We start from the raw sequence: 137,854 nt of genomic DNA on the forward strand, positions 1-137,854 counted from the left end.
TAGTAGAGTCAGGGTTTCACCACATTGGCCAGTCTGGCCTTGAACTCCTGAACTCAGGTAATCCCCTCACCTTGGCCTCCCAAAGTGCTGGAATTACAGGCATGAGCCACCATGCCCTGCCTGCTGATATTTATCGACCACTTATTCAGTGCCAGACTTTTTTCTAAGCTGTTAACATGTATCATTTAGTATGTATTTGCAACAACCCTGTAAGTAAGGTTCTCCAGACCATGAGCAAATTACTCAGCCATTCTGTGCCTCAGTTTCCTCATATGCACAATGGGAGTAATCATAGAACCTACCACAGAGAGTTAGTATGAGGGTTACAATGAGGGCTTGGCACATGGGAAATGTTGTGTATGTATTAGCTTTTGGTACTATTATTTCCATTTTATAGATGAAAAAGCTGAAGCCCAGAGAGATGAATCAGTTTGTCTGAGGTCACACTACTAATGCTAATAAGGCATAGAATGAACAGGATAGGTGTGGCGAAGGTGGAAGTGCTGGTGGGCATGGAGAAGCCACACCTTTATCCTAGGAGTGATGGAAGTGTGGACCACCCATTGGGACCCACATGGCCAGCCTCTGTTCTGACTGGTCAGTGCCTAGGTCATGCCAGTTCTTCAGTATTTCATTATCACCCATGCTATTACTACATATATGACATTGTTTTGCAGATTTAATACTTACACAAATGGTATCATACTAAATGTTAACTTCCTTTTCTCACTCAACATTATTGTATGTTTAAGATCTGTTTTGATCTAGTTCATTAATTTTATTTTATTTTTTAGACATGGGGTCTCACTGTGTTGGCCAGTCTGGTCTTGAAATCCTGGGCTCAAGTGATCCTCCCATCTTGGCTTCCCAAGGTGTTGGGATGACAGGCGTGAGCCACGGTGCCCAGCCATTCATTCTTTTTTTTTTTTTTTTTTGAGACAGAGTCTCACTCTGTCACCCAGGCTGAAGTGCAGTGGTGTGAACTCGGCTCACCGCAACCTGTGCCTCCTGGGTTCAAGCAATTCTGCCTCAGCCTCCTGAGTAGCTGGGACTATAGGCACATGGCATCACACCTGGTAAATTTTGCATTTTTAATGGAGACAGGGTTTCGCCATGTTGGCCAGGTTAGTCTCAAACTCCTGACCTCAGGTGATCTACCTGCCTTGGCCTCCCAAAGTGTTGGGATTACAGGCGTGAGCCACACCATTCATTGATTTTAATTGCTCACTAGTATTCCTTTACAGGAACATGTCATGGTCTCTTTGCCCACTATCCCATGGATGCCTATTTAGTCCATTGCACTTTGAGCCCATTATAGGCAAAGCTGCGACACCCAACTTTGCATATGTTGGAGCTTCTCTAGAGTGAATACCAGGAAGTGGGATCACTGGTCTCAGAGTTCATACGTTTCAATTGCCAAGCAGCAGTTCATGAAGAGTTCTTGTTTCTGCACTTCCTTAACGATGAAAATAATACCACTACTCCACATGACACGTACTATGTGCCAGGCATCTTTCTAAACATCTAACATGAAATAACTCATTTAACCTCTCAAAGGACTTTGAGGTGGGGTACTATCATCATCCCCACTAGACAGATAGAGAATGAAGACACAGAGAGGTCAAATAACTAGCCCAAGGTCACTCAGCTAGGAATAGCAGAGCATGGCATGAACCCAGAGAGGCTGGTTCCAGAGCCTGGGCTGTTCATCACTCTTGTAGGTCTTGGAATTTTCCGGTTTTCAAGTTGCTGCCAGTTCGTGGCTGTGAAATGTCTCTAAGTACTTTAACTTGCATTGCCTGCTTAGAAGGGACCTTGAGGACCTTTCCATCCATTTGTGGGCCAATCAAGCATCCTTTTCAGAAAAATGCCTCTTTCTAGCCTTGGCTGTCCCCGAGTTTCTGATCTTCTCTGCAAGTATGCCTGGAGGCCAGGACTTGGGGCAGGGCCTGGCGCAGTGAGGGCACTTGGTAAAAATGTGCCAAACTCAGCCAGGCATGGTGGCTCGTGCCTGTAATCCCAGCATTTTGGAAGACCGAAGCAGGCAGATTGCTTAAGCCCAGGAGTTCAAAACCATAATGATCAGGGTAGTGAGACCCTATCTCTACAAAACAAAAATTAAAAATTAGCTGGGTGTGGTGGTGCATGCTTGTACTCCCAGCTACTCAAGAGGCTGCTGAGATAGGAGGATGGCTTGAGCCCAAGAGGTTGAGGCTGCTGTGAGCTATGATGGCACCACAGCACTCCAGCCTGAGTGACAGGGTGAGACCTTGTCTTTGAAAAAAAAAAAAAAGTGCTCACTTGGGCAGCGCATATACTAAAATTATAACAATACAGAGATTAACATGGCCCCTGTGCGAGAATGACGTATAAATTTGTGAGGTGTTCGATATACAGAAAAAAAAGTACCAGACTGACTGGTGGTGTCTCTCATGTCTGTCAACCTCTCTTCCTCCCAGGAGGCCAATGCTGATTAAAAAAGCTTCTGCTTAAGTCATTGGCCCACATCGGTGCTGTGCTGGGCACGCACAGTGGCTCCCTTGCCTCAAGCTCATTTCCTCCTGTGTGATCTGACTCTAACCTAGTTCATGATCTGACCTCACCTCCTTCGACTCTCCTTGTTCCTTGTTTCTCATGAACCCCACTGGCTGTCCTCCTGTCCCTTCAGTAGCCAAGTTCATTTCTACCTCAGGACTTTTGCATGTGCTGTTCCCTCTGCCTGGAACACTCTTCCTGTGGTGGTTCCAACTCATCCTTCAGGCTCAACTCAAATGCCACCTCCTCAGAGAGACTTTCCTGATCACTCTGTTTAGAAGAAACAGAGGTATGAAGAGACTGAGCATAACTGTCAAAAGTTGTACAGCTGGCTTATTGGTGAGATTTTGAATTATGTTACCTTATTATGTGCTTATACTTCTAAGTGTTTTCTACAATGGTGATGTATTCCCTGTGTGAATTTCTTAAAACTCAATTCAAATTAAAACCAAATTAAAACCAAATGAATTAAAACCAAATTCAGGCTGGGCATTGAGGCTCATGCCTGTAATCCCAGCACTTTGGGAGGCTGAGGCAATAGGATCACTTGAGCTCGGGAGTTCAAGACCAGCCTGGGCAACATAGTGAGACTCTATCTCTACAAACAATTTTAAAATTAGCCAGGAGTGGTGGCATGCACCTATTGTACCAGGTACTCAGGAGGCAGAGGTGAGAGGATGTCTTAAGGCTAAGAGTTGGAGGCTGGAGTGAGCTATGATCACACCACTGCACTCCAGCCAGGACAACAGAGCAAGACTGGACTCTTAAAAAAAACAAAAAACAGGTTGGGTGCAGTGGCTCACGCCTGTAATCCCAGCACTTTGGGAGGCCAAGGTGGGTGGATCACGAGGTCAGGAGATCGAGACCATCCTGGCTAACATGATGAAACCCTGTCTCTACTGAAAATATTTTTAAATTAGCTGGGCTTGGTGGTGGGTGCCTGTAGTCCCAGCTACTTGGGAGGCGGAGTTTGCAGTGAGCCGAGATTGCGCCACTGCACTCCAGCCTGGGTGACAGAGCGAGACTCCATCTCAAAACAAAAACAAAACAAAACAAACAAAAAAATCAAAAAAGAAAGACCTCAATTTTTGTTGTCGTTGTTGTTGTTTTGAGATGGAGCCTCACTCTGTTGCCCAGGCTGGAGTGCAATGGCACAATCTCAGCTTACTGCAACCTCCGCCTCCCAGGTTCAAGCGATTCTTCTGCCTCAGCCTCCTGAGTAGCTGGGATTACAGGTGCCCACCACCACGCCTGGCTAATTTTTGTGTTTTTAGTAGAAACAGGGTTTCTCCCTGTTGGCCAGGCTGGTCTCAAACTCCTGACCTCAGGTGATCCGCCCACCTTGGCCTCGAAAAGTTCTGGGATTACAGGTGTGAGCCACCACACCCAGCCAAGACCTCAAATTTAAAATGAATTAAGAGCCAATTCTGAGAGAATATGAATGAGTGTCTGGGCTCTGTTTCTCAAGCCTCCGGGGTCAGGATAAGATCCTAGCATTCTGCATCCTCCGGGATTTCCTTACTGCCCGCTTTCTCACACCTTTCTGTCTGACCATCGTCCCTCTTGGCTCTGAATCAGAAGCCTGAAAACAAAGCATAGGTCCACAATCCACTCTGATAATCAGCCTCCCCTTCCCTACAGATGTTTCTCATCTGCAAAATGGGAATAATGCCGGGTGCGGTGGCTCACGCCTGTAATCCCAGCACTTTGGGAGGCCGAGGAGGGAGGATCACTTGAGGTCAGGACTTTGAGACCGGCCTGGCCAACATGGTGGAGACCCATCTCTACTAAAAATACAAAAATTAGTTTGGTGTGGTGGCGTGCACCTGTAATCCCAGCTACTTGGAAGGCTGAGGCAGGAGAATCACTTGAACCTGGGAGGCGGAGGTTGCAGTGAGCCAGGGTTGTGCCACTGCACTCCAGCCTGGGTGACAAAATGAGACTCCGTCCCAGAAACAAAAGGGATAATAAAAGACCTACTTCACGGGGATTCAGCATGATGGGACTGAAAAACATTTGGCTGAAGGAAGACTATTGCTGTGTGAGAACTGTACTGCGTGGTGAATTTGGAGTCAGATAAACTCTGGATCAAAGGCCAGCTCACTGTGTGATCTCAGGCAACTCAATCTCTGAGCCTCACTCTCCCTGTAAAATAAAGATAATAAAAATACCTACTGAGCTCTTTAGAATGCCCTTCGCTAGAAAGAAGCGGATAGCCGGGCGTGGTGGCTCACGCCTGTAATCCCAGCACTTTGGGAGGCCGAGGCGGGCGGATCACAAGGTCAGGAGATGGAGACCACGGTGAAACCCCGTCTCTACTAAAAATACAAAAAATTAGCCGGGCGCGGTGGCGGGCGCCTGTAGTCCCAGCTACTCAGGAGGCTGAGGCAGGAGAATGGCGTAAAACCCAGGAGGCGGAGCTTGCAGTGAGCCGAGATCGCGCCACTGCACTCCAGCCTGGGCGACAGAGCGAGACTCCGTCTCAAAAAAAAAAAAAGAAAGAAGCGGATAATAAAACTCCAGCGTGCTTTACTGGAACAGGCTCCGTTGACTCCCCACATAAGACATTTCTAGGACTGGGTAGCAGGAGATCCAGCAGCCTAGTGATCTCATCCTGGAGTCAGGCTTTTTCCATGTCTCCGTCCACAGTGTTGGTTTCATCCTCAGGCTGGTCCTCCTCGTGACCGCAGGATGACTGCCAGGAGCTGTCAGGGCCACGGGCATCCTCTTTCATGTCCAGCAGGAAAATGCATTCACTTCCAGGCCATCTTCCTGGAAGACTGAGGAAGAACTTTCCCAGAAGTGTCTGGCAAACTTCTCTCCACTTCTCATTAGCCCGGGGTAGCTCAGAGGCCCATTCCGGAACCAAACTCTGGCAAAAAGATGCAAGTCTCATGATTAGCTTAGACTCATTGGTTCCAGTGCCTGTGGCTGGGCTGGGATCATTGTCAAGGAGTCAGTCAACAACATCGTCCTCTCTATCTGCCTCGAATGGTTACTGGGAGAAGAAAATGAGATCATGCTTGCAGAGTTTAGCACACAGTAGGCGCTCAACAAATAGTAGCTTTTATTACTCTTACAGGCTGAGTATCCCTCATCCGAAATGCTTGGGACAAGAAATGTGTCAGAATTCAGATTGTTTTGGATTTTGGAATATTTGCATTATATTTACCAGTTGAGCATTCCTAATCTGAAAATCTGAAATCCAAAATGCTCCAGTGAGCATTTCTGTTGAGCATCACATCCGTGCTCAAAAAGTTTGGGATTTTGGCACATTTCAGATTTCAGATTTCAGATTTTAAGATTAGGGATACCCAACCATATTATTATTATTTTCTTTTTTGAGGCAGAGTCTTGCTCTGTCTCCCAGGCTGAGTACAGCAGTGTGATCTTGGCTCACTGCAGCCTCTATTTCCCAGGCTGAAGTGATCCTCCTGCCTCAGCCTCCCTAGTAGCTAGCTGGGACCACAGGCGCCACCACACTGGGCTAATTTTGTTTAGTTTTTGTAGAGGGGAGGTCTCACTATGTTTTGTAGAGGGGAAGTCTCACTGTCCTGGACTGAAGCGATCCTCCTGCCTGGGCCTCCCAAAGTGCTGGGATTACAGACATGAGCCACCGCACCCAGCCTTCAACAGTATTCTGGTTATTATCAACATCACCATCATCCTTTGGGGGCTTTGACCTCAGGCAGCCTCTGATCAAATTCCAGTTTCTCCACTTCTTAGCTGTGCGGCCTTATGCAAGTTGCTGAGCTTCAGTTCCACCCTGTAAAATGGGAATGATAAGTGCTCCTATCTCTTGTCATTACTGTGTGGCAATAGTTAATGCTCCGTATGTGCTGATAATGCATTCTTTGGCCTTCCCACTGGGAATTTGGGTGGCCTTTTCCCACCCTCAGTAGATGTGGTTCAGGTGAGGGAGACTCTCCGTTCTGTTCCAGAAGTGGGCACATTCTCCTCACTTGAATTCTTGAATCCCTCAGGTCAATATGATTGGCTCAGGGAACCAGGGAAAGAGAGCCTCTCTATCCTCTAGAATTGCTGGCTGGAACAGTGGAAGCTAGGAGCTGCTGGAAACCATCTTGGGGAGAGCTGGCTTGAAGTGGAGCCAACAAGAGGGGAAGCAGAGACGAGAGATGGAGAGGCAGAGGGCTGTTGACTCTGTTGAGCTCCTGGATCCAGCCATGCCTGAATCGGATTTACCACTGGACTTTTCATTATGTGAGCCGATACGTTCCTTTTTTTTTTTTTTTTTTTTTTGGAATAAGCCAGTTTGAGGCAGGGGTTCTGTCACTTGCAGTGATGTGTGTGGAGTCTAGTCCAGACCAGCCAGGATGGGGAATTAGAAAAGGAGATAGTCCTCTGAGGGCAGAATGATGCCCACCTAAATCAGCTTGGTATTCCAAGAGCTTTGCCCAGGCCAATGCATAGAATGGAACTCTAGACGCATCAGGAGTTAAAAGCATAAGTAGGCTGGGCCTATTTGTGCCCTATAATCCCAGCACTTTGGGAGGCCTAGGTGGGAGGTTTGCTTCAGCCCAGGAGTTCAAGAGCAACGACAACAGCCTGAACAACATAATGAGACCCCCATCTCTGCAAAAGCAAAAATAAAAAATCAGCTGCGCATGGTGGTGTGCACCTGTAGTCTCAGCTACTGGGGAGGCTGAGGTAGGAGGATCGCTTGAGCCCAGGAGTTTGGCACTGCAGTGAGCCACTGCACTCTAGCCTGGGTGACTGGGCAAAACTTCATCTCTAAAAGTAAAAAAAAATAAAAATAAGAACACAAACAGAGTCTAGTAAGTATCCCTCCAGACTTCTTCTCTGTGCTTATAATAGTCATATACAGACACAGAATAATATTTTTACAAAAATGGAAGCACACTCTACATTTTCAGTTCAAACGCTACCTCTCCAGTGACCACCCCATCTGAAGTGGCTCCACCTCCATCATGCTTTCTTGCATGCTGGCATGTTTCACTCCCTAAATTAACTTATTCAGAGCAGACATTTTTCTCTGTTTGCCATTGCTGTGTCGCCAGTGCCTTTCACAGACTGGCCAAGTATCCAATACACATTTGTTGAGTAAGTATCACTCTGTAGTTTGTGTGTTTGTTTTAACTTGTAGGGAAGTAGACACGAATCTGTTTTGACCTTTCAGACAAATGCATGGAGATCTATTGATTGGATGGGCCACGCTTGTTTCTCACACTTCGTTGAAAAATTGGGGGTGAAAAAAGCTGGGAGTGAAAAAATGGCCAAACAAACCAAAAGAAGGGTGAGTCATTCCTTCCTCCCCCAAAACACAGAGGAGGGGAGGAAGAAGGAGGACCGCCCCTTCCCGCCCCAATAAAGCCTTTAACAGGCCCATCCTGATTCACAGGGAGTGGACTTGGTTTCCTGTTCAAGAATTTCCAAGGCAAAAGCAGCCCTCAAACACATAAAGATGAGGTTGGGAAATAACTCATTGATGGTCTCGACTCTGGAGGGCAAAGTTGTTTATTAAGCTCCCGACCCTCAAAGGGAATGAACTTAAATTTTTGTCTTGATTATAAAAGTAGTATTCCAGCCTGGGCAACAAGAGCGAGACTCCGTCTCAAAAAAAAAAAAAAAAAAATTGGCTCATCACTATGAAAAAGCATTTTCAGAGAATACAGAAAAGTGTGAGGAATAGAATAAAAAACAGTAATAATTTTGGAGCATTTTGTAAATTAGCCCATAGATTTTTTTAATGCATACACGTGCACTTAATTCTAAAGTGAATCTGTGCTATCTTTTTATTTAACGGTAACCGTAAGATTTATTGAGTATGTACAATGCATATGCTAGTTGCTCTCTGTGTATTAATCCATTTTATATTTACAGTAGTCCTGTGTGATAAGCACTATTATCAACTCCATTTTATAGATGGGGAAATTGAGGCACAGAGAGTTTAAGTGATTTACCCAAGATCACACAGCTGTAGGTGGCCAAGCTGGAATTCAGAAATAAGTAATGTGGCTTCAAGGCCCATGACCTTAACCACTGCACTACATTGCCAAGGCAGAGCAGAGGCCCCTCCCAAGTTAATACCCATAGATAGGAGTCATCCTTTTTAGTGTCTGCACTTATTCTTTTATTACTAGATAATTGGTTTTTTTTTCTAGTTTCCCCCTACTAGGAAATAGAGAGAAACTTCCCTTTTGGTTTTTAAATTAGACAAGAAAACATGTGGTTAGATGTCACCACAACTTGTACTTTTTTTTTTTTTTTTTGAGAAGGGGTTTCGCTCTGTCACCCAGGCTGGAGTGCAGTGGTGCGATCGCAGCTCACTGCAGCTTTGCCCTCCCAGACTCAATCTATTCTCCCACCTCAATCTGTTCCCCCACTCCAGCCTTCTGAGTAGTTGGAACTACAAGCGCTTACCACTGTGCCTGGCTATTTTTCTTTTCTGTAGACACGGGGTCTCACTGTGTTGCCCAGGCTGACAACTGGTATTTCTAACCCAGGAGAAGCAATGAAGGGCTCAGCCCTACTTTGAAGCGATCACCCCATTATGCACATATATATTGACTGGGGGAGGTTATTTTACTTAAGAAACATCCATGAAGTACTTATGTACCAGACATGGCTTCAAGAATTTCTGATAGGCCAGGCACAGTGGCTCACACCTGTAATCCCAACACTTTGGGAGGCTGAGGCGGGCGGATCGTGAGGTCAGGAATTTGAGACCAGCCTGGCCAACGTGGTGAAACCCCATCTCTACTGAAAATACAAAAAATTAGCTGGGTGTGGTGGCGGGCTCCTGTAATTCCAGCTACTTGGGAGGCTGAGGCAGGAGAATTGCTTGAACCCAGGAGGCAGAGGTTGCAGTGCAGTGAACTGAGATCACGCCACTGCACTCCAGACTGGGCAACAAGAGTGAAACACCGTCTCAAAAAAAAAAAAAAAACCAAAAAAAAACCTTCTGAATATTAGCTCACTTCACCCAAAAATAATACTCTGAAATACATACCAGGGAAACTGAGGTACAAGGAGGTTAACTTGCCCAACATGACAGAGGCGGTAAGTGGCAGTGCTGAGATCTGAACCCTGGAAACTTGGCTCCAGTGTCTGGATTCTTAACTCCTAATCAACCTCTCTGTCTACCCCTTGGCCCAAGAGAGCTGGCCAGCCCTGGGGCACTCAAAGCAAATCCACTTTCAGCTGAGGACTGAAGGCAGCAAAGTGAATATATCTATTTTTCCTTTTAAGTGAGACTCATGTATTAGCTCCCAGTTCTGTAGGTCCTAAGTTCATGCAGGCTCTGCTGTGCTCCATGTTCAGGGCATAACATGGCTGAAGCAGAGATGTCAGCTCACTGGAGTCCTCATCTGGAGGCTCTGGGAGGAACTGGCTTTTCAGATTGTTGACAGAATTCAGTTCCTTGCAGTTGTAGAACTGAAGCCCCCATTTCCTTACTTGCGATTCCCTCTGCAATTAGAAGCTTCCTGCATTCCTTGTCCTGTGGACCCTTCTACATTTTTATTTATGGCAGATATTTTAACTGTCCCACAGATTTGTCTTGAATAAGAAGCAAAGAGATGGGAAAACCCCTTAGCAACAGGTGCGTAATGGGACTTTTTTTTGTTTCCGTTTTGGTTGAGGGCTCCCTGCTGGGGTACTTGGCTCTCTCTAGGGACAGCTGAACCGTCTGCTGAGTTAGAAAAGCGGAGACTTCCCCAAACCAGCCTATGAACCCTTAGCTCATCACCTGTCTTGAGGGTGTACCAGGAAGACTTGAGGATTACTGAGGGGAAAATAGAGGTTATGGAGAAAGTTTCCCCTTCATTGAAAATGCCTGGGCCGGGTGTGGTGGCTCACGCCTGTAATCTCAGAACTTTGGGAGGCCGAGGTGGGTGGATCACCTGAGATTAGGATTTCATGACCAGCCTGGCCAACGTGGTGAAACCCCATCTCTACCAAAAATACAAAAAATTAGCTGGGCATGGTGGCAGGTGCCTGTAATCTCAGCTACTTGGGAGGCTGAGGCAAGGAGAATCGCTTGAACCCAGGAGGCAGAGATTGCAGTGAGCTGAGATCATGCCATTGCACTCTAGCTTGGGCAACAAGAGCGAAACTCCATCTCAAAAAAAAAAAAAAAAGTCTGCAAAAATAAAAAAATAAAAAATAAATAAAGGGCCAGGGACAGTGGCTCACTCCTGTAGTCCCAGCACTTTGGGAGGCTGAGGCTGGCAGATCCCTTGAGCCAAAGAGTTCAAGACCAGTCTGAACAACATGGTGAAACCCCGTCTCTACAAAAAAAATACAAAAATTAGCCAGGCACAGTGGTGTGCGCCTATAGTCCCAGCTACTCAGGAGGTTGAGGTGGAAGGATCACCTGAGCCTGGGAGGTTGAGGCCAAAGTGAGCAGTGGTCCAGCCTGGGTGACAGTGTGAGACCCTGTCTCAAAAATTAAATTAAATTAAAAAATTAGAATAAGAAATAATTTAAAATTCTGAAAAACATAAAATAAAAAAGATAGTTTCCTTGGGGTTTTCTGTGCTACTGCGGACATAGCACATAGTAGGTGCTTAATCCATACTTAATGATTTATGTCAGGTGCTAGTCTAGGTACTAGACCCCCAGTGAGCCTAATGGGGATGACAGGTCACAAGGAGGTAAATTTGAAAAAGAAACAACATTGTGCTAAGTGAAAGAAGCCAGTCATAAAATGCCACATATTTTATTCCACTTACATGAAATGTTCAGAATTGGTAAATCCATAGAGACAGAAAAATGATTGCCAGGGGATGGGGCAGCGGGGAGTGACTGCTGATAGGTGCAGGGGTGTGTAGCCTACAAGCAATAGGCCATACCATAAAAGCCTGGGTGTGTCATAGGCGACACCATCTGGGTTTGAAGAAGTCTGCTCTAGGATGTTCACGTCGAGATCACCTAACGACATATTTCTCACAACGGATTCCTGTCGTTAGGCAATGCATGACTGTGGCAGGCAGGTAGGAGTAGAAGCAGAAAATGTAAGTAAATCCCTTTGACAGTGTGCTTGTGACCTGCAACACTCAGTAATTGCCAGTCATCTTTCATAAGCTAGAAACAGGCCAGCTTGTCATATCTATTTAAACACAGAAAGTCAAGGCCCTGGGTATTTTGATCTTTCTGTCTTGATGCTGCCTCACCTCCCTGTTCTGAGTCACCAGCCCTGTGGATTGTTCCTCTTCCACTCTCACCCCTTTGTGTCCTCCACACTGTCCCCACCCTAAAACCTGATGACCGATAGAAACACTTGCTTCCTTGGCTTACCTTTTATCTTTCCCCCTTTAAAAAATATCATAGTTTTGGCCGGGTGCAGTGGCTCATGCCTGTCATTCCAGCACTTTGGGAGGCCGAGGCAGGAGGATCACTTGCACCCAGGAGTCTGAGGCCAGCCTGGGCAACATAGTGAGACCCTGTCTCTATTTTTAATTTTTATTTATTTATTTATTTTTGAGATGGAGTCTCGCTCTATTGCCAGGCTGGAGTGCAGTGGTGCAATCTTGGCTCACTGCAACCTCCGCCTCCCGGATTCGAGCAATTCTCCTTCCTCAGCCTCCCGAGTAGCTGGTACTACAGGTGCGCACCACCACGCCCAGCTAATTTTTGTATTTTTAGTAGAGACGGGGTTTCGCCATATTGGCCAGGATGGTCTCAATCTCTTGACCTCATGATACACCTGCTTCAGCCTCCCAAAGTGCTGGGATTACAGGCGTGAGCCACTACACCTGGCCTATTTTTATGTTTTTTTAATCATATTTTTGCTTATTTCAAATGATATGTCATTTGCAGAAAAAAATTATAAGCAAAAGGAAAAACAATACCCATGACCCACAATTGAGAAATAACCATTATCAAAACAACATTTCAATATGTTATTCCTGTCCTTTTTTATTTTTTGGTTTAAATTTTATTTGTATTGAGGTCATACATGCACATAAGTTGAAGAGTCAAATTTTCTAAAAATAGGAATCCCCACTTCACTCTCTCCTCTCATTTCTGCCTCCCCAGAGACAACCACTTTGAGCTGATTTTTTGGGTATTTAACTCCATGTCTTGGAATAACATGCTTCTATTGCCACTTCTTAATTTTTCTGTTTTCAGTAAAATCTGCTTTCCCACTCTGGGCAATAAGGGTTCTGCCCTCTTTCCCTCCCCTCACCTGCCCAGCACATGCAGAGACCCTTGCCATCCTTTATTCTCTCAATATACTTACATGGTTATTCTTGTGAGATTGATATTTACTGTCTACAATTATTGTGACTATGTAAATGCCATTCACAGCTGAGCTCTATGGTAAACTATGATGACCTTTACTTTTCTCCTTTTCTGCAACTTTTCATTTTTCTTTTCTTCTTCTTCTTCTTTTTTTTTTTTTTTTTTCTTTTTTGAGACGGAGTCTCCCTCTGTCGCCCAGGCTGGAGTGCAGTTGTGCGATCTAGGCTTAATGCAACCTCCACCTCCCAGGTTCAAGTGATCCTTCTGCCTCAGCCCCCCAAGTGGTTGGGATTACAGGTGTGTGCCACCACGTCCAGTCAAAACTATGATTTTTTTTTTAAAGGGAGAAAGAAAAAAAGTAAGCCAAGGAAGCAAGTGTTTCTATCGGTCACCAGGTCTTAGGGTGGGGACAGTGGGGAGGACACAAAGCAGGTGAGGGTGAAGGAGGTTTTGAACTCCTGACCTCAGGTGATCCACCCACCTCGGCCTCCCAAAGTGCTGGGTTTACAGCTGTGAGTCACTATGCACGACCTGGAATCTGCGCAGATTTTTTCACAAACTTTCTCAGAGAATTACACCTGACTCCACTGAATTCTACAAGCCCAGATTTTCTATTTTTGCTTAGTAATTCTAGTGCCTGTTATATGCTAAGTGGTCAGGGCCAGATTAAAATGTTAACATCCAAAGGTATTAAAGAAATTACGCCCCACTCTTTCCCATATATAAATCAACATGAAATGATAATAGATAACAAAAATACATGAAGAGGGCTGGGCGTGGTGGCTCACGCCTGTAGTCCCAGCACTATGGGAGGCCAAGGCGAGCAGATCACCTGAGGTCGGGAGTTCGAGACCAGCCTGACCAACACAGAGAAACCCCATCTCTACTAAAAATACAAAATTAGCCGGATGTGGTGGCACATGCCTGTAATCTCAGCTACTCGGGAGGCTAATGCAGGAGAATCTCTTGAACCCAGAAGGTGGAGGTTGCAGTGAGCCGAGATTGTGCCATTGCACTCCAGCCTGGGCAACAAGAGTGAAACTCTGTCTCAAAAAACAAAAAACAAAAAACCTGAAGAGAAGTCCAACAGATCTTATTTTTCCTATGGTGTGGTGGGTAGGATAATGGCCCTCCAAAGATGGCCATGTGCTAATTGCTGGCCCCTGTGAATATGTTACAGGGCAAGGACGAATTAAGGTTGCAGATGGAATTAGGGTACTAATCAGCTGACTTTGAGATGGGGAGATTATTCTGATTATGTAGGTGGGTCCAATGTAGTCAGAAGGGTCCTAATAAGGGAAAGAGGGCCTGGGCGCAGTGGCTCATGCCTGTCATCCAAGCACTTTGGGAGGCCAAGGCAGGTGGATCACCTGAGATCAGGAGTTCAAGACCAGCCTGGCCAACATGGTGAAACCCCATCTCTACTAAAACTACAAAAATTAGCTGGTGTGGTGGTGGGCACCTGTAACCCCAGCTACTTGGGAGGCTGAGGCAGGAATCGCTTGAATCCCAGAGGCGGAGGTTGTAGTGAGCCAAGATCATGCCACTGCACTCCAGCCTGGGCGACAGAGCAAGACTCAGTCTCAAAAAAAAAAAAAAAGGCAGTGGGGTGGCGGGGAAGAGGAAGAGGAAGACGAGAGTCAGAATCAGAAGTAGAGCATGGGGTGATGCAGTCCTTGGCTTTAAAGATAGGGAGTGGGCTATGAGCCATGGGATGCAAGCAGCCTCTAGGAGCTAGAAAAGGCAAGAAAGTTTATTCTCCCCTAAGGCCTCCAGAATGAATGTGACCCTGCCAACACCTTGATTTTAGGCCAGTGAAAATCTTTATCTTCTAACTTACAGAACTATAAGCTAATACGTTTGTGTTGTCTTAAGCCAATTCTTTGCCATAAAGCTCTTAAAATATATCCCCTTTTGGTTCTGCTTCTCTGATTGAACCCTGACTGATATACCTGGTAACCAATTTGATTCCCTGTTTAATAAAAGCATTAAGGATCAAATTATTGTCCAGGCGCAGTGGCTCATGCCTGTTATCCCAGCACTTTCGGAGGCTGAGGTAGGTGAATCACTTGAGGTCAGGAGTTTGAGACCAGCCTGGCCAATGTGACAAAACCCCGTCTCTATTAAAAATACAAAAATTAGCCGGGCATGGTGGCACACGCCTGTAATTCCAGCTACTTGGGAGGCTGAGGCAGGAATCGTTTGAACCCAGGAGGCAGAGGTTGCAGTGAGCCGAGATTGTGCCACTGCACTCCAGCCTTAGTGAAAGAGTGAGACTCCATCTCAAAAAACAACAACAGACTGGGCCTGGTGGCTCATGCCTGTAATCCCAGCACTTTGGGAGGCTGAGGCAGGAGGATCACGAGGTCAAGAGATCAAGACCATCTTGGCCAACATGGTGAAACCCTGTCTCTACTAAAAATACAAAAATTAGCTGGGTATGGTGGCACATGCCTGTAGTCTCAGCTACTTGGGAGGCTGAGGCAGGAGAATTGCTTGAACTGGGAGGTGGAGGTTGTAATGAGCTGAGATCGCGCCATTGCACTCCAGCCTGGGCGACAGAGACTCTGTCTCAAAAAAAAAAAAAAAAAAAAAAAAAATCCGAAGAAGAATGGTATTTCATGACATGTGAAAGTAATGCAAAATTCAAATTTCAGTATCCATAAAGTTTTGTTGGAACATAGCTACGCCTATTTATATTTGTATTATTTATGCTGCAAGCAAACTAGAGTTGATTTGTTGCTACAGCGATCGTACGGCCCACAAAGACTTCAATATTTACTGTCCAACTCTTTACAGAAACTGGTCAGGGAGGGCTTCCCTGAGGAGGGGGACATTTAAGCTGAGACCTGAATGACGAGAAGACTGGAGGTAGCGGGCAGAGCTGTCTAGGCAGAGAGAAAAGACAGCAAAGGCAGTTTTCTCTCTAATCTTGTAACAGTCTTCTAAAGAAAAGTGTTATTAAGGAAAAAAAAATGAGGGGGCCCTGAGGCTCTGAGTGTGCTGTAGTCTCTCAGGGTCACGGAGACTGTAGGTCCTGAGGAGGGGTTGGGAACTAGCTCTGTCTGGCACCAGAATTTGTGGTGCCATATGCTGGCCCCTTCTCGGCCTGACATAGCACAGGAGCCCAGAAACTGCATATTGAATGGCTTTATTTATCTTCCTCGGGGAAGGACCAGGGATTTTAGATTCATTCTCAGGAATAAGTGAGAAGAGCCAAGGACTCACCCATGGGCATGAAAGCATGTTCTCTGCAGCCTCATGGTTAGTGGTAGTCCCAGAAGAGGCCAAGGTCAGGAACTCCATGACCATCACAAAGCCCTCATCTGGCCTTGACAGCAGAATCTGTGGCAAGGGCAGTAGGCGAGACATAGGCTAGAGAAGAGCAGTGAATTCCAGCTATGTGGGGTTTCCAGCTTGGTGAATTCCAGTCACGTGGGGTTTATTGGTGCTGGTAGAAAACAGTAGCCTCAAGCCCTCAGTTGACAAGTGTGGCCAGAGAGAACCCCACTCTCAATCCTTTGTAGACCAGGTCATTCCCGCCAGGCTCTGTGCTAACAGAGGAGGGTAGGTTATTAGCCCCATTTAAGAGCCAGAGAAATTAAGGCAGTGGAGAGCAGCAGGGCTACTGGTTAAAAACACAGGCTCTGTGCCTGAATCCTAGCCTTGTCATTTGCTAGCTGTGGGAATGCAGGCAAGCGCCTTGATTTCCCTGTGTCTGTGGATAATGATGGTATCTACCTCAAAGCTAGGTAAAGAATTAAGGAAACAATAGCCCAACACCACACCCACAGGAAGGAAGCAAGTTTATTATTACTCAAACATTGGTGGATCCTGATGACATTCTCTCAGTTAGCTTTAGCAATCTCAAGAGACCTTAGAGGATGGAGAACTCAAGGTTAGAGCCAGATTTCTTCTCTACCCAGTTCTTCGGGGCCAAAACCCTTACACCATGCTTAAATCCTCTTTCAGACGCCGTAGTCCATCAGCAAACCCTATCTTCAGTTATGCATCCAGGAGTCCAACCATTCCTGCCACCTCCTCAGTATTACTTTCATCCAAACTGCCATCAGCTGTCACCTAGATTATTGCAAAAGCCTCCTCACTGGCTTTGGGGCTTCCATCCTCTCTCTCTCGCCAACACCCAGTCAGCTCCCAGGCAGTAAAGCTCATGTTACTTCTCAGTTCAAAACCCTTCTGTGACTTCCTAACACACCTAGAATTAACTGATTTATGTATTCAATGATTATTTATTATTGAGTGTCTATTATGTGCCAGATACTGTTGTAGGCATTAAAGATAAAATGGAGAACAAAAGACAAAAATTTCTGCATTCATGAAGCTTCCGTTCTCATGGAGGGAGATGGTTAATAAACAAGTGTATAAGTAAAACATACGGTGGGTTAGGTGTCATGTGGAAAAACAGTTTAGGGAAGGCGGGAGGCCTTGGATTTTAAGTAGGGTGGTCAAGGAGGTCTAACACACAAGATAAGGGTTAAATAAAAGGCCAAACTTAGGAGAGGTGGGAGCCAAAGAGCCACCCAGAAGAAGAGCATTCTAGATAAAGGCTCAGCAAGTGCAAGGATGGAAGTATTCCTGGTGAGTCTGTGACAACAGTGGAAAGTGAAAGTGTGTGGGAGGGGAGATATAGAGCCCCATGTCCCCCTCCCACACACTTCAGAGGGGAAAAAGGGGGCAGGGTTGAGTCCTGTACATTCCCCAAGGTTTTTTTCTCTGATGGAGATTGGAAGCCATTGGAGGGTTTAAGCAGAGGAGTGATGAGTTAAGGGATCACTCCAGCTGCTGTGTGGAAATCCATAAGGAACAGGGGTGAGTCAGAGACCCTGAATGGAGCCTTGCAATTATCCAGATGAGATAGAGTGGCTTGGATCAGGAAGGGAGGTAGCAACAGAAGCGGTCAATAAAGTCCAAAGTCCTTACGATAGGGTCCCAGTCCTCCCGATGGGGGTCTCACCTACCCCTCCCACCTCACCTTGTTCCCTCCCCGCATCCCCACCCCACCGGCCACTGCTAGGCACATAGAAGGCATCTACTAATCATGTGTTGAATCAATGAACTGTTTAATGAATGGTCCACCCCTAGATCATCAGCATCCATTTTAACGCTAGGCATATAGTCTGAATTCAATCCATGTTTACAGATGGAATGCTGCACTGTCCTGTCAAGTCCAGGCGGTTATTTCTTTCCACAGCCGAAGGAAACTGAGGCTCGGGTTGCGGAAGTGTCCCCCTGGGGTCTCTCAGCTTAGGCTACAGGCTGGGCATCCCTTTTCAAACTCTTTTAGCACAGCGAAGTCGAGAGCACTGGGCGGAGGGTGCTTGCTTGCCCTCAGGGTGAGTCACAGTGACCTCACAGGAGTTTCCTCAAAACGTCCCCGGCCTGTGATGGGGAAAAGCCGGAATCTCTCGGGCCCAGGTGGTCATGTTGCCCAGGCCGGACAAGCTTCCCGAAAGCCCGGGGAGGGACTAAGAAACAGTCCTCCCACGCGCTTTCTCCCACCCTCGGGCCACTGAGACGGAGGCACAGAGGGCCGCCCCCGCGCGGCCGAGGCCCCGCCTCCCGCTCGCCCGCCCGCGCCTCCAGCGGAAGCCGGAAGCAAAAGCGGGTCCTGCTAGCCCCGCAGCTCCGAACTCGGTGGTCCTGGAAGCTCCGCTGGATGGGGGAGAAGATGGCGGAAGAGGAGTGAGTGGGCTTTTTCCCGGGCGGCAGAGGCGGCAGGGCTGGGCCCCGGCGGGTGACAGCGAGCGCCTCAGTCCGCCCTCAGGCTCCGGAAGGCGGAGCTTCTTTTGCTGGTTGGCCAGGACTGACCAAGCTGGTGCCTACGAGGGGGGCGGGATGGGCGGGATGGGCGGGCCTGGGCCCAGGTGGGCCTTGCGTTCTCTTGGAGGTCGGTCCCTCGAGCTGGGAATCCGCCGCCCAGCGCAGGCCCCCAGAGCGGCCTTGCAGAAAATGCAAACCCATATTTACTTTCCCAGTTTTCGGTTATCTCATGGTTACTGAGCCTCTTCCGCCTCCTCCAGGAAGTCGTCCGGGTTCTCCACACCCACGTCCTACGTAGCCAGTCGTCTCCTCCTCTGTAACGATCAGTTTTCATGTCTTTCTCCTTCACTAAGTTTCGTTCAGTCATTAACTGTTAGCCATCTACTCAATTCCAGGCCCTGGGCACATGGTAGGAAAGGAGGCCGACCAGGAGCCGCTCTCTGGGAGCTTCCATTCTAGTGGGAAAAGAAGACCATAATTAGTCAAGATGGTTTCAGATCGTGATTAATTAACCCTATTTATGCCTAGTGTTCTGTTATTGGAACGCTAAGCATGTGGGAGTTATTTATATCCTACTGCTCAAGGTCATCGCCAAGGTCTGATTTTTCTCACATGTCTGCAATTCTAAAAATTGCAATCTCTGCCATGAATGGGTTAAGTGTTCCTAAGGAAGCAGAATAGAGTTAGGGTTGGGGAGTCCACTTAGGAAAAAGTGACATTCAGCAGAAACTTGAATGACCAGAAGGAGGGGTAGGAGAAGTAACATTAAGTTCAAAAGGTCTGGTTGAAGAAAGGGTTTAGTGCTTTTGAGTGACAGGCAGCATAGCTGGTGTGTAAAGAGGAGGGGGGGTTAGCTGAACAAGGGGAGTTAGGGAAGGACGATCTGTGTCCTCCAGGTACTTTTGAGCAAGTCCAAAAGTCATCTCCATACCTACAGGGCAGAGTCTGTTGCAGATTGTAGATGCCCTATCACTGTTTGTGGAATAAGTACGTGAAGATGAATAAGGAACCCCTTCATTGATACTGGACTCCTTCACCTGATAACTTTTCAAATATATTTCTTGGCCATATGGGGGTCATTTAATGTAATCAGATACTTACTGAGCAACTGCTCCATCCCAGACACTAAACAGGGCCTCAGCAGCACAAAATGAAAGAGGCAATACAGCCCAGCGATTTCAAGTTTGGGTTTTCAGTTTGTTTCTGCCACTAACTGAGATGTTGGTGAAGCTTTGCAACCTCCCTGAGCCTTAGTTATGCATGGGTAAAAAAGGGAAAGTAATCATACCCAATCAGACGTTATACCTATTAAATGAGAGGTAGTGTGTTACCTAGTTCCTGAAATGAAGCAGTGCTCAGAAAATATTAACTTTTATAGTCACAATTACAGTTATTATAACAGTATTGCACTAGTTCACAATCCCAGCACGGTGTGAAAGAGCTGTGGGAACATAAGCAGTGGAGTGGGTAAATTCGGGTGAGGTAAGATGGGGTAATAGGAGGTGACATTTGAGCCTTTTTGAAATCTAAGAAAGATTTTGTAAAGTAGGGTAGGGCATGCCCAGATCAACCACTGGGCAAATTCAGGTGGCTTCTTCAACTTGCAGAAATAATGCAAGGAAAAGAATGTAAATTGGAGAAGCAAAGGTGCTAAGTAAACAATGTTGGACCTTGGATAGTGATGAGACTCCAGTTCGCCTCCCTTTTAATCCCCCAGTATTTGCCAAAGAGCAGGCAGCATTTCATGTCTCTACTAGCTCTAATTCCCTACCATTCCTGTCCTCTGTGGCTGCATTCAAAAGCACCAGAGGCCACTAGTAGTGCTGTGCAGCCAGGGATTTTCTTAGTAAGTTTCTCTCCAAGACCTGACTGTTAGTTACAAGACTTGTGAATCCCATAAAATTCTTGGACAGCTGCTCTTTCTGGTGTGAGGTGTGTGAATTGATGTTCTGGGACCCTTTTCCATTATGTAATTATGCTTTTTATGTCCTCCAGGAGGTTCCCCAATACAACTCATGAGGGTTTCAATGTCACCCTCCACACTACCCTGGTTGTCACGACGAAGCTGGTGCTCCCGACCCCTGGCAAGCCCATCCTCCCCGTGCAGACAGGGGAGCAGGCCCAGCAAGAGGAACAGTCCAGTGGCATGACCATTTTCTTCAGTCTCCTTGTCCTAGGTGAATATGGACACTGTCATCCCCATCATCTGCCATCCCCAGTGTCTGTGTACTTGGTCTGTGTGTTTAACCCTGTCACTCCTCTTGACTGTGTCAAGTCTTCCTCCCATTTGGTTTTCATATCAAACACTGAGGGAACATGTTCAGTTTATAACATCGTAACAGGGAACTCTCTTTATAAAATCATGGCGCTTAGCAAGTTCCGAAGAGCTCTTTTTTTTTTTTTTTTTTTTTTTTTTTTTTTGAGATGGAGTCTCGCTTTATCGCCCAGGCTGGAGTGCAGTGGCCAGATCTCAGCTCACTACAAGCTCTGCCTCCCAGGTTTACGCCATTCTCCTGCCTCAGCCTCCCGAGTAGCTGGGACTACAGGCACCCGCCACCTCGCCCGGCTAGTTTTTTGTATTTTTTTTTTTAGTAGAGACGGGGTTTCACCGTGTTTGCCAGGATGGTCTCGATCTCCTGACCTTGTGATCCGCCTGTCTCGGCCTCCCACAGTGCTGGGATTACAGGCTTGAGCCACCGCGCCCGGCCTCCCGAAGAGCTCTTAATGTAGTATCTTAGCCTTTGAAAGAAGGATTTAAAAAATTTTGGCCTAGAAAGAATCTTGAGGCCCGGCGCGGTGGCTCACACCTGACATCTCAGCACTTTGGGAGACTCAGGTGGATCACTTGAGGTTAGGAAATCAAGACCAGCCTGGCCAATGTGGTGAAACCCTGTATCTACTAAAAATACAAAATTAGTTGGACGTAGTGGCACATGCATGTAATTGCAGTTACTCAGGGGGCTGAGGCACAAGAATCACTTGAACCTGGGAGGCAGAGGTTGCAGTTAGCCGAGATCACGCCACTGCACTCCAGCCTGAATGACAGAGCGAGACTCTGTCTCAAAAAAAAAAAAAGAATCTTGAACATCTAGTTTAATGAATTTCAGGTTCTGCTCAAAGGAGTATGCGTGTGTGCAGGGGAGGAAGGAGCAGGGGGTAGGGTGGCAGAAAGTGGGAGGAGTCAGATGGGAGAATATCTGACCCTCTGCTCCTAGCTTCAATCAGAGCAGCATTTTGTGTTCATATTTGTTAGACTTCCATGTGAATTTTATTTAACGGTTTTGCTGCTGATTGAAAGAGCAGAAATCCTTGCCCTAGCACCCTGTTTTCCTTAACCTCTGTCATTCTCATTAACCATGGTCATGACTTTTGCCGTATCTGTGCACCACCTGTATTGTTAATTTAGTTATGTGCTATTTTTGTTTAAATGCATTCACTCTCTGAAAACTTCATTTTGGGCCAGGTGCGGTGTATCATGCTGGTAATACCAACACTTTGGGAGGCCGAGGCGGATGGATCACTTGAGGTCAGGAGTTCGAGACCAGCCTGGCCAACATGGTGAAACTCTGTCTCTACTGAAATTACAAAAATTAGCCGGGCATGGTGGTATGTGCCTGTAATCCCAGCTACTCAGGAGGCTGAGGCAGGAGAATTGCTTGAACCTGGGAGGCGGAGGCTGCAGTGAGCCAAGATCGTGCCACTATACTCCAGCCTGGGAGACAGAGTAAGGCACTGTCTTAAAGCAGGGAAAAAAAAAAAAAAAAAACTAATTTTGTTCAACCTTCTCTTTTAGTGTGTGAGGAAATTTCAGCATAGAGAAGTCAAGTGATTGTCATACTGGGCTAGTATAAGACTAGAGACTGATAACCAGGTTACCAGATAGCTGTCGAGAGGTTTCGATAAAAGACAAAAACTTAAATGCCTCCCAGAGTGCCTATAACTCCATCTCAAAAAACAAACAAAAAAGAAATCCAGTTGAAACTACACAACCACTTTTGATTAGCTAAGGAATAAATAGCTTTGAGTTTGACCCAAGTTCAAATTGTTTTTTTGTTTTTTTTGTTTTTATTTTTGAGATGGAGTCTTGCTGTTGCCCAGGCTGGAGTGCCATGGCGAGATCTCAGCTCACTGCAAGCTCCGCCTCCCAGATTCACGCCATTCTCCTGCCTCAGCCTCCCAAGTAGCTGGGACTACAGGTGCCCACCACCACGCCCAGCTAATTTTTTGTATTTTTAGTAGAGATGGGGTTTCACAGTGTTGGCCAGGATGGTCTTGATCTGCTGACCTCATGATCTGCCTGCCTCAGCCTCCCAAAGTGCTGGGATTACAGGCGTGAGCCACTGCACCTGGCCTGTAATCCCAGCACTTTGGGAGGCCAAGGCGCGTGGATCATCTAAGGTCAGGAGTTCGAGACCAGCCTGGCCAACATGGTGAAACCCCATCTCTACTAAAAATACAAAAAATTTTAGCAGGACATGGTGGTGTGCCCCTGTAACCTCACCTTCTTGGGAGGCTGAGGCAGGAGAATCACTTGAACCCTGGGAAGCGGAGGTTGCGGTGAGCCGAGATTGCACCACTGCACTCCAGCCTGAGTGACAAGAGGGAAACCATCTTCCACCCCCCAAAAAAACAAAAACAAATTCTTGTTTGAAAGTGAAACAAACATTTCATTTGCTGCTTTTCTTTAATGATACCAAAGTCATATTCCTAATGAGATTAGATCTTTTCAGAAAGTTGAAAGGTGGAACTGTTTTGTTTTTTTTTTATTTCTCTGATGTGTATTAGGACTGTTTTTGAAGGAAAAGTATAACTTCTCTTACATTTATCTCTGGTAAGTGGTCAAAAATTTTAATAATACACTTGAGGCCAGCAGTTTGAGACCAGCCCGGGCAACGTAGTGAGACTCTGTCTCTATAAAAAATAAAAGATTTTAATAATACAGTCTTTTTATTTGAAATCTTAGGACTCATCCTTGTCTGTCATAGTTTCAGAAACTTTTAAACCCATACTGAAAAAGTACACAGACCAGAAGTATACAATGTCTCATATAGATTTAATACACCCTGGTAATTTTTTACCCTGTAAATGTAGTTGAATTCTATTGATAGGGGATTACTTCAACAATGAAGGACTCTTTTTTGTTTTCTTTTTTCTTTTGCGATAGTAGTCGAAGACAAAGAAAAGCATTTCTTTTCTTGATTAAGAAATCTTTAGTAGCTGAAGTCTTCCTTCAGGATTGAGGAGTATTATTAGTCTATTTACATTGCTGTCAATTTGATGTGTTAGACAATATAAAAGGCAGACCTGAAAAAAAAGAAAAACAACTTTTGCAGTCACTTTTTTTTAAGGGAAATTGAAAAGTATAATAGGACTTTTAAGTAACTTCCAGGGTGTGGAGCATTTAAGATTAGCTGTACAAAAGACCACAAAACAGGTTTCTATAATGTACCTTTTATACCAGGCAAAATCCTGCCCAGTGTTAATAGTATTATCTTTGGGGCCAGAAAGGCTGAACTGTATTTAATAGTCCTGTATATTTCTCTTGGATTGTCCTCTCCAAACGGATTATAAACCTAGACTCTAGAGTCACACCAATGTTAGGTGGGTTTCATTTTCACCTAATCAGATTCTTGATAGTTTATGAGTTACTGTCTCTGCTTATGTGGAGGTCAGCATGTATTAGCAGAATAGAATGATGCTTTCTTTTTAAGTAAATTTGAAGGCATTGTTTCCCTGTTGCATATTATTATTTATTTCTGGTTAGATATCCAAACACTGAAAATCTTTTTTTTTTTTTTTTTTTCCGAGATGGAATCTCGTTCTGTTGCCCAGGCTGGAGTACAGTGGTGAGATCTCACCTCACTGCAACTTCCGCCTCCTGAGTTCAAGTGATTTTCCTTCCTCAGGCTCCCAAGTAGCTGTGGTTACAAGTGCCCACAACCACACCCAGCTGATTTTTGTATTTTTAGTAGAGATGGTGTTTCGCCGTGTTGGCCAGGCTGGTCTTGAACTCCTGACCTCAGATGGTCCACCTGCCTCAGCCTCCCAAAGTGCTAGGATTATAGGTGTGAGCCACCACACCCAGTTCAAACAATGTAAATCTGATAATGTTTTTAAAAATTACTGTTATTCGGTAACTTACTAATTCATGAATAAATGAACTCAAATGAATTAAGGTAAATTAGCCTATAGTTTATTCTAGACCTCAGAACTCCTGACCTGGAATTTATTTGCCACATTTGGTTACTCTTTTAGTTAATTCAAATGAAATGGTAACTTTTGTGTCCTCTAAGCACATCACAGGATTACAGTGTGTTCCTCTTTGTTGAGAAGGGATGACAAAACTCTGTAGTTACTTTTGACTTTTAGAAACTTGAAATCAGTCGACTTGCATTTAACTATTGTTGATCTTTGACTCCACAAGAAAAAATGGGGAATCATTGTTATTTACTTACACTAGATAAATAATTAACATTATTTGACACATACATTTTATGGGCCTCGAAACTTAATGGAGTTATTACAATTGATATGTGTTTTATATTTTTTCCATAGTCATTACTCTAGGCATGAAAAATTGGAAGCACACCCTCCATACCACACAGTTTTTGCCCTTTCTTGCTCGGTTTTTTTCCAAGTGTACTTGAAAACATGTGCTTGTTTTTGTGTATACAGATGTATGTTCATAAGCACATACACAAACACAAATAATACATGTTTGGAGTTGCGAATTTGTTTCGACTTAAGTGGGGTCCTATAACTTGCCTTTTCATCTCACAGAATGTCTTGGAGATCATTGTGTTGGTGTTTTTTCTGTCTACCTCATTCTTTTTTTTTTTTTTTTGTAGTAAAATGCACATAACATACATTTACAATTTTGAACACTTTAAAATGTACAGTTCAGCAGCATCTAGTACATTCACAATGTTGTGCAGCCATCACTACTATCTACTTTCAGAACATTTTCTTCACCCCAAAAGAAAACCATTAAAAGCAGTCGTTTCCCATCCCTCCCTCTTCTAGTCCTTGGCAACCACTATTCTGCTTTCTGTCTCTAGGAATTTGCCTATTTACAATACTTCGTATAAATGAAACCATTTATATGTGGTCTTTTGTGTCTAGTTTCTATTACTTAGCATAATGTTCTCAAGATTCATGTTATAGCGTATATTAGAATTGCATTCTTTTTTATGGCTGAGTAATATTCCACTGTATGGATATACCACATGATGTTTATTCATTCATCAGTGAACATTTGGATTGTTTCTACCTTTGGGCTATTGTGAATACTTCTGCAGTGAGCATTTCTGTACAGGCTTTTGTGTGGATAAATGTTTTTATTTCTTTTGGATATATACCTACAAGTGGAATTGCAGAGTCAAATGGTTACTCTGTGTTTAACTTTCTCAGAAACTAGCAAATGTTTTCCACAGGGGCTGCACCATTTTACAAGGGTTCCAATTTCTCCATGTTCTTGCCAACACTTATTTTCTGGTTTAAAAAAAAATGATAGACTGGGTGTGGTGGCTTATACCTGCAATCTCAGCACTTTGGGAGGCTGAGGTGGGCAGATCACTTGAGGCCAGGAGTTCGAGACCAGCCTGGCAATATGGCGAAACCCTGTCTCTACTAAAAATACAAAAAAATTAGGTGGGCGTGGACGTGGTGGCATACACCTGTAGTCCTAGCTATTTGGGAGGCTGAGGCACTAGAATCATTTGAATCTGGGAGGTGGAGGTTGCAGTGAGCTGAGATTGCACCACTGCACTCCAGCCTGGGTGACAGAGCGAGACCCTGTCTCAGGGGAAGAAAAAACGTATAGCTATCCTAGTGGATATGAAATTGGTTTTTTTTTTTGTTTTTGTTTTTGTTTTTTTTTGAGATGGAGTCTTGCTCTGTCTCCCAGGCTAGAGTGCAGTGGCATGATCTTGGCTCACTGCAGCCTCTGCCTCCTGGGTTCAAGTGATTCTCCTATCTCAGCCTCCCATGTAACTGGGATTATAGGTGTGCACTACCACACCCTGCTAATTTTTGTGTTTTTAGTAGAGATGGCATTTCACCATGTTGGCCAGGCTGGTCTTGAACTCCTGACCTCAGGTGATCTGCTTGCCTCGGCCTCCCAAAGTGCTGGGATTACAGGTGTGAGCCACTGCACTCACTGTATTTTTTTAAAAAATCTTACATGTCCTTCCAGTGAATCATTGTATTTTGATTTTAGTTTCCCTAGTGACTGTTGATGTTGAGCATCTTTTGTCTATTCATGTCCTATGCCCATTTAAAAGCTGTGGTGTTTGGCTGGGCGTGGTGGCTCACACCTGTAATCCCAGCACTTTGGGAGGCCGAGGCGGGCAGATCACGAGGTCAGAAGATCGAGACCATCCTGGCTAATACGGTGAAACCCCGTCTCTACTAAAAAATACAAAAAATTAACCAGGCATGGTGGCAGGTGCCTGTAGTCCCAGCTACTCTGGAGGCTGAGGCGGGAGAATGGCGTGTACCCGGGAGGCAGAACTTGCAGTGAGCCGAGATCGTGCCACTGCACTCAAGCCTGGGCGACAGAGCAAGACTCCGTCTAAAAAAAAAAAAAAAAAAAGCTGTGGTGTTTGTCTCTTGGCTGTTGAGTTTAAGAGTTCTTTATATATTGTGGATACTACACCCTTATCAGATACATGATTTGCAAATATTTTCTCCCCTTCTATGGATTGTCTTTTCTGACTTTATTCTTTTTAATGGCTGAAAGCTATTACTTGGCATTGATGAACCTTATATTTACCTCTTTCTGTAGTAGACAGTTCCCCCCTTTGCTCTTAAAGCTGCAAAGAGTTGTTTGATCTGTGTATGAGAATAACTTAAATTTTTAAAAATCTAGCTTGGTACAAAGGAAGAGCAGAAACTGGTTCAACTCTCTTGGTCTATTTTCTGTCCACTTATGTGCTTATTTGCCTTTTTTTGTTTTGTCTAGACATTGAGCATGTTCATTAGTCACATGTTATGTTTATGCACTGGAACTTTTTTCTTGCCCTTAGTATTTAATGTAGGATTTCTAACTAGGTTAAATATTTCTATAAAAATAACACCACAGATTGATAGTTTAAAGCGCAAAATGAAAAGAGGACAAAATGTCTACATTTACAACACTCTGGCCACCTGGTGCTTTTTGGTGGGATTAAATAAACCTCATTTGTCAGTGCAGCCTCTGAGTGTGACCAGTTAACAGCCATGTGGATTGTTTAAACAGTTCCTTGAAAAAAATAACAAAATTAATTTTAGTCCTGTTAATAAATACTGGGGTTGATGAGCTGGTATACTATCTAGGTGCCCAATAAAAGAAAGAGACATGCATACTAACATTTGGATTAGGAAATTACATTCAGGAATAATTTTTGTGAAATACCTTATTTTTTTGGGTGGGGGGCAGAAATATCCCTTTCAAATCATTTTATTTTACATCTTCTTATTTTCTTTCATGACAACACCTCTGTGAAGAAAGTTAGACATTATTGTATTTTGGAGGTTGAGGAGTGAAGGCATCCAGCCAGGAGGGAGGTGGTGGGGTACACTGTGGTTAAGAGCACAGATTTGGAATCTGACTCAATACTGCAGCACCTACCAGTGGTGTGACAGGTGCTGTGATGTCTTGAAGCCTCAGTTTTCTGATCTGTAATCAGAGAAGATAGTGGTAATGACAGCTAGTTCAGAGGGGAGCTGGAGGATTAAATGAGAGAGTAGTTGGGGTGTTCAGCCTAGTTCATGGCTCATGGGAAGCCCTCAGCCAATGAGAATGGCAGGACACAGCTGCACCCAGCTGCGGAGCAGGAGTGTTCCATATTCAGATCTCTGATGTTCTTGTCACCAAACCAAAGTGTTTACTTTTTCCTGTTTGTAAAACCCTCACTTCCCTCCATGTTAAGAGCCAGTCACATGGTGGCAAACTAATTTGTGTCAATGCAATCTGTTGTAGTTACATTTATGTAAAAGTGATTGATTTCATTGACTTCCTCTTCACCACATAGAGTGTTCTAGTTGATAATCACTTCCAAAAAGTTGAAGACCATTTCTCAGAATCAGAAAAATTTGAATAATTTTAAATGATTATATAAGGTTTAATAGCTTATGTAAAAAAATAGATTTCTGGCTGGGCACTGTGGCTCACACCTGTAATCCCAGCACTTTGGGAGGCCAAGGTGGATGGATTGCTTGAGCCCAAGAGTTGGAGACCAGCCTGTGCAACGTGGCAAAACCCCGTCTCTACTAAAAGTACAAAAAAAATTAGCTGTGTGTGGTGGCATGTGCCTGTAGTCCCAGCTACTTGGAAGGCTGAGATGGGAGAATCACCTGGGCCCGGGAAGTTGAGACTGCAGTGAGCCTAGATCATACCACTACACTCCAGCTTGGGTGACACAGTGAGACTCTGTCTCAAAAAAAGTAGATTTCTGTTCCTTTTCCAATAACTACTGGAAAACAAAGTAGTTCAGGCAGACAAAGAAGTATGGAGAAAATATAATAAACATTGTAAATGTACCTCCAGTTTAAGAAATGAGACATGAAAAGCACAGCTGAAGTTCACTGTGTTATTCCACTTGTCCATTTCTGTGAGGACCCCCCAGAGATACCACTGACTGGAACTTGGTGTTTATCATTCAAAATTGGGTATTTTTTAAAAACAATATCTTATTTTTTTTTTGTCTACAGCTATCTGCATCATATTGGTGCATTTACTGATCCGATACAGATTACATTTCTTGCCAGAGAGTGTTGCTGTTGTTTCTTTAGGTAAGTATGTATTGGTGATTCCATAATGAAAGCAGTAACAGTAACTACCATTTTTTGAGTGCCTCTTTAGTGCCAGGAACCACAAGAGATGCATCACATCCCTGATCTCATTTAATCCTCGCTGCAACCTGCCCTAAGGGTGTTATGATCCCATTTTACAGATGAGGACACTGGGGTTCAAGAAGGGTAGTGACCTCCTAAAGGTCATGTAGAAGCCTAAAGGCCATACAGCTCTGTACAGCTCAAAGGCCCTTTCTTAGCCTTTTACTTCTGGTAGAACTACCCTTGGGGAACATTGACCTCTACTGCTAGGCTGGGCTGACATCCAACTCAGTAATGACACTTCATAGAATCACTCAATTTTATAGACAGAAGGGACTCTGACTTTACGGTTTAGGAGGAACCTTCAATGGCTCACTTAATGCCAGAGTCAGATCTAAAGTCTTCAGAGAGCATTCCACTCTATCCCACTTACATTTCTGTTTTGTTTCCTGTGCCAATTAACTGTTGAGATCTAGTTGCAGTGAATGAACCCGTGTAATAACAGGTGTGAATGCACACACAAGTTCATTGAAGTGGTTAGTGAAGGAAGAAGGCAGGGAATTTCAGTAAGTGTAAGATCAAGGCTGAAATGGGGTGGAGACATGTAAGGCACAGTAAATAAAGTCTTAGGTCAGCCAAAGCTTTTTATCAGTTTATTATATTATAGTCACTTTTACTAGTTTCCACTTGCCTACTGATGGTATTTAATTTTTCCTGATCACTGCTGATGTTTAGAAGTTAACTTTGATTGCCTGGTAGATCTTTAGCGGAGTAGTAATTCTTTCACAGGATAGTTATTGTTAAGATTAGCTTTGGAAATGATTGTTCAGACTCTGTTCGCTAGCCTCCCCATCCTCCCATCACCCCAGCAGTCCTACTACCCTGGTTCAGAGTCTCCTGTATTTTCGCTGGACTTCAGTACGAAGTGCCAGATCCTGGCTTGTGAGGCTTCACATTGTCATCTCATTTATGCCTTATGAGCTCCAGGTGATACCATATTTTAAGGAATGAGCACCACTGGATAGTGTTGACCTTCAGTACAGGTTTGGAAACCAGTTTTACTCAAAAAGTTCGTGTTCTCCGGTGAAACCCCGTCTCTACTAAAAATACAAAAAATTAGCCGGGCGCGGTGGCGGGCGCCTGTAGTCCCAGCTACTCAGGAGGCTGAGGCAGGAGAATAGGAGGCTTGCTCGTTAACATTCCTTTCTGGCCAGGTGCGGTGGCTCACGCCTGTAATCCCAGCCCTTTGGGAGGCCGAGGCGGGCGGATCACGAGGTCAGGAGATCGAGACCACCCTGGCTAACACAGTGAAACCCCGTCTCTACTAAAAATAAAAAAAAATTAGCCGGGCGTAGTGGCAGGCGCCTGTAGTCCCAGCTACTCGGGAGGCTGAGGCAGGAGAATGGCGTAAACCCGGGAGGCGGAGCTTGCAGTGAGCTGAGATCGCGCCACTGCACTCCAGCCCGGGCGGCACAGCGAGACTCCGTCTCAAAAAAAAAAAAAAAAAAAGAACATTCGTTTCTGCTATTAGGCATATTGAAAAGAACCTCTGTGACTAATACCCATCATTCTGGGGCATTCGGTAAAGGCTTTAAGAACTACTCCAAGGAATTTACAGTTGTGTGGTCAGTTTTACAGCTTCTTAAGGAAATTTGCTTTGAAAATTATAGTTGGTGTGTATTTAGATATTATACACATGAAAATTAAAATGATAATTCTTATAATTTGGTTTAGAATTTCAAGCTCCTCATGTTTCTTGAATGTTTGGGTAACTGCAGCTTGCTGAACACCAGTGCTTCTATTAGGACTTAGAGCAGACATTGTTGGTTGCTTACCAAAGAGTCATTTCCCCCTTCTTCCTTGAAAATAGAACCCCAATTTTGATCAGGTATCTTGCCAGAGTGTGCTTGAGGAAGATAGGCCTCTCCAAGTCAGGATTGGTCTTTGCCATCATGTTAATTTCACTCTTCTTTGCCAATGATTGGTTGAGAGGGGTGGAGGTGGCAAGGCAGTGTAAAACCCGTTTCTGGCAAGTGACACCAAGGTGAAGTGTGATGAGGTAGTGGGTACTGGATGGAAAATGTTTTCCTCTCCGATAGTAATGAGAAATTTCCCCTTCATTTCTTTGATGCTGCTGAATGAGGGTGTGATGCCTAGTGGACTGGTAGCCATCTTGCAACTACTGTGGCTCAAACACAAAAGCCAGAGTGCTAAGGATTGCCAGGGGGACAGATGGGAATCCCAGATTATTGATAGCATTGTTGCTTTGTTGAATTGATAGCCCTGAAACTTCCTATCTTAGTGCTACCTTTTATATGAGATAATAAACATCTATTAGCTGTTGTTGACTTAGAATAAAGAAAAAAATCAAAACAAGCATATTGTTTAAGCCATTTTTAGTCTAAATTCTTTTACTTGCAACTAAAAGCATCTTAACTAACATAGAACTCTTTGCATTCAAGGGACAAAACCCAATTCAGAAGAAATTGGCCAGGCACAGTGGCTCACACCTATAATCCCAGCATTTTGGGAGGCCGAGGTGGACGGATCGCCTGAGGCCAGGAGTTTGAGACCAGCCTGGCCAACATGGTGAACCCCCCATCTCCACTAAAAATAGAAAAATTAGCTGGGCATGGTGGCAGGTGCTTGTAATCCCAGCTATCCTGGAGGCTGAAGCAGTAGAACCACTTGAGTCCGGGAGGTGGAAGTTGCACTGAGCCCCGGTCACGCCAGGACACTCCAGCCTGGGTGACAGAGCAAGACTCCGTCTCAAAACAAACAAACAAACAAACAAAAAAATTGGTAAGGGTAGGGGCGCACACCTCTTGACTCAGATAACTGGCAAAACTACGGGTAGTATTAGCTTGAGACAGCTGAATCAGGTCTCCTGGACTCAGTTCTTCTCCATGCCTCAGCAGTGAATCCCTTTTCCCCGGCTTCACTGTCAGGCAGGCTCTCTCGCTGTGGTACTCTGATCCGCTCTCAGACAGGCTCTTGGTGTGGTAAGCCCTTAAAGCAGTAACTGCAGTGTAAGAGAGGACCTCCTCTTCTTTCTGGCACCAAAAGTTGCAGGATGAACTCTGACCACCTGGTGACCTCAGAATTGGGAGTGGGGTGGAATGGTGTTGGGAGTCAGCCAGAGCTCTCCATCTACAAGGTTCATTTCTTCACTGATGTTGCAGAAATAATTGTAGCCTGCATAACCAGGTCTTGGGAGAAGTGATGGAAGGGCAATGTTGCCTTCAATACTTCCTTGCTAACTGAGGTCACTGGAAACCCAACAGCACTTCCAGGGAGAGCGCTGAGGTCCAGAAAGTACTTTTTAAAAATTATATTAGAGGACATTTGGTTAGAATTTGCAAATGCTGACTTAGCTATCAAAGTAATTCTGTATTTCATAAAGCTAAAGAAATTGAAGGAAAACTTTTTTCCTCAGCTGGAGCAAAGTCTAACAAAATACTGAGATATCTACCATTTCAAGAATTTCCAACTTTTGTGCCAAAAAAGAATCTAGATGAAGTTGCCAGAGAAAGTAGGGTTTTCATTTTTTGGGGGATACATTTTCCCCTCCTGCCAGAAGTTGCTTTGTAGCTTGCAGTCATTTCGAGACATTATTGGTCTTTTGCTTTATAGTTAGGTGTTCAGCGTTCCTAAGAAATTGTCAGGATACAAAAGGACCATCTGCACTCCAAAAGCACATGTCCCCCACTTCTACTTTACTGTATTTTTAAAGGAGCGTCTGTCTGGCCACTTTTCATTCACTATAAAAATATAGTATCAACCTGAAGTTCTAAAGAGTTCCTTGGCCCTTGTTCAAAGCTTTCAGGATACTTTCTATACTTTATGGAATTCTGTAGTTTGGGCCTTTTAAAAACTAATTTCTTTTGCACAGTTAAACAACGACTATACATAGAAAAAAGAAAAATCCTGTTTATTGACAATTGTTTTTATCTTGTTTCATTCTCTTCCAGTCCATGAGTAGACATGTCCATATGTATTAGATGACTTTATATAGTTTAATTTGAGTTTATATCATTTTTTTGTGTTCTTTCCATGTATTAGTTGAGTTCACGTATTTATTTATTTATTTTTTTTTCAGACAGAGTCTTGTTCTGTCACCCAGGCTGGAGTGCAATGGCGCGATCTCAGCACACTGCAATCTCCGCCCCCAGATTCAAGCGATTCTCCTGCCTCAGCCTCCCAAGTATCTGGGATTACAGGCACATGCCACCATGCGCGGCTAATTTTTGTATTTTTAGTGGAGACAGGGTTTCACTATGTTGGCCAGGCTAGTCTCGAACTCCTAACCTCAAGTGATCTGCCTGCCTCAGCTTCCCAAAGTGCTGGGATTACAGGCATGAGCCACTGTGCCCGGCCCATATTTATTTTTTTACTGGCTGTATGATGCTGATTCATGTATATATTTTAGGCTAAAATTTGTAAGGAATGAAAATGAGGCTGGGTTCAGTGGCTCACGACTGTAATCCCAGCACTTTGGGAGGCCGAGGTGGGCAGATCACCTGAGGTCAAGAGTTCAAGAACAGCCTGGCCAACATGGCGAAACCCCATCTCTACTAAAAATAACAAAAATTAGCCAGGCATGGTGGTGCGTGCCTGTAATCCCCGCTACTCGGGAGGCTGAGGCAGGAGAATCACTTGAACCTGGGAGGCAGAGGTTGCAGTGAGCTGAGATCATGCCATTGCACTCCAGCCTGCGCAACAAAAGTGAAACTCCGTCTCAAAAAAAACCACAAAAAAAGCAATTTTTTTTTTTTTGGTGGGGGTACGGGGGCTTTCCAACAAAAACCGGAAAGCCTGCTAGACAAATTCTGAAAGAGCTGTAACTGGCCAAAAGTACTATCCTTAAAAAACAAAAAAAAAGGGCCGGGCGCGGTGGCTCAAGCCTGTAATCCCAGCACTTTGGGAGGCCGAGGCGGGCGGATCACAAGGTCAGGAGATCGAGACCACAGTGAAACCCCGTCTCTACTAAAAATACAAAAAAAAAATTAGCCGGGCGCGGTGGCGGGCGCCTGTAGTCCTAGCTACTCAGGAGGCTGAGGCAGGAGAATGGCGTGAACCCAGGAGGCGGAGCTTGCAGTGAGCCGAGATCGCGCCACTGCACTCCAGCCTGGGCAACAGCGTGAGACTCCGTCTCAAAAAAAAAAAAAAAAAACCCCAAAAAATTAAAATCTTTTAGTAAAAAACAAGAAGGAATAGAATAGAATTAAATAGCACAAACATGGTTTAAAAAGTTGTGACAGAGGAGCACTTTTGTATATTCTATTTACCCATTGATTCAATCAAATCTAGTTTGTAAGTTAGATCACAGTTTTTCTAATGATCAGCAGTATTAAGGTTAAACTTTGGCAACTGAAAGTCAAACTTCCAGCCCTCCACTTATAACCCTAATCTGGCCTTTTCTCGCTCTAAAATAAAGTGAAGGCTGAGGTAGGAAAATCACTTGAATCCAGTAGACAGAGGTTGCAGTGAGCCAAGATTGTGCCATTGCACTCCAGCATGGGTGACAGAGTGAGACTGTCTGAAATAAATAATAATAATAATGTATTAATGTATTAATATATTTTACACATTAGCACAGTGCGTGGCACACATTATGGACGTGTGTGTGTGCGTGTATGCATTTCTTTCTTTTTTTTTTTTTTTTTTTTTGAGATGGAGTCTCGCTGTGTCGCCCAGGCTATAGTGCAGTGGTGGGATCTCTGCTCACTGCAAGCTCCACCTCCCGGGTTCACGCCATTCTCCTGCCTCAGCCTCCAGAGTAGTTGGGACTACGGTGCCCGCCATGGCGCCCGGCTAATTTTTTGTATTTTTAGTAGAGACGGGGTTTCACTGTGGTCTCAATCTCCTGACCTTGTGATCCACCTGCCTTGGCCTCCCAAAGTGCTGGGATTACAAGCATGAGCCACCACAACCGGCCGCATTTATTTCTTTTTAACACGGTGCAAATACATAGGTGTGTATACGTGTATATATATATATATTTATTTTTTTTTTTTTTGAGAGAGAGAACTTGTGTTGGGATTCTACATTTTGTAACCTGATTATTAATACATTTGAGGATGTGTTTGGTGGCCCATGCGTCGGGGATGGTTGGGTAGTAAGATGGGGGCTGTGAGTTCGCTGTTCAGCATCTTGATGTGGGGGAAACTCGGCTGGTATCCTCCTTCACCAGGAAAGATCGTTAAGTCACCGAAGGACTTGAAGAAATCTCATGGGACCAGGTGCAGTGGCTCACGCCTGTAATCCCAGCACTTTGGGAGGCTGAGGTCGGTGGATCATGAGATCAGTAAATTGAGACCATCCTGGCTAACATGGTGAAACCCCATCTCTACTAAAAATACAAAAAATGAGCCGGGTGTGGTGGCGGGCACCTGTAGTCCCAGCTACTCGGGAGGCTGAGGCAGGAGAATGGCATGAACCCAGAAGGTAGAGCTTGCAGTGAGCCGAGATCGCGCCACTGCACTCCAGCCTGGGAGACAGAGTGAGACTCCGTCTCAAAAAAAAAAAAAAAGGGAACTTCATGGAAAGAAATGCTTCTTTGTGAAATTTTTTTGGAACATAAGATCATGCCTGGATTAAAGTGAAACAGCTGAAGCCATATCATGCTCATAAAGAGGGAATGATAAAGATTAACAAGGATAAACGATTCCAGCAAGCGGTGGATGCCTCCAAGGAGTTTCTCAGGAGAGCCCAAAGGGAAAGATCAGACGTCATCCCACAATTCTGCTGATGACAAGAATCGGCTTAATTTCAGTGAGGAGAGAAGTAGGCCCAACTCAGGTGATAAGAAGTGCAAACTTAGCCTGTCTGAAGGGAAAGCGAAAAAGATCATGGGAGAAGGGAAAAAGAGGGTGTCTTCGGGCTCTTCAGAGAGAGGCTCCAAATCCCCTCTGAAAAGAACCCAAGAGCAAAGTCCCCAGAAGCGGGGTTAGCCCCCAAAGGATTAGAAGAATGTCACCATCCCGAAGTCCAGTACCTTGAGGTGGATGATGGCCAGACCAATGGCCGCATTTAAATGGACCAGAAGTGAGCCTGTTAAAGATGCAGATCCTCATTTCCATCATTTCCTGCTAAGCCAAACAAAAGCCATCTCTGTCTGTTACCAGGCAATCACAAAGAAGTTGAAAATATGTAAAGAGGAAACTGGTTCCACCTCCATCCGGGCAGCTGACAGCAGGGCTGTGAATGGCAGCATCACAACAAAAAGATAGGATTTGGGGGCCTTGGTCTCATGGGAAGTGGCATCGTCTCCAGCTTGCTAAAAATGGGTCACACGGTGACTGTCTGGAACTGCACTGCCAAGAAATGTGATTTGTTCATCTAGGAGGGGGCCTACTTGGGAAGAATGCCTGCTGAAGTCCTCTCAACCTGTGACACCACTTTCGCCCATGTGTTGGATCCCAAGGCAGCCAAGGACCTGGTGCTGGGCCCCAGTGGTATGCTGCAAGGGATCCACCCTGGAGAGTGCTACGTGGACATGTCAACATTGGACGCTGACATAGTCACTGAGCTGGCCCAGGTGATTGTGTCCAGGTCAGGGAGCGGGGGCGCTTTCCAGAAGCCTCCATCTCAGGGAATCAGCAGCTTTCTAATCAAGGGATGTTGGTGATCTTAGCAGCTGGAGACAGGGGCCTATATGAGGACTGCAGCAGCTGCATCCAGACAATGGGGAAGACCTCCTTTTTCCTAGGTGAAGTTGGCAACGCAGCCAAGATGATGCTGATCATGAACATGGTCCAAGGGAGCTTCATGGCCATGATCACTGAGGTGCTGACCCTGGCCCAGGTGACAGATCAGTCCCAGCAGACACTCTTGGACGTCCTCAATCAGGGACAGTTGGCCAGCATCTTGCTAGACCAGAAGTGCCAAAATATCCTGCAAGGAAACTTTAAGCCTGATTTCTACCTGAAATACATGCAGAAGGATCTCTGCTTAGCCATTGTACTGGGCAACGCGGTTAACCATCCGACTCCCGTGGCAGCTGCAGCCAACAAGGTGTACAAAAGAGCCAAGGCACTAGACCAGTCCGACAATATGTCCACCGTGTCCCAAGCCTACATACACTAAACCGTCGGACCCCCCGCCCCAGCCCTCTAGTCTCTTTCTTTCTGTCTGTCTGTCCCTTCTTTGGCTCAGACCCAGCCTGACCAAAAACACGCATTTCTTAGGCTCAGCTCTTGATACGGAAATGAGTGTCTTCACTCCGGCAGCATCATGGTCTTCCGTGCTTTCTGGACCCAGGGTCTGTCGCGGGGGAAGAGAACTGGGCCTGACCTACCTGACCCTCTGAGGTGGGTCTGGGACATCCTCGAGGCCCTAGCATTTCTCCTTGGATAGGGGACCAGAGGGTGCTTGGGATGTTGCATAAGAACAGGAAGTCACCCAAGGGATGTCAATTTCTTATCCCTCTGCCTGGGTTGGATTTTCCAAAATCATAACTTGCAGAAGGCCAGCACTTATGGTGGAATATATAATCATAAGACAGCCACACTGGGGCAGGGTCCCTCCCCTCTCCCCACTCATGGCTTTGACCCTTTAACAGTTTAGAACCTGGGTTAGAGAATTGCAGAAGATGAGGTGGGAGGGCAGGGAAGATGCCTGTCAGGTTTTTAGCACAGGTCATTTCACTGAGATTTTGAAACATTTCTGTTTGAACACAAAGCCTGTTCTAGTCCTGGCAGGATACATTCTGAGGGTGGGGGTGGAGAAAGATGTGGTAATGTAACCGGTTAGTCAGTGTTGTCTTAATATTGTTGACAATTCTGTAAAGTTCCTTTTTATAAATATTTGTTAAGCTGTTTCACCTTTGTTTTGAAATCCTTCCCCTTTTATTGGAGACATAGTCTTACTGTGTCCTCCAGGCTGGAGTACAATGGCGTGGTCTCAGCTCACTGCAACCTTCCCCTCCGGGTCTAAGTGATTCTCCCACCTCAGCCTCCCAAGTAGCTGGGACTACAGGCACATGCCACCACATTCGGCTAATTTTTGTGTTTTTAGCAGAAACGGGGTTTCACTTATGTTGGCCAGGCTGGTCTCAAACTCCTGACCTCGTAATCCACCCGCCTCAGCCTCCCAAAGTGCTGGGATTACAGGTGTGAGCCACCGTGCCCAGCCAACCCTTCCCTTTTAAGCAGAAAATGTGACACTTGTGAAAAAGCTTGTAAGAAAGCACCTCCCTTTTTTTTTTTCCTTTAAACCTTTAAATGACAAATCTAGGTAATAGGGTTGTGAATTTTTATTTTTGCTTTGTTTTTAATGGACACTTGTCTTTCAGAACAGGATTGTGTGATAATGTGTAAATGGTGAAAACAAAACATGATTTTGCACAATTAACAAAACTACTGCAAGAAAAATAAAACATTTCTTGGTAACAAAAAAAATTAATACATTTGAAACATTTTTCATGTAACCTTACTGACCAGGAATATTTATGTTTTACAGTCATAATGGTAGCCCTGCAGTGCACTCTGGGAGTGAGCAAGCGAGCATTGGCAGTTCATTGTAGTAGTGTAGGCAGCCTGTGTCTTTAGCATGATGAGGTGGTAGGATGCACCCGAGCCAGCGGGCCAGCATCCTTGGTGGCTCTAAGCTCTCAGAAAAGCTATTTAAACTCTCTGAGCTTTCCTACAATGTTCTTTTGAGGATTAGAAGTAATTGAAAGTGACAAATCCTGAAAGAAGAAGCTCAACAAATAATCATTAATTGCTCCTGATCCTCTGAATGAATTGAGGGGTGTCCTTAATTAGGTGTATGCACAAAGATCAACTGGGAGCAAAGGAAAATGTTAGAACTTGTGTTTCTGTTTATTTTTAACCTCACTCGTTTACAATTTCTGTTTTTTTGTGAATATTTTAAAATATTGGCTGGGTACAGTGGCTTATGCCTATAATCCCAGCACTTTGGGAGGCTGAGGCAGGCGGATCACCTGAGGTTGGGAGTTCAAGACCAGCTTGGCCAACGTGGTGATGTCTCTACTAAAAATACAAAAATTAGCCGGGCGTGGTGGCGCACGCTTGTAGTATTAGCTTTTCTCTCTCTCTCTCTCTCTCTACATATATATGTATACACACACACACACAATATATATATACATGCTATATATATACACTGTATATATACTGTATGTATAATATCTGGTGATGAGTTGTGTGATATACATTCATTTTCTCTGTTGAGTAGATTGACCTAACTTTGAACCTAACTTTGAACCTCAATCTTAAGAGGTAAAGTAGTAGTTTGCCAATTTAATGCTGCACAAAGGATTATTTAAGTAATAACAACAATAATAATATCACATCGTATTTGACAAAACTTCCTAGCACATCATAAATAATAATAAGACACAGGCTTGGGCAATAGAATAATTACTGATTTTCAAATGTAACTGCTTCATGTGTGGTTATAAACGAGGTAATCATGGCATTAAGGTTTGGTATACGTTTAGAAAGGAAAAAGAAAGCTGAGGTTTTAGTAAAGCAGAAAAACACTAAGCTTTAAAAATGAAGCCTGAAACCATGGAAAGAGGTTTAACTTCCCTAGTAATCAGGATAATTGCTGAATGCAAATTGAATGCAAATACAAATTGAAACATTAAAGTACAATGTATTGCCCACCATGTTGGCAGAAATGTTAACATCTGATGATTATCCAGCGCGACTGGAGATGTGGGACGCTTTCTTGTGGAAGCGTAAGTCAGTACAACCACTTTGGAGGATAATTTGGCAACATTTTCAGAGTTAAAAATGCTCATGCTTTGTAAACCTGCCATTTGTAGTCTCTGGATCTGCCCTAGGGAGATAGTCTTGGGTTTTTTTTTTTTTTTTTTTTTTTTGTGAATGTCTTCCACAGGGAGATACTCTTAACACAAAGTGGCATGTACAAGCGTGTTCAATGCAGCACCACTATTAATAGCAAACAGTTGGAGGCACCCATCAGTGGGGGAATGGTTAAAAAGGTTGTTATTTTTTTTTTAAGTGCAATGTAATTCACATATGATAAATTTCACCATCTTAAAGTGCACAATTCAGAGTTTTTTAGTATATTCACAGAGTTGTACTACTATCACCTCTAAATAATTCCAGAACATTTTCATTACCCCAAAAAGAAACTAATACCCATTAGCAGTCACTCCCCATTTCTCCCTTCTCCCTTCTCCCATCCCCTGGAAACCACCAATCTACTTTCTGTCTCTGAATTTGCGTGTCCTGGACATTTAATATAAAGAAATGGAATCATACAATCTGTGGTACTTTTTATTTGGCAACAGCTTTATTGAGATGTGCTTCACATATCACACAATTCACCTTTTTCTTTTTGCGGGGGATGGAGTCTTGCTCTATGGCCCAGGCTGGAGTGCAGTGCTACAATCTCAGCTCACTGCAACCTCCGCCTCCTGGGTTCAAGCGATTCTCCTGCCTCAGCCTCCTGAGTAGCTAGGATTACAGGTACCTGCCGCCATGCCCGGCATGTATCATGGGTGGGCATCCTTCACGTTGGCAAAATAAACTTCCAAACTTGACTGAGACTTGTCTCAGATACTCTGGTTTACATAACCATCCTAGTGGGTATGGAGTGGTATCTCATTATAGTTTTTATTTGCATTTCCCTAATGATTTATGATGTTGAACATCTTTTCATGTGTTTCTCAGCCATTTGTACATCTTCTTTTCCGAAATATCTATTCGATTTATTTATGTGTATTTTTATTTTTATTTTATTTTGTTTGATATTTTGAGATGGAGTCTCACTCTGTCCACCAGGCTGGAGTGCAGTGGCATGATCCTAGCTCACTGCAATCTCTGCCTCTTGGGTTCAAGCGATTCTCCTGCCTCAGCCTCCTGAGTAGCTGGGATTAGAGGTGCCCGCCACCACGCCCAGCTAATTTTTGTATTTTTTTAGTAAAGACGGTATTTCACCGTGTTGGCCAGGCTGGTCTCGAACTCCTTAACTCAGGTGATCCGCCCGCCTCGGCCTCCCAAAGTGTTGGGATTACAGGCGTGAGCCACCACATCTGGCCTCAATTTATTTTTAATTAAAAATTTTTAAAAAAATTTTTAGGCCGGGCGCGGTGGCTCAAGCCTGTAATCCCAGCACTTTGGGAGGCCGAGACGGGCGGATCACGAGGTTGGGAGATCGAGACCATCCTGGCTAACACGGTGAAACCCCGTCTCTACAAAAAAAATACAAAAAACTAGCCGGACGAGGTGGCGGGCGCCTGTAGTCCCAGCTACTCGGGAGGCTGAGGCAGGAGAATGGCGTGAACCCGGGAGGCGGAGCTTGCAGTGAGCTGAGATCCGGCCACTGCACTCCAGCCTGGGCGACAGAGCGAGACTCCGTCTCAAAAAAAAAAAAAAAAAAAAAAATATTTTTAGAGCCAGAGTCTTGCTCTGTCACCCAGGCTGGAGTACGTTGGTATCATTATAGCTCACTGCAGCCTCCACCCCCTGGGCTCAAGCAGTCTTCCTGTCTCAGCTAACTGAGTAGGACTACAGTTGCCTACCACCACATCTGGCTAAGTTTTTTCTTTTTTTTTTTTTTTCTTTTTTTAAGACAAGGTCTCACTCTGTTACCCAGGCTGGAATGTAGTGGCACAATCACGGCTCACTGTAGGTTCCACCTCCGAGGCTTAAGCAGTGCACCCATTTCAGCCTCCCATGTAGCTGGGATTAACAAGCATGAACAACCATACCTAGCTAATTTTTTTTTAATTTTTTAATTTTTTAATTTTTTTTCCTTTTTAAGACGGAGTCTCACTCTGTCGCCCAGGCTGGAATGCAACAGTGCAATCTCAGCTCACTGCAACCTCCGCCTCCCAGGTCAAGCAACTCTCCTGCCTCAGCCTTCAGGGTAGCTGGGATTACAGGCACTTGCCACCACGCCCAGCTAATTTTTTTATTTTTAGTAGAGACCAGGTTGATGCCTTTACATCTGAGTTTTTGCAAAAGTAGAGACCAGTGTTTTACCATGTTGGCCAAGCTGGTCTTGAACTCCTGACCTCAGGTAATCCACCTGTCTTGGCCGCCTAAAGTGCTGGGATTACAGGTGTGAGCCACTACACCTGGCTCCTAGCTAATTTTTAAATTTTTTTGTAGAGGCAGGGTTTTCCTGTGATGCTTAGGCTAGTCTCGAACTCCTGGGTCCAGGTAATCCTCTCTCCTCAGCCTCCCAAAGTGCTGGAATTACACATGTGAGCTACTGTGCCTGGTCAGAAATATCTATTCAATTTGTAGCTTCTTTTCTTTCCTTCTTCTTCTTTTTTTTTTTTTTAACAGGGATGGGGTCTTGCACAGCCTGGAGTGCAGTGGCTGTTTACAGGTGCAACCATGGTGCACTACAATCTTGAACTCCTAGGCTCAAGCAATCCCCCTGCCTCAGCCTCCTGAGTAGCTAAGATATAAGCAGGTGCCACTGCGCTTGGTTCTGTGGCATTTTTTGTTGTTGTTTTTGTTTGTTTGTTTGAGATGGAGTTTCACTCTTGTTGCCCAGGCTGGGGCGCAGTGGCACCATCTCAGCTCACTGCAACCTTCACCTCCCGGATTCAAACGATTCTCCTGCCTCAGCCTCCCTAGTAGCTGGGATTACAGGTGCCCACCAACACACCCAGCTAATTTTTTGTGTTTTTAGTAGAGACGGGGGTTTCACTATGTTGACCAGGCTGGTCTCGAACTCCTAACCTCAGGCGATCCACCCGCTTCGGCCTCCTGTGCTGGGATTACAGGGGTGAGCCACCGCACCTGGTTGGTGCTGTGACATTTTTATACTATGCTGCCCAGCTGTTAAAAGGAATGAAGCAAATCTGTACATAATAATCCCTGACTAGATCTCTAAGACTTAATGCTAAGCAAAATAGCAAGTAGTAGGATGATATATTATACTACCATAAATTTTATATAAATAAAAACACTCAGGTGTGCCATGCATACACTTACACACACACACACTCTCACACCCTGTTACTGTTCAGTTAAATATATATATATATATGTAAGAGGATAGAGAAGGGCCTGATACAATATTTCCCAACCTTTCCAAGATAGTTTGTTACCTTGGGCCAGGAAGAGAGAGAACGAAGATGGGGGTGGAAGTGGGGTATGATCTAAAGGGACTTTTGTCTTATTTATGACATTTTACATAGTATCCATGTACTGTTTGGCTAACAAAAGTGTAAAAGCTCCTTAAAATGTAATTACAACCTGAAAAAATAAGAACATGGGAGCTCTTGGGGAACTGTAGCAGGAGATGGGTTAGAATCCATGCTCCATGCGCCCTGGCAAAGGAATGTGTATTCATTGACTCCTTTTATAGCTCAGCTTTATTTTGTCTGGGGTCCTTCCTCTTTTTCAAAATAATTTTATTATTTTTTAATACTTTGTATCAATTCAAATAGCATGGAGGTTTATAAAGTGAAAATGAACTTACCTCCCCCTCTTCACTTGAAACTACCTACCCTAAGGTAGTGTTAGTGCACATCCTTTTCCTGCAGAAATTCTGTGTTTTGGTATTATCTCCCACCCACCCAGTAAGCTGTGCTTCCATCTTCTTGTGGTGAAAGCTCCTTCCTTTCTGGGAGAGGGAGGTCTTCATTTTGAAGCATCCGTGGAATGGTCTGCAGGCTTGCTTTGTGTCACCTCCTACCCAAGATTGTGATGTAGTAGGTCTGAAGTTCTACTTGGGCGTCTTCATTTTATAAAAAGTTCCCGTGGTGATTCTGGTGAACCAACAGAGGGTTAAGAGTCATTTATCTAGGGAGTAGCAGGGCAATCATAAATTGTGCCCCTGCTGCTGCTTTGGGAATTATTTTTGGTAGCTGCTTTATGAGAATGATGAGCCTGTCAGCTTTATGGAAACATGCCTGAACTTAGATGGTCTGTTTTCTTCCAGGAATTTCACAGGACTTTTACTTTAGGTTATTTTCAGCATTTGTGTTTTTGTAACTAAATATTCAACATGGAACTGCTATTTGAGTCTGAGAAAGTGATCATGGATTCTTTTTTGAAAATGATGGAAATAAACAGTACATGGCAAACTTAGCTTGTAAACTCTGCCATTTCACATTGAAAATGGGTGGATATAGTAAAAATGACAGGTGATAAATCTTCACCAGTCAGAGTATCCTTGGGTCTTGATTTAAAATGCTTTTCCTTCCCCACAGCCTGACTTTTGTGCTTCATTTTAGTGTGTTTGCCTGAGATGTGAGTGAGAAATTCATGTGATAGATGTCTCACATCTCCCTAAAATGTGTAAAACGAAGCTGTGCCCCAACCACCTAGGGCACATGTCAGGACCTCCTGAGGCTGTGTCATATCTTAAATTTGAGTAATCTTTCTCATATCTTAAATTTATGTTAAATTTTCTCTTATAGGTATTCTCATGGGAGCAGTTATAAAAATTATAGAGTTTAAAAAACTGGCGAATTGGAAGGTAGGTTTGCCCTTTGGTGGTTCTTAATTTTAGTAACATTGATGGTTATGCTGGCTTTTTTTTGGTAATTACTTGGCTATCAGTGGAGTTATTTATATTATTATATTATATACCCCATTAATTTTAAATTTTTTTTTATTAGATACAGGCTGATGCCTTTACATCCGAGTTTTTGCAAAAGCATAAGTCTCATACTGTTTCAAGTGCACGTGGGAGCACCAATGTCATTTTGTTGTTGTTGTTATTATACTTGCATTTTTGTAATCCTAGGCTAACCTACTTTATTAGGCAGGAAAATTCTCTAATTAGCATTAAACATTAAATACTGTTTATTGCTCCCAATTCCATTCTGACAACTGAGGATAATAAAACATACTTGTCTGGTACTGTGAGACACAGTACTTCATATATTGTGGCTCATATTATCCTCATGACGGTCATGTGAGGTGGATTGTCTGGGTATTGTAATATCATCACCCCATTTTTACACATGAAAAAGGTGACACTCAGGGAGATTGGGATGTATTCAGTGTCACAGAGCTAGAAAGAAAGTGGCTGAGTGGAGTCTTGTGTCCAAACCCTCTGGCCTGAATATGCAGTGTTTTCTCCACCATACCACCCCGTCCTCAGTTTGCTAATATACATACCCTTGTGTTAAAGAGGTTATTAGAGTATGAACATCATCCTGGGATGCAAGTACTTATTGAAACTGGAATTTCAATATCAACTTGAACATCCATGTTGAGTAGGGTGAGATTAACAAGTATGCTACAAAATTTATTTTGTGGAGGGAAATAAGATTCATTTCAAAATAGTAAAGAATTATGTGGCTAAAATTGATCACATTTGAGCCCTTCCTACTTTGATGAAGCTCCTAGGTCCTAGGATTATTTGACCTGTGAAACTATAGAGTATAAAATTAGCAAGACAAACCTTATAGCCTAACATAAAACACAATTTGAAGCTGTTATAAATAGTAGTAATGAAATATTTTATATATTAAATAAATTTTCAAAATGTGTATTGAACTTCGAAGAGTGATAGGACACACCTCTGCTGGGGAGGCCCCAATGGAGCACATTACGTGTGAGATCTCTGCCTTCCCGCGACTTGGTTACGTTTAACCACTCTAAGAGTGGGTCATGACTGAAGAGCCTTTTTCTACTCCTAGGCTGGATATAGCCTGATGTGTAGATTTTGCCCACTAACCCATTTTGTTTGATCTGATTTAAAAATCATTTGATCAAGACTGGGCATGGTGGTTCATGCCTATAATCCCAGCACTTTGGGAGGCCAAGGTGGGTGGATCGCCTGAGCCCAGGAGCTTGAGGCCAGCCTGGGCAACATGGTGAAACTGTGTCTCTACAAAAATACAAAAAAATAAAAAAATAAAATAAATGATCAAAATTTGAATTGACTGTAAAAGAGTTAAAAATTGTTAGATTTTGGCCAGGTGTGGTGGCTCATGCCTGTAAACCCAGAACTTTGAGAGGCCAAATCGTGTGGATCATCTGAGGTCAGGAGTTTGAGACCAGCCTGTCCAACACGGTGAAACCTTGTCTCTACTAAAAATACAAAAAATTAGCTGGGCGTGGTGGCACATACCTGTAGTCCCAGCTACTTGGGAGGCTGAGGCACAAGAATCACTTGAACCCGGGAGGTGGAGGTTGTAGTGAGCCAAGATTGAGCCACCGCACTCCAGCCTGGGTGACAGAGTGAGGCTCCATCTCAAAAAATAAAAAAAAAAAGTTAGATTTTAAAATATTAACAGTCTATATAAAATTCTGGAAATTTTACATAAAATTCAGAACTTCTAGCTTCTCTTGGAAAAGCAGAAGCTCTCTTAACACTAGGTCCAGCAGTGTTCAGAGACACTGAGCAGAGGGGCTTATCTTCCGGGTCATGCAGTGTGGCCCCAAGAAACCTTTGCTTGTGACCCCTGCTGTAAGCAGTGGGAGTAGGGGAATGGGAGGTGATCTTTCACTTCTAGTTTTATATGCATCATTGTTACTGAATTTTTGTTTTCCAACAGATGTTACTTTACAAGATAAAATAATAGAATGTATTTAACAGTATAGACCATGAAACAAGTTAGGTAATGGATGTGATAAAGTGCCTGAAGTGTCATCCAGATAACCAGTGCTTGACCTCAGAAAAGAAGGCTAGATTGGGGATGCCAGCATGTACCAGTGGTCCCACCTACTTGGGAGGCTGAGACAGGAGGATTGCTTGAGCCCAGAAGTTTGAGGCTGCAGTGAGTTATAATTGCACCACTGCAGTCCAGCCTGGGTAACAGAGCAAGACCCTGTCTCTAAAAAAAAAAAAAAAAAAAAAAAATTGGGGCAGGCTTCCTTTAGGAGCCTGCATTTGTGGAGAGTCAGAGTGAGAAGCAGGATATCTGCCTGGAAACCAGATGTACAGGGAGCAGTCGGAAGTCAGAAAAACAAGAGGAGCTGGTAGTTTCTTTCCCTGAAGTTCTGATTCCAAACTGACCTGCTGGGTCTGCATTCTACCTGTATTATCATGTGCTTAATTTTTTTCTATTAACTTGCTTTTTAAATATATATATATATTATTTATTTGTTTATTACTTTCTTTTTTTGACACAGAGTCTCGCTCAGTTGTCCAGGCTAGAGTGCAGTGGTGCAGTCTCGGCTCACGGCAACCTCTGCCTCCCGGGTTCAAATGATTCTTCTGTCTCAGCCTTCTGAGTAGCTAGGCAGGAGAACGGGCATGTGCTACCGTGCCCGGCTAATTTTTGTATTTTTAGTAGAGACAGGGTCTCACCTTGTTAGCCAGGCTGGTCTCAAACTCCTGACCTTAAGTGATCTACCCACATTTTCCTCCCAAAGTGCTGGGATCACAGGTGTGAGCCACTGTGCCTGGGTGTGGCTAATTTTTTTTAAAAAATTTTGTAGAGACACGATGTCACTATGCTGCTCAGACTGATCTCGAACTCCTGAGCTCATGTGATCCTCCCACCTTGGCCTCCCAAAGTTTTAGGATTACAGGATTGAGCCACCGTGCCTGGCCTATATATTTATTTTCTTATTTTGTTTTCTTTTCTTTTTTTTTTTTTTTTTTGTGGGGGCTTGGCGGGGAGTGGACAGAGTCTCACTGTGTTACCCAGGCTGGAGTGCAATGGAGTGGTCTCAGCTCACTGCAACCTCCGCCTCCCAGGTTCAAGCAGTTCTCCTGCCTCAGCTTCCTGAGTAGGTAGGATTACAGGTGCCTGTCACCACGCCCAGCTAATTTTTGTATTTTTAGTAGAGACAAGGTTTCACCAAGTTGGCCAGGCTGGTCTCGAACTCCTGACCTCGTGATCCATCCACCTTGGCCTCCCAAAGTGCTAGGATTACAGGCATGGGCCCCCACGCCTGGCCATGTTTATTTTCAAGGCAATGTTACAGTACTATTTCCATTCAGAAACTAATATTGTTTTGTAAACATGATAAAAATGAAGTAGTACAGATGCCTGCTGAAGCATCAAAGGTCAAGTCTGCTCTCTGTGGAGGGAGATCAGCACGTTAGAGCCCTTAGAGGCGGTATTGCCATCCTAAGGTGTCTTGGATTTATTTGGACCTGAAGAAATAATCAAAAGGGGCTGTCTCAATCCGTGAGGTCAGTGGTATTTGACACACACTGCTCAAGTGCCACCTAAAATCACCTCAGACCATTTTGTGGGAGCCATTGCCAAAAGGAACTATAACACTATTTCCCTGAAAGGCCGTGTGTTCATAAGGGCTGCAGTAACAAATTACCACAAACTAAGTGGCTTAAAATAACAGAGATTCGTTGTCTCACAGTTCTGGAGGCCAGAAGTGAGAAGTCAAGGTATCAGCAGGACCGGGTTCCCTCCCAAAGACTCTAGAAAATAATTCTTCATTGCATCTCCCAGCTTCTGGTGGCCCAGGTTTTCCTTGGCTTGTGGCCGCATCGCTCCTGTCTTTGTCTCTGTGCTCACGTGGGCTTCTTCTACACGTCTCTGTGTGCCTCGTTCTGTCTCTTACAAGTTGATGTTTGCTGCCTTTGGCCTTCCCTTATCCAGCGTAAGGTCATCTAGATCCTTACCTTCATTAGATCTGCAGAGACCCTATTTCCAAGTAAGGTCACATTCTGAGATTCCTAGTGGACAGGAATTGGGGTTGGGGTTGGGGGACACTATGTAACCCCACTATAGGTAGATTCTCCTTTTTCCCAGGGTGGGAGGGGTAGTTTTTGTACCTCCAAAAGGCTGTATATAGTGGTCCTGCTGCACAGATCCTGAGAATAGGTTGCCCCACAAAACACAGAGCTCGGCTCATTTCTTTTCACATAGTCCCAGGCTGAATCATGAGCTTGTTGTACATGCTGCTATTTTAAGACTTAATAAGGCATTTCAGAAGTCATCATTTGCTTCTATTTTGAGCCTTTTTTGAATTTTTTTTAGTCTTTGTGGTAACAGCTGTACATTTGTAAGAATACATTTAGGCATTCTTGGGAATAGGGATTTTGACAAGAAATCAGACTGTCAAAATTGTGACATGGGAAAATATTCATATGAAAAAGGGCCTGATTTTGCATTTTTAAAAAGACTATGTATTACACATAACCATTTTGGGCTTGAGGACCAATATATATTTCCCCCAAATTCTGCCAACAACTAGAGAGATATTCTAATAATATAGAAAATGAAATTGTTATTGTTTCATCCCTCCAAAGTTGGCTGTATTCTGCAAACACCATTCATAATGGCACTTAATAATCAAATCTGGAAGCAAGGTGCAATGGTTTGGGCGTTTGTCTCCCTAAACCTCATGTTGAAGTTTGATTCCAGTGTTGGAAGTGTTTGGGTCATGGGGGTGGACCCTCATGGATAGACTGATGCCCTTGCTGGGGGAGGGAGGTGCATGAGTTCTTGCTGTGTTCATTCCCTATACAGCTGATTGTTAAAAAGAGCCTGGTCCCACCCCCACCCCCCCTTTCTTCCTCTCTTGCCATGGATCTCTGCACACTCTGGCTCCCCTTCTCTTCCCCCATGAGTAGAAGCAGCCTAAGGTTCTTATCAGATACCCAGTCTTGAACTTTTCCAGACGGCAGAATCATGAGCCAAATAAATGTTTTTCCTTTGTAAATTACCCAGCCTCAGGTGTTCTTTTCTAGCAAGACACATGGTAAGGGGCTGTCTTTGTAGCCAAGTCTCAAGTCGAAAGAGCATCCAGTGGGGACTGTTTCATCACATCAGACTTTGGAAAACAGCACAGTTGTCTCTGATAAGCAGAAAGAAGGCAGAGCTATTTTAACCATGTGTAGGGTTTCCTGTTCCTCTGAGTGGATTGTTTTAGGATTTGCCGTTACCTTTTTCCCGTAGGAATTCTAGCTTGTAGACTTGTTTTTGAAAGTATGCAACCAGAATTGAAATTTTCTAGATTCAGATTAATTTTCTTTCTGTACTAAGGAATAAAAAACATACTACTCTGTGTTTGGAAGCAGTTTGTTGTGCTATTTCTTTTCGCCGATCACCTTTAAAATCCTTGTCTTGACCAGGTGTGGTGGCTCATGCCTGTAATCCCAGCATTTTGGGAAACTGAGGTGGGAGGATTGCTTGAGGTTAGGACTTTGAGACCAGCCTGGGCAACACAGCAGACCCTATATCTAAAAAAAAGAAAAAAAAAAAATAGCCTGGCATGGTAGCACGCACATGTAGTCCCAGCTACTCAGGAGGCTGAAGTGAGAGGATCACTGGAGTCCAGGAGGTTGAGGCTGCAGGGAGCTGTGATTGCACCACTGCACTTCAGCCTGGGCAACAGAGCAAGACTCTGTCTCAAAATAATAATAATAATGATGATAAAAATAATAAAATGCAGTTTCTTTTTTTTTTTTTTTTTTTTTTTGGTGGGGGAATCTCTCATTCTGCTTGATTTTATTATCAGGTAGTTATTTAAACATTATACATTTCCATTAGGCCAGGCCCTGAAAGAAGAATTATTTTGGCTCTTTATTGATGAATTTATTTCTTAATTACACAAATTCCATGCCTCTTAAGAGTCCCATTTTCTATTTACAGGAAGAAGAAATGTTTCGTCCAAACATGTTTTTCCTCCTCCTGCTTCCCCCTATTATCTTTGAGTCTGGATATTCATTACACAAGGTGAGACTCAGGCCCACATTGGTGCTTTGGTCTGGACAGTTTCTCGTGTTTGTAAAGCAAGTTCCTTAAAAGCTTGGGTGTTAGCTCTGCTTCTTCCTGGTTGTGCTCAGTGGAAGCTGGACTGCAGTGCCTGAATTCTGGAGAGGACCAGACGTGATCAATTGGCTGCTTTATTGGTTTCAGGCAGTGTGGCTCACTGAGCCAGTGTTTGCCATAAATGGGTGCTTTGCCCAGAAAGATGGCTGAAGTGATGTTAAGTGGCTCACAGATGATGCATTGACTCGTCTTCCTGGACACAGACTGATAGATGTAAAGAGGGTAGACTGTGTCCTGGGATGACAGGGACATGTGCCCCCAGGGCTTTTGTTTCTTTCAGCTCCCCCACTGGCGCGTTTCTAACCTCAGGCCCATCCATCCTTTCTTGTCTCCCTCTCCGTGTCCTCCCCTGGCCTCAGACCCCAGCTTGATATTCCCCTTCATCCCTCAGCCTCTATCTCTTCTCGCCCACTCCCTGGTCCAGCCTTCCTAGTCCCACAGTTGCCTGCCCATCCTTGCCTCCCTGCCTTGGCGAGCAGTGGCACTGGCCCCTACCCACTTCTCTGCTTTGGCTTGGCCTTGATGGCCATTGCCTTGCAACTCCCAGTGTGAGGTGCTGTTTTTGTTTTTGTTTTTGTTTTTTGAAATGGAGTCTCGCTCTGTCACCCAGGCTGGAGTGCAGTGGCATGATCTCAGCTCACTGCAACCTCCGCCTCGCGGGTTCAATCAATTCTTCTGCCTCAGACTCCTGAGTAGCTGTGATTACAGGCACACGCCACCATGTCCAGCTAATTTTTGTGTTTTTAGTGTACACAAGGTTTTACCATGTTGGCCAGGCTGGTCTCAAAACTCCTGTCCTCAAGTGATCTGCCCACCTCAGCCTCCCAAAGTGCTGGGATTACAGGCGTGAGCCACCGCGCCCGGCCCCTAGTGTGAGTCTTTCTGCCTGGGCGGGAGCTTCTCACTTTTAAGCCTGTTTGTGTCTGTGCGTGGTATTTTCCTTGTCTGTGAGTTTTCTTTAAACATAAATATATTTAAGTTTTAAAATAAAGTGATTCAACTTAAAATACTAGTATTAATAATACAACAGCTATTTTGTGAATGTGATTTTTTAAAAACCTGAAGATTGGAAAGTTTAGGCCAGCCCTTGGAGAGAGGAAAGCCAGAGACACAATACAGATCTAATCATGCGCTGCCCCCTGCAGGTTTCTTTTTGGTAAAGTAAAAACCAAAAACCCCAAAACCCTACCTCCCGGGGTGCTTTGAGATTCACACTAGATGAAAGAATGTAGGCAAAGCACCACCCACCACACTAAATAAAGGGAGTGCTGCTGCTTGTTATTAATGATAAAAATGTTATCTATTATTAATAACAATACCACCTCCAGTAGTAGTAATAATAATTTATTAAACTTAATAGGTCAGGCCCAGTGGCTCATGCCTGTAATCCCAGCAATTTGAGAGGCCGAGGTGGGTGGATCACTTGAGGCCAGGAATTCAAGACCAGTCTGGCCAACATGGCGAAACCCCATCTCTACTAAAAATACAAAAACTAGTTGGTCGTGGTGGTGCGTGCCTGTAATCTCAGCTACTCCGGAGGCTGAAGCATGAGAATCATGAGAATCCTTTGAACTCAGGAGGTGGAGCTTGCAGTGAGCTGAGATCAAGCCACTGCACTCCAGCCTGGGTGATAGAGGGAGACTTTGTCTCAAAAATAAGTAAATAAAAAGAAACTTAATTTGTTGTTGACATGGTATAAAATAAATAAATAAACAATTTTTTTAAAATGGGTTAGATTTGTCTAGAAATTTTTGGTAAAAACATAGAAATGTTCAGCCCAGATTTTTTTTAAGTTATTATTTTATTGTACATCTATCCAAAGAAAAAGTGAAAAGGAAGTTTAATGCAAAAAATATTCCCAAGTTTTAGAAACTGTTACTGACATCAGATAATTTTTAACAAGGAAACATAAGTTGAAGGTCACCATGTCTTTCTTTCACTTTGTAAACAAATCTTAACTGTAAGCAGATTATGAAAATATTTCAAAACATGCTGAGGAAATTGACTTGATTTTGACTTAAAAACATGACATTTTGAATATTAGAGAATGTAAAGTTTTTATTATCTATTTTTTTTTTTAGAGGGAAGGGAGAGAAACTTATTCAAAATTTGAGGAAAGTAATAGTTTTTTAGAAAAACATTTTGTTGAAGATGACTTTCCAGCAGATAATGTGACAATTTATATGAAAGGGACTTATAGGATTATGAAATGCTAATTCTGAAACTTCTGTCTACTTTCTACCCTGCCCCAAAGATGATAGGAAGTAAAGTTGGAATATTTTATTTTAATATTGTGATATTTGCTAATGTAAATTTGGACTTAGAATACAGATTTCAGTAAGATTATCATCATTTGATATGCATTAGCTAGGCAGCAACTGGTTCTTTGAATTGTAAATATTACACAAATCGTAGGATGTTAATTATGTCAAAGAGAAACAGTGAATTTGCTTTATCTAGCAGAGGGAAGTTCTTGTAGTGTGGTAACTTTAATTTGGGTGAATTTCAAGATCCAGATTAATATTAACCAAGTATATAAATTATATCAACATTAGATCTCTGCAAACAGGTCAAAACTGATTAATCTTTTTGTTTGTTTGTTTGAGATGGAGTTTTGCTCATTACCCAGGCTGGAGTGCAATGGCGCGATCTCGGCTCACTGCAACCGTGGCCTCCCGGGTTCAAGCGATTCTTCTGCCTCAGCCTCCCGAGTAGCTGGGATTACAGGTGCCCACCAGCACACCGGCTAATTTTGTATTTTTAGTAGAAATGGGGTTTCTCCATGTTGGTCAGGTTGGTCTCGAACTCCTGACCTTAGGTGATCCACCCGCCTTGGCCTCTCAAAGTGCTGGGATTACAGGGTTGGCCACTGAGCCCAGCCTAATCTGTTTTTAAATAACAAAAGAAAACAGCGATTTGCAAAGAGAAACTCATAGATTGAAAGCCCTTTGTTTTGAAAAACCAAATCATTGTGTTTGCCTTGAGTTATTTTAAATTCTTTGTGCAGTAAAGATTGATATGCCAAATAAAGGAATTGAGTGTCAAATTATAGGCAGCCAAGTCAAAATTGCAGCTTCTAGGAGGTAGGCTTAGTGGGGCAGTCAGTGTTCAGCTGAGGACACTCTTTCATGAGTGGGCTTTAAAATAGCAGGTCCTAATGTCCCTGGTTTGGCGATTTCTGAGCTGAAAACAAGAATCTTGTTCACACCCACAATCGGGAGTGATTAAAGCCTCTTGGTAACTCCTAAGTGGAGTCTACAGGGTTATGATAACTAGCTTAATTTCCTTAATTTTATGGAAATTTGAAAGATGTTACCATGCTGCTTGGACTTGAATATTTTTTCTTAAATGGTGTGAAGTATAGATAGAAACATTTTATCTGTCATAGTTAATGATGATACTAACAGAGTGAAGTAAAATTGTTTAAAAGACCTGGCCAGGAAAAAGGAATATCTGATAGTGTATCTTGGTATCCTAATTGTGTGGACTTTGGACGTGAAACACAGTTAATTCCGTCAGTGCCTGTCTGTTGGGCATCCTCCATCTGAGGGACATTATGTCAGGGACTGTGTTGTGCAAAAGCAGATGTGGTCATTGCCCAGAATGAGCCTGCAGCCTCATGGGAAAATCAGACATCAGTTACATAAATAAGTGCAAAATTGCAGTCTTGTCAACCACTACAAGGGAGGGTGACTGTGCACTGAGAGCATAGACTAGGATCTGAGCTGGGAGCTGGCTGAGGGATCAGGAAGAGTTGAAATGTCCCGAGATCTTGGGATGATGAAAGCTTAACAAGCAAAGAGGGAGCACAACCCGCTCGAAGCCACCAGTGGGACTGGAACCCAGAGAACAAAGGCGAGCATGGTGCCAGATGAGCCCAGAGGCCTCCCCAGGGGTCGAGTCATCCAGGGTGGGGGCTAGCTGCATTTTAAGTGGAAGTAGGGGTCCAGGTGAAGGCAGTACAATCAGATTTGTCTTTTGGGAGGACCATTCTGGAAGGACTGGAGAGTGGAGGGAAAGGGGCCCGGAGGGGTTGAGGAGACTTGTGTGAAGCTCTGCAGTGTTCCAGATGAAAGATGATGTGAGTGACGGGACACTGCAGTAGGTGCGGGGGTGCAGGAAGACTCCCAGGCTCCCAGCTTGCCACACAGGATGGGCAGTGGTACCTTTCACAGAGAGTCAAGTCAGCCGAGAGGGCCAGGTGTGCAGGCCATGACTTCACTGACAGGAATGGCTTTTCTAATCGTTTCCCTGATTTCTGCTCTTTCAAACAGGGTAACTTCTTTCAAAATATTGGTTCCATCACCCTGTTTGCTGTTTTTGGGACGGCAATATCTGCTTTTGTAGTAGGTGGAGGAATTTATTTTCTGGGTCAGGTAAGAAAATCATCTTTGAAACACTTTGAAAGTCTTACATTCTTAGAGCTAGTGCAGGGAGGTGGGAAGGTGAAATGGGGCCACTTGGTGGGGCCTGGGTTTCACCCTTAGGGTAAATTCCTTCTGGAAGGAAATCCTAGCTTCATATGAGGCACAGTAGAGGCATGCTAAATTGTTTCAAAGTGTCCTGCAAGACCTTTGGTATCTGGAATTGAGTAAATCTTTTCCATAATCCCCCCCCAAAGTATTTATTTTATTTGCAAACCAATACTGTCTTAAATTAGAATATCTAAAAATAAAGCCAAATATATGCCATCAAGAACTTCAAACAGTTGTCAGGTAGACTGAATTGGGATTGAATGCTGTTTTTTGATAAAAATTTGCATTTTAAAAATCAGAGATGTGCTTTTCTGCTGGCATTGGAGAAATAATAAAATCAAAGGTGATTCTGAATCTGTTCACTCAATTCTAAGCTGTCTACCTGTAGAATTATATACTCTGGATTTTCCACAATTGCTAAACCACTTCCCAGTGACATCAGTTGGATGGTCTCTACTTTAGACTTCAAATTAATTCAAATTAATTTAGACCAAACATCCCTAGGAAGGTAGTATCTGTAGTTTTGTACTGTGCATGTCCATGCATGTCACATTCTTTTCCTTTATTGTCAGTTGCAGAAAGTTTGCCTGTCCCAGTTCTGAAAATTAAGTTGAGGGTCAGGTGTCTGGGTGACAGGCAGATTTCTTTAACACATGTCAGCTGCTTTCTTCTCTCGATAGCCAAAGCCCATTCCATCGAATTTTCACCTATATTGCAGCTTTGATGGCACCAGAGTAAATCTGTCTGTCATGCAGCTTTCTTCATTGCTCAGTTTCTAGTATTAAATAAGAATAAACTTAAGGAAACTACAGTTAATTGGGCTTGAAGAATGTAGCATTCTTTTCCATACTTTCATTGCATACTGATGGAATGCATGTTTCAACTAAAGCTTAGGAGCCTTCTTTATTTTTCAAGTGGTTTGGGAACTGAAGATTAATGTCCTTATTAGTTTTAACAAAGCACTAATGGACATTTAAATCTTCTTGGCTGTTCTCCAGGGGTTTTTTTTGTGTCTGTGTGTTTGTGTGTTTTATTTTACAGGCTGATGTAATCTCTAAACTCAACATGACAGACAGGTAAATCCTTCATACTGTAACACCCATGCGACTGCTTTTCAGACAGGGGAAATTTTTCTCCACATTGCTTCCTGGGTGTGGTACTGTTCTATTCTCTCTCTGTGTATTTATTTTTGGTAAGGATTTCTGCCATAGAATCTTACTCTGAATTGATTTGTATCTCTGAAATGAATCAAAACTATACTAAAGACTTTTGAAGATCCCTAGTCGGGCATTGCTGATTGGAATGATATAGTTTAAGCTTGGGAGGGAGTAACTCTGCTCAGCTAACTGCCCTGCCCATGTGCACACATACACTGTACCATTGTCTTCTTATTATTTCCAAGACTTCAGTCGCCATAACAAAAAGTTGTCTTCTTGATAGTTTAGAGATGGACCGGGGAGTGACGGAGAAACTTTCCTCTAGGATTGCCACCAAACCTGCGGTGGGGGAAGCAGGGCCAAGACCTCTGTTGTGGATATTGTGGAAAGCCCTTCCATCTGAAGCCACTCCCGTGAGCACGTCCCATGAGCCCTGTCCAGAAATTCCCAGAATTGCATAGTGAGAAGCAGCCTCACTAGGTTGAGGCAGGTGTCTCTCAGAAGGTACCAGATCTAGTGCTGAAAAAGCACCCATGCAGAGCATCATCTGGATTCCCCCTTCTGAGAGTAGACAGCCTTGCTCAGTGTGTCTGTGTTTGGTCTTGCAGCATGGCTGAGGAGCTGGGCAGCAGGGCCACATGTTCGTCCCCAGATCCTTGCCATCTGGCCAGTCAGAGCTTTCAGGATTTAGCAGCAGTTTAGCAACTTAGGACTAGAATCTGGGAACCCTTTTCATGGAAACTGTGTCTCTGATAACAAGTCCAATCCTATTTCCACCTCCACTCACCACCCACCCCAGCCCAGGACAACAATTTTGGAGCTTATGTTGAAAGACAGTTTTGATACATAAACAAGTAGTCCTATTCCATGGGAGCTGGAAATAAAGCAGAACTGATGTCCTGTGTTTGGTAGGTGTTTTGCAAATAAAAAGAAATGCCCAGTAAAGGAAGGTATCACAGTATTCAAATCTTCCACTTGTTTTGGGGACAGCTGGTTAGAGATACAGACAATGCTGGATAACTTCCTGTGAAGTTGAATTGAATCAGTGGTTGGAATGTTTAGGTGAAGGACAGGAAAATAATTGCCCTGTAGACACACTGACTTAGAGCCAGGTAGTGTTTTCCTCTCCATGTGCAGAAGCTTCCTTGGCTGTTAGAAAGTGACAGTCCCACGGATGGGGACTGCTCTGGGGTCGCAAACCCGCACAGCTGCAGGGCCTGGCAGAGCACTTAAGAGAGGGAAGCTGGCCAGCTGTGAGTCTAGCGGTGGGGCAGCAGCCAGTGGGAGAACACACCCTGTATGAAGGGACAGCCACTTCTCAGTGCCAACTCATGATTACCATGTGGAAATCTGGGCCCAGAATTGGTGGCTATTTTAAATAATTTTTCTTTCAAAACGAGGCTAGGTTTCTAGATTTTTGTAGGGAATTTTCCAGTTTTCAAATGTTGACAACTTGCTCAATTTTTCACAAACACCATGCAGATCAAACATGAGAGCCACAGACTATCTTTTGCAACCTCTGCACTGTAGAAAACACAAAAGTAACTTTGTTGCACAGTTTCGTTTTGTTCTGATGATACCTTGCTGGAGAGAGATTTCACTCTTAGAGATCCTGAATTATTTCACTGCCTTTGTCCATTTCTTTTTCATTTTGTTGATGTTGCTATCTTTTGGGGTTATGGAATAAAGAAAGTACATTTTTAAGTTGAACTTCTGGCATTTAAAAGGCGAGGTCCTAAAGAAGTGAAGTGGAACAGCTGACAGCCAGGTGAAGTGATCCTCTTTCCATACAGACCTCTCAATGATTGAACAGTTTGTATTTCAGACTTTTCATCTTCACTGTCAGAAATACTCTGCCTCAATTTAGATTCCCAAGCAAACTAAATGTGTAACGTGATTTATACAAAGCATTTCCCCCAACCTTTTGTTTGTTTTGTTTTTTCAGTTAATTTAGAAAGTTTATTTTGCCAAGGTTGAGGACACGCACCCGTGACACAGCCTCAGGAGGTTCTGATGACATGTACCCAAGATGGTCAGAGCAGTTTGGTTTTATACATTTTAGGGACACATGAGACATCATTCGACTTACGTAAGATGAACGTTGCCCCAACCTTTCACTATGAAACATTTTAAACATACAGAAAAGGTGAAGCATTGTACAATGAATACCCATAAACAAATTTTTAAAAAAATAAAATAAAAAGTATATCCTGCAGGGGTAGGAGAGTCATAGGACAGGGAACCTGGGAGCCTGGGCTGGGCCTGCACGTCGCTGAGGCTGGAGTATAGTGGCATGATCACAGCTCGCTGTAGTCTCAAACTCCTGAGCTCAAGCTATCCTCCTGCCTCAGCCTCCCGAGTAGCTCGGACTACAGGTGTGTGGTACCACTTCCAGCTAATTTGTGTGTGTGGAGGTGGGGTTCTCTGTATTGCCCAGGCTGGTCCTGAACTCCTGAGCTCAAGCCATCCTCCCACCTCAGCCTCCCAAAGTGTTGGGATTACAGACGTGAGCCACTGTGCCTGGCCCAGGATACACTTTTTAGACATTGTCCTCCTTCCTTCATGGCCTCTGGTGATATGGCTGTGGTTGATGAGAGTGGGAATAAAAGAGCAACCAGAAGCTCTGTCTGGGTTGTGGTGCACGGGCCTGGGGACCAGCTACCAACAAAACAGGATCTCCCAGATGGGCAGTTGTTTAGTGGAGTTACCTTCCCTTTCCTGCTTCCCTTCCTTTTTCCCGCCTGCCTGCCTGCTTGCCTTCTGCAAGTGTCTCTGGGCCATACCCAGTACAGACCCTGGGAATTCACCCATGATGAAAACCCAGCGTCTACTTCCTTGGAGCTCACAGGCCTGTGATGACCTCTGTGAGGACAGGCAAAGTCTGGGAACTGAATCCTCAGCCTGGGATCCGGAGGCACTCTGGTTTAATGCACATGAATCACATTCACAGGCAGCTACCATGGAAACCAGAGGCCAAATAATTGACTTCTGAAGAGACCTGTACCTGGCAAGGCAGCCAGGCATTTCCTCAGTCAGCTCTCCTCTCCCTGACCCTGCAGCCAAAAGATCACCCATCGAAGGCTGCTCAGGCCGAGCATCCTCTTCCCCCTAGACCCAGGCTTGGTGAGGGTGGGTCATCTCTGGCTAATGACTGACACAGGCTGGGAACCTGGGAGCCTGGGCTGGGCCTGCACTTCACTGAGGCTGGAGTATAGTGCTCAGGCAGTCGTCTCTGGCTAATGACTGACACAGACTGGCCCTTGGGGGCTCCATGTTTTGGCTGGTGTTGTGGAAGGGGGCAGACCCACCATTCTGCTGCCCTGGAAAGAAAGTTGCACCAGGCATGGCACAGAGGCTTGTGGGAAAATCACCAAAGGGCAGGGAGAGTGAATTGTCCAGGCTCATGTGGCCCACGAGGCCCCTTGAGGGAGCTGGTCCTGCCTCCCTTGCCAGCTTCCTATGGCTCCTGCCACTCGCCCCACCCCCGCCACCACACGCACCTTCCTTCTGTTCCTCAGGCAGCAGGCTTTCTCTCACCTCAGGAGTCACTTGCTGTCACCTCTGCCTGCAGCTCTTGGCCTGGCCAACTGCTGCTTAACATGTAGGTTCTTGCTTACATGTGTCATCCTTTCAGAGAGGCCTCTCCAGAACCCCCGCATCTAAGTGGCTCCCACACGCACACCCACACCCACACCCCACCTTCTCACGTCACCTCAATTGATTTCCCGGGTCACACTTGCTGTTGTCTGAATTTGCCTTCATCTCTAGGTATTGCTGTATCTACTATTGGGGGGAGGAGTACCAACTCTGGGCAGATAGCCTGGCTCTGCCACTTGTTAGCTGAGTGACCTTGAACAAGTTACTTCATCATCCCGTTGTCCCTCGGTTTTCTCCTCTGTCATCGGGGCAGTAGTAGCAGTCTCTCATACAGTCACTGACTGGATTGTTGAGTCACCGTATGTGACATGCTTAGAACAGTGCCGGCCGTGGTAGCCTCCATGCCTGAAACATGTTAGACAATCAGCACATATCTGCTGGGGGTGATAAGCTCTTCACGGGGACTGTCAGTGAGGTCACTGGCCCAGTTAGGAGATGGCCTCAGTGTTTCTATCGGCTGTCCACGCCACTCACCCCCAAAGCACACTGGGGTTACTCCTGGTTTTTGACACTTTCTTAGATGTTGCAAATCTGAGTGCAGGCTGGGATTGGTCACAGACAGCACTCCAAGGGGCTGGTGGCAAGGGGCAGAGCAGAGGTCAGATGCAGGAGTTCATGGGCCATTTGACTCCAGCTGCTCTGACCTGTGGAACTGGGCGGTATATAATAAATATATCTAAGCAAAAGTCTCTCTTCCGTCATTGGTCAAAGTCAAGTCTCTGTGTTGACAGTAGAAAACCAGGCCATTCCTAACAACTCAACTTAGAGTGGGCCTTTCACACTCCACCCACAATGTCAACAGCAGATAAGTGGGAAAAAATATGCTACCTTCTATAGTTACTTCAGCTCTAGTGTGTAGTTTTGCTTTCTGTTAAATATGGCCTTTGACTTTAATGCTTTAATATGTGGACTGGGTGACACACATTACAGAATCTCCCCTTCCCTCTGTCTCTTACAGTTTTGCGTTTGGCTCCCTAATATCTGCTGTTGATCCAGTGGCCACTATTGCTATTTTCAATGCACTTCATGTGGACCCAGTGCTCAACATGCTGGTCTTTGGAGAAAGTATTCTCAACGATGCAGTCTCCATTGTTCTGACCAAGTAAGTATGGGGCAGAGAACAGACTTTGTTCATGTGACAGAACTAAAGATCCTTGTAATGAAGGGGCAGATATTTCCCCGCAGCATGTGTACAGTTGCTTGTCCTCTGGGTGATCAGTTCACCCACTGTCTTTCTCCATCTTTCTGTCCTGACAAGCCTTGATGTGCTGCAAGAATATGGTCAGGTTCCAGGGGTGGTTAAAAGAGCAGAGTCCCCCTTTTTTTTTTGAGACAGGGTCTCGCTCTGTCACCCAAGCTGGAGTGCAGTGGCTCCATCACAGCTCACCGCAGCCTCAACCTCCTGGGTTCAAGTGATCCTCCCACCTCAGCCTCCCGAGTAGCTGGGACTTACAGGCACCTGCCACCATGCCCAGCTAATTTTTAAAAAAGTTTTTGTAGAGACAGGGTTTCACCATGTTGCCCAGGCTGGTCTTGAACCCCTGGGCTCAAGCAGTTTGCCCACCTCAGCCTCCCAAGGTGCTGGGATTATAGGTGTGAACCATTGCTCCTGGCTGTGCCCACCTTTTTTGGCCTACCTTTTAGTAGCAGTTTCTGAGCCCAGGTTCTCAACATCACTGAGGGTGCTTATTAAGTGTGACATTCCTCGGCCCCACCCTCAGAGCCTTCTGATTCATTTGGTCTGGGGTGAGTCCCAAGACCATGGGTTTTTAATAAGTTCCCCAGATATGATGAAGTGGCCTGTTGAGGGGTCAATGTTCAGGCAACATCATTGGAGACAAAAGGAGTAGACAGAGGCCGCACTAGCTGTTGCATGTCACCTTCCTTTTCACAACTTTAAAATAAGGTAGGAATGTGGATAGGTGCCCTGCCTTAAGATGCTATTGTGTAAACGCTGCTTTGGAAACTGCAATTTGTTTTCAAATAGTTGTTGGTATTACTGCCCTAATTGATGGGATCTGAGAAGTTAATGATGAATAATAAAATGTCAAGAAGTCATTGGGGGCCAGGCGCAGTGGCTCAGTCCTGTAATCCCAGCACTTTGGAAGGCCGAGGTGGGTGGATCCTCTGAGGTCAGGAGTTCAAGACCAGCCTGGCCAACATGGTGAAACCCTGTTTCTACTAAAAATACAAAAATTAGCTGGGCATGGTGGCAGGTGCCTGTAATCGCAGCTACTCCGGAGGCTGAGGCAGGAGAATCACTTGAAACTGGGAGGCGGAGGTTACAGTGAGCTGAGATCACACCACTGGATTCCAGCCTGGTGACAGAGCGAGACTCCGTCTCAAAAAAAAAAAAAAAAAAAGAAAAAAAATTTTAGCTGGGTGTCATATCACATGCCTGAGCTATGATGGAGCCATTGCAGTCCAACCTGGGCAACAGAGTGAGACCCTGTCTTAAAAACAAAACAAAACAAAATCATTGGGAAAAGGAAATGCATTTAAGATAATCTCAAATATATTTTTCTGATGCAGGGATATTTCCTTGAACTCTGCATTTTTTGGTGGTTGTTAACATGCAGTCAAGAAACCCAAACAATTTTGCCAAAACACAGAAAAGGCACAGACAAAGCAGTTGAAGGAAGCCAGGCATGGTGGCTCATGCCTGTAATTCCAGCTACTCCAAAGGCTGAGGTTAGAGGATCATTTGAACCCAGATGTTTGAGCTCAGTCTGGACAACATAGCAAGACCCCATTCTCCCACCTCCCTGCAAAAAACTCCAAAGCAAGTGGAGAAAAGAGCCCTGGATAGTGTATCAAAAATGAGCTAAGAGAACGTTAGAGGCCAGACTGTGTTCTGTTAGATAATAGAATTTCCATTTAGCTGAATACTGACTTACTGCCTTTGCTAAAGCATAACCACTCTGTGTAGTTGGCATTTTCTTAAAAGTTTTTTTATAGACTATATTCAGAATTTTTATGTTGGAATAAAATGCCTCAGCCTAGGACTAAAATTGAGGACTGAATAGTTAAATAAGATATTACAGGGCCGGGCACAGTGGCTCACGCCTGTAATCCCATCACTTTGGGAAGCTGAGGCAGATAGATCACTTGAGGCCAAGAGTTCAAGACCAGCCTGGTCAACATGGTGAAACCCCATATCTACTAAAAATACAAAAATTAGCCAGGCGTGGTGGCTCACACCTGTAATCCCAGCTACTCGAGAGGCTGAGGCAGGAGAATCGCTTGAACCTGGGAGGCAGAGGTTGAAGTGAGCCAAACTCACGCCCCTGCACTCCAGCCTGGGCGTCAGAGTGAGACTCTGTGTCAAAAAAAAAAAAGAAAAGAAAAGATACTACGAGAAAATCATCCAGCATCAGGTAACGTGACATCCTTTCCTTTTCTTTCCCTGCCCCAGTTATTGTTTTCACCATGTTTGCTCAGTTTTTGCCCTGTTTTTGCCCTTCCTTTGCAGGAGGAGCTTACCAAATACTGCCTGATGGCAAGAGATGCTCAACAGGCCTTAAAAAAAAACCAAACTTAGAAGTGTTTTTGTTATTCTAAGTGTAGTACATATATTCTTATAAAATTTAGGAAATACACAAGCAAAAAAGGGAGAAATATCACACACATTGCTACTACCTAGAGATATAGTTAACAATTTGGTGTAAATATATATACATTTTATTTAAATAGGCTTATACCCCAAATACTGTATTCTATTTTCCATTGAACACAGTTGATAAAACAGTCTTCTGGAACATCATTTTACTGGTTACGGAGTATTCCTTTTTCTGGGTTTACTGTGATCTACTTAACCAATTTCCTACTATTGGCTTTTTCATGTTTCTCTTGGCAGAAATTTCTATAGCTTTATTAGGATATTATCATACAGCATGCTGCAAGACCTTTAAAAAATCCGATAGTAATATTTTTTCTTATTTAAGATCTACTCTGAAAGCTGCTTAGCGTTCTGGTTTTTACTTTTATCTCGTATCCTGGCTACACATATTGAACATTTGTGACAAGGAATTTTGTCCAACTTGGAGGTGACATCATGAGTTATTTTTATGCATTGGGAGCTAAACTCAATTGCTTTGTCTCTGATTTTTTTAAAGAAAAATAATTTTTCAGAGGTAGGATCTTTTCTGAGCTTTTCCAGTTCTGTTATAAAAGCCAAAGATTAGGAGACTTTTTCTATTTAAGATGGGAAATGATGGAGTCATTGTCTGTAGCCAGAGGTTCTTCCTGGAAAAGTGCTTTGGAAACCCAAGATTGGTCTGGGCACAGTGGCTCATGCCTGTGATCCCAGCACTTTGGAAGGCCAAGGCCCGTGGATCACCTGAGGTCAGGAGTTTGAGACCAGCCTGGCCAACATGGTGAAACCCTATCTCTACTAATAATATAAAAATTAGCCGGGCATGGTGGTGGGTCCCTGTAATCTTGTCTACTTGGGAGGCTGAGGCAGGAGAATCTCTTGAACCTGGGAGGTGGAGGTTGCAGTGAGCTGAGATCACACCACTGCACTCCAGCCAGAGCAACAGAGTGAGACTCCATCTCAAAAAAAAAAAGAATCCCAAGATCGCCTATGATAACAGTTCCCACGGCTGGATCTGTGGAGCATGCATGTATAGTTTCCGGCCGCCTCCCTCCACCAGCAGCACTGCCACTGCTGAGACCCAAGCTGACTGGAGAATCAGCCTCATGAACTCTCCAGCCACGGCTGGTCATCTGCCATCAGCATTTGGTGAGGGACCTTTATGTGCCAGATACTGCTGAGAGCCAGGTGGATTTGATGAACTCGGTCCATGATGGGCAAAAGATGCCCATAGAGAAGTGAACATGGTGCTGTAAGCCGGAGGGGCTCAATGACCAGACCATTAAGGATATGAGGAAGGCTTTTCAGAAGGAATGTCTTGTGAGCCAGACCTGGGAGGCTCATTTTCAGACAGAAGAGAGAGAAAAGGGGCATGTCAGACTTCCCCTGCCCTTTTTTTTTTTTTTTTTTTTTAGTTCAAAAGAAAATATGCTTCTGGGAGCTGTTGTCACTTTTCCTTGGTTATCAGCTAGAATCAAATCTGGTTTTGAAGAGGTATGCTTCATAAACGATCATCTCCAAAGTGAGCTGACACATTTATCTTTGCAACTGAATATGTGAATGAATTACCCCCTTTTTAGTGTTGTTACCTTCATGAGTGCCGGAAAGCAAATGTCTTCTGTTTCTTCAGTAACTTGAATTCATTTTCAACTTTGATTCGTTGCTATGATAGTGTGTTCTTAAAGTCACTGCTATAGAGGAAACCTTTTGTTTTCTCCAGCTACAGTTTAAGCTCATGAAATGGACCCTGAAGCAATACTCCCTTTTATTATTTAAGGTATGAGAAACATGACCTTAAGAAACAAAACATAGAAAATTACTAGGCCAGAAAGAGTCCAAATTCTACTTTCATTACCTGGAGTTCAGAAACCATTGCCTCAGTCCTGGATCTGCTGTTAACCCTTTGTGTGACCTTACCCCGTGACTCACTCTCTTTGGGCCTCAGGCTACTCTGTATAAAAAGAAAGCAGTGAAACCAGCCTGGGTGCCTGCCATGGTAGAGACGTGGGCTGAGGCCGGGCACTGTATGTGTGTGGCCTGCAGATCCATTTTTGGGAACTGCGGGTGATCATGGCCTTCAAAAGCACTTTTCCAGTATGAGCCCTTGTTGGCTGCCACATTCTTCAAGGTGGGATGTTAACCTGTGATCTGCTAGAAAGAAGGGGGATTGGGGAGATTGTGTGTTCAGATGAGTCTGCAAAGCTTTCACATGAAGAAAGTTAGATTTCTTTTTTGCAAGACGTGTCAGACCTTAATTATGTTATTTTGTGCTGTAAATTTCCTCGAAAGGCTTTCTGAGGTTATTTGACCAAGCTACCTTTTCATCTTAACTCTGCTTTAAAATGATACCAATCCTGGGGCCTGGCACGGTGGCTCCTGTCTGTAATCCCAGCATTTTGGGAGGCCAAGGCAGGCGGGTCACTTGAGGTTAGGAGCTCCACACCAGCCTGGCCAATATGGTGAAACCCCATCTCTACTAAAAATACAAAAAAAAAAAAAAAAAGTCGTTGGATGTGGTGGTGCGTATCTGTAATCCCAGCTACTTGAGAGGCTGATGCAGGAGAATCGCTTGAACCTGGAGGCAGAGGTTGCAGTGAGTCGAGATTGCACCACTGCACTCCAGCCTGAGCAACAGAGCGAGACTCCATCTCAATAATAATAATAATAATAATAATAATAATAATACGATACCAATTCATGACATGGTGATTGATGAAGCTGAGTATTACTGTTGAGTATTCTTTGTTTCATTTGCTGAGTCAATAAAAAGGTATTGACTGTCTTTTGTGTGCGAGGCTCTGCTTTAAGCCCCGGACATAAGGCAGCAAACAAGATGGACACAGGCTTCATCCTCGTGGAATGAGGCACTACAGTTTCCCATGCTGTGAAGGAGAAGTCAGGCGCCATGACAAACGTTACATGGGCAGGCCTGCGTGAAGGGATCAGGGCAGGTGTCCCTGAGGGAGTGGCACTGATCCTGGGTTCTGAGGGATGAATAGGGAGTTAGCTGGGGCAGGGAAAGGTGAATGGTGACCACCTGGGAGGTGCTAGTGACAGTGTGGCCCAGATGTTTAGATCTGGGGAGGAGGAGGTAAGGTCAGAGAGGTATGGCAGGTGGGAGCCAGGTCAGACTAAGACTGGGCTTCCTGGTGATGTCAGGAAACTCTGAGTTCTTTTTTTTTTTTTGAGACAGAGTCTTGCTCTGTCGCCCAGGCTGGAGTGCCGTGGCCGGATCTCAGCTCACTGCAAGCTCCGCCTCCCAGGTTCACGCCATTCTCCTGCCTCAGCCTCCCGAGTAGCTGGGACTACAGGCACCCGCCACTTTGCCCGGCTAGTTTTTTGTATTTTTTAGTGGAGACGGGGTTTCACTGTGTTAGCCAGGATGGTCTCGATCTCCTGACCTCGTGATCCACCCGTCTCGGCCTCCCAAAGTGCTGGGATTACAGGCTTGAGCCACCGCGCCCGGCCTGAAACTCTGAGTTCTGAACAGGCTGGTAACCCGATCAGGTGTGCCTTTGAAAAGGATCAGTTAGGCCCTGTATTTCTAGCACTTTGGGATGTTGAGGCAAGTGAATTGCTTGAGCCCAGGAGTTCAAGACCAGCCTGGGCAACATGGTGAAATCCCATCTTTACAGAAAATACAAAAACTAGCCGAGTGTGGTGATGCGTACCTGTGGTCTCAGCTACTCTGGAGCTGACGTGGGAGGATCACTTGAGCCTCGGGAAGCAGAGGATGCAGTGAGCTGAGGTCACGCCACTGCTCTTTGCCTAGGTGACAGAGTGAGACCCTGTCTCAAAAACAAAAAGAGGGGGATCATTTAGGCCACTGAGTGGAGAACGGGGTTGGTCCGTAGGAAGACAAGGATGTTGAGAGAGAGCTCAGTGAGACTTATCCCTGGTAGTAAAGGGCAGTAGGGGAGGGAGAAAAGGGGATGGATTTGAGAGACAGGAGGAGGATATTTAATGAGAATAACTCCATGTTAATGGTGTAATGCTTTTACCTTTGAGAACAAAACCAACAATTAAATTTAATAACATCTGACATTTTACTTTGTTCTGTTACAGTAAAAGGAAAGTTCTTTGATTTCTTCCTCCTTAATGTCTCCTATATCTTCCCTCTCAGCCTGAAACCTCGGGCATTTTTTCTTTGGGTAGCTCCATTCTAATCTGACTTCTTGCCGTAGCCTCAATTTCAGGTTTTATCACAAGATTTCTGTACTGAAATCCTTCCCATTGACTTCCGAGGCCTTCAAGCTGAAATACCAGTGCGTTTCCCGGGCTGTGCCCTGTTCCTCTGCCACTACTGTCACCTTGCCTCCTGCCACTGTCCCACCCCCACCTCCCCCGCCCCACCACTCCCCCTGCCACGTTTTAGCTGCATTAATCTTGGTACTTGAAAGTTCCTACAATGGGCTGCATATGCATGGGCTCCCTTCCTTTGCAGATGCTGTTCCCTCACTGGGTGCCTTCCCCCATTTCTTCACCTGGGCAAGTCGTTTTTATCCCAAATCTAAACCCACCCCTCCCCCCGCCTTTTTTATTTTTTATTTTTTTGAGACAGAGTCTTGCTCTGTTGCCCACGCTGGAGTGTAGTGGTGCAATCTTGGCTCACTGCAACCTCTGCCTCCTGGGTTCAAGCAATTCTCCTGCCTCAGCCTCCTGAGTAGCTGGGATTACAGGCACACGTGTGCCACCACACCCGGATACTTTTTGTATTTTTAGTAGAGTTAGGGTTTCACCATGTTGGCCAGGCTGATCTGAACTCCTGCCCTCAAGTGATCCGCTTACCTCGGCCTCCCAAAGTGCTGGGATTACAGGTGTGAGCCACCACGCCCGGCATCAGCCCACATTTTCTCAAGCACCTTCCTTGAGCCCAGCCAGTCTGAGTTAGTTACCCGCCCATCCTGTGTTTCTACAGCCCTCTACCCTTCCTGCAGATTGTCTTTAGTGTTCATCTTGTTTTCTCCCTTGTTAGCCTGAAGGGAGGAGCTCCTTAAGGGCAGCAACTTTGCTCTCATCTCTGAACCCCAGAAAGTAACAGTACCTGCGACAAAGTAGGTGAACAGTAGACGTTTGGCTGACTGAATGAATGATGGTATGAATGAATGAATGAATGAATGAGGGAATAAGCAAGAGATAAGTTTTAAGTTAATTTCTAAGACCTTTGTATATATAACATTTTAACTTCTGTTTTCTTTCATTTCCTAGCACAGCTGAAGGTTTAACAAGAAAAAATATGTCAGATGTCAGTGGGTGGCAAACATTTTTACAAGCCCTTGACTACTTCCTCAAAATGTTCTTTGGCTCTGCAGCGCTCGGCACTCTCACTGGCTTAATTTCTGCATTAATATCCTTTTAATGTGATGAGCATACAGGGTTGAGATTATTCTTGATGGCTTCTGTCTCTAGCCAGTTTCTCCTGTTTTTTAAGGGGGCCAATTTTAGATGAAGGTTTTGCTTAAAGGAGGATTTTTTGCTTAGTTTTTGTTTGAGAAACACTCTAACTCAAGGATTTTTTAATTTAACATGTGAAATTTAGAATGTCACTTTTCAAAGTTTAAAAAACATATACACTGTTGGATATCAGATATGATTTTGGGGACCTCTCAGTTCCCAGAGTATGATAACCACACTCAGATGATTTTCATTTTCTGCCATCTTACTTTTCACATTTGGAAAATTAGAAATTAATTTTCTTTGAAAATGTCAAATAGACCAGGTGCAGTGGCTCACGCCTGTAATCCCAGCACTTTAAGAGGCTAAGGCTGGAGAATTGCTTTCGCCCAGGAGTTCAAGACCAGCCTGAGCAATGGAATATAGTGAGACCTCGTCTCTAAAAAATACATAAATAAAAATAAAATGTTAAACAGAGAAAATTTTTATCCCACTGAAAGTGTTTATCCAGGATTGAAAAAGGGGCTTTCAAAATGTGTTCCATTGAGTTATTTGCACTGATTTTGTTATTTAACAACCAATAAGCTTTTCTAGCTGGAGATGGAAAGAGTCTTGTTAAGGCCAACGACACCTTTATTGCTGTAGAAATTTCATTATGTTTAAAATAGTAACAGGCAGTAGACCACTTTGGTGCGCGCCTAAGCCTATGTCTCAGGGAGATGGCCACCTGGCCCGCCTCCATGAGCAGTTTGTTTCACAGATGGCCGGAAGAGACTCTTTTGCCTGGTTACAGGCATATTTTTCTGCCATCCTGTTGAATTTTCCCATCAACTCCTTTATCTAGAAGTCTAAAGGCTCTATTGAGTTGGCTGACAGCTTCTCATATTGTACCAATAAACAGAATGGAAAAGAAAATTTTCATTTCAGTATTTTCCTCTATATCTTTTTCTTTAAAAAAAAAAAAAAAGTATCTATCAAAATGAAGTGGAGCAAATGGGTACTGTGAGCTCTAGTATAGGCGTTGTGAATGATACTTCAATATATACAAGGCTCTCTCCTTTTACAGGGGCATGAGTTTGGAAATCTCCAGGAATAGGAAAGACTGTGCTTCAACAGGGCCTGGAACCCCAGTTAGAACAGCAATTCACACTAGTTGTCTTTGACTCAAAACTGATGGGGAAAGCAAGATGGGTAGCATTAGTGATCTCATCTGATGTTGTTGGAGGAGTCGGGGTGATATGGCCCTGGGAGGAACCTGGCAGAGTGAACTGACCTTGGTGTGTCTGCAGCTCCAGCTTCATGCCATGGCCCAGCACATCCCCAGCCCTCTAAGTCAGCATTTTTAAATGAGTTGACTTAGGTTGATTTTCATCTTCCACCACCATTTATCTCCGGAATTTACATTTCTTAGTGTTTTGTTTCTTATAGCAACAGCCTCCCTACAAAGGAAAAAAATCCATAATGACAAATTTTCATCTGTAACCTTGGGACGTTCCAAAATCTTCTGTACCTGTTTACTTCATATATTTGGAAAGCAGCAGTTTTGTGACTTCTCCACATCTCCCATCAACTCTCCCTCGATTCTCCTTCCTTGACAGTTGTCATTTACGTGCTGAAGCATATTGACTTGAGGAAAACACCTTCCTTGGAGTTTGGCATGATGATCATTTTTGCTTATCTGCCTTATGGGCTTGCAGAAGGAATCTCACTCTCAGGTAAGTGACAGAGAGCCTGAAAGTGCTGTGGTGATGGCATTTTGTCCTGCCTGATGAAAGAGGCTTTGTCAGTTGGGTCACCTTTAGTCACAAGAGACAGTCACAACTCAGAAGAGCTTAAGTGATAAAGGGAATCTATTGGCTTCCTAGACACACATCTGGATTTAGGTCTGCCTGGATCCAGTAGCTCAAACAGTCACATTGGTGTCACAGTCACATTTTCTCTTAACCTGCCTTCTCTTATTTAGCCCATCAGTCCTATGAGGCTCCCTCAGAGGAGGGTAGCCTGTGGGAGGGAGGTACTGTGAAGGTCCTTATTTTACTGATGAGAAAACTTGAGGTTGAGTGAAATTAAGTAAATTACTCAAGGTCACAGCTGGGATTGGTGGAACAACGATTCAAACTAGTTGTCTTTGAGTCAAGAACCAGTGCTTAGAACCCTCCTCTAATACAACTCCCTCCAAAACAGATCATCATGAAACCATGTACTCAGTGCTACATAGAGGGACAAGCAAAGTGCGGTGGTGACGTAATGTTGGGCGTTTTTGGACACACTTTACCAGTATTCAGTTTTTTTATGCTGCTACCGCCCATGTGGCGTAGGTACTAAGGTTGTCATTAGCCCAAAGCTGCACTGCACAGGCAGTGGTGGTAGTGAGATTGACAGCGGAGGCCCAGAGCCTTTTCCCTGCACCCCATTGGAGGAGGGCACACAGCTCCCAGCAGCAGGGACGACTCTGATGTGGCCCCAGAAGATGATACTCACCAGCTGGAGGAGGGGTGGCCACTTACAGAGTGATGTTCTTGGTAATGGTCACCTGGTAATCAGTCAGCAGCCCCTGTTGGCAAAGCTTGGCTTAGTTGGGCTTTCTGCCTACAAGTGGCAGTCAAGTTTGTGTCCCCAGCTTGTTACATTGTAAGGGTATTGACCTGAAAATGGAACATGACTCACTCCTGTTCCTGTGTGAGGGGGCAGCCAGGTGGGAAGGACTCTGCCCCGGAAGTCTGATCCCATCCTTTGAGTGAAGTCCCTTCAGAGGCCTTGTTCTGGAAATGAGGCACTATTGCAGGAATGTTTTGATCTGTGCCACAGGATGGCAGAGATTTTCTTTTTTATTAACTTTGTTGAGGTATAATTTACACACAATACATGGACCTGTTCTAAGTATATAATTCCATGAATTTTGGCAAATGTGGGCAGTCATAACTACCCCTACGGTCAAGGTGTGGCATATTCTTATCGATAGCCCAACGTGGCTCCCCTGTGCCCTTCTGCAGTCAATCCCCCTGCCTGTCCTGAGCCCTGGCACCCACTGATCTGCACTGTCATTGTAGTTTTGCCTTTTCCCGAATGTCATTTAAATGAAATCATGGGGTACATAGTCTTTTGTGTCTCCTCTCTTTCAGTTGTCATGTTTTTGAGAGACATCCATGTTTTTGCATGTGGCAGTAGTTTATCATTCTTATTGCACCACAGTTTGTTTGTCTGTTCACCATTTGAAGGACATTTGGGGTTTTCCAGATTTGGGCTAAGAACAGTTTGCATGTGTTTTCATTTTTCTTGGGTAAATACCTAGGATTAAGGCTGCTAGGTCATATGGTAAGTACATTTTTACTTTTTTAGAAACTGCCCAGTGTTTTTCGAAGTGACTGTATCATTTTACATTCCCATCAGAATGTATGAGAGAGTGCCAGTTGCTTCATATTGCCACCACACTTATTTTAATTTCAAAAAGTTTAGCTGTCCTGATAGGTGTGTAGCAACTGGATTTATATGTGCCTTGGTGTGGTTCTTTTTATATTCACCTTTGGTTCATTGAGCTGCTTGGGTTTATAGTTTATATGAGTTTATAGCTTTCATCAAATTTGGTAAGCTTTTGCCTATTTCTTTTTTTTTTTTTTTTTTTTTTTTTTTGACACGGAGTCTTGCTCTGTGCCCCAGGCTGGAGTGCAGTGGCGCAATCTCGGCTCACTGCAAGCTCCGCTCCCCCGGGTTCACGCCATTCTCCTGCCTCAGCCTCCCGAGTAGCTGGGACTACAGGCGCCCGCCACCTCGCCCGGCTAATTTTCTTGTATTTTTAGTAGAGACGGGGTTTCACCGTGTTAGCCAGGATGGTCTCAATCTCCTGACCTCATGATCCGCCTGTCTCGGCCTCCCAAAGTGCTGGGATTACAGGCTTGAGCCACTGCGCCCGGCCTGCCTATTTCTTTATAAACATTTTTTTGTTCCTCCTTCCTCTTCCCCTTGAGACTTCAATTTACGCATTATGAGAGGTAGCATGCTATTGGCCCACAATATGCTTTGCCTTTTTTTTTTTTTTCTGTCTTTTTTTCCCTATGTGCTTTATTTTGGTTATTTCCTTTTGCCGTGTCTTCAAAGTCACTGATCTTTTCTTCTGCCATGTGGAATCTCCTGCTAATCCTACCCAGTGTATTTCTCATTTACATATTCTGTAATTCATCTACAGAAGATCCCTTTGGGTTATTTTCATTTCTTGCATTTCTCTCTTGATATTCATGTTTTCTTCTATGTTCTGGAGCATATGAAACATTTCTAATTGCTGTTTTAATGTCCTTGTTTGCTGATTGCATCGTCTCTGTCAACTCTAGGTCTGTTTTGTTGTTGATTTTTCTCATGCTTATAGGTCACATCTTCTTGCACTTTGCTTGCTAGTAAGCTTTGATTGGATGTCAGTCATTGTGAACTTTATGTTGTTGAGTACAAGATTTTATTGCATTCCTTTATGGAGTTCTGGACTTTTTAAAAAATATATATATTTTTTGTTTTTTGTGTGTTATTTCTGGACTTTTCTTCTGGCATGTATCTAAGTCTCTTGGCATCAGTTTAATCCTTTTTGAGGCTTACATTTAAACTTTGTTAGGACTGGTGCACAGTAGCAGGGCCCTAACTAAGGTGTCTCAGGTATTGGGAGCTCTCTCCACTCTGGCTGGTGGGAATACAAATCCCAGCCCCATGTCAGCTTCTGGAATTGTTCCGTCTACTTCTTTTTAATGATTCTTTCCCCAGCCTCTTGTTTCATCCCACATATATACTGATCAGTATCAGTCAAAGACTCAAGAGGACTTTACAGTAGATGTCCAAGAGCTCTCTTTCTGTGCAGCTTCCCCGACTCAACAGGACAGCCTCTAAAGCCCCAGCCTCAGACCGCCAGCTCAGCCCCGACTCAACAGGACAGCCTCTAAAGCCCCAGCCTCAGACCACCAGCTCAGCCCCGACTCAACAGGACAGCCTCTAAATCCCCAGCCTCAGACCGCCAGCTCAGCCCCGACTCAACAGGACAGCCTCTAAAGCCCCAGCCTCAGACCGCCAGCTCAGCCCCGACTCAACAGGACAGCCTCTAAATCCCCAGCCTCAGCCTCAGACCGCCAGCTCAGCCCCGACTCAACAGGACAGCCCTCTAAAGCCCCAGCCTCAGACCGCCAGCTCAGCCCCGCCTCAACAGGACAGCCTCTAAAGCCCCAGCCTCAGACCGCCAGCTCAGCCCCGCCTCAACAGGACAGCCTCTAAAGCCCCAGCCTCAGACCGCCAGCTCAGCCCCGCCTCAACAGGACAGCCTCTAAAGCCCCAGCCTCAGACCGCCAGCTCAGCCCCGACTCAACAGGACAGCCCTCTAAAGCCCCAGCCTCAGACCGCCAGCTCAGCCCCGACTCAACAGGACAGCCCTCTAAAGCCCCAGCCTCAGACCGCCAGCTCAGCCCCGACTCAACAGGACAGCCCTCTAAAGCCCCAGCCTCAGACTGCCAGCTCAGCCCCGACTCAACAGGACAGAGCCCTCTAAAGCCCCAGCCTCAGACCGCCAGCTCAGCCCCGACTCAACAGGACAGCCTCTAAAGCCCCAGCCTCAGACTGCCAGCTCAGCCCCGACTCTACAGGACAGCCCTCTAAAGCCCCAGCCTCAGACCGCCAGCTCAGCCCCGACTCAACAGGACAGCCCTCTAAAGCCCCAGCCTCAGACCGCCAGCTCAGCAGGGGGCCTGGGGAAAGAGTGGCCGCCTTGCTTGTTTCCCTTCTGGCAGGAATCACAGTCCTACCCTATCTTTTGTCCCATGTCAGAAAAGAGTGTTGTTTCATATCTTGTATCAGGTTTTGTAGTTATGTAGAGCAGGACAGTGTTCTGTGTAGCAGTAATTTCTTCAGACACAAAGCGGAAGTCCCAGTGGTCTTTAGTGACTCAGTTGACAGAATTTTTCTACCCAGTCGCTATCTGCAGTCGCATGTGGGTGCTGCGTGAGCAGCACAAGGAGGAAGCAGAGTGGACTCGCCATTTTCAGGGTTTTGTTTTTCATCGCAAACCAGTTCACCAGGGTAATTCCATCCTGGTGTCCGCCATCAGGTTCCCTTTCTTGACTGAATGTTGGCACTTACAAAAAGGTTACCTGTGAGTCATTTGGCTCTAGCCTAGCTATTTTTTTTTTTTTTTGAGACGGAGTCTCGCTCTGTTGCCCAGGCTGGGGTGCAGTGGCCGGATCTCAGCTCACTGCAAGCTCCGCTTCCCAGATTTACGCCATTCTCCTGCCTCAGCCTCCCGAGTAGCTGGGACTATAGGCGCTCGCCACCTCGCCTGGCTAGTTTTTTGTATTTTTTTAGTAGAGACGGGGTTTCACCGTGTTAGCCAGGATGGTCTCGATCTCCTGACCTCGTGATCCGCCGTCTCGGCCTCCCAAAGTGCTGGGATTACAGGCTTGAGCCACTGCACCCGGCTAGCCTAGCTATTTTTACATCTATTTTTTTAAAATTGTTCCTCTACCCCCTTGAGATGATCACTAGGTACCTGTTGGCAAAGATGTGTTTCATGCATCTGTTTGGAATCTGTGATTAAAATCAGGGAGTGTTTTTCTTACCTTCTTTTCAGAGTGGCAGTGTTTCCTGTGGAGAGGGGTTTCGTTTCCTTAGGGACCTTGCTCCACACACAGCAGTGCCAGCCAGGAACACCAGATCTGCCTCTGGGTGAGGGAACCTGCCCTGCCCGTGCTTTGCCTTTTGGGTATTTGTCCCACAGGGTTTTCAGAGAGGGGCAGGATGGCCCTGTGTGGTGTGTGGCTGCTCTGCGCCGCACTGTGAAAGCACAGATGGAAAGCGTGGTGTTTCTGCTGTCTTCACCTTCCTTTGTGTGCTCCCCTTTTCCTGACTGTCACAAAGGACTGATCTCAAGTGGTTCCCAAGACTGTGGAGCAGGACATTCTCTTCCTAGGAAGTGGGAATTATTTATGTAAATCTACATGTAGGGAACACGGTTGTTAAGAACTGGAGCTGGATAACAGACAGACTTGGATTTGAATCCCAGCTCCACCTCTCATTGGCTGTGTAACCTCAGATTACAGACTTAACCACCTCATGCTCTACTTCCTCATCATAAAATAGACAAGTAAAAGGGCCAGCCTGACGCCTTTGCTGAGGACGAAGGGAGCAATGCAAGTGAGAGTCCTGATGGGGCATCTGTGCCACTACTGGGGTGGCCACAAGTCCTGGTTTGCCCTCTGTCTCAACATGATGAATTAATAATATCCCCTTCTATTCTAAAAAATTCCTGGTATCCACAGCAAATCAAATAGTCTCCCTATTACTCAGCAAACGTTAGCTATTCTCAGAATATTCATTCTAATTGTATCCATGTTAACTATTTTTGTTGTTCAGTCAAGCCAGTTTTGAGGGCCACTTTGGCCTCTGACACTAAAGATTCAAAGATGAATAGACCCTACTTAGGCAGAGTGGTTAGCAAACACTGGGCTTGGAGGGGATGGGACAGAGTGACATTGTCAGGGTGAGTCACAGAGGAGGGGACTTAGGGCTCGAAGGATGAGTTTGCAGGATTAATTATAACATAACTCTTTCTTTCTTTCTTTTTTTGAGATGGAGTTTTGCTCTGTAGCCCAGGCTGGAGTACAGTGGCGCCATCTCGGCTCACTGCAACCTCTGCCTCCCGGGTTCAGGCAGCTCTCTGCCTCAGCATCCCGAGTAGCTGGGATTACAGGCGCCCACCACCACACCTGGCTAATTTTTTTTTTTTTTTTCTGTATTTTTAGTAAAGATGGGGTTTCACCATTTGGCCAGGCTGATCTTGAAATCCTGACCTTGTGATCTACCCGCCTCGGCCTCCCAAAGTGCTGGGATTACAGGCATGAGCCACCACGCCCAGCCGACATAACGCTTTAAGATGTTGGCATGGGCCAGGTGCGGTGGCTTACACCTATAATCCCAGCACTTTGGGAGACCAAGGCAGGCGGATCACGTGGTCAAGAGATGGAGATCATCCTGGCTAACATGGTGAAACCCCATCTCTACTAAAAATACAAAAATTAACTGGGCATGGTGGCACGTGCGGTAGTCCCAGCTACTTGGGAGGCTGACACAGGAGAATCGCCTGAACCTGGGAAGCAGAGGTTGCAGTGAGCCGAGATCCCGCCACTGTACTCCAGCCTGGGTGACAGAGTGAGACTCCATCTCAAAAAAAAAGATACTGGCATGAAGTTGGCCAAAGATAGAATGTATGGTGCAGTGCTCTTATGCACAGATATCTAAGGAATTCCACTGCAGCACTGCTTGGGAGAGAAAAATTGGAAGAGGCCGGGCGCGGTGGCTCAAGCCTGTAATCCCAGCACTTTGGGAGGCCGAGGCGGGTGGATCACGAGGTCAGGAGATCGAGACTATCCTGGCTAACATGGTGAAACCCCGTCTCTACTAAAAATACAAAAAACTAGCCGGGCGTGGTGGCGGGCGCCTGTAGTCTCAGCTACTTGGGAGGCTGAGGCGGGAGAATGGCGTGAACCCGGGAGGCGGAGCTTGCAGTGAGCCGAGATCAGGCCACTGCACTCCAGCCTGGGAGACACAGCGAGACTCCGTCTCAAAAAAAAAAAAAAAAAAAGAAAAATTGGAAGGAACTCTATGTTCATCAGTAATGGAAAAGATCAAATTCCAGTCCATGTGCACTATGGAATCCTGTGCAGCCTCTTAAAAAATGAACTTGACCTGTCTGTACTGCCATGGGAAGAATTTGACATATTGTTAAATTCTTTAAGTTGAAAAATCAATCTCTCACCCATTCAAGAAATATTTATTAAATGTCCACCCTATGCTGAGAACTATCCTTGCTGTTGGGGCTACATTTATAAACACCTCAAGATCAGTTTCCTTTTCCTGCAGAAGAAAGCCAGAATTTAAGCAAACCCATAAGACAATTCCAGGTGGCAAGAAATTACAAGAAGAAAAATTAAAGACAGAGAGTGGCACGCGGTAGAGAATGGATTGGGAGCTCAGGCAATCAGGGAGGTGTCTCCTGGAGGTGGCACTGGAGCTCAGACCTGTGTGGTGAGAGGAACCAGCCCAGGGACGCTCTAGGGAAGGAGGGTTTTGGCAGCAGAAACTGCAGGAGCCACGGGTCTGAAGATAGATGTGCGGGAGTGTGGCATGCTCCAGGAAGAGAAGGAAGACCAGTGTGGCCAGGACACTGCCTCACAGGTTCTGTAGGCCTGAAAAGGAGCTGGGGTTCTAGTATATGCACCAAGAAAAGAGAGTTGGAAGCCCTTGAAAAGAAATTGCTCTGCTGGTATAGGCACTATATATGTGATAGGATCCTGTTTATTACTTTATTTTTATTTTATTTTAATGTTATTTTTTGAGACAGGATCATGCTCTGTTGCCCAGGCTGGAGTGCAGTGGCACAATCATGGCTTACTGCAGCCTTGACCTCCCCAGGTTTAGGTGATCCTTCCACCTCAGCCTCCTGAGTAGCTGGGTCCATAGGCACGTGCCACCACACCCGACTAGTTTTGTAATTTTTGTAGAGACAGAGCCTCACTCTGTTGTTCAGGCTGGTCTCAAACTCCTGGGCTCAAGCAGTCCACCCACCTTGGCCTCCCAAAGTCCTGAGATTACAAGTATGAGTCACCGTGCCCAGCCTGTTACTTTAAAGATAAACTTTATAATCACATGGTGAAAGAACTGGCAGTCTGCGTGTTGAAGTGTTAATAGTAGTTAAGAGTAGTTACCTCTGAGCGGGCAGTGTGAATAGAGATTCTCTTTTACTCTATACCTCAGTGAGTCTGAATGTTTTATGGCAAAATATGTTTATTATTGAGTAATTAACATAGCATACTCATTATGGTTTCACTCAGCCCTCAAGAAGTATGTCATATTTTACACACAGTAAGGCACAGTACAGTGGAAATTGTACCATGATACCTTTTCACTGCCTTTTGGATTTGAATCCCATACTGTCTTCCTTTATTACATCTGAAACAGTGGATGTAACCATAAACAGAAGTAGATTTCCTCTCTCCCTTTCTTCTTTTCTGCCATTCTTCCTTCAGGAGGCTGAATGCTTTTGCTGCATTATCTGCTTGCTTAAATGATTTTGCCTTCTTAAAGGAGATTCTTCCATAAGTGTATTTTTAAAAATACCGTGCCTTTTACCTCACTTAAAAATGTTAGCCTGGTTTGCACGAACCCCCCTTTTGTGTTTCTATAGTCTGCTCCAGTGGCTGCAGACGAGGGTGGTGTGGGTGGTGGAGAGTCCCCTTAGCTTCTGGAGGGCATATGAAGCAGATACTTGAGCCATCCCTCTGGCTTTTGTGCCTGCTGCTGACCTTCTTTCCTTTTGCCTAGAACTCAAGGTGCCCTGACCCCACACTAGCCCAGGGTAAAGCCCTCTGGGATTGTCCAGATGGCCCCATGCCAACAGTGGGTCAAGTGCATAGGTGGCAGCTGTGGTCCAGACTCAGCCCCCAGACAGGGCTTACTTATCCATGCAGAAAAATCCAAAATGTTTGAATTTGGTGACGTCCTTAAAGATGGAGATTTCCTGTAGGGAAAACCAGCGGGAAGACTGGTCCATGTTAGATCCTCAATCCCACAGGGCTACCGTCGGCCTTTGTAGCCAGGCTGAGCCAAGACTGTGCCTGTAATCCCAGCTACTTGGGAGGTTGAGACAGGAGAATTGCTTGAACCCGGGAGGCGGAAGTTGCAGTGAGCTGAGATTGTGCCACTGCACTCCAGCCTGGGCAACAAGAGTGAAACTCCATCTCAAAGAAAAACAACAGCAGCAAAAACAATCTTGAGCTCCAAAGAGCCCTAAAGGAGCAGGTAAAGAAGTCTCCTACCCTCTCATTTTCCTTTGCCCACCATGTCTGGTGTGTCTTACAGGAAGCATGGCTGGAATCTCACTGTAGGGGAAAATGAAGAGCGAAGGCACTTGCTGTTTCCTAAAGGGGTTAGGAGATCAAATGTCCAGCTCCTGCTGTCACTCAGCCAGCCCACACCTGCTGGGAAATACAGAAAAGTAGGTTTCCTATATTTTGTAGGGTATTGTGTTACAGTAAGCTTAGCAGTTGACATGTCTGTAATACAGTGCTCTGTGATTTTTTTTGTTTTTTTTTTTTGAGACAGAGTCTCACTCTGTCGCCCAGGCTGGAGTGCAGTGGCACGATCTCGGCTCATGCAACCTCCGCTCCTCCAAATTTAAGCAGTTCTCTGCCTCAGCCTCTGGAGTAGCTGGGATTACAGGCATGTGCCACCATGCCCGGTTAATTTTTGTATTTTTAGTAGAGACGGGGTTTCACCATCTTGGCCAGGCTGGTCTTGAACTCCTGACCTCATGATCCACCTGCCTCAGCCTCCCAAAGTGCTGGGATTACAGGCATCAGCCACCACGCCCGGCCAATTTTCACCCTTTTATACATGGAAAGTTTGCCAGATAAGCCCTATTTCCACAAAATGGCAGAAGTGAATTAAAACTTTGCTTATGAAGTTTGACTTGCAATTAGTATATCTTGGCAGCTTATTTGATGACTTTTTAAGACAATCTCAGCTTCCTTACATGAAATACAGACCCCTTTCCTGCTGCCTACACAGGGAGATGCTGAGAAGAGAACTGTGAGTGCCGCAGGAGTGACTGAGGGCAGCGGACAAATGTCGAGGCTCGAATCCTGCATAAGCACAGAAGGTTGTAGACACCCTGGTGCAGGGCTCTGAAGAAAAGATGCATTACCTTTTTAAATGACAGTAGTTCAGGATTATGGGAAAATTCAAAGTTAAGGAAAAGTATTTTAAAAATCCATCAAAATCCACATTTGGCCAGGTGAGGTGACTCACACCTATAATCCCAGCACTTTGGGAGGCCGATGCAGGTTGGATTGCTTGAGCTCAGGAATTTGAGACCAGCCTGGGCAACATAGTGAAACCCATCTCTACAAAAACACAAAAAATTAGCCGGGCGTGGTGGTATGTGCCTGTGGTCCCAGCTACTTAGGAGGCTGAGGTGGGAGGATTGCTTGAGCCCAGAAGCCGGAGGTTGCAGTGAGCTGATACCACGCCATTGCACTCCAGCCTGGGCGACAAAGCGAAACCCTGTCTCAAAAAAAAAAAAAAAAGAGGCCGGGTGCGGTGGCTCATGCCTGTAATCCCAGCATGTTGGGAGGCTAAGGCAGGTAGATCACCTGAAGTCAGGAGTTCGAGACCAGCCTGACCAACATGGAGAAACCTCATCTCTACTAAAAATACAAAAATAAGCTGGGCCTGGTGGTGGATGCCTGTAATCCCAGCTACTTGGGAGGCTGAAGCAGGAGAATCGCTTGAACCCAGGAGGTGGAGGTTGCAGTGAGTCGAGTTCATGCCATTGCACTCCAGCCTGGGCAGCAAGAGTGAGGCTCCGTTTCAAAAAAAAAAAAAAAAAAAAGAATCCACACATTATCCTTACGCAGATTCTTAGGCTCCTTTCTGCCCCCCCAGAGTGGTTTGCTTGCTTGCACTCCTTATATAGTCATCCCTCAGCATCTGTGGAGGATCAGCTCTAGGACTCCCCACATATAGAAAATTCATAGGTGCTCAAGCTCCTTATGCAAAACGGTGCAGTTGGCCAGGCACGGTGGGCTCACACCTGTAATCCCAGCACTTCGGGAGGCCAAGGCGGGCAGATCACCCGAGGTCAGGAGTTCGAGACCAGCCTGGCCAACATGGTGAAACTTTATTTCTACTAAAAAGTAGTTGTCCCTTGGCCGGGCGCGGTGGCTCAAGCCTGTAATCCCAGCACTTTGGGAGGCCGAGATGGGCGGATCACGAGGTCAGGAGATCGAGACCATCCTGGCTAACACGGTGAAACCCTGTCTCTACTAAGAAATACAAAAAATAGCCGGGCGAGGTGGCAGCGCCTGTAGTCCCAGCTACTCGGGAGGCTGAGGCCAGAGAATGGCGTGAACCCGGGAGGCGGAGCTTGCAGTGAGCTGAGATCCGGCCACTGCACTCCAGCCTGGGCTACAGAGCGAGACTCCGTCTCAAAAAAAAAAAAAAAAAAAGTAGTTGTCCCAACTACTCAGGAGGCTGAGGCAGGAGGATCACATAAACCTGGGAGGCAGAGGTTGCGGTGAGCCAAGATCGCACTATTGCCCTCCAGCCTGGGTGACAAGAGCAAAACTCTGTCTCAAAAAAAAAAAAAAAAAAAAAAGTTGGGGGCAGTGCAGTGGGCCCTCGATAGCCACAGGTTCCACATCTGCCAGTGCTATCCCTGGATGTCAGTGATAGTCCATACCTTTTTAGCTCTGGTACTGTGAAGGGGACTTCATGTGGCTTATTTTCACTCACCCTCCTAACAGTTCTGTGAGTGGCTACTATTAGTCCCACTGTACAGAAGTGAAAACTGAGGCTCTGAGTAATGTGGCTCAAGGTCACCCAGCTAGTAATGAGGCTGCCAGAGTGAAGGGACCCATGGCATTTTTTCTGAAGCCTGTGGGAGGCTTCAGGTATTAGTTTATTTTCCTTTTTCTTAAATCCTCTAATGCTTTAGGCCCCAGGGCCTTGCAGGCATTGTGAGATCTGAGTTGGGGATCACACGGCAGTGCTTTCTGTTCTGTTCTTTCCCTGTCTAGGCATCATGGCCATCCTGTTCTCAGGCATTGTGATGTCCCACTACACGCACCATAACCTCTCCCCAGTCACCCAGATCCTCATGCAGCAGACCCTCCGCACCGTGGCCTTCTTGTGTGGTGAGTTCTGCGTCTGTGTGGCCATGCACAGGCCCACCCAGAGCTGATCTTTCTTCCTTACCCTGTTTTAGAGTCAGTTGAGACTTTCCTTGGCAGCAGGGCAGCAGCTCCTCAGAGCCAGATCCCGTACTCGCTTATCTTTTGTTTGTTCCTCTGGCTTTGAAATTTCATAAAGTAAACCAAACACCTAATAAATGAACATCTGGTGCCTACGATTTAAAGACCAAAAATAGTGAGAACCAATTATGAACATTTGAGACATGAATTTTTAATGTATTAATGTGACATTTCCAAAAATGTAGTCTTTGGAAATAATATTAATGATGGTTAGATGAAAATGGCTCCATAGTGAAGCAAGGCGTGGGGCTCACGCCTGTAATCCCAACTGTTTGGGAGGCTGAGAGGATCACTTGAGCCCAGCAGTTCGAGGCTGCAGTGGGCTATGATCTTCAACAAAAAAAAAGAAAGATAGAAAAAGATAAATTTTGTAGTCAAGAGTTTAGGAAATCCTGGTTAAATAAAATTTAACATTTATGAATTGCCAGACTTTTCAGCAAATGTGCATTGTAAAATCCTTAACGGGGGATATAGTTACAGAATTTTCCAAACTTGTCCACAGAATCTTTTATTCACAGAGCAGCCTGAGGGACGTCACTCGGGGACAGTTTGCAGTAGAGGTGTCATTTGTTGGGCTGGGATAAACCATGATGGCTTTGTCTTTAAGCAGTTTGTTCGAGCTTATTTTCCCCACGCTCAGACATACCCATGTATCTCCCCACCAACTTTATACTTGGAAGTGGTTGGAGTCGGGGAACAACTCTCACCATGTCTCTCTAAGCTGGCCCCCAAGTGGCTCCTGCCCTAGTTGTCATCATCAAAGTCACTCCTGGCATTTTGGGGGATTTGTCTCTCTCTTTTTTTTTTGAGACGGAGTCTCGCTCTGTCGCTCAGGCTGGCGTGCAGTGGCGCGATCTCGGCTCACTGCAAGCTCCGCCTCCCGGTTTCACGCCATTCTCTCACTCAGCCTCCCCAGTAGCTAGGACTACAGGTGCCCGTCACCACACCCGGCTAATTTTGTTTTTTGTATTTTTAGTATAGATGGGGTTTCACCGTGTTAGCCAGGATGGTCTTGATCTCCTGACCTTGTGATCCACCTGCCTCAGCCTCCCAAAGTGCTGGGATTACAGGCAAGAGCCACCACGCCCAGTCATTTGTCTCATTTTTAATTGCTACTTCCACACTGTTAGCATGCTAGAAGGCAGGGGCAGGCCAGGCAGAAACTTAGCAGATAAGGAGGCTCAGGTGAGGAGTAGTCACGTGACTTGCCCATGGTCTCATGGCCAAGAAGTGGGTATGCAGGCCAGGTCTCTTTATTCCTGGGCCAGTTCTCTCTATTCCTGGGCCAGGTCTCTCTCTTCCTGGGCCAGAGGGTATTATTTGTACAGCACCTCTCTCAGAAAGTGAGACTACAGATTCTGACTCTGACCCTCCCAGTTAAAGACACATAAAGCAAATCATCCATCCAAAAAGATTCTGGTTTTTACCCAGCAGACTGGCAAATGTTAAGCTTGATAATACCCACTTCTGGCCTTGGTGTGTGGAAAACAGGCCTACTGGAATCTTTTCTGGAGAGTCATTTGCCATGTCTGTCTGAATTTAAAAGGCACGTACTCTTTGGCCCAACAGTTCAACCGTGTGGAATTTAGCCTGTACTGGGGTGTTTGCTGAACCTCTCAGAAATAGAAACAATCTAAATATCCATCCATAGAGGATTGGTCATTAGAAAAATTGTCAAATTTTGACAGTTTGTCAAGTGTGACTGAAAGACCGTCAGATACTCTGCAGATAAACATGATCCCACCCAGGGAAGAGGATAAACACGATTCTGCCTGCTGGCTGAACACTGTCACTAGCAAGGGTCCCAACTGTGGCAAAGTGGCAAAAATTCAGAGCAAATGACTGCGACGCCACATGACAAATGTGAAGGGGCTTTGGTTAACCATGATATATCCAGACCTTGGAGTTGATGCTGCCAGGAAAAAGCATCCACTAGATCTGAATGTCTTCTAAATGTGCTCATTTGGAAAGATCACACAATATTAGATAAGAAAAAATTTCAAAGAGAGGAGGGTGGGTAAACTCTCCAGCTTGTGGACTTGTTTTAAACTTGGGTACCATTCAAAGGAAAAACATTGTTAGAATGTAAAACAGCCTTGCTCTTTATGATCAGCTATTTTAAAATACAGTTTTAGACCAGGCGCAGTGGCTCACGCTTGTAATCCCAGCACTTTGGGAGGCCCAGGTGTGCGGATCACAAGGTCAGGAGTTCGAGACCAGCCTGGCCAACACAGTGAAACCCTGTCTCTACTAAAAAAAAAAAAAAAATTATCTGGGTGTGGTGGCGGGCACCTACAGTCCCAGCTACTCGGGAGGCTGAGGCAGGAGAATTGCTTGAACCCGGGAGGTGGAGGTTGTAGTGAGCCGAGATCATGCCACTGTACTCCAGCCTGGGAGAGAGAGTGAGACTCTGTCTCTAAAAAATATATATATACAGTTTTAATCTCTTTAGTCGTTATGCTATTCTGAGGGACATCACAGTTTAAGCAGAGAGCCTAGTGTGAGAAATTTATAAGGTGCTTTTTCTTAAAATATACAAGTTTGTGTGACAGAGAGTAAATATTGGGCTCTTTTTGGCTTGCAGAGTGGAGCCAAGAGTTAGCAATGAGTCTCACTCTGCAAATCCTGCTGGGTGTGAGCTGTGTTCTAAACCTTGTGGCAAGGTTAAATATATTAAGCTAATCATGTGGAAGTTAACTAAAGACCCCTTCACGTTTGTCATGTGGCGTCGCAGTCATTTGCTCTGAATTTTGGCCACGTTGCCACAGTTGGGACCCTAGCTAGTGACAGTGTTCAGCAGATCGGCAGATTCATGTGTTTCCATCTTCCCTGGGCGGGATTGCGTTTATTTGCAGAAGTATTTGACAGTTGACTCATTACATTAAGAGATTTCTGAATACCAGGGACATATTGCTTATATAGTAGAAAAGAATAAGAGAATTTAAGCACAAGTTTGGCCAAGATATTGGCTGCAGGGTTTTCAAGAAAATAAGGAAAGTGTTGTATTGGATTCTGCCTGTGAATGTTTGCTTGCTTAACAGTTTAGTACCATATTGGAATGAAATCATTGGGGTTGAATAATCCATTCTTTGGTTTGTTTCAGAAACATGTGTGTTTGCATTTCTTGGCCTGTCCATTTTTAGTTTTCCTCACAAGTTTGAAATTTCCTTTGTCATCTGGTGCATAGTAAGTATTTTCCTTGTTTTTTTATTTAATTACTTATTTGTAGATCAATAAACACATGTTCCGGATTCGTTTATGTAACTGTTAACTGTTCAAAGTCAACAGCTACATAGACAGTCTTTTGTTTAAAGTTTCTTTTGTTAAAAAAAAAAAAATCACAAACATACACCAAGGGGGCAGGGGTAGAATTAAGTGAATAAATATCCCCAGCAAGGACTTTTTTAAGGTTTTTTGTTTTTTTGTTTTCTGAGATGGAGTCTCACTCTGTCGCCCAGACTGGAGTGCAGTAGTGCGATCTCAGCTCACTGCAACCTCCACCTCCCAGGTTCAAGTGATTCTCCTGCCTCAGCCTCCCAAGTAGCTGGGATTACAGGCACACATCACCATGCCCGGCTAATTTTTGTATTTTTAGTAGACATGGGGTTTCATCATACTGGTCAGACTGGTCTTGAACTCCTGACCTCATGATCTACCTGCCTCAGCCTCCCAAAGTGCTGGGATTACAGGCATGAGCCACCGCGCTCAGTCTTGTTTTTTAAGATTTTTAATGGCCTTGAATATTATGGTCTTTAAATAAAAGTACAGGTTTGTAGGTTTTTGTGTGAGGAGGTAAAAGCAGATTTCAAAATTGAATATGTAATTGATCATAACCATGTAAAACTATTATGCACAGAAAAAAAGAAAGTATGTAAAGAAAATGTAGCCACATGTTCACAGTGGTTATAGAGCTGGGATTTCTTTCTCTTTCCTAATTTTTCTGGATAGTTTATTATGTACTTCTTACTGCAGTTTTCTTCAAATTTGTCTATTTATATTTGTCTGTTTATAAGATAGTCTGCCTGCAACCTGGGTACTTCCACCTGTCACTCAGCAAGAGCTCATTGCTCTTGGTCACTGTTATTCGTCCTCCAAACTCAGGTTTCAGGGCAAAAAAAAAGCAGCAAAAGTAGCAAAAGTCCTTTACAGAAAGTATAATAGCCTAGGCTGGACGCAGTGGCTCACACCTGTAATCTCAGCACTTTGGGAGGCCGAGGCTGGTGGATCATGAGGTCAGGAGTTCGAAACCAGCCTGGCCAACATGGTGAAACCCTGTCTCTACTAAAAATGCAAAATTAGCTGGGCGTGGTGGTCTGCGCCTGTAATTCCACCTACTCGGGGGACTGAGGCAGGAGAATTGCTTGAACGCGGGAGGTGGAGGTTGCAGTGCAGTGAGCCGAGACCTCGCCATTTGCACCCCAGCCTGGGCAAAAAGAGCGAAACTCCGTCTCAAAAAAAAGTATAATAGCCTTTAGTGTGGCCACTGGATAAAAGGGGACACATTTAATCAAACCTGAAACACCAGTGTAGGCATGGAAGATTGGATTTCAGTGGGTGAAACAGGGAGGTGACTATTTCAGCCACAGGTTGGGAGGAAAATGAGAGGATGCCCTGGGGTGACAACTCAGTTTTCTCTAAGCAGTTAGGCCCAGGCTGGCCCTGCAGCTAGTGGAGATGGCCTGTGCTGTGATGGGTTACAGTTCCTACCCTGTAAGCTCCGCTTAGTGGTCAAGAGCATGGGCTTTGGGGTCTGAACCAGATTTGAGGCTTGAATCCATTACTTCCTGCCTTGTCAACTTGGACCAATTACTTCATCTCTCTATACCTCAGTTCCTTTGCCTATAAACTGGAGATAATAATACCTACTTTATAAGACCTTTGCAGGGATTTAAATTTAGCAGGATAATGCATGTAAAATGATCAGCATGTTGTCTGGCATAGAAATGTTTGATGATTGGAAACATTTACTCTTGACCAGGCATGGTGGCTCACACCTATTATCCCAGCACTTTGGGAGTCTGAGGCGGGCAGATTACTTGAGGTCAGGAGTTTGAGACCAGCCTGGCCAACTTGGCGAAACCCAGTCTCTACTAAAAATACAAAAATCAGCTGGGCATGGTAGCACACACCTGTAATCCCAGCTACTAGGGAGACTGAGGCAGGACAATTGCTTGAACCTGGGGGCCAGATGTTGCAGTAAGCCAAGATCGCACCACAGCACTCCATCTCAAAAAAAAAAAAAAAAAAAATACTGTAAAATTCATGCTTGTTAAAGGAATAAACTGAAAGCCTAAAGAATGTGCTGTATATGTCTGTGTCATCCTTTTCAAGTAATTATGGTAAGAACCAAAATGAAGAAAATGAAAGTAAAGTAATAAATGTCCTAAGAATCCACTTGGATAAGATTTAAACTTTAGGCTGGGTGCAGTGACTCACACCTGTAATCCTAGCACTTTGGGAGGCAAAGGAAGGATGATTGCTTGAGACCAGGAGTTTGAGACCAGCCTGGGCAACATAGCAAGACCTCATCTTTAACTAAAAAGTTTAAAAAATTAGCCAGGCATGGTGGTGCATGCCTGTAGTTCTAGCTACTTGGGAGGTTAAGGTGGGAGGATCACTTGAGCCCAGGAGGTTGAGGTTGCATTGAGCCACAATCGCGCCACTGTACTCCAGCATGGGAGACAGAGCGAGACCTTGTCTCAAAAAAAAAAAAACAAACAACACAAGATGTGAACTTTACATAAAGCTGTACTTTGCCAAGACTAACATGCCTTTGGAGTTGGAGAGGAACCAAAAGCCACAGCAAGAAGCTGGCCAGCTAAGCCGGGGCATATGGCCTCCTTGTAGACCCTACCTCTGCATTCCTCTTGCTCAGACAGCAGTGTTTCCACGCATGGGTAGGTCCTTCACAGCTGCCCTCCTTTCCCTGAGGGAGAGGCAGAAACACCTTGTCTGTCCCCTTGGGGCTGGAATGATCAATGCAGGCCTGTCCCAAGGAGGAGCGCCTTTGGAGTCAGGTTTTCCTTAAACTAATCTGTGAATACTTCTGTACAGCCTCTTGGCATTCAGTTTTGTTCTGCTGTCATTACTAATGCCCTTCCTGATACCTCGTCGGTTCTCTTTTCTGGCTACTGAGAAAGGTAACGTACAAAGCTTTATCCTTTCCTAGATGCATAGAATCCCGCAGCTCCGGCAGCACGCCCATGCTGGGTCTCTCACGAGCATGGTGTTGCTCGTGTCTTTTGTGGCTGAGGGGAATGAGGGGAATGCTGCATTTGTACTGGATGTGTTACACAGTCTGCAACAGCTTCAAGAAGCTTCAGCGTGAAGAGCCAGATGTTTTCACCTAAGACTTAGTTTGTTGCTATCAACAGGTGCTTGTACTATTTGGCAGAGCGGTAAACATTTTCCCTCTTTCCTACCTCCTGAATTTCTTCCGGGATCATAAAATCACACCGAAGATGATGTTCATCATGTGGTTTAGTGGTAAGTCAAATCTTGAATAAATGGAGTGGGGAAATACCTGTTAAAAGCACGCCCCACACAGAGAGAGCCATGGTTCTCTGCCAGCGCCCTTGGCAAAGCCACAAGTAATCAATACTCCCGTCTAATGGCACCTACTGCAACCAAGATGGTGCCCCTCACCATGGTGCTATGAAGTGGGCGAGGCTAGGTTGGAAGAGGGCAAAGGACATGCCCAGGGTCACGTGACCACTGGAGGCAGAGCCGGGATTTCTGCCACTCTACCCTGGACAGGACAGTGCAGTCCAGGACGCAGCTGGGCGTGGCTCAGTGCCTCCCTGTGGGTTTTCTAGGCTGAAGTAATAATGGACTCAAGGTAGAAAAGGTGAAAGTTGAAACTGTTTCATACCTTATGTTAGTTTTGGATATTTTTCCTTTAAGTCACAAAGTTCTGGTAGTTTAATTTGAATGTTTCAGTTGCTATTTAATCGCTTTTTAAAGGATGGAAATGATTTCATAAATCTTTGCTTCTAAAGAACTGGATCCATAGGCATCCTTAAATTTATTTTTGAGCAATACATACTGTTCTTTATGCTTTCTTGCTTAAATATTATAATTAAAGTATTTTCCGTGTGGGTTGAGTTATAGCAACATACTTTATAATGTTCTTTATCCAAAGGCATATCTGCAAGTTTGTCTCAGATTTCTCTTCTTTCTAAAGGCCATGTTTAAAAATGTATATGTTTCATATATATGTACGTATATGTCTATGTATGTATACATATATATATGGTGAGAAAAACTCATTTTTTTCCTAATCTCTTTTTCTAGTGAGGCAAACTACTTTGTAAAGTGGTTGCAGAAGTGTGTCAGAGGTTTTTGAAGTGATGTGAGCTATTTGGGAAGGGGGGCATGAGGATGAGAGAGCGTTACAGGGAAGGTTGGAGTGTATTTGAAATGGCGGGGGCTGTCAGCTCCTGTTCTCTCCCAGGCTCCCTGGGCTCTTGCTCCGTGGGTTTCCATCCAGGCTTTCCTGGATCTTCAACGAGGGGCACCGAACAAGCGTCTGCTTCCGGCCCCTCCTATCATCATTTAAGCAATCAGAGCTTCTCCTTCCTACAAAACACCAGGAACTTCAGCCAGAGTTCCTCCTCACGTCCCCCGCCGCTGCATCCACGCCTCTTTCGCCATGGCCAGACCCCTGCGAGTGAGCCATGCTCGCTTATTTTCCCCACTTCTTCACCGTCCACAGGGCAGGAATTGGCCTTGGCAGGTCACCAGTGACCTCCCGCAGCCAGACCTGGAGGGGAGGGATCCGCCCCCATCCTAGTCCACCTCCTTCCCACCGCCCCTGCCTCTGATGAGGACCGTTTCACCCTCTTCCCCGGCCTCTGGGGCAAGCTCCTCCTTTCTCCTCTTTGGTGTCTCCTTGGGCTTGTCCCCCTTCACTAACCCCTCAAATAGCAGCTTCTTCAGGAGTTGGCCCCAGCCCCGCTTCTGTTTGTGTGTTCTGCACTTCACTGAGTGTGCTCACGCATCCACTGGCCTTCACTTCCACCTAGTCCAAAGCTGTTCCCGCAAACCCAGACCTCCCTCTGGGATCCATACTCCTGTTTCCAGCTGCCTGTTTGGATGCCATGGAGATGCCGCCATCCCTATGCCTTTGCATCTCCCTTGCCCAAGAAATCTTTGAATTGCCCCATGGCCTGGCTAGCTGGTACTAAGCACTTGCTGGGTACATACCCTGTTAAAGCACATGACATGTGCCATGCCACTGAACCCTCTGGCCCGTGACAGGTTTAGAGAGGCTGAGAGTCCTTCGTCCTTGCCATGTCTCTGTATTATGTGCCCTTTGCTCTTGCCCTGCCATCTCCCCATCTGGGTCTGGCCTGCAGCAGTCTGGCTGTCCTACCCCCTGGTGATGTGAGCCTCCCTGCCTTCCTGTCTGGGGCAGGTCCTGGTGCTGTCTACACCCCACCCTCCCACCTTCTCTTCCAGGTACCATTTCACAACCCTCATTTGCTGTGTCTCCTCCCAGCTGCTCTAGGAGCTCCCCAAGGGTGGGGCTAGGACTGCCTGTCCCCTCAGTACGGCGCCAAGGAAGCCAGGAAGCTTCTAAGAGAGGAAAGTGCTGTTTCCCAGCTCAGTCCATGCCCCTCAGTTGTTTCCTAGTAGCCTCACAGGGGACCAGCCAGCCTCATTACCACCTAAGCAGCCCACAGCCCCATCAGTGCCACCAGGGGCCTCCACAGGGGCAGCATCTCGAGATAGGAGGGGTACTGGACACACTGCATCCTGTGCTGTTGTGGGTATTAGATGAGTGGCCCTGGGTGGGCCATGCTGCTCTTGGCCTCCATCCCTCATCTGTGTGTTGTGGACAAGAGTATCGCTGCTCGGTAAGGATTCCTGTGAAGATCCAGTGATGCTTTACACGCTGAACACCTGCCCGGGCCTGGCGCACACACAGGAAGGGCTCAGCCCACAGCAGCTGTCCTGCAGTTTCCAGGACACGAGCGTCAGGCTTGATAAGTCCTCCTGCACCCACACCTGGGGCTCTGTAGCTGGGGCAGGCCACCTCATTTGATCTGCCCAAGTGGGCATGGAGGTGAGTCTGTGGTCCCCACATCTCTGCCACCTGCTCTTTACACCCCAAAGCCTCACAGGGCGAGCACACGCCCTTTAGCAGGGCCATTAGAATAATCGGCTGGTCGCAGTGTTGGGCTGGTGGATTTCCAGGGAAGCCAGCCCATGAAGCTGCTGCCTCCTCACTGTGTCCTCTCATGCTGTTTGCTGTCCCCCAGGCCTGCGGGGGGCCATCCCCTATGCCCTGAGCCTGCACCTGGACCTGGAGCCCATGGAGAAGCGACAGCTCATCGGCACCACCACCATCGTCATTGTGCTCTTCACCATCCTGCTGCTGGGCGGCAGCACCATGCCCCTCATTCGCCTCATGGACATCGAGGACGCCAAGGCACGCCGCAGGAACAAGAAGGACGTCAACCTCAGCAAGACGGAGAAGATGGTCAGTATCACGCACCTGCGGGGTGGGGCAGGGGGCTGGCCTGCTGCACAGCTGATGGTCCCCACTGTCAGGAAATGGGGAGATGAGCCTTGCTTTGAGGACGCCCACCTCCACACACACGCACACACACCGGTCCCCCACTGAGAAGGAGGTGACAGAACTTGAGTTCTGAAGCATGGCTCTTGTTGCGGGGGTGTCTGGCAACTTTGTGACCTGCCGCAGCCAGGGAAGCTGTGGGCGACCCCATCTGCTCCCTCTCTGAAGCTCCATAGGGCACCACAGGAGTCTGGGCCTATGCCACTCTCCTAGCAGTGCCTCTGCCCTGCCAGCAGCTGAGACACCTGTCAGGGCCCAGGTTTGAGGGTTTCAAAATCCCATCATTCCCCAGTATGGTTTTACTAAAAACCACCTGTTAGGGGCCCGAGGAGGGGAGGACGGCTTGTGGTGGCTGTGAGGGCCGTGAGGGGTACTCCCCCAAGGACAGACATGGTGTGGGGTTGGAGGTACCCAGGCCCCAGCTGTAGGGAGAGCTGAGGCTCTGCAGCCTGCCCACCTCTTCTTCCTACAAGCCGCTGCCCCTGCCACCAAGCTGCCTTCCTGCCCTGTCTTCACCCTCAGGACCTCTATGCAAAGCTAGGCCCTCTGACCAAAGCAGAGGCTGCTGTAGGCTCCAGCCCAGAGCATCCCCTGCCAATCGTGCATTTCTGGACATGCATCTCTTTCTAGTTTCCATATGCTAGGCCTCAGTAACTTTAATCAGTCATCAGAGGCCCAGGAGTCCTCACGTAGCCATCCACGGCTAACATTGGAGTCAGGGCTGGCAAGACCATGGCCTCCAGTCTCCAAACTGGGCCCCTCAGCCAGTGCAGTGCTGCTGGGAGGAAAGTTCCAGATGGCTGTGAGGCCTGGCTCTGCAGAACTTCCATCACACTAAGAGGCCCTTTGCCCCCAACCCCTATCTACCAACTTTTTTGGTTTTCACAAAAGCTCTAGCTTAGGTCTTTCTGGGTATCAGAATTGGTGGGGGGTTGCTACACACAGGCTGCTGGGTCTGTTACCAGCATCTCATAGGTCTGGCATGGGGTCCGAAAGAATTTGTGTTTCTTCTTTATTTCCGAGACAGGGTCTCACTCTGTTGCATAGGCTGAAGTGCAGTGGCGCGATCGTGGCCACCCACTGCAGCCCGGACCTCCTGGGCTCAAGCGATCCTCTCACCTCAGCCTCTGGAGTAGCTGGGACTCCAGACAGGCGTGACCCCACCCAGCTAATTTTTTTCTTATTTTTAGTAGAGACAGGGTCTCACTATGTGGCCCAGGCTAAGAATTTGCGTTTCTAACAAGTTGCCAGGTAGTACTGCTGCAGCCAATCCTGTGAACACGCTTGGCGAAGCACAGCACTAGCAGAAACAGGACAGCTCCTCTGAGGATGAACCGCTGAGTTTCTGGAATGTTTTCTGTGGCAGTCAGTGTGCTTGCATTTTCCTTGGACTATCTCAGATTGTCCCAATAGCCTGCATGGAAACTGGTGCTTTCATTATACCCATTTTGCAGATGAGAATGCTGAGGCACCAAGAGAATCAGATCAGACAGCTGCGGGCAGACTCCCAAGCCTGCGTTCTTCACCACCACACTGATCAGCAGTCCTCAAAATGGGGTCCCCAGACTAGCAGCATCACTGGAAACCTGTTAGATCTGCAGATTCCCAAGCCCACTCAGATCTACTGAATTAGCACCTCTGCAGGTGGCTCCGGTGGGCTCCGTATTTTGTGGTTTCACAAGCCCCCCAGGTAGATTCTAATACAGACCAGTGTTTGACAACCACTGCTTCACAGCATCTAAATGCCCTCCCCTCCCCTGCCGTCATCTCCCCTCCCTGCTCCTGCCCCGCACCCATCTCCCCCCCCACCCCCGCCACCACCTGCACCTGTGGCCCCACCAAGGCTCCTGCAGCAGAACGGGCACTGCACTCAGAGCCTGTCTGCTTTGCTCCTGCCTCTTCACCTCTGGCCCTCCCCTCCACATGGGGCCCTTTTCTCATCCCTCTCCAATGCCTACAGGATGTGTCCCTCTCCCCTCTCCTCTCCTGACTTGATTGGCAAAAGCCTGTCCATGGTGGAGTCCTAGCTAATAGACCCACAGGCAAAGACACAAAAAGCCTCCCTGTGCAATTTGCTGCTAATGAAAAGCCCAGAACAGCAGTTCCGGTCCTGGTTGCATGATAGAATCACCCAAAAAGCTTGAAAAGCTTAAAAACCAAGCCCCAGCCCAGGCCCAGTCCTTCTGTTTTAGCTGTCCTAGGTGGGGTCCTGGGCATCCATTGTGCCCTGAGGGACCTTCCTGCCTCCCTGCGGGCTCCCAGGAGGCCGTCTGCTGCCCATCGTCACCCTGCACTGATGATCAAGTGGAGTTAGGATTGGGGACACTGGCGGCCTGGGTGGTGTGGGGGCTTCCAGAGGTGCCCCCGATGGTGCCTGCTGATGGCCGTCGGGCCGCCTTTCTTCCCTGCTCAGGGCAACACTGTGGAGTCGGAGCACCTGTCGGAGCTCACGGAGGAGGAGTACGAGGCCCACTACATCAGGCGGCAGGACCTCAAAGGCTTCATGTGGCTGGACGCCAAGTACCTAAACCCCTTCTTCACTCGGAGGCTGACGCAGGAGGTGGGATACCGGCCAGGCCACACTTTCTGGGGGTCCCTTGCCTGCCTCCTTCAGGACCTGCGGTGGCCCAGGGTGGGGTGGAGGAAGAGTGGGGAGGCAGAAAGTCTCACATGGGCCCGCCAGGCTGCTGCCTCCTGATCTGCAGGCTGGACATGCTTGTGGAACTCGGCATCTGCTGTTTTTCCTTCGCTGCCACGTTTAGTGCGAGGTTAATAATAGATTTGTTAACACAGTTTGGTTTTCCTGGATGACAGACACGGGGTATCGATCAGCTGAGGAATTTCAGACATACCAGGACCTCAGGCTGTGGCCCAAGGCTGCCCCCAGCTCAGGCCTCTGGTTCTGTCCCTCGGGGCACTGCTGGCCTCTCTTTAGTTGGAGGCCTTGCGTAGGGGTGGGGCTCTTCCTGCGGCTGCCTGCTTTGTTTCTATGCAGGCCCATTTTCCATTCTGATAGCTGCCGGTGTGTGCGCTCTTCCAGGAGCCAGGCAGCTCCAGTGACTGTGACCACAACTGCTTCCTTCTCCAGCATCCTGTGCTGTGGATGCAGCTGTCTCCCTGACAGCTGAGGAGATGGAGGCCCAAGGGGGTGCAGTAACCCCGCGAGATCACAGCCAATACGGGCATAATTGGGAGCAGAGCTAAGTGTGTCTGACTCCAGAGACCACATTTTCAACCTCACGCCATGCTACCTCCTTCTTTCTGAATGACACCTCCCGTGATCTCCACCCCCACAAAGAACAATCCCAGCTCAGTTTGTTCAATTGAAACTGAAGTTGCCTGTGGCCATCACCCTACCTCCTACCTCCTCCCCAGACACCCCACCCAAGGCACCCAGCAGCCTCCCCTCCCTTCCTTGGCCCTGCCCCTGACGGCTTGGTTGTGTCTCTGGACCCAGGACCTGCACCACGGGCGCATCCAGATGAAAACTCTCACCAACAAGTGGTACGAGGAGGTACGCCAGGGCCCCTCCGGCTCCGAGGACGACGAGCAGGAGCTGCTCTGACGCCAGGTGCCAAGGCTTCAGGCAGGCAGGCCCAGGATGGGCGTTTGCTGCCCACAGACACTCAGCAGGGGCCTCGCAGAGGTGTGTGCATCCAGCAGCCCCTTCAGGACTCCAGACATAGAGGGCGGGGCGAGGTACTGGCTGCAGAGTCACCTTAGTCCAGAACTTGCCAGGCCTTTGGAGCCAGGTGACTTCTTGGGAAACTGTCATCTCCCCACTCCTCCCTGAGCCAGCCTCTGCTCAGTGTGGCTCGTCGGCCCACAGAGGGGAGGGAGCACGGGGCCAAGTGCCAGTCATCTGTGAAGCTGGGGCACCTACCCCGCCACCTGGAGGACCCCTGTGGCCCCCCGCCTAGAGCACCATCTACAGGTGTGCCATTCCCCAGCCACCGCCTTCATCCTGCCCCCGCCGGACTGGCAGAGCCAGGGGTGAGCCACCTGCCTTTGAGTCATCAAGATGCCTCCGCAGCCACAATTCTGACCTAAGTGGCAGGGCCCAGAAATCTTGAAAACCTCCCGCTGCCCTTTGTGGCACTTCCTGTGCTCCCTCAGAGAGAGGGAGAGAAACCGAGTGACCTTTTTCCCTTTGTCTGATTGGCACTTCTCAGCCTGTCTCCCTGGACAGCAGGTGGCTGCTGCCTTTCTCTGGGCATCTTCTGAATGTTTACACTGGTACCTTCTGGTATCTTCTTTAGAGCCCCCTGCAAGCTGCAACCCAAGGCTTTTATCTTGCAGGGTCAGAGCGCCCTCTAGAGGGAAAAGCTAGAGGCACAGGGTTCCTGCTGGCCCACAACTGCTGTCTTAATTAGGTTTAAATTCATGCATTTTACAGCAAAGTGCTGAGAGCCTCGTAGTCACCTCCTGCCATCTGATCTCCCTCCCCACCATTCCCATACTCAGTTGTTCTTTTGTCTAACCGGAGGCCACTGTGCCGAGGCCCTGCAGTGTCTGCTCACTGCTGCCATCTTCGCTGCTAATCAGGGTTCCATCCTCTTTCCCCTCTCCCAGTTCCCCACCACGTTGGATCCCATTTGTCACCCATGCTAGGGTCCCCAAAGCACTGGGGCAGGGGCCAGAGCAGCAGCACCCAGTGCTCCCCTCTCCCACCCCGACCTGGAGTCAGAAGCAGATGCTCCACGCACACACACCCCAGCCCTGTCCCAGGGGCCCGGCCTCCTCAGCCATCTCAGGGTGAGGAGCTGTCAGTCATGTCCAGACGGAATGGAGTCACTGACTCGCATCCTCTCCTCACCTCCCCTTTGACAAGCCTCAAACTGCTCAGCTCATCGAAGGGCCATTGCCAACTTCTGTATGTGGTTCTGGGTCCCAGGGAGCCTTGGAACCTGGCCCCCTGGGGTGGTTTAATTCACCATGTGCATTCCTGCTTCTCTGGGGACACGGTGGGCCAGCATGGTCCCTGGGCTGGAGCAAACGCATCTCCATCTCTTCCACCTCAGACGGTGTGGCTCTGGATATCAGGAGGGACTGACCTCAGGACCTGTGCCAGGAACAAGAGGCCAGGCCCGATGCTGCCACCTCGCCTTGCCCCTGAAGTGAGAGCAGGCCAGCCGGGCAGGAAGCACGCTGTTTACTTTTTGCATGAAAAGTAAATTTGTACTTGATAGAGCTAAAATATGATCTTTTTAAATTTCTCAACCCTATCATTTGAGCCATTGCCTTGCTTAATTTTGGTCTCCACCATTTCCTTCTAGTAGAGAAGAGAGGAAGTCAGAGGGTGGGGACCTTTGCCTGCCCCTGGGCGAGTGGGGGCAGGGATCTGAGACCAGATTGTTCTTGCGCCCCTGCCAGAACTCACTCTCGCCTGAAGTTTAGGGTCCCGTCTCCCAGATGTCAGTTGCTTTGCAATCAGTTGTTTGCCAGGATTTCTTTCTTTCCTAATCTTAAATTCACAGATAAAGCAATGAAAAGAGTCAGATCCCATTTCCGTCTGCCCCCTCGCCGCCAGGTCTGATAGCCCCAACCACGCCACACCTGGCCTCATGCTTTCAGCTGAGACCTGAAAAGGATGCTGTGGCGGAAGAGCATGTGGGGCTTGGTGGGGGGGCCCTAGGATTTGTGGCGGGGCAGAGGGGGTGGCGGGACCTTTCCCAGGAGGTACCAGCACCTGCCTCGATCTCCTGTGAGCCTTGTCTGCCCCCAGGCGGCCAGGTGAGGTCAGCAGCCTGGGAGAGTGCCCCCAAGAGATGAGGGCACCCCGTGTTCCTTGGCAGTCTTGACTCGCCTTGGTAACAAAAGCCATAGAAGTCTGTTTTTCTGGGTCAGTTTTTTTCAAATGTCTTTGCCTGAGAATAACAAATTGCTGCTGTCTACCTTTAGCACACCCGATAATTCTATTTGGGGCAGTGAATGCGCAGAAGATAGAAAAATATGCAGCTTAACTGTATCTTCCTGCATGTGTATTTATTTTCTTCTGGGTCTAGGCCGTGGGACAGGAGAACTGTGGCATGTAGGAGGAATACTTCAGGGTGAGGGAAGGCTGGAGCCAGGGAGCGCTGGGGAAACCAGCCTTTAGCCAGCAGTCCCTCCACCACAGGCGCTGCCGTGTGGAACCAGTTCTTGGAGTAAATCCCACGCTTTCTGCAGCCTGTAGTTGTTATGACCCCTCGGAACAACCACCCCATGACTTGTGTGTGGTCTCGCAGGGAAAGGGGCTGGCTTCTAGGTTCCCGAGATAAGTTTGCAGGGGGCTGGGCCAGGGCCAGGCTAAGGGTGGCTCAGTTCCATCATCTAGAGCTCAGACACTCTGCCCAGAGGCAGAACTGAAGCCCTCTCGGCCCTTACCCTAAGCCAGCCACCCCTCTTCACAGTGGGTGGACTGGGCTGGGCCAGCCGGGCTGGCTGGCATGAGGCCAAGGGGCAGGCCTGAGCGCCAGAGTCACCCAGGTTAGCCCACAGGATTCCTTTGTGTGCCATGGAATGCCGAAAGATGGGTGACTGGGGACCCTTCTTAAAACCCTTGGCAAGGGTGCCATCGGCACGGCTTGGCCTCATGAAGTCTCGGGTCCATGTACCCACGGGGCGCATATGCTTACAGAGTCCTCAGCAGGGTGGCCGAGGCCAGGCCTCTTCTGCTGAGGAGGGTGCAGGCTGGGGTGTAGGTGTGGCCGGGGGTGGCTCAGGGCTGGAACTGCTGCCTGATTCCTGTGTGGGGAGAAGCTCAGTGGCCGTTGGCTGCCACTGACAAGGATTTCACATGCAGAAGAGAAAAGGTCCCCCTCTGCCCCCCAGATTCCCTGCCGAGTGAGTGCCAGTGTGTGCTGCCCTTGCTGGGGACAGGTAGGAAACCCTGAGCTTCCTGATGCAGTCATGAAGCAGTGTCCTTGGGAAGGCGTCTCCAGAGCTCCGGGCCCTCTGCCTAACGCCCTCCATCTCAGTCAGATACAGGCTTCAAGAGAATAAAGAGCCAGCCCCCTTCCATTTAGGCTCCTGCCATTTCCCCAACAGTTCTCCAACAGTTAGACATTGAGGGGCTTCACTGTTAGCGGGCACGTAACAGAAGGAAGACTAATACACGCCCCTGCCCTGTCCCGTCCCCCTCCCCCGAGCCATTTTCTTGCTGTGCTCTCTGGTGCCCTTGAGTTGGTCTCCCTGGCTGCTCTGCGGGGGCTTCACTGGCTTTGGGGTGAATGCGAAGTGCTGGTGAGCAGTGGGCCTGTGACTGAATAGGAAGATATGCATCCGTGGTCAAAAGTCACCTGCCAGCCCTCTGGAGACAGAGCCTCAGGCCGGGATGGGGAGGCCCCACTACTCCCACCTGCATGGTGGGCACGGCCTGGCTTATACCAAAGGCATTGACGGTTTCTCCAAGTAGGGATCTGCAAAGCTTGAATTGTCCTCAAGATGGCAAAGCTTGAATTGTCAAGATGGATGTGAATCTTACATTCCTTTTCATCATTTCCTATGTAAAAATGAAGAGTGCTGGGTTTTTGTTTTAAGAAGCATTATGAAGGCCAGACGTACTCATTTTTCTCCTGCAAGTGAGCTGGGAGAGGCCCCTGTTAGGCCCGTTTCCTGAGCAGTGCTGTGCTGCTCTTCTTGATGGGGCTTCGGGCTAGGGGGGAAAGCGGGTCAGAGGTGGGGGGCCTGTGGCTGCCATGCGGGAGCCCCTGCGCCATCTCTGACTCTTTAAGGGAGTCAGGAATAGATGTGTGAACAGTCATGTCACTGGATGCCTATTTAGAAATAAAGTGTATGCTGCTGAATCGGAGCCAGTGTCTGTTCATGTTCAGGTGGCTTTGCAGATGCACAGGTCACACCTAGACTGGGCTCTGTGGCACACAGCTACCCAGCCCCTGGGCCGGTAGCAGCCATGTCACCAGGAAGTGCAGTGTTTAGGAGCAGGGCTGGGTCAGGGCAGCCTGTGTCTGGTTCCCACCTTTGGCCCTCAGTGAGGAGCATGTGAGGCTCAGCCCCCAGCCAGGCTCAGCTTCTCCTCACAATGCTGGGAGCCCTTCCTCCCTGGGTTCGCTGGCTGTCCGCCCAGGCTGCAGGGCCGCCTGGCCTCCTGCTCGGGGCTTGTAGATCAGTGCCCCACAGGCATTTGCCTGATGGTGAAATGGGGAACTTCTGTCACTGAACCTGCCCTCCCGCAGGAGTGGGGGCGTCCATAGCCTCTGATCAGAGGTGGTGGCGAGTGGGGGAAGGGTCACGAGTTCATCTCTACCCCCACGTACTTCCAGAGGCATCCAAGCCGCTGATGGCAACAGGCACGAACCAAAAATGCATGTGATATAAAATGAAACCAGTCAGGAGAAGCTGTCCTGGCCCCGGCCACGGGGCAAGAGCTGAGTTTCCTGGTTCTTCCCACCCTGTGCTTCAGCCCACCCTAGGGGAGACTCCCAAGGCCACAGTGGGCTCGCCTTGGTCCGCTTTTGGTGGAAACCCAGATTCAGAGAAATATTTCTCCACCATAATAAAAACTGCAAGTGTGATGACAAGTGGTAGCTGACACTTGGCCTCAGTGTCAGGGAGGCACCACGAGAATGATGAGGACTCTGGCTGACAGAAAGCAGAATTTTCCAGGCCAGGCCTGCCTGTGAGGGCGGCTGGGAAGTGGGGCTGTGCTGTGCTGAGCCGTGTCAGCTGGGACAGAAAGCAGTGCTGGCAGCAAAGGTAGGCGGTGGTCCTGAGTGGGCACCTCGCTCCCATGAAGGGAACAGGGCATGTTTCATTTGTATTTCAACCTTCTCAACTCCTAGAAAAAGCTCTTAGGGTAGAGGGGAGCAATCGAGGCAAGAAATATTTTCCTTAGAGGCTAGAAAGCTGGCGGGGGGCTGGAGGGTCACGCACAAACTTGAGGGCCCTGTAACCCCCGCTTATTATTCCACAGGGCACTAGGGGAATGAAGCTGGCCTGAAGCGGGGCCCCACTGCCTCCTGGAGGCAACCCCCCACCCCAGGCAAGGGACAACACAGCCCTCTGGCTCTAGCTAGAGCAGATGGGAGACATGAAGGGCAGTGGGGGTCAGGGGCCAGTACAGTCATCTCAAGGCCCTGAGTGACAGGAAGTGCCCCATAAATGGGGATCCTCTTTGTGAGTATCTGTGGACCTGCAGGAGAGCAGGCAGGCGTCAGCCACACTCCCCCTGCCTGGGGAGACCGCCTGGCAGACCTGGGGGTCTTAGCATCAGTCGGGACCAGTCCGGTGCTGGGGACAGAAGGAACTTCTGCGCATACAAGCAGCTGCCAGCTGATAGCCTGATGTAAATGAGGAAGAAAATAAGTCTTTGCTTAGGAAAAAAAAGGCCACAAAAATGTAGTTGGTTCATTTTGTAGCGAAGATGAGCCATATACTCCTATCTGCTGATGGGAGGGCAGCTAGCTCACACTCTCCAGAGGACACTGTGGTGACAGCTCTCCAAAGCCTGAAAACGGCCCAGCAGTTCCACTCATGGGGCAAAAGGAAAGTGCATGAAAATTGCACTCCAAGAATGGCCATCCTGGCAATATCTGAATGAGGAAAAATGGAAAACAACTTCTTTGTCCATGAATGGGGGATTGGTGAGATAAATAACGATAGAATATTTACCAACAATTCAAGATTCTAAGGATGTGGAAACACGTTTAGAATGTTATCAGGCCAGCATTTTACCACCTTTAGAGAGAGAGAAGTATTTCACCCTCTCCTTAAATGCTGTTCAGGATTTCAAAATGACTAAAAATGAAAGTAGAAATTTTAGTACATCCTTTTATAAAAATACACATACTGGTACTCCAGCACACACCCATTCATCCCTAATATGGAAGACCTGGTGGTTGGGCCCTGTTGTCTTTGCTAAGAGAACCCATGTGGTTCATGTAATGAGTGACTGTATGCTTCAAGGGGAAACAGAGCCGGTTCTCAGTTCAGGCTATTCCTGGTCCTTCCCTCTACTTGTCTGAGATTGGCTGAGGTATGGGTCTATGACCTTATTTGGCAGGAGAATAAAGCGATTAAAAACACACACACACAAAACGGAGTCTCACTCTGTTGCCCAGGCTGGAGTGCAGTGGCACGATCTCAGCTCATGGCCACTGCAATCTTTGCCTCGTGGGTTCAAGCGATTCTCCTGTCTCAGCCTTCCAAGTAGCTGGGACTATCGGCCCCCGTCACCACGCCCGGCTAATTTTGTATTTTTAGTAGAGATGGGGTTTCACCATGTTGGCCAGGCTGGTCTTGAACTCCTGACCTCAAGGGATCCACCTACCTCGGCCTCCCGAAGTGCTGGGATTATAGACTTGAGCTACCGCATCCGGCCGATTATAGGTAACTTTTAAAATCTTGCTGTTTGCATATATTTTCTATTTCTCTCATAAAGAATATTAATTCAATAATAAGGAACACACATGTTCTTTGACCAGAACTAGAGGAGCAGCGCATTGGATGGAGTGACGTGAAGGCCCCTAGGGAAACAGGTGAGGGTCCAAACTGATGCAGTCACCACGGGGAGGGTGGCAGCCCTTCCACCCACGATTCCTCTCCTGGCCCTGGGGCAAAGATTGGCAAATTACTGCCTGTGGCCCAAATCCAGCCTGCCTCCTGTGTCTGTACTACCTAAGAGCTAAAAATGGTGTTAACATTTTTTAAAGGTTGGGGGAAAAAACAGAAGAATAAGGCCAGGTGTGGTGGCTCACACCTGTAATCCCAACACTTTGGGATGCCAAGGCGGGAAGACTGCTTGAGCAGGAATTTGAGACCAGCCTGGGCAACATAGGGAGACCCTGTCTCTATATGTAATTGAAAAAAACTAGCCGGCATGTTGGTGTACACCTGTGGTCCCAATTACTCAGAAGGCTGAGGCAGGAGGACCACCTGAACCCAGGAGGTCAAAGCTAAAGTGAACTATGATCGTGCTACTGCACTGTAGCCTGGGTGATAGAATGAGACCGTGTCTCAAGGAAAAAAAAAAATCATAGATTCACAAGAAGTTGCAAAAAAAAAGTACAGAAAGGTCCCATGTACCCTTCACCCCATTACCCCCAGTGGTAACATCTTGCACAACTACAGAATAGTTTCACAACCAAGAAACTGGCATTGCCACAGTCCACAGATCTTGTTCTTCAAATATCTTAAAAAAAAAAAAAACTGTAAAACTTCACTAGTTTTACAGGCACTCGCATGTGTATGTTTAGTTCTATGCAATTTTATATTGTGTAGATTCGCATAACCACCATCACAGGGAAGTTTCTTTTTATAGAAGTATTCCAGCTGCCAAAGAAGAAATCATTGAATTGGAATATCTCTATTTTGTAACTTCCAGTGAAATAATGGATCTAAGTGGGAAGTAACAGCCTTAATAGCTAATTCCCCAAAGGGAGAGAACTCGACATCATATGCCTCCGGATGAGAGAATATGCATCAAGTATTCTTACCACAGAGATCAAACCCAAACCCAAGCAAACCCCAAGAGCCAACTACCATGCAATGCATGCACACATTCAACACCCTTCCGTCATAAAAACACTCAACAAGCTAGGAATAGAGGGAAACTACCTCAACATAATACAGGCCATCTAGGATAACAGCTGACATCATACTCAATGGTGAATGACTGGAAGCTTATCCTCTAAGATCAGGAACAAGGCAAGGACGCCTGCATTCACCACTTCAATTTGATGTAGTACTGGAAGTTCTAGCCAGAGCAATTAAGCAAGAAAAAGAAATAAAATATACCCCAGTTGGTAAGGAAGAAGTTAAATTTATCTCACAGATGACATGATCTTATATGTAGACAACCCTAAAGATTCCACAAGAAAAAAAACTGTTCAAACTAATAAATTCAGCAAAGTTGTAGGATACAAAGTCAACACAAAAAAGTCAGCTGCATTTCTATAAACAATGAACAATCAGAAAAGGAAAGAAAAAAATCCCATTTATAATAGCATCAAAAAGAATTAAATAGGAATAAATTTAACCAAGCAGCAAGAAAGACTTGTACACTGAACACTATAAAACATTGCTGAAAGAAATTTTAAAAGATACAAATGGGGCCAGGCATGGTGTCTCATGCCTGTAATCCCAGCACTTTGGGAGGTCAACACAGGGGGATCACTTGAGGCCAGGAATTCAAGACCGGCCTGGGCAACACAGTGAAACCCTGTTTCTACCAAAAAACAATTAAGAATTAGCCATGCATGGCACATGCCTGTGGTGCCAGTTACTTAGGAGGTTGAGGTGGGAGGATCTCTTGAGCCAAGAGTTCAAGGCTGCAATGAGCCATGATTGCACCACTGCACTCCAGCCTGGGTGATAAAGTGAGACCCTGTCTCAAAAAAAAAAAAAAAAAAAAAAAAAAAAAAAAAAAAAATCTATACTGCTGAAAGTGGATCTACAGATTCAATGCAATCCCTATAAATGGCATTTTTTACAGAAATAGAAAAATAAAACCATCCTAAAACTCATATGGGATCTCAAGGGACCCTGAATAGCCAAAACAATCTTAAAAAAGAACAAAGTTGGAACCTTACACTTCATGGTTTCAAAACATATTACAGAGCTACAGTAATCAAACTAGTGTGGTACTGGCATGAAAACAGGTATACACTCATAAACCAATGGAATAGAGAGCCCAAAAATAAACCCTCACATATATGGTCAAATGATGTTCTACAAAAGTACCAAAACCACTCAATGGGGAAAGGACTATCTCTTCACCAGATAGTGTTGGGAAAACTGGACATTCATAAGGAAAAGAATGAAGTTAGGCCCTTACCCTATTCTGTATACAAAAATTACCTCAAAATAGATTAAAGACCTAACCCAAAACCAACTAAGGGGAAACTACATGACATTGGATTTGGCAATTATGTCTTAGATATTATACCAAAAGCATAGGCAGTAAAAGCAAAAATAGACAAATGGGATTACATCAAACTTTTTTTTTTTTTTTTTTTTTGAGACAGTCTCACTCTCTTATCCAGGCTAGAGTGCAGTGGCGCAATCTTGGCTCACTGCAGTCTCTGCCTTCTGGGTTCAAGTGATTCCTCTGCCTCAGCCTCCTGAGCAGCTGGGATTACAGGGGTTTCACCATGCTGGCCAGGCTAGCCTCAAACTCCTGACCTTAGGTGATCTGCCAGCCTCAGCCTCCCAAACTGCTAAGATTACAGGTGTGAGCCAGCCGACTACATCAAACTTTTAAACTTTTGCACATCAAAAGAAACAACAGAATGAAAAAGATAACCTATGGAATGGGAGGAAATATTTGTAAATCATGTATCTGATAAGGGATCAATATCCAGACTATATAAAGAACTGCAAATAAAAAACAAAAAATTTACCCTAAAGTGGGCAAAGGGCTGGGCACAGTGGCTCATGCCTGCAGTCCCAGCACTTTAGGAGGCCGAGATAGGAGGATAATTTGAGCCCAGGAGTTTGAGACAAGCCTGGGCAACATAGAGAGATCCCGTCTCTATTTTTAAAATAACAAAAATTAAAAGTGAGCAAAGGACTTGAATAGACATTTCTCGAAAGAAGATATATAAATGGCCAAAAAGCATATGAAAAGATGCTCAACATCACTAATCATTAGAGAAATATGAATCAAAACAATAAGATATCATCTCACCCCATTAGGAAGGCTGCTATAAAAACAAACCCCAGAAAATAACAAGTGTTAGCAAAGATGTGGAGAAATGGGGACTCTTGTACTGTGGGTGGGAATATAAAATGGTACCGCTGGCCAGGCGTGGTGACTCAAGCCTGTAATCCCAGCACTTTGGGGGGCTGAGGCAGGTGGATCACTTGAGTCCAGGAGTTTGAGACCAGCCTGTGTGTATATGATGAAACCCCTCTCTACTAAAAATACAAAAAAATTAGCCAGGCACGGTGGCATGCCTCTGTCGTCCCAGCTACTGGGGAGACTGAGGTGGGAGGATCACCTGAGCCTGGGAGGTCGAGGCTGCAGTGAGCCAAGATCATGCCAACTGTATTTTAGCCTGGGTAATCGGAGTCAGACTCTCTCTCAAAAAAATAAAAAATATTAAGTTCAGGGGTACAATAAGAAAATTAATAAAAATAAAAATGATAAAATGGGTACAGCTGCTATGGAAACAGTATGGAGACTCCTCAAAACATTAAAAATAGAACGCCCTATAGTCCTGCAGTTCCACTTGAACCGCCGCCTCCTCCTCACACAGGACCTGAAATGTGTTGCCAGCGGAGATTCGCATGTCTGAAAACCTGGACCTACTCGCATCCCTGAAGCTCACCGCTGCCTTAGTTCAGTGATTTCCTCTTATCCCTCGTTTATGAAGCTGCAGCCTGGAATCATACCTATAAGAAGTGTTTATTTTTCTGCTTTTGCACAGTATGTGCAAATAAACAGTAGGAAATTGGGGGTAAACAGAGAGAATAACTACCCCCAGTGCTAAAACAACAAGCAGGCTGAAATAAACATTTAGGCTCTGGCAAACTCTAAAGGACAAACAATCCAGTTTCCTCAACAAACACGTCACAAGAAAAAAGTCAGATGTGATGGTAATACTGTCTCAGCCTGTTCAGGCTTCAAAATACCATCGACTGGGTAGCTTTTATACAACAAAAATGTATTTCTTAGTTCTGGAGGCTGAGAAGTCCAAGATGAAGGCACTGGCAGATTCAGTGTCTGGCAAGGGCCCAATTCCTGGTTCACAGAGGGTCATCTTGCCGGGTCTTTTTGTGCTGGGAGAACTCCATTCTCTTCAGCCCTTGTAAGGGCACCCATCCCATTCATGAAGGCCCCATCCACATGACCTCATCACCTCCCAAAGTGCCCTCCTAATACCAGGACACCAGGGGGATTAGGTTTCAACATTTTTTTTGGCGGGGGGGAGGGGGGACATATGCAGTCCGTAGCAGGTATCAGGTTTTAAAAGCCCTTGTCTTTTAGATAAACACTGAAAAATTCACAAATGAGATAGATGTCTAGAATTTGCTTCAGAGGAGTTCAGGAGCAGGGAAGTGGATGGCCAGGGTAGAGACAAAACCAGATTGGCCTCAAGTTGGTAACTAACTGTTCAATTGCTGAAGCTTGGATTCATTATACTAGTTTCACTTTTTTGCTTGTTCCTCCCACCTCAGCCTCCCAAGTAGCTGGGGACCAAAGGCATGTGCCACCATGCCCATCTAATTTTTTTTTTAATGGGGTCTCACTATGTTGCCCAGATTAGGCTTCACGTCTTTTGTAAACAAAAAGGTTTTAAAAATAGACAAACTGGGGGGAAAGTGACTTAAGTGACGTAACAGTTTATTTTTCATATAACAGACCTAGAGGCAGGCAGCATGGGCAGGCCCTGGGGGCAGCCTCCAGAGCATCAGGGCCAGCTGCTGTACCTGCTGCCCACCCTTTCCTCAATCGGCCCCCTCAGCTTCACAGAGCAGCTCCATCTCCAGCCATCACAGCCATTCCAGCCAGGAAGAGGGGCGGGGTGGGAAGGGCAAGCTCCCTTCCTTGAAGGCCATGCCCAGACACCACACAAACACCTCTCCATCCAGACACCAGACAGTCATCCGACCACATGTGGCTGCAGGAAGACTTTATTATAGCTGGCCACAGATTTGAAAACCAGGGCTTCTACTACAAGGGGGAAGGGATGGAGACTGGGGTACAGTTTGGTGTCTGCCACAGCTCTCATCCCTGAGATTGGTAATCTGGCATCCCAGGTGCCACAGATTGGTCAGCGGAGCTAATGCTGTCCAGCTGGTGGGCCCAATGAGGTTTAAATATGCTTGTCATTTACATGTGCAAATGGAGCAATCTGCTCTGAAGTCCCTGCTCCCCTTTGGATGCGGAGCGAGCGCCTGGCTTCCTTAGCTCTCCCAGGGTAGGTGTGCATCTCCAGGAAACTGCTAACCCCAACAGCCAGGGTGGCAATGCTGTTTCCTATGCTATAGCTCAAAGCAATCCAGCACCTGAGCCTCGTTTTGGCCCAAGGCCTGGGTATTTGTTCAGCCAGCGAATGAAATGGAGAAACCTGTTCAGTGTCTGCCCTGACAGCTGAGCTGCCTGGTGGGAGCCCACACAGCAGCATGGTCAGTGGGTGGGCACAGGGCTGCTGCTGCTGCCTTAACATTTCTGCCATGTATTTGGTTTTAAGTCAATCCTCACTTAAGAAAAAAACACCTTGATTTTTTTTTTTTCCGAGACGGAGTTTCACTCTTGTCACCGAGGCCAGAGTGCAATGGCACGATCTTGGCTCGTTGTAACCTCCGTCTCTCGGGTTCAGGCGATTCTCCTGCCTCAGCCTCCCGAGTAGCTGGGATTACAGGCACCCGCCACCACGCCCAGCTAATTTTTGTATTTTTAGTAGAGACGGGGTTTCACCATGTTGGCCAGGCAGGTCAAACTCCTGACCTCAGGTGATCCTCCCGCCTCGGCCTCCCAAAGTGCTGGGATTACAGGCGTGAGCCACTGCGCTCAGCCCTTAAATTTATTTTTAAAGCAAACCTGTCACTGTTATAATGGAAAAGTAGTATGGTCTGCCCTAGACAGAAGGTAACAAAACCTGCTAAGAGCCTGCCACAGGCTGTGTCTGATGCCAGGTTTCTCTGTTAAAGACAAGGAAGCATCAAAATGACTCCCTCCTCGAGACAGTTAAATGGATGGAAAAAAATTTAAATGGAATTAACTTTTAAAAAACATTTTCCAGGCCGGGCGCAGTGGCTCACGCCTGTAATCCCAGCACTCTGAGAGGCCGAGGCGGGTGGATCACGAGGTCAGGAGTTTGAGACCAGCCTGATCAACATGGTGAAACCCCATCTACTAAAAATACAAAAATTAGCTGGGCGTGGTGACACATGCCTGTAATCCCAGCTACTTAGGAGGCTGAGGCAGGAGAACTGCTTGAACCCAGGAGGCAGAGATTGCAGCGAGCCGAGATTGCGCCATAGCACTCCAGCCTGGGCAACAGAGCGAGACTCTGTCTCAAAATAAATAAATAAAGAAATACATCTTCCAATGTTATTAATGCTTCTTTGTCTGTACTAACAAGCATTTCTCCTGGATGATGCAGTCCCCTCCTTGGAAAACATCTGAACTCTGTACCGCCATTTCCCCATATGCAAGATGGAGATCGTAACAGTGCCTATTTAACAGGATGACTGAAGCTAGCAAACAAGATCATGCACATAGTCTCAGGATACAAATGCCTGGTGAAAGGATCACTTGAGCCTAGGAGATTGAGACCAGCCTGGGCAAGATAGTGAGACCCCACCTCCACAAAAAATTAAAATTAGCCAGATGTAGTGGTGCGCACCTGTAGCTACTTGGGAGGCTGAGGTGGGAAGATCACTCAAGTCCAAGAGGTCCAGGCTACAGCTAGCCATGATCACACAACTGTACTCCAGACTGGGAAGTAACAGAGCAAGACCCTGTCTTAAATTAAAAAAAAAAAAAAACTAGGCCAGGCGCAGTGGATCACACCTGTAATCCCAGCACTTTAGGAGGCAGAGGCGGGCAGATCACGAGGTCAGGAGATGGAGACCATCCTAGCTAACATGGTGAAACCCTGTCCGTCTCTACTAAAAATAACAAAAAATTAGCCGGGCGTGGTGGCAGGTGCCTGTAGTCCCAGCTACTCGGGAGGCTGAGGCAGGAGAATGGCGTGAACCCAAGAGGCGGAGCTTGCAGTGAGCCGACATTGCGCCACTGTGCTCCAGCCTGGGTGACAGAGCGAGATTCCGTCTCAAAAAAAAAAGAAAAAAAAAATCAAAACATTTTTTACAAAAAATTTAAAAAATAAAAAGTGCCAGGCTCACAGTATAGCACTCAAATGCTATTTGTCAGTTTCATGGAAGAGAAAATTTAAGTCTTGTCATTAAAAAACTAAATACCACTTGAGGAAAAATAAACTCCCAAGTAACCAAACTTCAAAGAAGCGGGGACAGAGGACATAAGACCCCAAACACTTCATTTAACAATGGAAGACACTTTATTATTTTTAATCATCTCTCAACATTTCAACTCTTGGTAGAAATCAAATGCAAAACACCTGCATTTTTAAATTAGCATGTATTTAACTACCTCAGTCACGGCAACCTCATCCAGTAAGATGCACACCAGGGAGCAGGGCTGTAGTATCTCCTATTCCAGTCTGTGACCACAGTGCGTCCGTGATGACAGGTACACTGGACTTTCCCTCCTACGATGTGTTAGTCACTCCTGCTTTCGTCCACTGGGTAAGTTACGTGGCATCACGGTTGGTTAAAAAGAGTTAGTTACTGTAATGCTGACGCAATCTGGAAATGGAAAACTAGAAAACTAGGGCTCTCAGGAGCGGGCCAGCCAGTGCCGATTCTGAAAGGTGAAAAGGAAGAACATCAAAGATGAATACCCCGCTAGGCTGGTCTTAGGAATAAAGTTGGTTGAAATTCAGCTTAACATACACACTGTACATCTACATGTGATCTACCAGAGAGAGAGATATATATATGTATATATTTAAAAAAAAGAGCCATAGAAGATTTGGAAAACCTTAAAATCACTCAACTGAGTTGGAAGAACATCAGCAAATTCACAGTGGCCTCAGGATTCAGCCAGACTTAAACTTGCTCAAGAGCTGAATAACTTTCTCCCAGAAAAACCCACTGCATATAAATCCCTTAACATTGTGTACATCACAAACAGTTATGGCTAAAATATGTTAGTTCACAAGGAAGGGGCTTTATTTCCAATCTCTTGCCCCACTCCTGCTCTTGTACCCCCACGAGGAAACTCCGGGGGCTGGTAATTCACATGAGGAGCTGAAGGGGCCTTCAGGCTTGGAAGCGCTTAGGCTTAGCTGAGCATCTGAGGAGCCGTCTGTCTGATGGGCACATGCCGACTCCTGCCCACTTTTAGTGCAAAAAGATCGCAAATGTTGCAGATGAGTCCTGGAAACTGGTGAAGAGAAGAGGACTGAGATGGAGGGGCAGTAGGAATCCCAAATGATTTTCCTTCTGAAACGAGACTCAAGAAGTGTGAAGTGCGAGGTTCCTGCTCAGCAAGCTATAGGTCCGACAGGTGAGGTCCCTGAATTGTCACTAGGTTAGCAGTCTGCGGGCACACAGACCTCGACACCCGCACTCACCCCCTAAGTGCACACTGGAGGTAGGTGTATAGCTAGTTACTGCAGGGAAGACAGTGACTCTCCACCAGCTCAAGAGAAGGAGGCTTCGTGTCTGTTCCTCCCTACCCCAAACTCTCCTCTCCCCTTGGGCCGTAGTGAGTGGAGGATACAATATGAATGGGCGCGAGGCCCTCCCTTGGAAGACTAAAGAACCCAGGGCATTTAATAAATAGCTACATAATTCATTTTTTTAACCACGTTGAAACACACAGCAAGTTGAATATTTATTTAAAAATAAATCTCAAAAATATCTATTGGTAGTACAGTAAGAGGGGCATGTGCAAACAACAGAAAAGGGGGGAAGTCAGTCCTGCTGTGGGAAGCCCCCACATCAGTGTGTTGGAGCAAAGTTCACGAAGGCCATGGGCTGACTGAGCTGTGGTGTACAAAATGACATTCAGCTAATACTGGACTTGGTTCACCTTTGACACCTGGAGAGGTGGGAAAGCCAGGGGTGGGAAGTCCAGCTGGGGATCCTTGCGTTTGGGAAGGGGGCGGCCAAGGGATGAGCCTTTGGGAGAGGCCCCGTGTGGCAGGAGGGCTCATTTCACAAGCCAACAGGCCTCTAGCTCGCCGCTCCAGGTGGATGTCTGGTGGCCTGAAGGGCCCTTCCCAGTCCAAGTCGGCTTTGTAATGGGAGGGGTAGGTGCGGTGAGGGTCCCAGAGATAGAAATCCTCTTTAAAGGAAAAACAAAACAATAAAACCAAACCAAACCCCAAAAAAAGAAACAACTGAACAGGGAGTGGAGAGATCAGCAAAATGAATCTGAACGGAAGTGCCACCTTCTCCCTTGTCAGACAACAAAGCAGCCATTGGTTGAAACATCTGAGTCGCTAAGTGAACTCCCACGTGGACACAGTCAGCCCACGATCTCTGCCACCTACATGGTCAAGTGCAGGCCTCCGCCTCTGAGATCAATGCATGAGTACTTCTTCACCGTGAAACCCGAAAGGTTGGTGATGTAGCCCTTGGAGCTGGAAGGGGCGAGGCCGGTCTATCTGTACACGAGATGGGAGAGCTGGGTGGACTTGTAGTTCAGCTGCTTGTTGGGCATGAACTTGTGCAGCTCACTCTTTTTGTAGCAGGGGTCGTAATGGTAAGCGCTGAGGCAGGCGTCACATGAGACTTTTGAACACTGGGTGCAGGTGTTGGTGGCACCTGGGCGGTTGCAGAAGCCACAGCGGGAAGTGGGCGTGGAGGTGGGCTTCGATTTGGAGTGAAGGTGCGGGAGGCGGTCGAGGCCCTGAGTCTGGCCTGGGTACTTCTCCCGCAGAGATGCCCCGTGGGCCAGGCTGTCATGAGTGGAGGCCTTGCTGGGGAAGACGCTGGGCTTGGAAGCTGGAGGACAGGTGAGCAGGCTGTCACAGCGCTGGCAGAGGGAGGAGCTGCAGGACAGCCCACAGCTTTGGCACTTGGAGAGGGCGGACTCTTTGGCAGGGGGCGAGCGCTTGTGGTAGAGGGGGTGGGCGTCGTTTCTGACCAGCCACACATCCGGCCGCAGAGCATCCTGCCGACGGTAGGTGGCCCTGGGTTCGGAGTCTGTGTACAGATCCACGTCATCCTGAGTGGAGAAGTAGGTACCGCGCAGCAGGCCAGGGCCGTTGCTGGGGGAAGCAGGTGGAAGGGCATCCGGGCTGCCGTGGGGAGAGCTGGCCATGGTCAGCAGCGAAGGGGACGGGCGGATGATCTCGTCCTTGAGGTCATCCCCCACATCCGCTGCCACAGGCTCCTTCCGAAGACTCAATGAGGCCTTCAGTGGTGGCTTCCGGCTCTCCCAGTAGCTGTCATAGGCATCCACCGACCTCGAGGGCTTGGTCACGCGGGGCTTGTAGTAGTCCTTGGCCGCCCGCTCGCTGGCTGACTTCTGGAGTGCCACTCGTGACATGGAGGCCGTCAGGTGCTCCCGGCCCTCTGCCCGCCGCCGTAGGGCGTCTGAGCAGCCGCGCACGTCCTCTGCACTGCTCTTGCGCTCGCTCACGATGTCCAGCTCGGAGTAGCCCTTGTCCTTCACTTGTGAGTGGATTTCCAGCATCTGCTCACACTCGACTTTGGCCAGAAAGAGCTCGAAGGAGACCATCTTCACCTGGAGGGTCTCTACGAGCTCTCTGAGCTTGTATGCAGTGCCCAGCTCAGGTGCGTAGCCCATGCAGCTCAGGATGGCTCGGATGTCCTCTTCCAGTAATGTCGACTTGACATAATAAACAAAAGGGCCCGTGTAGGTCTAGAAGGAAGGGAGTAGAAAAGAGAGGTGGGGTTTTCTCTCAGAGACACAAGACAGACTATGTCAAAGCAAAGGATATCCAGCTCTGAAGTGGGGCGGCGGGGAAAGGGCAGGGCAGGGAAGGATCCTGACAGCCTTACCCTGCGGGAGGCAGAGGAGGCAGGGCTGGGACTTACTAAGCACTCAGGAGTTGTGCAAGGAAATGACCCAGCAGCTTTTTTTTTTTTTTTTGAGACGGAGTCTCACTCTGTCGCCCAGGCGGGAGTGCAGTGGCTCGATCTCGGCTCACTGCAAGCTCCACCTCCCGGCTTCAAGCAATTCTCCTGCCTCAGCCTCCTGAGTAGCTGGGATTACAGGTACCCGCCACCACACCCAGCTAATTTTTGTATTTTTAGTAGAGACGGGGTTTCACCATGTTGGTCACGCTGGTCTCCAACTCCTGACCTCATGATTCACCCGCCTTGGCCTCTCAAAGTGCTGCGATTACAGGCGTGAGCCACCAGCAGCAGCTCCTTTCTTAAACACAGGGAGCAAAACCTCTCGCTTCCTAGTGGGGCGCAAAGACTCGGCTCCATATGAAGAGGGAGCCTGGGTGAATAAAGGGGCCAGATTATAGGCAGAGCGGTGACAATCAGAACCTTCCTCTCTGGCATTTCCATGATGGGCTGAGTAACACGGCAGACTGAAGGGGCTGGCTAGGTGACAGCTCTCCCGTGCCATCCCCTCTCTCGATTACTGCTCCTCCCACGGCAGAATGAAGAAGCCTGGCTAGGTGACAGCTCTCCTGTGCGTGGCCTGATTCAGGATCCCTCTCTCAATTCCCCCTCCTCCCCTACTATTACCACTTAGTCCAGAACACCCCTCAGCTTGCTGGGACCGCTGAGAAGCTTCCTAACTGCTCTCCCCACCCCTCTACAGCCCACTTCCCATACCACAGCCAGAATGACCCTCTTCAGATGCAAGCCAGATCCCACACTGCCTCCTTTCCCGCCTACTCTGAACAAATCCAAGCCTTGCCCTAGGCTACAAGACCCTGTATAACCTGGCTGCCCCTGCCTTCCCAGTCTCTCTGCTTAAGGTGTGGCAGCCAGGCCAGAAACAGTTCAGAGGTGATGCTGGAGAGAAGGGGAAGGTATGGAGCCCAGAAGGATCTGAGAGCAGAGGACGGATGGACTCAGACTGGCATAGCCTCTCAGGACGGACTGCCAGGGGCAGGAAGAGAGGAGGAGGGCCTGTATGGAGGCTGCTCCAGGACCTCACCTTGATGCTCCTGAATTCCTTCTTCCACGGGTAGAGGAAGAGGTTGATGCCCACTGTCTCCAGCATGCTGAAGGCACCGTGCAGAGCCCGCAGGCTGGAGGAGCTGAGCGAGCGCAGGGAGCTCTCCACCACCTCATAGAACTGGATCAGCCGGAATCGATAAAAGGGATCCACCTTGTGCAGGCTGAGCAGGGTCGATGCTGCCACCCGCAGACACTCATCGCCGCCAGGCCGCTGCCTGCTGGTGGTGGTATCCACTTTGCCCTCATGGAACTGCACATACTTCCGAAATAAGTCATCCTTGAATTTTGTATCCATTGAACTGGGCTTCCCCATCCGATCGAGGGGGGCTACCTTATCTCCTCCATGGCTTCTGGATTAGAGGCAGGGACATCGCTAAAAGCAGGGACATGTTGCCGCCTGGACCAGCGGAGTGCTCTGGAAGGAGGGGAACAAGAAGCATGTCATTCCTCGAAACGGTCCGCGCTTCGGCTTCAGGCCGCTGAGGCAAAATGAACAGCAGAACTGGCCTAGGCTACCCCGGGCCCCAGCAGCACGTTACAGAGCAGGTCCTACAAGCAGGGGTACCACAGAGGCCAGAGAGAGATGGACCTTGACTTTGTTGTGCTTGCAAATGAAAAATACGATTAATATTCCTGAAAGAGAAGTGTGGGTGAGTACAGAAAGGGCTCCTGTCCTGGTTTCACTGGGGAAGGGGGAGTTTAGGAAAGCCCTCTTGAGACAGCAACAGACCTGAAGGATGAGGAGTTTGCCAGGTCAAGAGGCCAGGGAAGGAGCTGCAGCAGAGGAAGGCCCTGAGCTAACACTACCAGACGCTCCAGACACGTGACAAGCTTCGCACACACTAACTCGCCTTTTTTTTTTTTTGAGATGGAGTCTTGCTCTGTTGCCCAGGCTGGAGTGCAGTGGTGTGATCTAGGCTCACTGCAACCTCTGCCTCCCGGGTTCAAGCGATTCTCCTGCATCAGCCCCACAAGTGGCTGGGATTACAGGCACCCGCCAACACGCCTGGCTAAGTTTTGTATTTTTGTCAAGACGGGGTTTCACCATGTTGGTCAGGCTGGTCTCAAACTCCTGACCTCAAGTAATCAACTGGCCTCGGCCTCCCAAAGTGCCAGGATTACAGGCGTGAGCCCCCACACCCAGCCTCACTTTCTCTTCTTAAACAATCCTAGGAGAGAGGCGCTACAGTTAGCCCCAGTGGACCCATGTGCAAACTGAGACACAGACATTAGAAACTGCTCAAGGTAGGCCAGGCACGGCGGCTCACACCTGTAATTCCTGAACTTTGGGAGGCTGAGAGGGAAGGATGGCTTGAGTCCAGGATCTCGAGACCAGCCTGGGAAACATGGTAAAACCATATCTCTACAAAAATACAAAAAAATTTTTAAGAAAAAGAAACTGCCCAAGGTTACAGAACTCTTAAGAGGCAGAGGAGCTGAGCTCAGAACCCAGGCAATCTGGCTCTAAAGTCCATGCCCTTACCCACCACACCCTGCTTTCCTGAGGCAGGAAGCCTGGCACAGGAACAGAACTGCAGCCAGTGAGGCCGAGGCCACGAGGGCAGGGGCGTGAGGAGAGGCAGCTGCCAGCACCAGCGGGACCCTCAGCCCCAAGGCTGCAAGAGCACATTCAGAATTTGATATTTTATACAAAGAGCCACGTGAAGCCACTGAAGAGTTTATAGCAAGGGGAGAGGGATATGGTCTTCTTTACAATTTTCAAAAGAGGCCACAGTGGCTGCCAGCCCCTGGAATGCTGTTACCAGCCTTTGACAGCCTGCATCCCCTTTATCACAAGAGCGCTTTGCAGCCCCCTGTTGGGAGAGGATAGAATGTTCTGAGCTGGGACACAGGCTTTATACAATCTTGTCATCTGCTTAGCCACTTGTTAGTAGAACAGGCACAGATCCAGCAATATTCTTGTCACCACAATGCTGGGAGCGAATCCAGATTAATGGAGGGACACTGCCAGGGCCAAGGAGACAACACGCGCAGGGTCATGGACATGGGGTCCAAGGCCAGGTACCTGCGAGCGAGGCCAGGGCTGCTTCTCCAGGTTACTCGGGCAAATTGCTCCACCTCCCTGGGTGGCGGTTTTCTCATCTGAAACAAGGGGTTAATAATAGCGCCTCTGTCCAGAGCTGGCAAGAGGATTAAGCATGACGGGATACGAAGCTGCTCAGAGAGCCGGCTCCAGGAAGTCCTCGATGGCCGCTGCTGTAGCCCTAAGCGGCCAGGCCTTCTCTGAGTGGGGCAGATACCACTGACTGGGTGGTAGATGTGCATTTTCACATGCTCTGGGCCTGCCGCTCCTGCCCAGAAGCTCCGTGGGTACAGGACTGTGACCATCTTGCTCAGTAAGGTGAGCTGTGTGCTTCATAAATGTCTGCTGAGTGTGGGAGATGGCAAGGGACTGAGAGAAGTTGCAGCAGGACTGGGCCTGGCGTGTGGGGGGCTCTTTTAGCAGACCTGTGTTCAGCCAGGAAGGTCCTACGAGCCTGGCAACTATCATGAGGTCAACAAAATCATCCTCATCTCCATGAGCCACTAGTCTGGCTCCTCCATGGTTTTTGTACCCAGGAGGAGACTCCTGGGGGTATTAATGGTGGGGTGAGAGGTAGGATGTGTAGCAAAACTAGGGACACAGAGAGGCCACTGTCTCCAACACACTGCACTGCTGAGGGAGCCCAGTGCTACAGCGACAAACAAGGCTGAGGAGCGCAGGAGGCAAACACATCCACTTAGGGGCCAGGCGCGGGGGCTCACGCCTGTAATCCCTGAAATTTGGAAGGCCAATGCAGGAGGATTGCTTGAGGCCAGGAGTTTGAGACCAGCCTGGGCAACATAGCAATACCCTGTCTTTACAAAAGAAAACAAAATGCACTTAGGATAAAATTATGCCTCATGAAGATTCTCATCATTCAGGCCTCAGTTCAAACATCAGCCCCTAGAGGTACCACCCTATTTCACCTTCCCAGTTCCGTATTGTCACATTCTCCTACGATAACCACAATCTGAAACTATCAACTTTATTCATTTACTAGCTTCCTCTCTTTGTCCACCCCCCACCCTCCCTGGTAAGCTGGCAAGCTGGTAAGCTCCTGGTAAGCTCCATAAAGGCAAGGACCATGTCTGTGTTGTTCACCACGATGCCTAACACAGAGCCTGCCTGTGCCTGATAAAGTAAGTGAAATGGATGCTGCAGCCGGGCATGGTGGCTCATGCCTGTAATCTCAGCACTTTGGGAGGCCGAGGCAGGTGGATTGCGAGACCAGCCTGGGCAACATGGTGAAACTCCGTCTCTACTAAAATTTTTTTTAAAAATTAGCCGGGCATGGCAGCATGCACCTGTAATCACATCTACTCGGGAGGCTGAAGCAGGAGAATTGCTAGAACCCAGGAGGCAGAGGTTGCAGTGAGCCGAGATTGCCCCACTGCACTCCAGCCAGCCTGGGTAACAGAGCGAGACTCCATCTCTAAAAAAAAAAAAAAAAAAAAAAAAGAGAGAGAGAGAAAGAAAAAAAGAGAAATAGATGCATGGATGCTGTAAAGGATGTCAGCATTCATGATGCCACCACTTTAGTTTCTCATTGGTACCTCCCAAGAATCCTGGGAGATCAGCTGGAGAGCAAAGAAACAGGCTCAGAAAGACGGCATGAGGTACAACAAGTAGCTCAAGGTTAGCAGCAGATGGACCCAATAATCCAAGCCTGGCATTCTGACTTGGAACCTGTATTCCTCTCACCACCCCACGATTCCCATGTCCAACAAGCATTTCTGCAGCCCCCACCTTCTGCCTGAGCTGGACCCAGTGGGGGAATGGGGATGGGTGAGGAAGGTAGAGGACAGCAATGAAGGAGACACATCCTGCCTGCAAATCTAGCTGGAAGAGCATACCACTTCGTATCAAAGTATGTATGTGCTCTATGTTCATACTGTTCTGTCCATAAAAAAATAAACAATTTAAAATGTATATTCTCTTAAAAAATAAAAATGTAGGCCAGGTGCGGTGGCTCATGCCTGTAATCCTAGCACTCTGGGAGGCCAAGATGGGTGGATCGCCTGAAGTCGGGATTTTGAGACCAGCCTAGGCAACATAGCAAAACCCCGTCTCTACTAAAAATACAAAAATTAGCTGGGCGTGGTGGCGAACGCCTGTAATCCCAGCTACTGAGGAAGCTGAGGCAGGAGAATGGCATGAACCCGGGAGGAGAGGCTGAAGTGACCTGAGATCGTGCCATTGCACTCCAGCCTGGACAACAGAGCAAAAACTCCATCTCTACATAAAGAAATGTATTTTGCAACACTGGAGAGGATAGTCACACATGCATTTACCATTCTTGACTTAGAGAAGCTGCAATCACGCCTCTGGCCCCAGGGCTTGTTTTCTGGTAGCCTGAGAACCATTCAAACACAGAGACATTAAGTTTCTGAATACTGCTGTAATTTTTTTCCAAGGAAGTCAGCCTTGAACTCAAAGAGACTGATTTTTTACAAAGTCAGCCAGTCGCAAGCTCGGCTCAGCGTATGCTGCTCTATAATCGCACCACAGTCCACACCCTTGTTTGTTGCTGAAAAACAATAAATAAAGCAAAGGGATCCAAACAGCCCAGCTGATGTTCAAAATCTGAACAACAAGGACAGGAAGTCCAATATATCTAAAACAAATCTCCAAACAACCTGGGTAGGTGAGGGAAAAGGCGGAAGAAAGTAAAAGCTAAAAGATAATTAAGGGCAAGACATGCCTGGATTATTATTATTATTATTAGGTGGGTGTGGTGACATGCACCTATAGTCTTAGCTACTTGGGAGTCTGAGGTGGGGGGATCCACTGAGCCCAGGAGTTTGAGGCTGCAGTGAGCTATGATGGCACCACTGCACTCCAGCCTGGGTGACAGAGCAAGATTCTGTCTCAATCAGTCAGTAAGGAAAGGAAAGAAAGAGACTAACAATTACTGAGGTCCTACTATGTGCTAAGTATTGGGCTTCCCACTTTACCTACATCATCCCATTTAATCCTCACAACTCTATAAGGAAAACAGGCTCTCCCATTAAAACAACCTGTCCAACAGAGTTTGAAAGGATCAGAGCTGGAATCTGAACTCTTGTTGGCAGGCCCTGATGCCTGGTGCTTTCTCCAATTTATCTCACTCATTTATTGTTACATCAGTACCATTTACCAAGGGATTACTGTGTGGCAGCTCTCTGCTAACTGCTCTATGAAAAACAATGAAATCCATAGGATAGATCCAAGGTTAAAGAGGAAACTGAGGCTCGGAGAGGCCAACTCACTTACCCTAAGTCATAAGGCTAGGAAGAAGTGGCTCTGAGCTCTGAACCTAGGTCTAATGCCAAAACTCTGACTCTTGCAAAGCCATCCTGCTGCATCTGCTGGACAGCTCTACTCGAAAGTGTCTGGCTAAGTTAGAATGCCTTATGGCGGCGCGAGCAGAGTTGAGTTACAAAAATTCCTGTAGTAGCAAAATTCCCATCTTCCCACACCGAATGGGGCTAGGAGAGCTAATCTCTATATGATGTAAGCTCAAGGGCCGAGGAAAGAGGCTGGCCTGAGACATCGGCCAGTGATGAAGCAGCTGACATCATCCCTGCTGAAAACATTTTCTGAGAATACAAGATGCCTTGTAGCTGGTCATAGCTGGTGTTTTTTCTGAGCACAGAGCCAGCAATTCATTCCCAGCACTCTGCAAGAACAACAAAATACGCTCTCTGCAAAAACATCGTGGTTACAGGAGACCGAGACAGCCCAACGACAGAAGCTGTTAATTTCTCCAAGCAACCCAAGGATTGGAACGCCAAGCCGTGCCAGTCTGGTGGGAGAAAAAAAAAAAAAAAAACCCAAAAGACAAAAAAACAGCACTGTGAATATCCTGAACATAGAGGCAGGCAGGTGCCCAGAGTCAACAGCTCCAGTCAGCACCTCCTGAACCCACAATCTAGGCACCCTCTTGAAAAGCAAGTCAATGGAAAGAGAGATATTGCAGTCAGGGAGGCAGTGGCTTATTTAGTTATTTTCTAAACATCTAAGAGGAAAGCTGTATCTGTTTAGACTCCCACTGCATGGAAGTGAAGTGATTCCGAGTAACAAAGCATTCGCTTGGCTTTACCTCAGCTGGCCCATTCAAGCAGAAATGTTCCCCAAGCAGTATTTGAAGGCGCCCCCTCTCTGCACAGGCAGAGCTATTTTGGTCTGTGCACTGCCCCTGTCCACAGGTTTACACATCCCTGGTCTAGCTCCATCAGCCTCCAAACAGCAGACGAGGAAGTCAGTTCAACCCCCTCCACCTCCCCACCCACACCAATGCACTCGTTCCAAGCAAGAGGCTCCGAGACACATCCAAGGCACCTTCCACGGGCTGTGAAACACCAGAAGGTCCCCACACTCCTACTAGATTCCAAAGAAATTCACACAGAGTCCTTCCAAACCTCTGAAAATAACCTCAGCGGTGCCGAAAGAAGCTTCCCTAGTGGCAGCTGCCTCTGAAGGAAGCTGTTTCCCTCCCTGCAAGGGACAGAAGCTGGCGGCTGCTAAGTCCCAGCTCGGTCATTCCTACAGCCTCGGGGGGCCACGTCAGTTGTGAAAAACAGCCCAGTCTCAAATTCTGACCCTCCCCACGGGTTCGTGAATTGAATGAAGTAACAGGAACTATCACTTACTGGACGCCTGCTGTATGCCAGGGGCCCTGCATGATCTCATTCCATCTCTACTCCAGCCCTAGCAACCAGGTTCAATCACACTTAAACAGGCAACTGAGGCTCTTAAGATGAAGTGACTTATCCAAGGTCACACAGTGAGTACAAACCCAGGTGTGCCGCCAGAGTCTGAACTGGGAACCCCTGCGCAGTAACCGCCTCGTGGCGAAATCGGGGTGTCCTTCTGTTTGGCCAGTCGCCGAAGAGAGGGTGCTCCTCTTGAGCGGCCCTGAGCCACCCTCGGTGGGTTCCAGGAGCTTACAAGGCAGCTCCCAGGAGAATGGGGATCCTGAGGATAGGCTGGGGGTCCCGGGAGCGCCGAAACAACGGGCCCACCTGTAGTCCTGCCTGACGTGAGGGGACCCCGCTCACGGGCCAGCCGAGCCCTGCCGCTGTCTGGCGCCCCCTCCACCTGGGGAAGCCCCGGAGACAGTTTCCGCTCGCGGCCGCCCGTCACTCACCCTGACACTGCCGCCGAGGGCTGCCCGGCCGAGGGAAGCAAGCGGGAGGCGCGGCTGCCGCCGGAGCCGGGCCCCACTGGGCTCTAGCCGCTCCGGCCGGCTGCAGGGGTACTGAGACCAGTACCCGCGGGCCAGCAGCGACCCGGAAACACTCGGCCCGGAAGTGAAGTCGCCAGGAGGCGGGTCCGAAGAGAGGGTGGACCACGGCTGCGCGCTGGCTCCGGGAAGCGGTCGATGCCCGCGGCCGACGGAGACTACAAGCCAGAGGCCGAGAACAAAGCGGAAGGCCGAAGAACGAGGACGAAAGCGGCGGAACGGCAGTTTGGAGCCTAACGAGCCATCGTCGCGTCTGGAGCTAGGACCCGGAAGTAAACAGGCCGGACGTGACGGAAGCCACTCGGTTTAGGGATGGTGGCTGGCCGGGTTGTCATGGAAACCGCTACGGAGCCTGGAGCTGCATTCATGACTCCGCACAAGCAAGCAGGGGCTAACGGTCGGATCCCTCGCCCCCATTGTACGAACAGAAATACTGAGGCTCAAAGAGAGCCAGTGAGACGCTGAAATCACGCGTGATTGGAATCCAGCCTTGCTAGGGCTGTCGGTGTTACGGGCTGTGGGCGACGGTTAAGAGCGTGGGTCCCATTTTTAGCTTTGCCACTTACTAGCTGTGTGACCTTGGACAAGTTACCTAACCTCTCTGAGTCTCAGCTTTATAACCTGTAAAATTAATAAAGCCAGGCGTGGTGGCACGCGACTGTAGTCCCAGCTACTCGTGAGGCTGAGGCGGGAGGATCGCTTGATCCAAGGTGTTCGAGACCAACCTGGGCAACATAGCAAGGCCATGTCTCTTAAAAAAAAAAAAAAAAAAAAAAAAAAAAAAAAAAAAGCCGGGCACGGCGGCTCACGCCTATAATCCCAACACTTTCAGATAAATTATATATATAAAATATATATAAATATAAAATATATATATAAAATCTGACATCCCCACCAGACCCTGAGCTTCTTATTCATCTGTTTCCCCCCAAGCTCCGCACATGTCTGATGAGGAGGCACACAATAGATGTTCATTGATTGTAGGATTCTCACTCTGAGTCTCGGTGACCCCAGCTAAAACCGGTGGGCCTTGTGTGATGAATCAGTGACTTTAATACTGGGAAACGTTTGGAGAACCAGCAATCTGCTGTCCAAACAGTAGCATTACTGTGTTTACCTGTAATTGCCTGAGCACCGCTCAAGGTCCCTGTGTTCTTTATCAGCTCATGTTTAAGCTCCTCTCTTCATTATCTGCAACGTGATAATGTTCACAGGAATTTCATCTGAGACAAACTGTCCCACCTTAAGTCTGCCTTTACAACAACTCAACACTCTGGTTTGGTAGCTCTTACAATATTGCATTTTCACGTGGGACTGCTAAAAAAAAAAAAAGTCCCCTCCAGCTCTGTGGGTCTGTGGGTCTGTGACAGCCAAAAGAGAAACAAAGATTTTGAAGAAGGGCTTTACCAGTAGGAAACCCTGGTCATCGAAACTTGGTGACATCTACTATCAGAAAAGACCCAAAGTCTCCAAAGAAAGTCACATTTCTCATCTTTTTTTTTCTTTTTTTTTTTTAAAGATGGAGTCTCGTTCTGTCACCCAGGCTGAAGTGCAATGGCACGATCTCAGCTCACTGCAAGCTCCAAGCTCCGCCTCTCGGGTTCACACCATTCTCCTGCCTCAGCCTCCCGAGTAGCTGGGACTACAAGGGCCCGCCACAACGCCTGGCTGATTTTTTGTATTTTCAGTAGAGACGGGGTTTCACCATGTTAGCCAGGATCGTCTGGATCTCCTGAACTCGTGATGCACCCGCCTTGGCCTCCCAAAGTGCTGGGATTACAGTTGTGAGCCATCGCGCCCAGCCTTTTTTTTTTTTTTTTCTTTTTTTTTTTGAGACAGAATCTTGCTCTGTAGCCACGCTGGAGTGCAGTGGTGCAATCTCGGCTCACTGCAACCTCTACCTCCTGGGTTCAAGTGATTCTTCTGCCTCAGCCTCCCAAGTAGCTGGGATTACCGGCAAGCGCCACCACGCCCAGCTAATTTTTGTATTTTCAGTAGAGACGGGGTTTCACCATGGTGACCAGGATGGTCTCGATCTCTTGACCTCGTTATCCCCCACCTTGGCCTCCCAAAGTGCTAGGATTACAGGCGTGAGCCACTGTGCTCGGCCATGCTTCTCATCTTTTAAACACAGTTGAAGGCTTGTGACTTCTCTACGTGGTGATGTAGAAATGACAGGAGCATCCTTTCCCGACTTTATTATATAATGATTAGCAGATTATATAAGGGTCACATGACAGTGATTAGGCACTTCTACTTCCGAAGAGCCAACAACACGAACAATCTACCTACCTCTTTCTATTTTTTAGGTTTTTTTTCCCATCACCAAAGTAATACATGATTCCAACAATACAGAGGAGTATAGAACAAAAAGCGAAAGAGAAAAGCTACCCCATGACCCAGCAATTGGATTTCTCAAAATCTACTAGAGAAACATACACATGTGCACAAAGAGACCTTTTGCATCATTGTTTCTAATGCAAAAGCAATAATGGGAAATATTTAAATCTCCATCACTGAGGTAATGGTATATCCATACTAACAAATACTGTGGATCGCTTAAAAAGGGTGATGCATGGCCGGGCAGTGGCTCATGCCTGTAATCCCAACACTTTGGGAGGCCGAGGTGGGCGGATCACGAGGTCAGGAGATTGAAACGATCCTGGCTAACATGGTGAAACTCCCGTCTCTACTAAAAATGCAAAAAATTAGCCAGGTGTTGTGGCGCCTGTAGTCCCAGCTACTTGGGAGACTGAGGCAGGAGAATGACATGAACCCGGGAGGCGGAGTTTGCAGTGAGCCGAGATTGTGCCACTGTACTCCAGCCTGGGCGAAAAAGCGAGACTCCGTCTCAAAAATAATAATAATAATAAAATAAATAATAAAAAAAGAGTGATGCAAACCTACATAACTGCAGGACACACTGTGGAATAAAAACAGAGAGACATACTGTGAAATGGAAAACAAAACATCACCCAATACTTTATATTTTCTTTTTTTTTTTTTTTTTTTTTTTTGAGACGGAGTCTCGCTCTGTCGCCCAGGCTGGAGTGCAGTAGCGCGATCTCTGTTGACTGTAAGCTCCGCCTCCCGGGTTCATGCCATTCTCCTGCCTCAGCCTCCCAAGTAACTGGTACTACAGGTGCCTGCCACCATGCCCAGCTAATTTTTTGTATTTTTAGTAGAGATGGGGTTCACTGTGTTAGCCGGGATGGTCTTGATCTCCTGACCTCGTGAACCGCCTGCCTCGGCCTCCCAAAGTGCTGGGATTACAGGCGTGAGCCATCGCACCCAGCCAATACTTTATATTTTCTAAGGGTATATATATAGTCAACTAGGGGCCAGGGCGATGACTCACACCTGTAATCCCAGCACTTTGGGAGGTTGTGGTGGGCGAATCACCTGAGGTCAGGAGTTTGAGACCAGCCTGGCCAACATGATGAAATCCTGTCTCTACTAAAAAAAAAAAAAAAAAAATTAGCTGGGTCTGGTGGCAGGCGCCTGTAGTCCCAGGAAGTCCCAGCTTCCTGGAAGGCGGAGGTTGCAGTGAGCCGAGATGGCGCCACTGCACTCCACCCTGGGCTACAGGGTGAGACTCCGTCTCAAAAACACAAAAAGTCAACTAGGGACAGGAACACAGATACAGATATCTGTCTTTCATTCCACAAACACACATTTATGTGATCTGTATTAACATCTTTCTCCCCCAGAAGTCAATGAACTCCACGAGGACAAAACTATGTCTATTTTGTTCATAATTATATCGCTACTACCTGGCATATATGCACTACCTAGCACACAATAGGGTGTTCAACATAATTCGTTTCTAACCAGAATTTTCACTGAATACCTACCATGTGCCAGGTTTGATGTCAGATTTTTTTTTTTTTTAATTGAGACAGGATCTCACTCTGTCACCCTGTCTGGAGTGTAGTGGCATGATCATAGCTGACTGCAGCCTCAACCTTCTAGGTTCAAGCGATCCTCCCACCTTAGCCTCCTGAGTGGTGGGGACCACAGTTGCACACCACCACATCTGGCTAATTTTGTTAACTATTTTGTAAAGAGAGGGTCTCGCAATTTTGCCAAGGCTGCTCTCGAACTCCTGGGTTCAAGTGATCCTCCCACCTTGGCTTCCCAAGGTGCTGGGATTACAGGCATGAGTCACCACGCCCGGCCTGATGTTAGGTTTAAAGGGCATAACTGTTGAGTGAGGACAGACACAGTTCCTGCCCTCACAGAGCATCCAGTCTCCTTATCAGAAAGAGAATATTCATAACATAGGAGTAGGATGAATAAAACCCTAGAATTCAGGATAGAAGATGGTGAATGATATGAGAGGGGTATAGAGCTTAGAGCATGGAGAAGTGACCTCTGAAAGGGTAAATTAAGGGTAGCCTCCAGTAGGAGGTAGAATTTGAGCTGGGCTTTGAGTGACTTGGACATGAGAGGATGTCCAGCTTTCCTTCTAGCTGGAGTAAAGGGAGCAATCAAAGGCAAGGACCTGAGGTCAAAAACTCAGCTACCTGTGACTGGGCTCAGTGGCACACGCCTGTAATCCCAGCACTTCGGAAGGCTGAGTCAGGCAGATCTCTTGAGGTCCAGAGTTCAAGACCAGCCTGACCAATATGGTGAAACCCCATCTCTACTAAAATCACAAAAATTAGCCGGCCTGTAGTAGCACGTGCCTGTGGTCCCAGCTACTCAGGAGGCTGAGGCTAGAGAATCGCTTCAATCTGGGAGGCGGAGGTGGCAGTGAGCCAAGATCATGCTACTACATGGTAGCCTGGGACACAGAGGGAGACCCTGTCTCAAAAAAACAAAAACAAAAACACAAATTCAGCTACCTGCAAGTACATAATGTGGACAAATACGAGGTACTAGAGTACTATAGCCTCACACTGCGTAGGACCGGAAATTAGTAATGTAATCTAACATAGTACCTGGCTCACAGCAGGCATCCAATAAGTACTTCTGTGAGAAAACAAATATTGTTGAATCCCTTCCATCTTCAGCTGACTTGTGGCCAAGCTTCCTGCTCACCAGGCATGACCAGATACTCTGATTTTTGGAGACAAGTTAGAGATCCAGATTGTTTATTTATTTATTTACTTACTTATTTAGAGATAAGGTCTTGATCTATCATCCAGACTGGAGTACAGTGGCACGATCATGGCTTACTGCAACCTCAAACTCCTAGGCTCAAGGGATACTCCCACCCCAGCCTCCCACATAGCTGGGACTACAGGCTCATGCCATCATGCCCAGTTAATTATTTTGTGAAGACATGGGATCTTGCTATGTTGCCCAGGGTGGTCTCAAACTCCTAGCCTCACGTGATCCTCCCACTTCAGCCACCAAAGTGCTGGGATTACAGGCACCAGCCACTGCGTCCAGCCTGGAATCCAGATTTTTAAATAAAATTTCTTAATTGTAAACACCATTTGTAAGTATACCTCCTGTTTCTATCTGTTGACAGGGCCTAGAAGAAATGGCACCCCTGTAGCAACAAGCGCCTAGACTAAGACTAACCAGAGCTTAGTCCGTGGAACCAGGGCTTCCTGGAGAAATGGCTGATTCCCAGGGATGGGTCAGGGAAACTACAACATAAGGTTGGAACATATTATTCAGCCAGAAAGTAGGAAGTGCCCAAAGAATGATGGGACATGTTAAAAGCACACAAAAGCCAGGATGGAGAGTCCCTATTGGCCAGATCTGGGGCAATGTGAGTATCAAAATAAATAATAATAGCAGATTATAATAACTTAATTGTGGGGAGAGAAGTTATGAGCCCATACTAATGCTAAACATAAAATATCATGATTCAGCCAGTAATCTCAGCACTTTGGGAGGCCGAGGCAGGTGGATCACCTGAGGTCAGGAGCCTGGCCAACATGGTGAAACCCCATCTCTACAAAAATACAAAACAAAATTAGCCAGTAATGATGGCGGGTGCCTGTATCCCAGCTACTTTGGAGGCTGAGGAGGGAGAATTACTTGAACCCAGAAGGTGGAGGTTGCAGGGAGCTGAGATCACACCACCGCACTCCAGCCTGGGTGACAGAGCGAGACTCTGTCTCAAAACAACAACAACAACCACAACCATGTTTTATTTATTTATTTTTTTTAAGCTAGTCAAGTGAAGCAATGGGAATGGAGAAGAAACAAATCTATAACTGGTTTGGATGAATTAGTTGTAAGCACCACTGCCATTGGACCAGCTAATACCATGGTTATCACAGGAGCGTGTCTGAGGCTGTGTTTGGCCCTGAGTGCCAGGTCTGCACCCTGCACTAAGGATGAGTGAGGAACAACAGGCAGTCGAGCTGGTTGGTGCTACAAGTAACAATAGTACCTACCAAAATACAAGTTAAATGAGATAGTCCTTGTGATACGATAACATGTTAATTACTCAATTAGCATTAGCTATCATGAATCAACCCTTTTATATGTTTTAAAGATTAGAGAAGCACTTTATCCATAGTGGCTGCTTATTACATTTATTACATTTCTCTTGATTGAATGAAATGATACGGTTTTGCTAACTACTAGCTCTTATTTCCCATACTGTTTTCTTTTCAGGATCCTCACTCTAGTCTAAGAGCATGATTTAATTGTGTTGTCAGACAGCTTATCTTCAGGGTTATGATATGGAGTCATACTGCCTGGGACATCATCTTTATTTATTTAGTTTTTTGAGACAGGGTCTCTCTCTGTCGCCCAGGCTAGAGTGCAGTGGTGCCATCTCGGCTCACTGCAACCTCCACCTCCCAGGCTCAAGCGATCCTCCTACCTCAGCCTCCCAAGTAGCTGAGACTACAGGCGTGCACCACCATGCCCTTGTATTTTTTGTAGAGACAGGCTTTGGTCATGTTGCCCAGGCTGGTCTCAAACTCCTGAGTTCAAGCAATCCACCCGCCTTGGCTTCCCAAAGTGCTGGGATTACAGGCATAAGCCACTGCGCCCAGCCTCACCATCTTTCTAAGCCTCAGTTTCCCCACCTGTAAAATGGAGCTGATCATAGTATCTTCTTCATAAGGTTATTTGCATTTTGAATGGGATAACATGTGCAAAGAAGTTCCCCCGGTGCCTGGAAGGGAGTGATCCTGCATCAAATGTTATCCACGATTAGGATTCTTGTTGTCCCACATGAATTTGCTGGGTGCTACAGATTCCGTCTGGCTCCCAAAGCTCAGAATTCATTCTGGCCTCCCACGGGTGGAGGCAGGGTTTGGGGGAGGTTTGTAATTCTAAAGATGGCACGTCTTGAACTGAAAGCTGGCGCTGTCAAGCTTCTTCACAATCAGTAAGAACGGCTTTCTTCCCCCTTTTCCCTAAATATAAACCCAACTGCCAATCGCTTTAAAGTCTTCATGTCTGCAGCAGAAGCAATCCATGAGTCCAAAAGTGAGGCAGCTGGCAGAGGGCTGTTGTTAGTGGGATCCACCCAGCCCGGCCCAGCTCCAGGGAGACACACTTCACGGGATTGGATGTGGGCAACTCAGCATTTCTTCCTTATGATTCTTAATTGCACCTGAAAACAGTAACCCCGAGGTTACGAGCCCCGGGTGTGTACTACAACAGTCTCTTAAAGTACTGGGTTTCAGGGCCAGGCACAGTGGCTCACTCGTGTAATCCCAGCACTTTGGGAGGCCAAGGTGGGCGGATCACTTGAGGACAGGAGTTCAAGACCAGCCTGGCCAATATAGTGAAACACCATCTCTAGTAAAAATACTAAAATTAGCCAGGCATGGTGGCGCATGCCTGTAATCCCAGCTACTTGGGAGGCTGAGGCAGGAGAATTGCTTGAACCGGGAGGCAGAGGTTGCAGTGAGCCGAGATTACACCACTGCACTCCAGCCTGGGCAACAGAGCAAGACTCCGTTGCAAAAAAAAAGGTATTGGGTTTTAGAAGACTGCTTGCTGGAAGCAAACATCATTGTCCTTGCCTCTCCCTTGAAGCAAGCAAAGAAAAGCCACACACAGGTTGTCCTTACTACATAGCAACATTATCCCTAGGCTAGAAGTCAAAGTAGGCTCTGGAGCCGAAAGGCTTGAGTTCAGATCCCAGCCCTGCCGCTTTCCATCTGTGTGACCTTGGACAAGTTATCTAACCTTTCTGGGACTGCCTCCATTTCTTATCAGTAAAATGGGATTAATAGTAACCCTGAGGATTAGTGAGAGATTAAATGAGCTAGTAACATACGATGCCAACTGCAGAGTGAGCATTCAACGCAAGCCAGGTATGACTGACTCAGTCACAGAGCTTGCCAGGCTGGGGTGTAGAGTCAGCCTCAGACCAATGGGGAACATAATGGGACTTATGCCATTATGGTCAGGCCTTGACACCTTGCATTTATGCTGCTCAAAAGAGTAGGATTTTGGCCAGGGGCCATGGCTCACCATGTAATCCCAATGCTTTGAGAGGGCAAGGCTGGAGATTGCTTGAGGCCAGGAGTTGGAGACCAGTCTAGGCTAAATAGTAAAGCCCCATCTCTCCAAAAAATTTTTAAAATTAGGTAGACACGTGGCATGAGCCCATAGTCCTAGCTACTGGGGAGTCTGAGGTGGGACAATCTCTTGAGCCCAAGAATTTGAGGTTACAGCAAACTATGATGGCACCACTGCACTCCAGCCTCAGTAACAACAGAGTGAGACCCTGTCTCTAAAAAAAGTAAGTTAAAAAAAGAGTAGAATTGTATAACATCAAGAATATATGAAGAATTTCTGTAACTCAACAACAAATAGACAATCCAATTTAAAAATGGGCAAAGGTGGTTGGGCATGGTAGCTCACACCTATAATCCCAGCGCTTTCAGAGGCCACGGGGAGGCGGATCATTTGAGCTCAAGAGTTCAAGATCAGCCTGGTCAACATGGCAAAATCCCATTTCTACTAAAAATGCAAAAATTGGCCGGGTGTGGTGGCTCACGCCTGTAATCCCAGCACTTTGGGAAGCCAAGGTGCGTGGATCACCTGAGGTTGGGAGTTTGAGACCAGTCTGGCCAACATAGTGAAAGCCCGTCTCTACTAAAAATACAAAAATTAGCCAGGCATGGTGGCATGTTTCTGTAATCCCAGCTACACAGGAGGCTGAGGCAGAATTGCTTGAACCCAGGAGGTGGAGGTTGCAGTGAGCCGAGATAGCGCCATTGTACTCCAGCCTGGGAGACTCTGTCTTTAAAAAAAAGAAAAGAAAAGAAAAGAAAAATTAGCCAGGCATGGTGGCAGGCACCTGTAATCCCAGCTACTCAGGAAGCTGAGGCAGGAGAATCGCTTGAACCCAGGAGGCGGAGGTTGCAGTGAGCCAAGATCACGCCATTGCACTCTAGCCTGGGTGACAAGAGCGAAACTCCGTCTCAAAAAAACATATATAAGGCCGGGCACGATGGCTCACGCCTGTAATCCCAGCACTTTGGGAGGCCAAGGCGGGTGGATCACGAGGTCAGGAGATCGAGACCATCCTGGCTAACACGGTGAAACCCCGTCTCTACTAAAAAATACAAAAACTTAGCCTGGCGTGGTGGTGAGTGCCTGTAGTCCAAGCTTCTTGGGAGGCTGAGGCAGGAGAATGGTGTGAACCTGGGAACCAGAGCTTGCAGTGAGCCAAGATTGCACCACAGCACTCCAGCCTGGGCAACAGAGCAAGACTCCATCTCAAAAAATAAATAAATAAATAAATATATATATATATAAAATAAAATTTAAAAAAATTAAAATACAAAAATTAGCTGGGTGTGGTGGCAGGCCCCTATAATCCCAGCAACTAGGGAGGCTGAGGTGGGAGAATCACTTGAACCTAGGAGGTAGAGGTTGTGGTGAGCCAAGATCTCACCACTGCACTCCAGCCTGGGCAAAAGAGTGAGATTCTGTCTCAAAATAAATAAATAGGCTAGGCGCGGTGGCTCACGCCTGTAATCCCAGCACTTTGGGAGGCTGAGACGGGCGGATCACGAGGTCAGGAGATCGAGACCATCCTGGCTAACACGGTGAAACCCCGTCTCTACTAAAAAATACAAAAAACTAGCCGGGCGAGGTGGCGGGTGCCTATAGTCCCAGCTACTCGGGAGGCTGAGGCAGGAGAATGGCGTGAACCCGGGAGGCGGAGCTTGCAGTGAGCTGAGATCTGGCCACTGCACTCCAGCCTGGGTGACAGAGCGAGACTCCGTCTCAAATAAATAAATAAATAAATAAAATAAAAAATGGGCAAAGGACTTGAATAGACATTTCTCCAAAGAAGATACACAGATGGCCAATAAGCATGAGAAAAGATGTGTGTCATCACTAATCATTAGGGAAATGTAAGTGAAAACCACAGTGAGATTCTACTTCAAACCCTCTAGGGTGGCTATAATAAAATGTTTTGAAAAGAAAAATAACAAATGCTGGCAATGATGTAAAGAATGGAATACTTGTACTTGCTGGTGGGAATGTAAAATGGTACAGCTGCTGTAAAGAACAGTCTGGCAATTCCTCAAAAAGTTAAATGACCATATGACTCAGAAATTCTACTCCTAGGCATATGCCCAAAAGAATTGAAAATAAGGACTCAAAACAGACACTTGTACATTAATGTTCATTGCAGTATTATTCACATTAGCCAAAAGGTAGAAACAACCCAAGTGTTTGCTGACAGATGAATGGATAAACAAAATGTGGTACATCCATACAATGGAATATTATTCAGCCTTAAAAAGGGAGGAAATTCTTTGGGAGGCCAAGGTGGGCGGATCACAAGGTCAGGAGATCAAGACCATCCTGGCTAACACGGTGAAACCCCGTTTCTACTAAAAATACAAAAAATTAGCCAAGCATGGTGGCGGGCGCCTGTAGTGCCAGCTACTCGGGAGGCTGAGGCAGGAGAATGGCATGAACCCAGGAGGCGGAGCTTGCAATGAGCCGAGATAGACTCACTGCAGTCCAGCCAGGGCAAAAGAGCAAGACTCCATCTCAGGAAAAAAAAAAAAAAAAAAAAAAAAAGAGGAAATTCCAATGCTACATCATAAATAAACCTTAAAAATGTTATGTTAAGTGAAAGAAGCCAGTCACAAAAGGACAAACATTATTGTGATTCCATTTATATCAGATGTCTGTAATAGGCAAATTCATAGAGGCAGAAAAAGGATTAGAGGTTACCAGTGACTGGAGAGGGAGGAATGGAGAGCTATTTCTTAGTATATGGAGTTTCTGTTTAGGTTGCTGAAAAAATTTTGGAAGCAGAGGTGATATTTGCACAACATTGTGAATGTAATTAATGCCACTGAAGTATATGCTTTATTGTGGTTACCATGGCAATTTTTATGTTATGTATGTTATCACAATAAAAAACTTTTTGGGGGGACCAGGCCAGTGGCTCACGCCTGTAATCCCAGCACTTTGGGAGGCTGAGGCGGGTGGATCACTTGAGGTCAGGAGTTCGAGACCAGCCTGGTCAACATGGTGAAACCCTGTCTCTACTAAAAATGCGGAAAAAAAAAAAAAAAAATAGCTGGATCTGATGGCACACACCTGAAATCTCAGCTACTCAGGAGGCTGAGGCAGGAGAATTGCTTGAATCCAGGAGGCGGAGGTTGCAGTGAGCCATGATCACACCACCGGACTCCGTGCACTCCAGCCTGGGCAACAGAGCAAGACTCTGTCTCAAAAAAAAAAAAAAAAGAATGGTGTGGCCAGGCACAGTGGCTCATGCCTGTAATCCCAGCACTTTGGGAAGCCAATCTGGGTGGATCATTTGATGTAAGGAGTTTGAGACGAGCCTGGCCAACATGGTGAAACCCTGTCTCTACTAAAAATACAAAAAAATTAGCTGGACGTGGTGGCACACACCCGAAATCCCAGCTACTAGGGAGGCTAAGGGAGAAGAATTACTTGAACCCAAGAGGCAAAGGTTGCAGTGAGCCGAGATGGCACCACTGCACTCCGGCCTGGGTGACAAAGCGAGACTCCATCTCGAAAAATAAATAAATAAATAAATAAATAAATAAATAAATAAATAACAAAAGATCTGGACAGACACTTCACAGAGGTAAAACATACAAATGGCCAATAAGCAAATGAAAAGGTACTCAATGGCATTAATCGTTATGAAATCTAAAACTGCACGATACCACTACACACTCACTAGAATGGCTAAAATAAAAGTGTCTGACAACCAAATGTTGGTGAGAATGTGAAGCAACTCATACCTTGTTAGTGGTCATGGGAAATAGTTGGAAAATGGCTCGGTTTGGCAGTTTCTAATAAAATTAAACGCACATTAGCCAGGCACAGTGGCTCACGCCCGTAATCCCAGCACTTTGGAAGGCCGAGGTGGGCAGATCACCTGAGATCAGGAGTTCAAGACCAGCCTGGACAACATAGTGAAACCCCATCTCTCCAAAAATACAAACATTAGCCAGGCATGATGGCAGGTGCTTGTAATCCCAGCTACTTAGGTGGCTGGCGCGGAAGAATCACTTGAACGCAGGAGGCAGAGGTTGCAGTGAGTCGAGATCGTGCCATTGCACTTCAGCCTGGGCAACAGCGCAAGACTCCATCTCAAAAACAAAACAAAAATTAAACACACATTTACCAAATGACCTGGAAATTCTACTTCTATGTGAATGCTTAGTTTTGAAATGTCTTGTTAATTGTGATGACTTTGTTCTATCCTCAGCCAATGTCTCAAGTCACAATGTACACATGAGGTGCAGTTTATTGTAGATGAAGGTGGATTCAAATCCCCCATTTCAATGTCTTCTTGTTAGTATTCATTATTTGGTTGCAGCTCTTGTCAGATATTATGAGATCGTTATGTTTTTACCATTACGTGGCTGACCTTTAATATAATAGAAACTATAAAATGCTATGAGCTGGTGGGATAACGAATGAATACAATTTTCTGGAGGCAGTTTTTTTTGTTTTGTTTTGTTTTTTTGAGACAGGCTGTCACTCTGTCGCCCAAGCTGGAGTGCAGTGGAGTGGTCTCGGCTCACTGCAACCTCTGCCTCCTGGGTTCAAGCGATTCTCCTGCCTTAGCCTCCCGAGTAGCTGGGATTACAGGCATGTGCCACCACACTCGGCTAATTTTTGCATTTTTTTTGGTAGAGACGGGGGTTTCACCATATTGTCCAGGCTGGTCTCAAATTCCTGACCTCAAGTGATACGCCAGCCTCTGCCTCCCAAAGTGTTGGGATTACAGGCGTGAGCCTCCGCGCCCTGCCAGGGGCCGCATTTTTATGTGATCATTCCCGCGTGGCTTTCTTGTTTGAGATGGAATCATTCACTGTTACATTTCCAACACTTAGCAGGATACTTAGCACACAGGGTTATTGGTTGAATGAATATTTACCTGCCAGTGTCTCCTCTGTTAAGATTCCTTTTAGGCCTAGACTGTCTTTTTTTTAATTTTTGTTTTCAGGCAATGTACAGTAAGCCATGATGGGCAGAGGCAGGAAATACTTACAGAACTGGAAAGAATAAAGGAGCCCGTGTTCTCTGCAGAGCCAGGTAAGTCTGTGAGATGCTCATACGCCCCCTGGTGGTGTCAGTAGGAATTCCTCCTGGCTCTCAGCAATTTGGCAATCTTGAAGAATCAGCTGAAATCAAGATGAAATTATCTGCCCACAGGTTTAAATATGTAGCAATACATGATGGGGTAAATTATGCCTAACTTAGATAAGTATAGTGATAAGTGATAAATTTTACATGTGGCCTGAGGCTGATAGAACTCTGACGCCTGAGAGTTACAGGATTTGAGGGCTGGAGTTATTTCTGATTCATCTTAACTGTTCTTTTTTTTTTTTTTTTTTTTTTTTTTTTTTTTGGAGATGGAGTCTCGCTCTGTCGCCCAGGCTGGAGTGCTATGGCTCACTGCAAGCTCCGCCTCCCGGGTTTACGCCATTCTCCTGCCTCAGCCTCCCGAGTAGCTGGGACTACAGGCGCCCGCCACCTCGCCCGGCTAGTTTTTTTTTTTTTTTTTTTTTGTATTTTTTAGTAGAGATGGGGTTTCACTGTGTTAGCCAGGATGGTCTCGATCTCCTGACCTCGTGATCCGCCCGTCTCGGCCTCCCAAAGTGCTGGGATTACAGGCTTGAGCCACCGCGCCCGGCCCATCTTAACTGTTCTTAAAGCATCATTGTTTGTTTATTTTTTTCTTTTTTTAAGAGAAAAAAGTCACCCAGTTTGGAGTGCAATAGCACAATCATGGCTTATTGCAGCTTCAACGTCCTGGCATCAAGCAGACCTCCTCAGCCTCCCAAAGTGCTGAGCCTACATGTGCATGCCACCATGCCCAGATAATTTTTGTATTTTTTGTAGAGATGGGATCTTGCTATGTCGCCCAGGCTGGTCTCGAACTCCTGGGCTCCAGGAAAGTGCCTTAGCCTCTCAAAGTGCTGGGATTACAGATGTGAGCCACCTCACCTGGTCCCGAATTTTTAATTAAAAAGTGGTGCATGAAGTTGATATAAATATTCAGACAACACAAAAGGAAACAGAAGGACGAGTCTTTCTCCAGGCCCAGAACCTAAGACCCAGTTCCCTAGATGCCCTTTTGTTGTTGTTTTCTTTTCATATAAAATAGGGACAGGGTCTTGCCATGTTGCCCAGGCTGGTCTCGAACCGCCAGGCTCAAGTGATCCACCTGCCTTAGCCTCCCAAAGTGCTGGGATTACAGGCGCGACCCACCACGCCCAGGCCAGTTTCCCTTTCTAATAGGAACCACTGGTACCAGATTCTCAGAAATCTTCCCAGGGGCTGGACGCGGTGGCTTATGCCTGTAATCCCAGCACTTTGGGAGGCCAAGGCAGGTGGATCACCAGAGGTCAGGAGTTCGAGACCAGCCTGGCCAACATGATGAAACCCCATCTCTACTAAAAATATTAAAAAATTAGCCGGGGCCGGGCGCGGTGGCTCAAGCCTGCAATCCCAGCACTTTGGGAGGCCGAGAAGGGCAGATCACGAGGTCAGGAGATTGAGACTATCCTGGCTAACACAGTGAAACTCCATCTCTACTAAAAAAAAAATACAAAAACTAGCCGGGCGAGGTGGCGGGCGCCTGTAGTCCCAGCTACTCGGGAGGCTGAGGCAGGAGAATGGTGTAAGCCTGGGAGGCGGAGCTTGCAGTGAGCTGAGATCCGGCCACTGCACTCCAGCCTGGGCGACAGAGTGAGACTCCGTCTCAAAAAAAAAAAAAAAAAAAATTAGCCGGGCGTGGTAGTGGACGCCTGTAATCCTAGCTACTCAGG

The 137,854-nt window shown here is 46.6% G+C and overlaps 2 protein-coding genes, 2 non-coding genes and 1 pseudogene across 29 annotated transcripts; 3 read left to right on the plus strand and 2 right to left on the minus strand.

Moving 5' to 3' along the window:
- Positions 1 to 2,293: 2,293 nt before the first annotated feature.
- On the plus strand, positions 2,294 to 2,397 carry LOC123567323 (U6 spliceosomal RNA). The gene has a single exon (XR_006690243.2). It is a non-coding gene; the product is annotated as a U6 spliceosomal RNA (small nuclear RNA).
- Positions 2,398 to 18,416: 16,019 nt separating this feature from the next.
- SLC9A8 (solute carrier family 9 member A8) lies at positions 18,417 to 100,496 on the plus strand. Of its 23 annotated transcripts, XR_012419541.1 has the most exons (18): positions 18,417 to 18,465; positions 20,539 to 20,720; positions 29,236 to 29,316; positions 44,741 to 44,799; positions 50,846 to 50,929; positions 55,300 to 55,401; positions 56,542 to 56,576; positions 61,273 to 61,416; positions 69,118 to 69,256; positions 70,913 to 71,018; positions 80,179 to 80,314; positions 82,896 to 83,012; positions 86,233 to 86,315; positions 89,504 to 92,196; positions 92,393 to 92,613; positions 95,123 to 95,269; positions 96,167 to 96,355; positions 97,731 to 97,934. XR_012419541.1 is itself a non-coding variant. In XM_074005530.1 (16 exons), the coding sequence occupies exons 2-16, from the start codon at positions 20,690 to 20,692 to the stop codon at positions 96,272 to 96,274; spliced, it is 1,569 nt and encodes a 522-aa protein (XP_073861631.1). In that variant the 5' UTR covers positions 18,417 to 18,859; positions 20,539 to 20,689; the 3' UTR covers positions 96,275 to 100,496. The 23 variants fall into 23 exon arrangements, 16 of the variants coding, with proteins under 16 accessions (XP_073861631.1, XP_045219037.1, XP_073861642.1 ...); XR_012419536.1 differs by lacking the exon at positions 80,179 to 80,314 and adding an exon at positions 94,164 to 94,362 and having other exon boundaries at positions 89,504 to 89,615; positions 96,167 to 100,496; XR_006689926.2 differs by lacking the exon at positions 80,179 to 80,314 and having other exon boundaries at positions 89,504 to 89,615; positions 97,731 to 100,496.
- Positions 34,146 to 34,207, minus strand: LOC123567342 (U7 small nuclear RNA). Its single transcript, XR_006690258.1, has one exon. It is a non-coding gene; the product is annotated as a U7 small nuclear RNA (small nuclear RNA).
- LOC102124294 (cytokine-like nuclear factor N-PAC) lies at positions 35,878 to 38,759 on the plus strand (annotated as a pseudogene).
- A 10,163-nt stretch (positions 100,497 to 110,659) lies between the features above and the next one.
- Positions 110,660 to 122,683, minus strand: SPATA2 (spermatogenesis associated 2). Of its 4 annotated transcripts, none has more exons than XM_005569328.4 (3): positions 122,532 to 122,683; positions 115,337 to 115,774; positions 110,660 to 114,076 (listed from the first exon to the last, which is right to left on the minus strand). In XM_005569328.4, the coding sequence occupies exons 2-3, from the start codon at positions 115,670 to 115,672 to the stop codon at positions 112,850 to 112,852; spliced, it is 1,563 nt and encodes a 520-aa protein (XP_005569385.3). In that variant the 5' UTR covers positions 115,673 to 115,774; positions 122,532 to 122,683; the 3' UTR covers positions 110,660 to 112,849. The 4 variants fall into 4 exon arrangements, with proteins under 4 accessions (XP_005569385.3, XP_045219040.2, XP_045219041.2 ...); XM_045363105.3 differs by having other exon boundaries at positions 122,407 to 122,683; XM_045363106.3 differs by having other exon boundaries at positions 122,181 to 122,683.
- Between the last annotated feature and the right edge of the window lie 15,171 nt (positions 122,684 to 137,854).

Source organism: Macaca fascicularis, chromosome 10 (assembly GCF_037993035.2).
Source record: "Macaca fascicularis isolate 582-1 chromosome 10, T2T-MFA8v1.1".
Classification (NCBI taxonomy): Eukaryota; Metazoa; Chordata; class Mammalia; order Primates; family Cercopithecidae; genus Macaca; species Macaca fascicularis.

Bases quoted from the DNA above. Each gene is read 5' to 3' on its own strand.
- SPATA2 (XM_005569328.4), bottom strand. From the start codon at position 115,672: ATGGGGAAGCCCAGTTCAATGGATACAAAATTCAAGGATGACTTATTT. The intron at 114,077-115,336 runs GTGAGGTCCTGG...CCTTCCTTCTAG, and splicing joins AGGAATTCAGGAGCATCAAG to ACCTACACGGGCCCTTTTGT.
- SLC9A8 (XM_074005541.1), top strand. From the start codon at position 18,440: ATGGGGGAGAAGATGGCGGAAGAGGA. The intron at 50,930-55,299 runs GTGAGACTCAGG...TCTTTCAAACAG, and splicing joins CTGGATATTCATTACACAAG to GGTAACTTCTTTCAAAATAT. The intron at 69,257-70,912 runs ATATCCTTTTAA...GTTGTCATTTAC, and splicing joins CTGGCTTAATTTCTGCATTA to GTGCTGAAGCATATTGACTT.